The following is a 122,500-nucleotide window of genomic DNA, read 5'->3' as shown; positions in this document are numbered from 1 at the left end:
CGTGCTCCGTTTTAGAACTCTGACCCGGCTTTGCAAACATTGCAAAGAAGGACGGCTCTCTCGTTGACGGGGTTCGTCCCGAACCGTTCCTCCAGCTGGGATCAGGGGAAGAAGAGAAACCCTACGGAGAAAACTGTCCAGAAGAGCAGCGGTAACATGGAGCCTTTAGAAGACCTGTTGCAAGACCCCAGGTAAGCAGCTAAGGGACCCCGCACCGGTTTTCTCCCGACCGGCTGATGGAGGCCTCGAGCAGAGCAGAGCATGCGGTATTTGGGGGAATGACCGCTCCCCAGCATCCGGGCAATGGCTTCTCCTGGAACTGCCCTCCGAAAGAGCAAATTTCCCAGGGATTGGGGCCCGGCACCCTTCCCCATCTTGTGCAGGCAGCCACAGGTAGGGTGTTCTTCCAGCTCCGATGCCCGTGTGGGGTCTGGGGGTGCATCAAGACGCCCGGTGGTATGAGCAATGCCCAAGTCAAGCGAGAGCTTCGGCGGGGCAGCCTTCCAGCACTTCGAGAAGAATTCCTCGTAGCTTTCCAAAGCAATAAATACTTCTGTGAATTGAATTCTGAATTCATTACTGATTGACTAGATGTCAAAGTGACCCACTACTAAGTTAAATCTAAATCTGAAAAGGGTTGGTGTTGTTTTTTTTTAAATGGTTGATGCTACTTTCCTGTAAGTTTTTGGTTGGCTGGATATGTTTTTAAAGTGTTTTTTAAAAACCCTGTCCTATTTTAATACAATGGCTTCTTTAATTGCGTATGGGTATTACAACTCTTTCTGCACCTAGGTTTCATTCGTTTTGTCTATTCTTGTTTTTTTTTTTAAATCTTGTTATAAGCCACGTTGAGTTCCAATTCCGAGACAGAGGTAACAATAAGTAAATGAATGAACTTAATATGTTTCCCAAATCTCAAGATCTTCCGGAGAAATTGAAAGTACGCAAGTAAGAGCTGAAAAACGAACAAACGGAATCAGTGCACATGGAGAGAGAATGGCTGTGGGATTGGGGTGGTTTAATTTGTATTATGTTCCATTGATTACACAACATACAAGTCAGCCCAGAGTTTTTTCCTCCCAATCTGATTTTGTTTCATCTGCGGCTGGAGTTTCTACCTTTTTTTTAGTGGATAGATACATTCATATTGACTCAGGCGGTATAACATTCTTTTGATGCATTCCCTTTCTGTCAGTTCTTCTGAACAAATACCTGCTGTATTTGCAGTAATTTGAGGATGATGATGACTTCTATCCTGCCCACCTAGTGGCGAAACACTTCTCTGGACTGCTTACAAAGGAATAGATGAGAAACATAAGACAGCATGAAGCAGAAAATACTGTACTGCATAAAGATAAAGATAAAAATGATCAAAGAACTAAACTAATATATGAGCATAAACTGCTATCACATAACAAACCCCCCTAAAGATGCTGGCAGCATTCCAGTGGAAATTTACACAAAATGGGTCGAGATGTCTCTCATCAGGGGTGGAGGGACTCGAAACACCTGATTAAATAGCACTGTTTTCACTTTCACGAGAGAGCCAGGGGTTGGGGGTTCGAATCCCGCACTGGGCCTCCTTGGCAGGGGCTGGATCTGACAATCCAGAGACTCCCTTCCAGCTCTGCTTTTCTAAGATGATGAGGGTGATGATGAACACTGCTTCTTTTCCACAGGTTCCCGCCTGAGCTCATCCACGTGCTGATTTACAATTTCAGCGTCCCGTCCGCCTGCTTCTCTCTGCCACCCCGAGCATTGCAAATGCTGCAGCGTAAGTTTTGCAAGACGATTCAGGGGCTCGCCCAAAAGGGGCTTCCAGAGTCAGCTTCTCTTTCAAGATGGGCAAAAGTCAGGTTTGGGACTACAGCTCCCAGAAGTCCCAGCCAGCACAGCCTCCAGGCCCAGAGGGGGATTCTGGGAGCTTTTGTTAGGAAACCCTAACATGCCCTGGGTCTTGTTATTTGTTTGTTTGTTTTTATACCACCCATCTCCCCCCAATGGTTGCGGTGGGTGGTTCACATAAAAAAAAGATATCAGTGCCAATATAAAATAAAAAATGAGTTAAATAATAAAACTATGTAGATATTTAGAACCTATGAACCTTTACCCCCTACTTTGAACATGGAATTTTACTGGTGCTTGAAGCCCTGCTTGTTCTGTATCCAAGTTTTTGGATAGGGAGTGCCTACGGGCAACGTGGAAGCAAGACCCAAAGGGGATTTGTACGTGTGTTTGTGGGGGGGGGTTTTCATGTTTGCTTTGGTCTTCGTTTTACGCAGAGCTTGGTGGGTGGGGGGAAGGAGGAGAGCCAGCCCTACCGTGATGATCCGGGCGGACCCAATGCACAGGACAATTATGTTGTGTTTTAATAAAATACCTTTACAACTTTAGGTTTTTTTATTTTTTTATTTTTTGCAAAAATTGCAAGGAAGTGTTTTAAATTTTTTGTTTAATTTAGTTTTCGGGTTGAGACTTGGAGAGGAATGCACACACACACACAATGCTCTGTTGGGGTCAGTATGAGAAAGGCCCCTTCTCCCTTAGGCAGGTGGAGGCACTACTCGGGTGCAAAATAAGGAGGGACGCAGGGTGGGTGTGGGCGCCCCCTGGATCCACCCTCAGCTTCCCAAGCCAGTGACCCCAGCAGAGGCTGGAGAGGATTTATTCCGGTCCCCGTGAGTACTGAGAGACAAAACTCAGCCGCCAGACCGGCCGGACGTTCTCCAGCCCGCCTGGCGGTGGAACCCCAGGGGAAACAGCGAGGCGGCCGGAGGTGGCCGAACGGCTCGGACGTTCCTTTCCCTTCCCTTCCTTCCCAGTGATGGGCAACTTTCTATTCTGTGCAGAGCTGAATTTTGTGGAGCTTGCGCTCCTCGGCATGGCGACCTTCCTCACGCTGATGTCCATCCTCATCTTTGTGGAAGAAGCCCTGTATTTATCTGCGAAGGTCCGGTGTTTTGTCAAGATGAGAACTCTCATCTGGAGCAGCTCGGGGCCCACCGTAAGTACCTTTACTGCGACACCAGGGAGCCCTGAAAGATGTTTTGCCCCATTTTTCACTTTCAGCCATCCATGATTTAGGCTACTGCCATGCATTGGATTTGGGGCTTCCCTTGAAGGTGGCCCGGCAGATGCAGTTAAAACCACAGGGCGCTGCCAGGTTTGGTTTCGTCCAGATACGTTTCGTCCAGCATTGGCAACCGTCTGCCGGCTTCTGGTTTATTTTCAGGCTTGATTCAGGGGTTGAGAGGCCACTGAATTGACAAAGCTCTGCCTAGCTTGGAACTTGGAAACCTTCCTTGTGGGACCACGTTTTAGAGCACTTAAAAATATTTGAATTAATTTGAAAGCAAGAAAGTAACTTGGAAACAAGCCACTTGCCAGTACAGGCCCTGTTCTGGTTGTTTACTATTTATTTAGGAAATAAATGGGATACCTAGCATTTCCCCCCCCCCCCCCAGGAAAAAGCAGCAGCCAAAATGGCTTAATATCAATCGATCAAGTTGAAGTTGAATTCAAAAGCCTTTGTGCCTGTTTTTAATTTTCCAAAGAACCAACAGAGTAAGTGGCCCAAGTACCTTGCAGTGACTCGGAAGAGTAGCAAAGGATGTATTGCCGTGTATAATAACAAAGCATTACTGTTTGTGTTCTGGAGAATAAATAGGTATAAGCAAGAATAAATAGGTGCTAAGATTTTTTCCCGATAGGTCTTCACATAGACACACACAGAGAAAATGAGAGTAGTTCTTCAAATATATTTCCAATGAGCTACAATGGGCAGCAAAATTTTGCTTCTGCTTATAATGGGGTAACACGGATGAACTGTTTGCAGGATGGAAGTAATGGCCAGGCGTGAGTCAAGCCAAAGCTTTGAGGGAGAAGCATGTCTGGACAGGGAAGGTGCTTCAGACCCAGCCTGGTGTGAAGGTTAGGGTGTTGAATGCAGGCCCAGGAGAGATCCTGGGTTCAAACCCCCCTCCTGCCATGAAAACTCACTGATGGGGGCAGCAACAGTACTTGCTCCTTGACTGTCTCAGATACCTCAAAAGCTATATTTGAGTCATTGCCGTGGGACAAAGCCCTTTTCTCTGTCCGTGGATTTCCCAGATGTTCAGCATTGGTGGCTGACCCCACTCGGTCCAAGATCTACAAAGGAGAAAAGCCCACACTTCCCTAGTTCCTCCCCACCACGTAGATTTTTTTAAAAGGTGAAAAACGAAGACCGAAGAATCTAGACCGATGGTTCCCAGATGTTCTTGGATTAAAACTCCCAGACACCTTCGCCACTAACGGTGCTGGGAGTTGTAGTTCAAGAACATCTGGGGAGCCAAGGTGGGGAGCCACTGCTCTAGAGTTTGGAAAAGTTACTTCTGGGGGATCGCAGCATGCATGGGGCCTCGTTCACAGCAGCCTCCCCCCTCCCGAGTCCGTAGGGGTGACCATTCTGCTTGAGTCTCCGTCCACCTTCCTTTCTCTCTTTCTCCCCCCCCCACTAGGTCGTTTCGATATTCTGCCTTGTGGGGCTCTGGGTCCCCCGTGCGATGTCAGTGGTGGAAACAGCCATTGGCGCGTGAGTAACTTTTTTTGAGGGGGAGATGTTCCCCTAAACTAGCTTTGGCACACTCTGCAAGCCAGCCAAGGGTGAATGGTTGGGAGACTTTTGATGGCAGACAAAATTGGGGGGGGGGGCGCAGTCCAAGGGCGGGAGGGCTCCAAGTAGAACCAACCAATATTGGGAGTTTAGCTCAAGGGTGGGGCCGTATAACCTGCGGGCTTCATAGGGCCCCCCAAGAGTGGGGTTGTTACACGGAGGCCCCCCCCAGGACAACAGGTGAAGAACTGGGAGCCCCCATTGCTGGGGGACCTAACGTTGGTTGGTTTCTCTTTCCAGGTATTTTGCTACCTGCTTCTACCTGCTGACGCTGGTCATGGTGGAAGGCATGGGGGGGAAGGCCGCGGTCCTCAAGGCCCTGAAGGACACCCCCGTCAGGATCAGCACGGGGCCGTGCTGCTGTTGCTGCCCTTGTTGCCCCCACATCGCCATGAGCAAGTGAGCCCATCCTTCCTTGAACGGCAGCTCTCAAATGGTGGGGCTACAACTCACATCGTTGACAGCCCAGATGGCCAGCTTCACCTTTCCTACCTCCATCGTCTTCCCTTCCCCTTGGTTTCTCCTTGGCCTTTTTAAAATTGTCCCAGTCCTTGGGAGGTTAAGGCTTGTTCCTCTTATATTTTGTACCAAGTGCCACTGGGCTGAGAATCCAACGGGAATTCTCCTAATATGGCAATCCAGCCTCTGCTCATGGCCTGAGTTTGATCCCAGCAGAGTTAGGTAAGCTGGCTCAAGGTGGACTCGCCCTTCCATCATGATGTTGTAAACCACCCAGAGAGTGCTGTAAGATGGTATATAAGTCAAAACAACAACAGCAGCATCTTCATCTTCTTAAGTATGATGAAAGCCACCTGGGCAGAGCAGGGGCACTTTTTACAAAGTCCCACCAGGCCGTTCTCAGGCTGTCTGACCGTAGCATCTGAAATTTCAAGACGAGAAATGAAGACAAAGGAGAGGAAGGCCGGGGACCGTTTGGGAGTGAAAATAACTCTGTGTCTCGGCTTCGGGCACATGATGGTCAGCCGAAACACAAAACGGAAGAAGAGCCGGGATGGTATTAATAGATTTTTTTTTTAGTGTTGTGAGTTTTGTGGGGAAATGGGAGCACTTGATAAAGGAGGTGCCAGAACCTCTGAGCTGAAGAAAGGGAGAACGGGAGTCCAGGTGACTTCAGAGTGCTCCACTCTGCCCCTGATACGAATCTTGGGGTTGCCTGCCTTTTGGCTGGGATGTAACGGGGCATCTTGAAACCAGCCCTTCCATGGACTTTTCTCTCCTTCCAGGAAGAAACTGAACATTTTGATCCTGGGCACTTTCCAGTATGCTTTCTTCAAGGGGGCCTGTGCATTTCTGGGACTTGTTTTGACCACAGAAGACCTGTATGACACGGCCCAGGTAAATGACACCAGCCGAGCGGGTTTTGCCCAATGAAAGTCCATAGGAGAGCATGTTTTGGTGGAGCTATAAAAACATGGAGGACAGGAGGGCCTGGCATGCTCTGGCCCATGGGGTCACGAAGAGTCGGACACGACTTAATGACTAAACAACAACAAATAAAAACAGGGCATGGCGTCCACGGTCCTTCTGATGATCGGTGGAATGGAAGCCAAGCCCTAAGAGGAGGAAAGATGGAAAGAACTGAGCCTGTTTAACTCTGAGAAAAGAAAACGGAGGGGAGAGAGGAGAGAACTTTTAAAAGACATGAAATATATGCCCTACAGCGGAGGGGCAGGATCTGTTCTCGATCCTTCCAGAGTACGGGACATGTAATAATAGGCTCCAGCTACAAAAAGCCAGATTTAGGCTGAATATCAGGAAAAACTTCTTAACTGTTAGAGCAGTATGACAACGGAACCCAGGACCTCCACGGGAGGTGGTAAGCGCTCCAACGCTGGAGGCCGTCAAAGGAAAATTAGACAACCCTCTGTCAGATTTGCTTAGATTTGGATTCCTGCAATAAGCAGGGGCTTGGACTTGAGGGACTTAGAGGCCCCCTCTTCCAAATCCACGGTTCTATTATTTTGTGGAAGGCTGTCTCATGAGATGATCTTCCCATGTTTGTTTCTTGCTTGGCTGGGGATGATGCCATCTCCAAACTTACAGAGAGTTCCCACATTGGGGACAAGGGAGGTTTTTTTTCCCCCCAGACTACAGTTCCTGGACTTATTAGTCCAGGGTAGACATGGTCTAGAGGGGCGGGGTAAAAATCAAATAAATAAATAAATTATTAGGCCAGTAGCAAAAGCCTTGTTCCCAAACTCTTGTGAACAAGACAGGCTTTTGTATAGGTCAAAGTTTTTTTAAAAATATGGTCAGTGCAAAGGGTAATAGTAAGGATGTTTTCACACCATGTTGTATGGCATCTTCCATAGTTTTTCAACAGCATTGCAGAACTTGAGATTTCCTGGAAACGTGGGATATCAAATAAGTAATTTCCCTATCTGACTTCCTGCTCCGTTCTTAATAGATTCTTTCTCAGTGCAAAGATAAGGAGACAGATAAAGACTTACCGGTTTTCAGAGAACACTAAGAAAATCCGCCTCTTAAAGGTCTCGCCCTGTTTCTGAACCCTGAACAGGTCCTCTCCGTAACTTCTTTCCACGGTTCCTCTCTGTAGGTAAACATGTAAACTACCCCAAAATGAGTGAGCAGAGCAAATGCATCCTGAGCACTGAGTAGACCCATAGTTCAGGGTGCAGAAGGCAACAGCCACCTCCTGTCCACTCTCTTTTCTCCCTTCTGCCTCTAGATTTCGGCCACGAGCGTGGCCCTCTGGATAAACACTTGCCTGGGTGTCTCCACGCTCCTCGGCTTGTGGGCGCTGGCGATCCTGTTTCGCTCCATCAGAATGCACCTGGCCGAACAGAACATGGGATCCAAGTTTGCATGCTTCCAGGTAAGCCTGTCCCAAACGCTGTTGGGTAGAAGGGATGGATAGGGTGCCCAATCAGACCCTTTCGCGATGTAGCCAGAGTTTCCTCCAGCGCTTGTCATGGACAAGTCCTTACTTTCGAATCATAATGCTCATCATGGGTTGTCAAGTCATTTCTGACTTAGGGTGACCCTTTTTAGGGTTTTCCAGGTTGAGAGTACTCAGAAGGGGGTTTCCTGTTCCCTTCTTCTGGGGGGGGGATCCCTGGGACTACTGTGCAGTTTGCCCAAGGCCACCCAGGCTGGCTCTTTCTCCCAGGAGGCACAAGTGGGGAACTGAACTCTCAACCTGTGGCCAGAGACCTAGACTACAGAGCGATCTCAAGCCAGCTTTTGAAGTCAACTCACGACCCTCTCTTCTATGCTTTTGGGGCCAGGTTCTCCTCATCCTGACGGCGCTCCAGCCCTCCATCTTCAGTATCTTGGCCAACGGGGGCCAGATCGCTTGCTCCCCACCGCTCACCTCCAGAGCCCGGTCCCAACGTAAGTAGAATGAACCTGTCTATCAGGGGGTTGGAAACTTTAAAAAAAAAGACTGGGGAGCACTTTGCAGATGCCCTGAAGTCAAGAGCAGGACTGGCAAAAGTATGGCTCTTCGGAGGTCGCTGGACTGCAACTCCCATCAACCACCATCCATGGATAAGCTAGCTGGGGTTGTTGGGAGCTGTAGTCTGGAAGGATAAGTAGGGTCACATAGTCTCCGGTCTTGTGTTCAAAAAGGCCTTGCCACACCAAAGTTCAGAATACCTACAGATGCCAGGCAGTAGACGAGATGAATTCTTATTCATTGGTTTCATTACTAATTAAGTGCATCTCACCTTTCCTTGGGCAAGTAAGTGGTATAGAAGCTTTGAGTTAGCCTTTTTTTTCCTTTGCAGTCAGCTTGTGAGGTAGGTTGGACAGAAGGGCAAGAAGAGGGAGCAAGCGAGCGTAGCTAACAGGATCTCCAAAACCCATTTGGAGATTGGGAATGAGTGGGGATTTGAACTCAGATCTCCCTAGCCCAAATCTAAAACTCTAAATGTGACAGTGTGCCGGTTCCGGAAGAAGGGAAAGCTCAGGACAGGTTAAAAAAAAAAGAGAGAGAGAGAGAGAGAGAGAGAGCAAACCAAAATTGGCCCTTTCACTTCCTCTAGGTCATCTGATAACTCTACGTCAAAAGTAGAATGGGGTAGAGAAAGGTTACAGAGAAAAAGGGGCCCGACCCACATCTAGGCCCCCATGCAATTCCCATGACAAGGAACAGTGGGTTCTAATGCGCCATGTTAGAGAAACTGACAGGAAGAGGGCCAAACATTTCTCTCTTATCTTTTGCTCAAAGAGATGCACGCTCAGCTGCTCATCATAGAGACCTTCATTTTGGCCGTCCTGACCAGGATGTACTACAGAAAGCCAGACGACCGGGCGGGCTGCTGTCCATCAGGGTCTCCGGCCAGCAAAACAGAGATCAGTCCCTGAGCGCAAGGGAACCGATGGACGGAGGTGGTCGGCTGCGCCCGCAAACGTGAGTCGTCTTTCTGCAAGGCCAAACCAGAAAGGAGGACCAGCCTTCCCAAGAAGCAGATGGCGGTCACGAGGAAAGGGAAGCGGAGGATGACCGTCACCGGCAAGCACGTTACACGGACACGCTCTGTGACCCACGTCTTCGCAAGAGGCCTGAAAGGCAAGATATCTGCGTTATGGTTCAAGAGGCCCAAGGAAATAAAATAAATCGACCTACGTCTGTATATGTTTTGGGTATCACATGGGAGAGTTCTCAGGGGCGACAGGTATGGGAAGTCCAACATCTGTTCAATTAGAATAGTTTACGGAGAAGGCAGCCTGGACAGCCCTGCTCCTCTGCCAAGGAGAAAGAGAAGCCCTCTCCATTTTTGTATCCAAAAGAGCTGGAACCAGCCCATCTGTGCAATTCAAGCAACGTCTGGCATCGGTGTGTTTTAGGCACAATTTATTCCAGTTTCACAAGGCAGAGGGGAGTGTCAGGAACGATATGGTGCAGTGAAATGTTATTGCTTATTCCGTGGAGTCTTGGTCAGCCTTGCTTCTGGCTTCTGAGGAAGAAGGGGTCTGAAATGTAACATAGGCATAAGGCCTAGAAACTTGCATTTTCTTTTTTTGAATGAAACTTCTCAGGGAGCTAGTGTCTGTATCCACTACATCTAGCAGTTTGCCTACAGTTTTTGCACAGACACGTGATGTACGCACGTGGATGCCAGAAACCATGGCCAAACTGAGAGTGGATGCTGGTACGTTGCTCTTATTTGGATTTCCAGAGCTTGGAAAAGTTAGCCTACCAGACTACAAGTCCCATTACTTCTATGGAGCACTGGATGCTGGGATTTGAAGTCCAAAGCAGTAATTTCTGAGCTTTGCGAAATCCATTCATTGTTGATAAACTTAAGAGACCTAGGCAGAGCTATCATTACCCTTGCTCTGTCCTTGTTTTGAAGACTTGTTTTGAAGGCGAGGACTAGGAAACAGAGGTGTACAGATGTGTGTTTATGGATGATATATGCTGTCTAGGGAATTCCGGGCGCTGTAGTCTAAAAATACACACCTACATCCTGCAATAGGCCAAAGCATCCATTCAAGGACCACATGATGGGAATGTGCATGGCAACCAGTATCATAAGTTAAAAAAAAAAGAGATAGCTACGTGACACAATGAAATTAACCTCACCCTACCCTCACCCCGGTGCTCCACAGCCTGGGAAACGCTTGCACTGAGATTCACCTCTTGAGTAAGTCTGTAAGCACAACTGAGAGAGCTTGGTCTGCAATTATTCTTAAGCAAGCCTTCCCAGATTTGGCCCAGGCTCCATTTCTTGCTGGGAGGACGTGCAATTGAGTAAGCATTGCAAATGAATTCTTGCTTCGTTGGTTTTGACGGCACCCCATGTCTCTAGCCCTGCCCTTCATGGGCATGTCGCCTCCAGAATCCTTCCAAAATTAGAAACTGGTGCCAGGCAGGAGGGGAGAGTCTTCTGCACACCTTCGCAGTGTCTGTTGGTCCTTTGTGGGACCAGAGTTATCCTCTCCATTCTCACAGAGTAAAGGTGATAATATCCCCGTGTAGGCACCCTTCAGTCTCCAGAAACGGTGGTAACGTGCTCTGTATAGAGGTCTTGGCATCTGGAGAATGTAAGATCATACTTTGTTTGAAAATGTATTTCCAGCGATCGTTGTACAGGGAAAAAAAATTGTCTCAAAGGTGTGACCCGTGTTTACAGAGTGCTTAAAGACTGGAAGAGTCTTTCAAGCGGGTTGTCACTTCTGCAAAAGATCAAAGATGAGGTACACGGTTCCTATTTTGCACAGCTGTTCAGTTGGAAACAGAGGGTGCAAGCTCCATTAGCATCCTTGGGTCCCTCGTGCTGCTCTTCCAGCACGAACAATCCTGTCTTCTGCCGTGGTTTTGGGACTCGGCCACAGTGTGGTTGATGCAACCCAGCTTACTGTGTCATTTCCAGTCGAATTTTGTGAGGAAAGGGTAGCCACATCATTGAGCAGGAAAGCAAGATATAAAATCTGCTTTCTAAACATAAAGAACTCGGAAAAGGGTTTGAGTAAAACGACCATTTATTTGGCTAAAGACAGAAGCCAAAAGGGGGGAGAAAACAAGAAAGAGAAAGAAAACGAGACACAGAGAAGGAAAAACTAAACACACTGAATGAAAACTCAATTTGTAACAAAACAAGGAAACACTACTCCCAGAGACAGGAAAGAGAAAAATTTGAACACTGATCCAAGGAGAGGCACAGCTAGAAAGACAGGAGCCTAGCATTACCAGCCCTGGGATTTCTACCACGGTAACCCACGAAGCTCCTGTTCGGGGGCATTTCTGTATTGGATTGTCAGTAAAGCAGGTTTCTCCACCTCGGTGCCCTCCAGATGCTTTGGATGATGTTTCTCGTTAAGTCTGGACCACTGGCCAGAGATGCTGACCAAAAACATCTGAAGACTGCCATGTCGGAGAAGCCGCTGCAGAGGGTCACGTTGGAGGCCTTTGTCAGCTTCACGCAGTGTTTAACCAACCTTTGGGTCCCCAGATGTTCATGGACTACATCTCCCAGAAATCCTGGCCAGCACAGCTCCTGGGAGTTTTAATCCAAGAACATCTGGGAATCCAAAGGTTGCTTACGTGATCCTGACCACCATATTATATGGTCCAATCTCTGGAGTCAAAACCTTGATCTCGGGATCACCACATACCCCGGTAAAGAGAAAGGTTTCAGGTGAGCAAGAAGAGCTAGATATAAAGTTATATTCTGGAAAAACTAAAATCTTGTAGTTGTGCTGCAAAAGAAATATAAACGAACCAACAACCAGAAACAACTTCTCCTACAGATGCATTCACTCTTTTCTGTAGGAAAGTTTATTCCAGGTAGAGCTTTAACTTGCAGAATGACCACGGAGGACGTTTTAAAGGCCTTCATTGGGGTAGCGCAAAAAGGTTGTGCTGAACGATTCAGAGAGATATCGTGAGGCACAGTTTAGAACAATCTCAACACACATATGGCTTTTGAGGGGGAAACACCATCGGCCGTGAGAACAAAAATTTCCTGACTGTGCAAACTTACTGACAAGAATCAACGATGACACATACATGAGTGGCATTTCTCCTCCATTCTCAGCCGTGACACTGCATCCCGCCACTTCTGCAAAATATGGTTGTCAAAAATCATCTTAATGAAATCCCACGCTGCTTGTGCAGCCAGGCAAGAAGATGTCTCCAAAGCCCTGGAACTGGCTGGGGGATTCTGGGAGTGGTGATCCCAAATGGAATGAACTGGGATTTGAGCTCCCTTGGCTGGTTTTAGCGACGTCCCACTCAGTCTGGGAGGACAAACCACCGGCGTTGCCGGAGAACTGGTGTGGCTTCTTTGTTATAGGATCCAGCCACAGGAGAAAAGCATCGCCCCCAGCAAGCCTGCCATGGCGGCATTCTGATCCAAGGCCACTCATCCATACAGGAGCGACTCTGGGAGGATGATGTCCAAGCAAGGCAGTTCAGATCCAGAATGGGAGAATGACTGTCAGTGTGGGCACGTCTTTCAGATCCAGACCCCCAGAGGGATGCGTGTGTGTGAAGGTAACGGCAAAGACATTCACTGAGTGACAAAGACCTACACCCAGGGTTCGGAAGCATGAAGGCTATGGCTGTAGGGATTCCCATTACAACCCCACACTCCTACGTTGCTCCAACGGCTCCCAACATACCATGAGTATGACATCTGGTTCTCACCCCAAAACAGGGATTTTTCTTTCTTAGACTCTAAAGATGTCATTTCTCCCTGCCAATGAATCCATTCAAGACTGGGCAGGATCCGAGGGGCAAGGTCACACACGGGTGACGTGAAAGCAGGTCCATCCCAGTGGCAAAGTGCTGCTAATTAACGAGGCCCCGGTTGCAACTGGGCAAATGGCCAGGAATGCAAACAGAGCCTGGTAAATTATCGATGATTGGTGGCCACTTTTTACACAAATCTCACTTAGGCCCGTAGGGTTCTGGCCATTAAACTCGGCACAGCTCTCCTCCACCTCCATGAGGCAGTGGGAACGGTAGCTCCCCTACCGGTAAGCCATATTGAGCAAGGCGGGGCAAAAGGGTTCAAAACGGCATGCATTGGGATGCTAATACTGCAAAAGAATCTCATGGCGCTCAAGCTCCATCAGGTCTACAATGGATGGGGTATACAAAGAACCCTTTCCGATTATGGCTTTGGATCAGACCCAACCCTCTCACTCCAAGATGTGATGCGATTCTGCCCTGATGAACATCTGTAAACGCTACCATCAACAGAGGAAGAACACAGCTTTGGATGGGAATCTGGAGCAATCTGAGCTTGCCATGTGTATGCAGGAGTTCCTGCGTCAAGGTCCGTCATCAAAATGTGTGATGATGTGGTGAAAAGATTTTGGCTTCTAAAGGCTGTCAAGGAGCACAGATATGCACAGGGGTCTCTCCACCAGCCATTCAGACACGAAAGAACTGCAAATTTCCTCTTACATTTGTGCAGTCGCCTCCCAGAAAACAGCTTCTTGTTGTTACCCAACTGGTGATAACCTGGGAGATTCCCAAGCTCGGTGTGTTGCAACTCTCCCCCTCTCGCTACCGCCGACTCCTGGGAGGACAGAGAGTCTCCTTCTGTCCAAAGATTGCAGAAGGAAGTGGCTTCCGCCCCCATCTTGCCCAAACAGCTGCAATCTCACATGAAGGAAGAAAATCTTCCAAGATATGCCCGACAGTGCCGTTTCTTCGCAAAATAAAATAAAATAAAATAAAAAAACACTAGACGGTAGGGGACACGGGTCCCAAACTAATCTATCAACCACATCAGTGTGATTTGCGTAATCTTGGTAAAGCAAACAACACTGAAAATGCAGCGGTGTTCAGGAGGAGAGGAAAGGGAGAGTAGTGGCCACTGCGTTACTCCAAAATGCTCATTTTAGAACTTTTGCTAGGCTGCGGGGAGGCTGTTCTTTACTCATTTCAATTCAATAAATCTGGCCAAATCTCGGCTCCCCTACGGCAATGCTGGAAGTGTGTTGTTTTAGGGCACAGACTGAAATCCACACATGTAAAACTCATCACACAGGACTTGCAAAATGCACCAGTGCCCTGACCTGGAATTCACCTAGGCCTCCTCTTGCCGGAACAGGGGCTGTACGGGCCCAGGAGCGGTCTCCCAACCCAAACCCCCAAGGGCGTGCGGGGCCGTGCAAGACGAGGCGGCGCAGTTTCACCCTGCTGGCATTCAGGAACCCCATTGCATAGGCATCCTTCAGTCTCGAGAGACTATGGTAACATGCTCTGAATCGAGGAGTGTCCTCTCCAGAGCATGAAGCCCGGGTAAGGTAATATGGAGGATAGGCTGTTACCCAAGCAGCAGATCCCCCCTCTCCACATTGCTGAAATGGTCCAATGGAAAGGCAAGAGCCAATACAACTGGTTCCAGCAATGTCGCAGGAGTTGGCAGAATGACACATGCTGCCTTCGGGACTCCAGCTCCGGATTTTGCCTCGAGGTTAACTCCTGAAGCCTTTTCCATGAGTGGATATAGCCACAAGGCAGTGGAGGTTTGAAATTGGAGTTTTCCTTCTCCTAGATGGGCTGCCTTCCATGGCTGACGAGCCCCACCTACCCGGCCTGCTCTTTAATAGTGCAAAAGTATGATCTGATCCTTAAAACTTTCCTGACTACCCGGCTTATGCAAATCTCATTGGCTTTCCTATTTACCATATTAAGGCCAGATATAAAATTTGAGAATTTCGCGCGCCGTTAGGCGCGCGGTCCTGGAAAAAAAAAACTCAGCAAGGCATCCCTGCAAACAGACCTGGCCTTCGCCCTCAGCCCAGCTTCCTAGGTAAAAGGGTCCAGGGTCCTGGAACACACTCTTTTAAAGGAGGAAGTCCCACCCCTAGGCCCCACCCCCAGGCCATGTGCTCAGGAAACAAAAAGAAAGCGCAGGGGAAAAAAAACTCAGCAAGGCATCCCTGCAAACAGACCTGGCCTTCGCCCTCAGCCCAGCTTCCTAGGTAAAAGGGTCCAGGGTCCTGGAACACACTCTTTTAAAGGAGGAAGTCCCACCCCTAGGCCCCACCCCCAGGCCATGTGCTCAGGAAACAAAAAGAAAGCGCAGGGGAAAAAAAACTCAGCAAGGCATCCCTGCAAACAGACCTGGCCTTCGCCCTCAGCCCAGCTTCCTAGGTAAAAGGGTCCAGGGTCCTGGAACACACTCTTTTAAAGGAGGAAGTCCCACCCCTAGGCCCCACCCCCAGGCCATGTGCTCAGGAAACAAAAAGAAAGCGCAGGGGAAAAAAAACTCAGCAAGGCATCCCTGCAAACAGACCTGGCCTTCGCCCTCAGCCCAGCTTCCTAGGTAAAAGGGTCCAGGGTCCTGGAACACACTCTTTTAAAGGAGGAAGTCCCACCCCTAGGCCCCACCCCCAGGCCATGTGCTCAGGAAACAAAAAGAAAGCGCAGGGGAAAAAAAACTCAGCAAGGCATCCCTGCAAACAGACCTGGCCTTCGCCCTCAGCCCAGCTTCCTAGGTAAAAGGGTCCAGGGTCCTGGAACACACTCTTTTAAAGGAGGAAGTCCCACCCCTAGGCCCCACCCCCAGGCCATGTGCTCAGGAAACAAAAAGAAAGCGCAGGGGAAAAAAAACTCAGCAAGGCATCCCTGCAAACAGACCTGGCCTTCGCCCTCAGCCCAGCTTCCTAGGTAAAAGGGTCCAGGGTCCTGGAACACACTCTTTTAAAGGAGGAAGTCCCACCCCTAGGCCCCACCCCCAGGCCATGTGCTCAGGAAACAAAAAGAAAGCGCAGGGGAAAAAAAACTCAGCAAGGCATCCCTGCAAACAGACCTGGCCTTCGCCCTCAGCCCAGCTTCCTAGGTAAAAGGGTCCAGGGTCCTGGAACACACTCTTTTAAAGGAGGAAGTCCCACCCCTAGGCCCCACCCCCAGGCCATGTGCTCAGGAAACAAAAAGAAAGCGCAGGGGAAAAAAAACTCAGCAAGGCATCCCTGCAAACAGACCTGGCCTTCGCCCTCAGCCCAGCTTCCTAGGTAAAAGGGTCCAGGGTCCTGGAACACACTCTTTTAAAGGAGGAAGTCCCACCCCTAGGCCCCACCCCCAGGCCATGTGCTCAGGAAACAAAAAGAAAGCGCAGGGGAAAAAAAAACTCAGCAAGGCATCCCTGCAAACAGACCTGGCCTTCGCCCTCAGCCCAGCTTCCTAGGTAAAAGGGTCCAGGGTCCTGGAACACACTCTTTTAAAGGAGGAAGTCCCACCCCTAGGCCCCACCCCCAGGCCACGTGCTCAGGAAACAAAAAGAAAGCGCAGGGGAAAAAAAACTCAGCAAGGCATCCCTGCAAACAGACCTGGCCTTCGCCCTCAGCCCAGCTTCCTAGGTAAAAGGGTCCAGGGTCCTGGAACACACTCTTTTAAAGGAGGAAGTCCCACCCCTAGGCCCCACCCCCAGGCCATGTGCTCAGGAAACAAAAAGAAAGCGCAGGGGAAAAAAAAACTCAGCAAGGCATCCCTGCAAACAGACCTGGCCTTCGCCCTCAGCCCAGCTTCCTAGGTAAAAGGGTCCAGGGTCCTGGAACACACTCTTTTAAAGGAGGAAGTCCCACCCCACATCCCAAGAAAAAGCATGCTCACCCTTTGTTATGAAAATAAGACTTGTGAAAGCGCCCCAGATGTTAAACGCACAGGTGTGCAAACCCACTCTTCTGATGCCTCTTAACCACATTTACTGTGTTGGGCAAATTGTCAGGAGGTCATTTCGGTCACATTCGCAGAGGACAAAAATTCGCCCTCTGGCCCCTACAAAATGGTTCCGCAAATCCCATGCCTAAAACATGCACATATTCCAACGCACGTCTCTGCATAATCCCAAAGAGTGTTTGCCTAGAGAGATGAGCATGCTCCTCCTTCACATGCCACAATATTTCAGAATGCTCCTCTCCGCATGGCTCAGGGAGGTGGGCCGAGAGGGAAAAAGAATCTGTGATTTGTGTCTGGACGACTCCACTGCCGATTGCAGCAGGGCCAGTGGAGGCTCACTGCTCTTCGGGGGTCATCCTGGCCAAAACAAAAATACAATTTAAAAACCTTGAAGATAGTGAGGAGGGGACCAAACCAGACCCCACAGGCTAGTTTTCTGAGGGCAAGGATTTATTTTTTTAAAGCCAGATCTGTGTGGCCCGAACCCGCCTACACCCAGAAGCGGCTTAACTCCAACAGACTGGCCACTATTGTGGGAAGTTAGCCAGTGTCTCTGCTCGGGGGCAACACAACGCTTGCCAGCGATAACTTCCACCATGGAAAATGCAGGGCTGCCTTCCTGCGGAGAACACACAATACTCCAGCGCCATCGGCTCAGCATCTTCCAAGAGGGGATAAGAGTCCCTCTTAAGTCCAGCTGGGCATTTTTCTTTTGCTAGCCTGTCTTCCTACGGGATGACCATCTTGCAGGAGAAAGACGCAGCTCAAAAATGTTCCCTTTTTGGTCTGGCGCTCCCAGAATTCCCTAGCTAGCATGTCTCGGCAGGTGCATTCTGGGATTTTTTTACTCCAATCTCAATAAAAGGTCCAGGGAAAATGTGGCTCGTCACAGACTGCCAATATATGTTTTAATAGGGAATTGTCTGAAGGAGCCCTCACCTGGCTGATAATCCTGAGCAAATCCACTCCTAGACGGAAAATTACTGAGCTGACCGTTAAACCTGAACCTCTATTACTCAGTTAAGACAAAAAGGCGAATGGCAACAAAGTGTAATTTTTGGTTCGCCAACAGAGAGAAATAGCTTCGTGGCGGTTTTTCCTTTGCATCCACCCAAGGGTGGAGCTCAGACAGGGCAGGATCTGGCCAGTTCACGGGAAACACGACATCCACTCAGTGAAAATGCTGAAAATGGGTTTGTTGGGAGTAGGAAAGCGCAGGCTTCGGGCAACCCCGGGCTGTGTAAGATCTGGAAAAGGGGAGGAAGAGAGCACTGTGACAGAGAGGCCCGAGAGCGCGCACCCTGGGGAGTGGGAACCAAGAGAGATGAAGTGCGTGGGAGGTGGGAACATTTGCAAATGGAATGGAGCCATTCCAGCCAGCCTCGTAGTAAGAGAGACGAACACACCAGGCAGGAAGAACGGATTGGCTAGCAGGCCATCATGCCAAAGGGAGTTAACCAGCCAGGACGGTCCCACTGGCCAGGATCGAATGGGTGATTTACGTTTGTGTAGGCAAAATGCTGTATGCTGCAACAGCAAATTCCCACCCGTTAGCCCAGGGTGGATGATGTTCCTGAGTGTGCACCCAGGAGCGCAACCAGCCCCCCCCCCCCCCGTTCAACCATTGTCATCTACTGCCCAATTTTGAGTTATTTAACTTATACCCACGTCAGCTGCTCACTGACCTTTGGCCAGTGGGTTCGAAACAAAATAAAGCCTTAAGGGAACTGCGAACCCAGCCGGGGCCGTTTCCAACCTCGTGCCCTCCAGAGGCTGGGTCTTCTGGATGGCAAAGGCTAAGGGCTGTACTTCAATACTCCGAGAGGGTTCCAGGTGGCAGGAGGCTCTGCTGAAGGACAAAGATGACCCCTTCTCAACGTGACCGCGGTCCCCATCTGAGAAGCCCAGCCAGCACCCATTCTGGTACTTTCAACTAAGAAAAGAGCTAGCCACTTGCCACAGCAGCCCTTTCGGCCACCCGGCATGAGTTGGCCAAATGAACTGAGTGAGCGCTTGTCTGTTCGGCAGGACACAGGAAAACCCAGGAAGACACACAACTCGGGAGCGTTGCGATGGAAATCTACAAACACTGGTTTGAGTCGCTCCTCCTTCCTTCCCGCCTCTTGAGGACTAGGAACACGGATGCCGGAACAGCAAAGGAACCACCGTCGTTCAGCCTCCCCATGCAGCCTTTTAGAACTCCACGGCCTTCGGCAATCCACCGCCTTCTTCCTTGCCCATCTTGACTGCTTCCTCTATGACTTCGGCTTCACCTAGACTAGAAAGACTAGCGGGCGCTGTGCAGGAGGCTGTCTGCAAGGATTGCAGGATACCACCTTGATACAGGAGGAGGATCCAGGAGGAGGTCAGAGAGACAGAAAGGGCTTCCTCCAGAGGATGGTTTCTCTGCACTGACAGCCTGCCCCACTTCCCCCCTAAAACCCTGGGCAATTCATTTCATGCCATCGGCTAAGATGGAAAACATTGCATTTGCTTCACAATAAGAACGGATGCCCCCCTCCCCGCCTTTTCCCAAGAAACAGACAGAAAATAACTGAGAAAAGGGGAACAGCGAGTGGGGAAGGGGGTGAGAGGATATGACAGCGTTGCCTCACTGCCCCCCCTCCCAAGACAACAGCCGCCCGTATCGTGTGTGTGTGGGGGAGAGCTGCCCCCGAGATGGGCCGCACGCAGCAGGAGATCCAACCTCCGGGAGGCTCCTCTTCTAGAGCTGTGTTTCTTTTCATTTCTAGAGGTGGGACTCGCCTATGCGCCAGGGTTTCGAAAAATCTGCTTCATTCCGGGGGCAAGTCTCTAGTCCTCTTCGTCCTCACTGATGTCGTAGGTGATCGAAGACTTGTTCCGGGAGAGGCTGGCTGGGGAGGACGGGGGCGTCTTGGCCGCGAAGGGCCAGCGGAAGGAAGGCGAAGGCGAGCGCTCGTGGGTGGGGCTGCTGCTGGGGCTCTGCTTGGGGCTGATGGCCTGCAGCATCCGGCCCTTCCCTTCTTTCAGCATGTGCTTCTGGAGAGCAGAAACGGGAAGAGGTCAGTCGACAAGGGAGAAACAGAGATGGGCACCAAACGGTTCTTCCCAGTTCGTCAAGGCAGCAACACAGGGGCCACTGCTCCCCTTCCCCGCCTCGTCTGGCTCAATCAGCCCCTCGCCAGGCGCAGTTGGCTTGTTTTTTCCCCCACCTCCTCCACTGATCTTCCAGTCCCGGCAAGAGCTCAGGCTTTCTCTGCCCCGCCCTCTGGGCTGATCTCCCAATCAGACAAAAAAGGGTGGGGCCAAGAAGTCTGAGCTCTTGCCCGTGACTGGGAGATCAGCCCAGGAGGTGGGAAAAAGCAAGCCAGCTGGGCATGGTGACTGGCTGGATCAGCTGAGGAAGGCAGCGGAAGAAAACAGGAGCACCCTGTGCTGCTGCCTTGATGAATCGGGACGAACCGGTTCGTGCCCACCTCTACTGAGAAACAATTCCTTGATGTTTTTCATTTTATACGAAATTATTAACTGTTTTGGCAATCACCAGTCACTTTAATCAATAATATGGGTAGAAACACAATTATTAATCCCAATAAGAGCAGACCCACTACATCAGCTCCTGAATGGTTAAGTCAAGATTTGATGTAAACCAACTGATTCAGAGCTGGATCATGAAGAAGGCTGACCGTCGAAGAACTGATGCTTTTCAATTGTGGTGCTGGAGGAGACTTTTGAGAGTCCCCTGGACTGCAAGGAGAAGAAACCTATCCGTTCTGAAGGAAACCAACCCTGAGTGCTCACTGGAAGGACAAATCCTGAAGCTGAGGCTCCAGTACTTTGGCCCTCTCATGAGAAGAGAAGACTCCCCGGAAAAGACTCTGGGAGGAATTGATTTTGTCAATTAAGGACAACATGCTAGCATTTCTTAGAGCAAATCTGCAGAGTTCTCAGTAATCCCAGTTCCAGGGAATCCCAATTTCATCTCCTCCAGACCACAGGGCAGCAGCTAGGCCAAGCGGATGGGACCATGGAGGTCAACCTCTTGGCTAGAGTGCAAATCTTAAAGGGCTTCCTTTGGGAGCGAGACTTTTTCTGTCTAAGTGGCTGACCACAAAGGTTTATGCAACACAAATAAATGCGTTGGTCAGGATTCTTGGGCGTTACACCACAGCAGACCAATGGGCCAACCCTCCTGGAAATTCTCCCAGGCTTGTGACGTGTAAGAACAGACCAGCAGGGCCCACCCTGAAAGGCTGCTGGTTGGATTCAAACCAGGCGGCCCTCCATTCCTTGAACAGCTTCCTTCCATGTCTTCCCTTCTGGTTTCCAGCTCTCTGCTCCCACCCATATCCGCATTTTGGAACAAACAGCCCTGTTCCATTCTCTAACCCTAACCCTATTTCTTTGTGCTCTGGGGTTGTCTTTCTTCACCTTCCAACCATAGCTGGTACTTCTGCAAACCCTGAGGTTCACCACAAGCACCTGGACAGCTACTTCCTGCTCCTGTTTCGGCTGCTTTCAGTGGAGTTCCCTGTCACTATAGGGAAAAACAACCTCCTGCACGTCAGGTCCCTGGGTCTGTTCAGTCCATGGCTGCCTGCATGGACCAGTGGCAAGCCAGCAGGGCGGCGTCTTTCCCCAAACCCAAAGGTTGGCCCACTTCCAGAGCTCACACAGGTCACCCTCTAGGCCAGCTGCTTCTTTTTCTACAAAACGGTTGTCTTGGAGCCCTAATGCAGGCTGGAGGGGGAGCACCCCCCCCCCAAAGAGTGTAAAATTGCTCATACTTCTTAGAAGGAATGGGGGCCTTTTGGGAAGGAAGGAAGGAAAGAGGGAGGGAGGGAGGGAGGGAGGAAGGAAATGAGGAAGGGAGGGAGAAAGAGGAAGGAAGGAAGGAAGGAAGGAAGGAAGGAAGGAAGGAAGGAAGGAAGGAGGGAAAGAGAGGGAGGGAGAGAGGGAGGGAAGAAGGAAAGAAAGAGAGGGAGGAAGGAAAGAGGGGGAGGGAGGAAGGAAAGAGGGGGAGGGAGGAAGGGAGGGAGGGAAGGAAGGAGAGAGGAAGTAAAGAAAGAAAGGGAGGGAGGAAGGAAAGAAAGAAAGAAAGGGAGGGAGAGAGGGAGGGAGGAAGGAAGGGAGGAAAGAAAGGGAGGGAGAGAGGGGAAGTGGCCAGTGCCCATTGCTTAGTCTCAACTACAGCAGACTCACAGACTCAGTGGGATCCAGTGCGTTAAACTAACCATTCTGCGGGGGATTCAACAGGTGTGCCCTCTCCTCAATGCGACCGACAGGAATGTGCCTGGCGTGTCTTGTGTGCTACGGACAAGGTTTGGAGAAGTGCCTTTTGGGGACGATGACTCCCAGAATCCTGCGGTGGTCCCGCTGGATGTGGAATCCAGGAGTTGGGAGAACGTCTCAAAAGTCAGCCCTCCAGGCAGTCCTCCAAAGGCAGAGGCTTTAGGGGCCAAACCCAGGACAGAAAACGTAGATGCATATTGAGATCCCATTATTTCCGAAATAATCATCTTTGCCTGCTGCCATCTTTTGTGTCTGCGGTTCTTACAGATAAGTTGTTCTAAGTCTTGGTTCTCTTTTTATTGGACATTTTAATTTGATTACTATTGTTTTGTTTTGTTTTATGCTTACGCTGCAATATCCTAAGCCACCTAGAACAGTGGCCCGGCCACAAGCTGGGCCAAGCGAACATTCATATAAATAAACCCACCAGGTGGAAGAAAGCCTTCGTTCGGCCGGAGCGCCTCCACTCACCAGGGCTCCCTCGGGGCCAAACATCTCAAGGAAGTTGCCAATGAACTCGCGAGATTTCTCTTCCCACTTCTGAATCAAGTCGATGCTTTTCTCTTCCACTTTCTGGACAAACTCCTTGGACTTCTCTTCCACGTCCTTCACCCTCCTCTTCACTTTGTCCACCCGCTCTTGCAGGTGGTACTTCTTCTCCTGAAAAAGGCACGGCGTTAGTTCCCCGAGGCCACACGGCCCTCGGGACGTTCCCCAGAAGGCCCAGGAGAAGCCCTTCTCCCCATCAGCAGAGGTTCTATGAAGAGGCGTTCACCCTGCTGGCAAAATGTGGATTGTTTCCCAGCATTACAGGGGAGGAGGGCCTGGCAAGCTGAGCAGGGCGGAAAGCCAGCCCCAGCCACAGATACACACCCTCCTCCATAAATGAGCCTGAGATTTGGTTTCGCATCCAAGAGTGGCCAGCGGTTCCCCCCCCCCCCGTGGTTTGGGGGTGGAGGGGCACAAAACAACCCCCCTCTTGCACAGATGCAAGGATCCTTTTAAACAAAGGGCTTTATGAGAAAGGCAGCCCTCTAAAAAATGCCCGGGGTGGGGGTGGGGGATGATGCATACACCCTGTCCTAACCTTTCTCCTGGCTTGCCAAGATGGATTGCAGCAGGTCTCGGATGTGGGGACAGGAAAGGAAAAGCACCATTACCCCCCTTGTGCCTGTGTAAGCAGCCCGTCGGGGGGGCCAGCGCATTTAAAAGGCAATCAGTTAAGAGTTTCTATAGGAGGCTGAAATCCCCTCTTCTTTGCGTAAGGGTTTGCACAATGTCTTGTTGCTAACTGGGGAGGTTCCGAGGCACATCTCAGGAGCACAGCTAGGTGCGCGCCACCAGGAAGACCACCAAGGTGCACAATGACAACTCATCAATGACCGGCAATGAACCTTAGGCCACAGCCGCCTTGAGTCTCCTTCTCAAGGAGAATGGCGGGATAAAAAATATTTTAAATAAACAGGATTCTGGCTGTCGTGTTTGGAGAAAGCAAGTGCCGGTCCTGCTTCCTGCCTTTTTCCAGCATCAGACGGCTGGAAAATTAATTTTTAATCACTGCTCGCTACAACATGCGTGTGGGAAAGTCACTTTTATCTTATGCATCGAGTTGCTCCTTGCTTTCTGCTCTCACCACCAGGTGTTTTGCAGAAACTCAACGCAACAGAAAATAAAGGGCCACCATCATCATGTTCAGTCCTAGCTGGTTTGAAAAGCTAAGCAGGGTCAGGCCTGGTGAGTCTTTGGATGGGAGACCAATTTGGATGGGAATGCCGAGGACTTTCCAGGAAGAGCAGAGACAAGTCCTTCCAGAAATGCTGGAAAGCTTGTCCGTGAGGGTCCGGCCCACTGTCAGGTCCCTGCCTATGTTCTTAGGGGGTTCTCTTTAACGGTTGGGAACTCACGTTGATGAAGCTGACGTTAAGCTCTTTGGCCGTGTAGCCCCGCTGCAGGTTCCGCCGAACGTAGACGTCGTAGTCTCGGACGATGCGGGTGATGATGTCCGAGGTGGAAATCCCTTCGGTCCTCTGCGTCGGTGCAAACATTCCTGTGGTGGCCCAAGAAAAGTCAGGTGCGTCAGAAGGCCATTTACCTCCCAAGTCAAGTTGATTCCCCATAGCTACCCAATCTCCACAGAGACGGCGACCGTGAAAAGATGGAAATACTGTTGGGAGTTTTTGCAACCTCGCATGCTGTCTTTAGTAGGTTTGGCTGGGAGGGACCTTTCTGGGCAAGGCAGGGGTGGCTGCCCATCCCTAACCGCACTAACCAATAGTTCCTTCCCTGCCTCTAATTCAAAGAGAGTCCCACCTCTCTCCTTTTGAGCTTTCCCCCTCTCTGTTGTCTGCTGGCAACACCATAGTAGTCTGGTGTAGTCTTTTGCGGTCAAACGGTTAAGTCTGTTGATGCCAGCTGTACAAAGCAGTCATGTTTGTTCCTTTTGCTGTTTGATCTGTTCAGGTGTAAGTAAAGAAACATGTTTTATTCTTTCTACTATCAAAGTCTCAGAGTGAGTTACTGAGATTGTAAGTGCAAGTTAACGAGAGAAATGGGTAGGCGACTCTGGGGAGCCGGAAGCGCATCCTGCTCCTGTGAATCCCTCGCCCTTCTGTTGCACTGCTAGAGGAATGTAACCAAAATTCAAAATTCTGCAACAGACACACCATTTTCTTCCTAAGTGCCTGCAATAAGGATTGTGCAAATAATTAGGGGTGAAGTGGAGGGGCACTAAAGATTAAGACAAGGAACATGAATGTAATCTCTGTGTAGCATTCTTCCCCCTTCTCCCCAGATCTATGGATCTCCAGCTGATCCAAGTAGCCTCAGCTGTGGAGGTCCCACTTTGGAACCTGGGGTAACTGGGGAGCTTTGAATTCAGTTCAAGGTTCTCTCTAAGCTGCACAGCTGTGTGGGCACACAGCGCTGCACCTCCTCCGTGAAGCGTTTGTCCATTCACCAACAGCAAGCCTTTCCAGCCCCTTTGTTTCCGGTTGTGACAGAACCCTGCCGGTTCGAACGTGTGAGGGGTGGAGCCCTGCCGAATGGGACTGAGAATTAACAGGGAACTTTGATCCAGTTAACTCACTTTTGGAAAGCGGCTGCAAAACAGAGAATCACAGAATCGTGGAATTGGAAGGAGCCTTGAAGGACATCGGGTCCAACCCCCTGTTCAGTGCAAAACTCCAAATCGAAGGAGACCTGCCAGGGGGTTGCTCAAATTTCTCTTGAATGCCTCCAGTGTTGGAGCACTGAAATATGCCCTGCATAATGTATAAAAGGCCGGAAATTAAAAACTAACTAGACAGAGGTTCTGAAACTCTGGTCCACAAGACCCCATTCACTGCAGGCTGAAGAAGAAATAATTGGAAGATCTGGAAGTATCTAACACATGGCTCTAATAAAGTGATCAAATTCTTGTTTGAATGACTACCAAAAAGCTAAAAGGTCGGTGGTTTTCTTAGTATGCCCCTGGCACAAAGATATGCAAAGGAATTAAAGCCGTAGTCCCCAGCCTTGGGGAGCCTGTGTGTTTGTGGACTGCCATTCCCAGAAGCCTTCAGTATACCAGCTGTGTCGTTCGGGGTTTCTGGGAATCGCAGCTCAAGAATGCCCGGGTGACCCAAGGCTGGGAAACACTGTTATTTGTGTTGTACTTTATGAAAGAGGAGCAACACAGGGGCCGTGTGTGTGTGTGTGCTGTTTCGACATGTGCCACCAACTCACCTGCTTCTTTTATGTGTTTATAGACGTCGTCACTGCCGGCAGAGGAATATGGGATGTCGTCGTGGGCCACGAAATCAATCTGCAAGTTAGGCAACAAAAGTCTTTAGCAATATGGAAAGGGATGAGAGCAAAGGAAGAGAGGGAGAACCCGTGCCCGGCGTAACAGAGGCCGAGACAACTCAGAGAGGGAGGAACTGGCAAGAGCAGAGGGTGCAGGAAAGGGATCTCCAGAGACCTGCACTTGGCCATCGGCCAAATCTCTCTGCCGGCACGAATCTCGAGGGCAGGAGAAAGAGGGAGGCAAACTGACTCACTTTCTACAGTGGTGCTGCAAAATTCATAAGCTGCCCCCTTCAGGAGAACCAAAGAATTGCAATAGCTGTGGGGGGGGGGGGCGGGAGCACAGTTCTTGCACCGTCACTCCTGCCTCACACATTTCAGAGGGACTTTGTGAATACTTCCTCTTTACCCTGTGCTCCGGGGTGGCGCTGCGGGTTAAACCACAGAAGCCTCTGCAAGGTCAGAAGCTCCCATCGCTTCTACCAGCTCCTGCCAACCTAGCTGTTTGGAAGCATGTAAAAACGCGAGTAGATAAATAGGGACTGGCTCGGTGGGAAGGTCACGGCATTCCGTGTCTAGTCGCGCTGGCCACGTGACCATGGACGATTGTCTTTAGACAAACGCTGGCTCTACGGCTTGGAGACGGGGTTGAGCACCGTGCCCTAGAGCTGGACACGATAGGACTCAATGTCAAGGGGAGCCTTTACCTACCCTGTGCTCAGCCAAGAACTCTGGGGTGAGCGTCCATGGGGCGTTCCTCACCACCTCGTCCACGTAGCGACAGTGCTGCACGGCGTCGTAGCGCTCCGCTTCGTTCATCACCGTGAAGCCCTTGAAGTTGTGCGTCAGCTCGTCGCTGCAGACTGCAGGGGTGGAAAGGACAGGAAGAACTCGAGTTACCCCGAAGTCTCTCGATCTCTTACAGCAAGAGAGCCCGTTCACACCTCTGCCATTATTCCTGGAGCTTTCCTCCTGCCCTGGAACATCAATTGGCGTGTGTGTGTGTCTCGTTCTCTTCTTTCTTCACAGCCACTATCAAAATCCACCCCTTCCCTGATGAATTTCAGCCACCCACCCACCACCCACAGCTGGGATGGCTGAGTTGGAGAGGCGACCATCTTTCTCATTCAATGCAGGCATGGGGAACACGGAGCCTTCTAGATGTTGTCGGCATCCTGAACCTTAAGACTTGTAGAGCTGGAAGGGGCCCTGTGGGATCATCCAGTCCAGCCCGTCATGGGGGGATCAAACTCCCAACCTCTGGCTCCACAGCCAAAGATCTAAGCCCCTGAGCTATCCAGAATCCCATGCCTTCAACCTTTGAGGGGCTCATGTCTTTCCCAGCCTGATTTGATGAAAACATTAGCTTGTCCTGCCCAAGAAAGCCTGAACAGCATACGACAGGCACATCCGATGACCTCAATTTTTCTGCAGAAACGCTTTAGGTTATCAGTTGATTTCTGCCCAATGCTGGGTGAAGTCACACTTTTTGGACTGGGGGTGAGGAACCCCTGGCTACCCTGGTGGTTTGGACATGTTACGGGAAGCCAGATTTCGGCTGGATATGAAGAACAACTTCCTTAACTGTTAGAGCAGTACAACCATGGAAACCATAACCTCGGGAAGTGGCGAGCGCTTCAGCAACTGAGACACTGAAAGGGAAATTAGACAACCCCCTGGCAGATATCCTTTGGTTTGGATTCCTGCACCAAGCAGAGAGTTGGACTCGATGTGCTTCAAGATGCCTTCCACCTCCATGATTCTGTGACCTCAACTTCCAGAAGATCCAACCAACACTGGATTGTAAGCACTGTAGTCCATAACACCTGGAGGACCATCTGTCCCCTGTCCAGCTCCCTGGTTTTGCTGCTTTCGGGACTTCCTCTTTGCCTCGGCCTGCTGGACAAGGGTCTCTTCAAATTGGGAGAGGCCCTGATGCACTGCCTGCCTCCAGGCTGAGCACTCAGAGGTCAGAGTTTCCCATCTGTGGAGGTCCAATTCCTAAGGCCTTCAGATCTTGCTTGCAGATCTCCTTGTATCGCAGCTGTAGTCTCCCTCTGGGGTGATGTCCCTGCATTAATTCTCCATATAGGAGATCTTTCGGGATCCATCCATCAGCGATTCTAACGACATGACCGAGCCAACACAGATGTTGCTGTTTCAGTAATGTATACATTGCTTTAGACAAGGCCTCTCTTAAGGGGTGACTCCTACGTAATGTGTTCTTCCTCTACAGGAAACGTTCTGCAAAGCATCCGTGCAAACAGCTGGATCTTTGCTTGTCAGATCCAAGTGGATTTTGTAAGTAGAAAGGGCAAGCATGAGCAGGAAGCATCTAATCCCTTGGCTTGGGGATCAAGTCTGAAAATCCCATGTGTGGATTCAGGCAGAGGGTGTCATCTCGCTCTTATGAGTGGTTGTTGCTGTTGATGTTTAGTCGTGTCCGACTCTTCGTGACCCCATGGACCAGAGCATGCCAGGCCCTCCTATCTTCCACTGCCTCCCGGAGTTGTGTCACATTCATGTTGGTCGCTTCGATGACCCTGTCCAGTCATCTCGTCCCTTACTGCCCCCTTCTCCTCTTGCCTTCACACTTTCCCAACATGAGGGTCTTTTCCAGGGAGTCTTCTTTTCTCATGAGATGGCCAAAGTCTTGCATTTATGAGTGGCAGCCTCACAGATTTATCTGATTTCCTTTTAAAGCCACCTCCACGTCTCGTGGCGTTCAATTCCGTCAGCTGTCCACAGTATGAGAAAGATCTTTCTCTCTGTCCGTTCTAAATCTGTTGTAGGTCAGTTTCCCTGGATAAAGCCCTCATCACCAGGCTTTGGTGTTAGGCAAGTGGGAGGAAGGTTTCTCTTTGAGCACACCCTCGGTCTATCCGTCCCATGGTTCCCTTGACCAAACAATCCCCCACTGCCTCCCCCAGGGTTGGCCATGTTAACAAGGACGCTGCTTTACCTCCGACAATGAGATATGTATTAGGGAAGAGGTTTTTCGCCTGCATCAAGGCCCGGGCATGTCCAGAATGGAAGAGGTCAAAAATCCCATCAGCATAAACCCTGACCGGTCTGTCCACTGGGGGGAAAAAAAGGAAAGAAAAAGAACACGAATCAAGGTAAACACAACAGGGGAAGCAGGTGCTTCAAAGGCTCCATGAAGCCTGGATCTAAGACCATCCCACAGCTTGGAAAAGTTACTTTTTTGGGTCTATAACTCTCAGAATCCTCCAGCCATCATCAGCACACTGTCTTGGGATGTATGTGTGGCATTCCTGGAGGTACCATCCAAAAAGGTTAATCTTTCCAAACTCCACAAACGTCACATTTGGGATTCCTGTTTACTTTCCTCGCGGTAAAGAGGCCTGCACAGAAGAGGCGCCTAGGACGCCCTAAGGTCAGAGGTACCAGTCCTCTGGGCTGCAGAAAAATCCTGACACCCACAGTGACCACGTGGGCCCTCCCTCAGATACACTTCCCTCCCGCAAGGGAACAAGCAGCATCCATCTTCACATGGGACGACAGCGTCCCACAGGACCTGTGTAGAGTTTAGAAGGATGTGATGAGGTTTGTAGACACCGGGAACTGTCGAATGAAGAGACTGAAACCTGTAGCCTTTTCAGCCCCCAAACTAAGCTGTGACCCTTGCCACCAAAGGCTGAAAGAGGAACGTCTGGACCCCGAGGTTGATCTAGTGAGATTTCGGGGCATGAGATTTTTGGAATTCAGGGAGCCCTCAGAGGCCTGCAAGAATTCTCCCAGCCAAACACCTGGAGACTTGGGCTAAAAAACAACAACACCCAATCCTTTCAAGTGTCTGGAATCGCCTGCAGCTGAAAAATAATGGCTTCTCTCAGATGAGATGGTGGAAGGAGCTGTTTGGGTCTACGTTACTTACTTACTTAATTGAATGAATGAATGAATGAATGAATGAATGAATGAATGAATGAATGAATGAATGAATGAATTTCTAGCACCATCTGGCAACCAGGCCACTCTGGGCGGCTAACAACAATATAAAGATTATAATATTAAAAACACAACAAAAATAAATTAATACATGATTAGGGAAATTAAAACAGATGGCAGTAAAGGTGATTAAAAAAGGGATGATGGAGAAGATGGCAAAAAGAATGGTAAAAAACAGAGGGCGAGACCCTAGAACTCCGGAAAAACCTGGCGGAAGAGCCAGGTCTTCAATGTTCTTTTGAACCCATCCAGCGAGGGTGCCAGGCGGATCTCCATGGGCAGGTTGTTCCATAGGTGGGGGGCAACCACCAAGAAGGCCTGGCTTCTTCTTTCCCTCTGGACCTCCTTCGGGGTCAAGGCCCTCAACCGCCCTGCCTGTGAGGAATGGGTATTACAGACAGATCTGGCTGGCAGCAGGCGGTCTGATCGGTCCCATGGTCCTAAACCGTTGACGGCTTTGAATGTTATCATCCCAACCTTGAAGATGATGCAGAAACAAAGTGGTAACCCATGAAGGGCGGCCAGAGTGGGGGAGAGGTGCTGGAATTTCTTCCCCCCAGTTATTAATCTGGCCGCCGAATTTTGGACCCATTGAAGTCTCCGCATCAGCCTCAAGGGTAGCCCCACGGAGAGAGCACTGCAGTAGTCTATTCTTGAGATCATGAGGGCATGGATCAGCGTCATGAGCGCCCCCGTGTCTAGACAGGGATGCAGCTGGGCAATCCTCCGGAGAGGGAAATGGGATGCCCGGACCACAGAGGCCATCTGGGTTTTCATGGTGAGATTCCAGGTGCAGGCAGATGCCCAAGCTGAGAACCTCACTCTTCATGAGAAGTCATTCCCCCCTAAAAGAGGGAGTTTCCCAACCCACTGACGCCGGGGCCGCCCACATGCAAGATTTCCGATTTGTCCGGATTCATGGAATCCAGACACGGCACTCTGAATCTGGTAGTCTCCCTGCCTATTAATACAGGGCCCCTCTCAAAAAACCACCAGATCCATATGGAGATGGAGATCCCAGAGAGCTTAGCCCTGGCTACCCACTTCCTCCGTCTTCCTTGCATCGGACAGAAGCCATCATCTCTCAGCTGAAAGTGATTACAGACACCTGAAAGGACTGGGGTTTTTTAAACATTTTTAAATTTTACTTTTTAGCTACCTCCCTCAGAATTCCTGCAGGTTTCTGGGGACTTGTGATCCCAAAATATATGAAAATCCCACACCTGGTGGCGACTTCAGGGATGCTAAGCAGGGTCATGGAGCATGTGTGGGCCGGCCACCCATCGCCATGGCCAAAGGAGGAGCTGCGGGGAAACCAGTAAAGCCGATTTCCTGCACCAATAGGTCAGGTTGGGTCAGGCCAGATCAGGCAATATGCCTTGATCCTTCCAAAAGCCTGCTTATTGTTCGGAGCCATGAGGGACTTGCTCTGGGTAATTCCTTCGACCATTTTCCCAATTAGCTGCACAGGAACCCACCCCCTCCCTCCTTTCCGGATGGAACAAAGCGACCGTTATCAAGCAGACTTAGTCTCCCCTCCGGCGACTTCACTGCTGCTAGTGGAGAGATTATGGGGATTTCGTATCTTTGCTATGAAAGTGAGGCTGGGTGAAGGGAAGGTAAGCCTCTGCCCTTTATAGCCGGCCAGCATAAGGAAGCCTTTTGCATTTCTCTACTCCCATTAGGGATCAGAGAGGAAAAAAAACTTTGCTGACACTTCGTTAAGGAGGGTGGGAAGGACAGTCGAAAGCGGTACCGGCTTTTCTTTCACAAGGCAGGATTAAATGGAACCATACACCGTCATGCTTTTAAATACTGGTCTGGCTAATGAGCTGTATTACAAACACTGCACAAGATTTAAAAAAATTATTCTAAGAAAGAGTAATTTTGATAGCCTGCAATGGCAGTTCCCAAGGTTTTTGGCACCGCACACCCTTTGGATTGTTGCGAAAGCGTCAGGCCTCTCTCCACTTCCTTTTATGATCATTCGACCCACTTTTCAACTAAGTTTACAATTTATAATTAAAAATAAACCTCCAGTAAACAAAACTGTTTTAAACTAAAAAAATAAGCACCAACCAAGTTTTCTTGCTATCAAAAAACTCGCCATGAAAAAGTTAATAAAAATGAAATGCACCTTAAGAAATAGGTAAAGGTAAAGGTTCCCCTTGACATTGAGTCCAGTCGTGTCTGACTCGAGGGGGCGGTGATCATCCCCATTTCCAAGCCGTAGAGCCAGCGTTTGTCCATAGACAGTTTCCATGGTCACGTGGCCAGCACAACTAGACACGGAACACTGTGACCTTCCCACCAAGATGGTCCCTAATTATCGACTCGTATTTTTACAAGCTTTCAAACGGCTTGGTTGGCAGGAGCTGGGACAAGCGACGGGAGCTCCCTCTGTCGTGTGGATTCGATCTTACGATGGCTGGTCTTTTGACCTTGCAGAGGCTACTGCGGTTTAACCCACCGTGCCACCATGTCCCAGGGACAAAACAAATCTGGCACAGAGGATGATGAAAACCTTGCTCCTGGTCCTGGAATTTTAGCAGAGTGAGCCCTGGAGTCTGGAAGCCAATGCTCTAGAGTAGAGAGAGGTTCCCAACCTTGGGTAATGCAGGTGCTCACCAGCTTTGCTGGTGAAGGTTCCTGGGAGTTGCAGCTCAAGAACATCTGGGGTCCCCGAGGTTGGGAACCACTGCTCTACAGAAACGCAATGTCCAGGGCAACACAGCACGAGGAAAATGGCCACCCCCAGGAATTAAAAAAAAAAGAGGAGGCACATTGGTGGGAAACCCAGAATTTGATGGGGGAAATATGGACTGCAACTTCCAGAATCCCCAGCCAGCTTGGGCCGTGGCTGGGATGATGGGGCTTGGACATGGGGAGATGGAACCTGAAAAGTGCCATCTCTAATTTCTCCGGAAAATTGCTCCTCTTTATCCTTAACCGGAAGGACTGCAACTCCCAGAAGCCTTCACCGCTTAGCTCTGCTGGCAAGGGCTTCTGGGAGTTGCAGTCCAAGAACATCTGGGGAGCTAAGGTTGGGAGCCGCTGCAGTAGAGCACAAGGTGGTTCTGACTCCCGGGTGGAAGTCTTGAGCCTTTAACACCAACTTTACCATCAGCCTTTCTGCCCCAAACCCTCAGCATCACAGACTGGCTTGGACACACCCAGAGGAGGTAGGGGCTGGGGTCACCATCACCATCATCATCCTGCAACTTCAGAGCTAGAAGGGACCTTATGGATCATCAAGTCCAGACCCTGTCCAAGCAGCGCAGAGGTTGAATTGAACGTCCCACCTCTGGCTCCGGAGGCAGTGCTGTGAAAATGAAGCGCACCCAATGTAATCCAGGCAGGCTCCTCGGAGGAGTACTTACGCGGAGTCCCTTTCATTGCCTCCTCAAATGTTACACGGGCGTAAGGCTTGCTGTAGTCCACTTCAATCTCATCAGAAAATGGAGCCGGTTGCTGGAGCCCCTGCATTTGAAAGAGAGACAGAGGCAACAGCTTGCCTGGGGGTTGCTTTGAGGTTTGCACCTGTACCAGGACGTGACCGAAATTGGGAATGGCCAAAGGCTGCACCGGCTGTGGCTTCCGGGAGTTGCAGTTTAAAAAACAAAACAAACCCAAGTGTCTCAAATGCCAGCCAAAACAGGCCCAAGAGGACAGAGCACACTTAGAAATCAAAGCATGAAGTGATGGTGGAATGAACCAGCTGGATCTGAACCTCTGACATTTGATTGCGGCTTAATGGCGGGCACAGCCCATCCGGCCACCCTACTGGACAAGAACACTCCTGTGAGGAGCTGAGGCTATACTGCAGCATTCTGTTGCAGAGCCCACCTTGTTCGGAGGGCCCCTGATTTCAGGACAGACGTTTCCAACCCCTTTGCATTTGGAGTGGGAGGCGTAGGATCAACATGTGAGTCAGGAAAGGTGAAAAGGGCAAAAATGATCTCCCGGGAGGGAGGGAGGGAGGGAGGCTCCAGTGTGCTTCTCTGCGGAGATTACTGGCAAGCCTTGATCTCGGGTGACAGCTGGAATGACGGCGGTAATTTGCGAGCCTGCTCTGGGAGGGGCCGGAGGGTGTGATCACATTATGGATTTAAGGCAAGGTACAGGATTACGGTTTCACTGAAGCCAAGCCCTTCTCTCTAGAGCTCCACATGGGCCAAACAGCTGCTGTGGGTGCCTCAGGAAAAAAAGAGCACCAGAAGCTGTTGCCACCTGGATCACTTGGCTGAAATAAATCCGTTTTCTCGGAAACATGACCCCAGCCTTCAAGCCGATGAGTCGGACTCCACCTCTTAAAACCATTTTTCAGAATCTATCCCCAAGCATGCCAGACCCCCTTCCCCACCATCTCTGTTTACATCACAGACAGCCCTGGAGGCTCAGTGAACATTTTAATTTGTTTATTTATTTCTTACATTTACAGAACGCCCCTTGAAGGCGATAACACTATTCTGGGCGGTTTATAAAAGTAGTAAAGGACAGTGACGATAACATACAAGTACATACTGAAAAGTGAAAACATCGAGTGACTAAAAAACAAAAGGCACCAACTGGCAAATTCTCCATAAAACAGCCAGGCTAGAGGTAAGGGTCGGTGCAGAAGGGTCTTAAATTGCCTTCTAGATGGGGGGGGGGGAGGCACAGACAGCTCCGCCAGGATTCGGTTCCACCCTATCGGTGCCATCACGAAGAAGGCGGTAATTCCATGGAACGCGATTCCAATTGTTGGGAAAGTTCAAAAGGGACCAGCAGCTACACACAAGCGCATAACACACAGACACACACACACCCCCCTCCCCAGCAGACCTGTTACTTACTAAGCAGTGCCGTGACATTTTCAGCGGGACGCCATCCATCTCCGTGGCCCCGTTAGGTCCAGATCCCTCTTTCCTCCGTTTCCTGGAATTGAGCCTGGCTGATCCTGGGGGCTCCATCCTGTGGATCGCGGCAGGGAACTCAGGTGGAAAGACCTGGAGAAAGGAAGCAGGCGGTTTTAAGTCCCAGGGGCGAAGAGGGGAAAGCTGCCGAGGGGCCAGGCCAACACGACGACAGGGGCGAAGAGCGGCTTGTTGGGGGCGGCAGCTGTCGACAAGCGAAACGGGGACTCTTTCTTGCCCTCTTGAGCTGAGCCACTCTTATCTGCGGCTGTGACAAGAGGGTAATAAAGACCAGCTGGCTGCCAGGAAGGTCTTTCTCCCATGACCCGCCAGGAACGCTGGAACGGGAAGAGACGGACACCCCCATCTCGCTTATTTTAGCCTTGGCCAAAGACCATGAGCGCTGATCCTGTACGTTGAATATGATACCAGGGTTCATGATGTAGCCTGTCTGCAATTTGTGGGCACGCTGAGAGATGGGGGAAAGGTTCTGATGGGAGCAGAAAGGCAGACGGGCTCTGGGGAACCTGCCCTTCCACCCCTGCCCGGGGATGGCAGAGCCAACAGAGGCCTCCTCCCACCACAAGGGTGTAAGGAAGAGAGGAGAGACTCCCTTATTCAGGAAGTCCAGCACACACACATACAAGTTCGGCAATGCACACTGGTCTTGTCGGACTCCTCAGGCCCTTCTATAAGCCCTCTCTTGAGCTTTTGGCCAGAGGTGGGAAACTTCTGGCCCTGGGGGGTAAATCTGGGGAGGGGGGTCCTCAATACAGTCTAATGGACAGCAAGGCCAGTCCTTCTCCCACAAATGCCTACAACTCCCAGGAAGCAGCTGGCCACTTTCCTTTTCACACAACAAGCAAGCCTGAGACGCTTGGAAGACAGGCCCTGTTTCCAGGCGAGCAAAATTCAGGGGTATGTGTTTATTTAACCCTAAAGGATCTATAAAAATGCCCATGGATGTTCTGAAATTGAGGTCCTCATTAAGGAACAGATGGACCATACTTATGAAACTTTAAAAACAACATTATCTTATAATACAGAAAAAGACTTTATAATCCTTATTCTACAATATATTTTGTTGTTCAGTTGTTAAGTCATGTCCAACTCTTCGTGAGCCCATGGACCAGAGCACGGCAGGCCCTCCCGTCTTCCACTGCCTCCTGGAGTTGCGTCAAAGTAGGGTTGGTCGCTTCGGTGACACTGTCCAGCCATCTCGTCCTCTGTCGTCCCCTTCTCCTCTTGCCTTCACACTTTCCCAACATCAGGGGCATTTCCAGGGAGTCTTCTCTTCTCATGAGGTGGCCAACATATTACAGTGGGGGCTTGACTTGAGAACTTAATCCGTATTGGAAGGCAGTTCTCAAGTCAAAAAGTCTGTACGTCAAGTCTCCATTGACCTACAGTGCATTGAAAACCAATTAATCCCGTAACAGGCCGTTTTTGTTCCATTTTGGTTTTTTTCTGGTCTGTAAGTCAAATCTCAGTCTGCAAGTCAAACCTAAATTTTGCGGCCAGAGAAGTCTGTAACTCAAAAAGTCTGTAAGTCAAGCCGCCTGTAAATCAAGGGTCCACTGTAAAGCCTTAGCTTCAGGATCTGTCCTTCCAGTGAGCACTCATGGTTGATTTCCTTTAGAATGGATAGGTCTGATCTCCTTGCAGTCCAAGGGACTCTCAAGAACACAGAAGCACCAATTCTTCGGCGGTCATCCTTCTTTATGGTCCAGCTCTCACTTCCAGATATCACTACTGGAAAAACCATAGCTTTGACTATGTGGACCTTTGTCGGCAAGATGATGTCTCTGCTTTTTAAAATGCTGTCTAGGTTTGCCATCGCTTTCCTACCTAGATTAAACATCAAGTTCCAGTTACTTCAGATGCTCTGCTGCCTTATAATACACACTGGGAATCCTACCGAGGACATGTATCCTTGTGTGATTTCAGTGGATGGAAAAATAAAACTTCCCGTGTTTAAGAGCTGCAGAGTCAGAGTCTCTTAAAAGCTGCGGAGGAACCTTTATAGTAGGGATGCTCGTAAGTCCTTGAATCCAAACCCCAGTCTGAGACTTGGGTACCAAGTCCGAAGTCTGAGTCCTTATTAAAGACAAGCTCTTTTCCCCAGAAAAAAGGGGAGGGGGGCTGGCTTCTGAGTCATGAGCTGGGTTTGAGTCATTGGAGAGAGAAAAAAAGAGCAGAGTCCATTCAGAGCCCTATTGAATCACTGGGATGACTCGACAAAGTCCAACTTGACAGCAAGCCTGCCGCTTGATTTGCAATTCCTGCTTTAAAGCAAAATGAAGTGGAAGAGATTCAGCAGCTCCTTCTGCCTGCCTGAGAAGTTCAGCCAGCTTGACCAACCCAACACCCTGCAGAAGAGCACTCAGATCCTCCTAAGGTTCTCAAAAGCTGCCCGGGGTGTGCCAAGCCAAGGAAACAATGAAATGGTTCTGGTTATTTTTACCGGCATGGCCTTTCTCTAAAGCCTCTTCAGGGGGTCACGGAGGACCTACAGACCATCCAGGAAAGTGGTCTCCCTTACCTCCCAAGTTGTGTTTCTTTCCTCTCCACCTCACCCCTTTCTCAAGAAAGCAAAAAGTGGCCCATGTGGTTCTTCCCGGCCATTTGATCCTTGCTCACGGACAGCCCCTCCCAGTCCAGAAGCGCAACTCACGGGCGATGAAAGGGACCAACCACCCTGACGGGAAACACCCCCTGAGGACCAGCTCATGTAAAATCAACGCAACAAGCGGAAAGAAACAGGCACCTCCCTTCCCAGAAGCAGCTCTGCTTCCTAACCCACATTCCCTCCCCACCCTGGCTGTCAGCTGGGCTCACTCGCTGGCCAGCCTCCTCGGGCGTTAAAGGCTATTCTGTGCCAACAATGCCCTTCTGCCATTTACGCGGCTGTCTCCAGACAAGAGAATACAAAGGGATGCATTGATTAAAAATGGAATCACGCAGAAAGCAGACCGGGAGCATGTCAATTGCCTGGGACGAGTCCCACTTGCCCGACTTCCACCACCAACCAAGGTCTGCGGGGAAGACTCTCCAGCAAAGCTGGACGGGCATCCATGGGTGTCCAAGCTGAAACCATCAGACTGGAGCCCAGGCGGGACGACACCAGGCTCGCTCCCTGCAGAATGTCAATGCCTTCCTTCGGGCACTTATGCCCTTTGCCAGTCTTGCTTCGCTCACATGTCTTTTCCTTTTCAGACGGGATGCTGTTTTCCTTTGTGCTCTGCTAGCAGCGCGCTACTGGACCATAAAGAAGTCTGAGTGCCGAAGAATTGGTGCTTTTGAATTGTGATGCTGGAGGAGGCACTTGAGAGTCCCCTGGACTGCAAGGAGAACAAACCTATCCATTCTGAAGGAAACCAACCCTGAATGCTCCCTGGAAGGACAGATCCTGAAGCTGAGGCTCCAGTACTTTGGCCATCTCATGAGAAGAGAAGACTCCCCAGAAAAGACCCTGATGTTGGGAAAGTGTGAAGGCAAGAGGAGAAGGGGACGACAGAGGACGAGATGGTTGGACAGGGTCATCGAAGCGACCGACACGAATCTGACCAAACTCCGGGAGGCCGTGGAAGACGGGAGGGCCTGGCAGGCTCTGGTCCATCGAGCCACGAAGAGTCGGACGTGACTTAATGACTAAACAACAAAACAAGCAGCACGCTACCCTCAGCTTCTATCTTTCTCTCTGGGCCCTGGGGGACTCCATTTATAACACTTTCTTTCTCCCATGTCCATATGTGTGTGTGTGTGTGTGTGTGTGTGTGTGTGTGTGTGTGTGTGTGTGTGTGTGTGTGTGTGTGTGTGTGTGTGTGTGTGTGTGTGTGTGTGTGTGTGTGTGTGTGTGTGTGTGTGTGTGTGTGTGTGTGTGTGTGTGCGCGTGCACACCTGTGTACCTGGAAACAAAGGTTTGTATGCTCCCCAGGTGGCGAAGCAGATGGTGGGCCACAAAACGGCCACCACCAGAAAATAGAAAGCTGCCTTCCCCACTGGTTCGAACCAACTCTTTCCTCTATTGCTAAAGTGGGCTGGTGATCACAGCTTTTAAAAAGGAGACCCAGAGTGCACAAAGAAACAGATAAAAACTTGCTGGTTAAGAGTTGGATGTTGAAATATATAAAGGTCACATACAATCACACCCTTTTGAAACACATGCGTGGCGATCTGGTAATCTGACCAAAATATTGAGAAGGTGACCAATGAAGAGGTACTAAGAAAAATGAACCAAGACCAAGAAACAAATGGGCTATGGTCACAGAGCCAAGAATGGAAAGGACAGATTGCTATATCCCAGATAAAATCAGTGGGAAAATAAGTGCGGGAAGGAGAGAGACTCGTTGGCTTAAGGACATGGAAGACGGATTCGGTGGATTCAACACAACCCCACTGTACAGAGCGGCTTCATCCAAAATTAGAACAACTATGATCACATCCAAGTTCCAGCGGGAGAGGAAAGAGGAGACGAGAGAAATGCCAGCCATGGAATGAGGAAGCAGCCGGTCCTTTAGTGTGAAGTGCGTTGAGAAGAATCTGTCCCAAGAGAAAAAGGGACACGTGTTTTCCACACCAAAGGTCCCTGAGTTCAATCTCTCGTTGCTCAAGCAGGTTATGAGAGGGTCAGAGGGTTTCTCTTGACATAAGGCAGCTTCCTATGCCGGGGAAATCTTGCTGCTTCTGGTGTGTGAGAAAGGGATCGGCTGTGCTTGTCTACCCACTGAAGCTCCGAACTCTGCTCTATCTCAACAAAATATACTGCAGACCCCAAACACAAAGAGTCTGTGAACGTGATCTTCCTATTCCAGCAGAGAAACTGGGTGTCTTGGCATGTCAATGCGGCTGGCTCAACCGCAGGCCAGAATTGTGAACCATACCGCGCTGCCAATTTTGCAACGGCTCTTTTGCTGACTCACACACCACCTGAGCAAACACCCACACCTTGATCTTGTATTGTATCAGGTACCTCCTCAGGAAGCTCCTAATGCAGAAGGCAGGCAGGGATAAAAAAAAAGGTAAAAATGATTTTCCCCCTCTCAGAACCTGAAACGGAATGGTGGGAAATTTGGGATGGTTGAAAGGAAGCATCTCTTTATGCCAGGCACAATTAAACCGTGGAAATTGCTAAACCACAGAGAGTGGTGACAGCTACTGACATCTACCCCTTCAATAGGCCACTGCACAAATTCATGGAATAGAAGGCTACTCATGTCGCCTACTCAGAGTAGCCACATATTATCTCCAGGACTAAGGTCTGTATAGAACCAAAGAATAACCCTAGACTAATGGTGTTGAAAGGGGCCTATAAGGCCATCAAGTCCAAACCCCTGATCAGTGCAGGAATCCAAATCAAGGCAGATCCGACAAAAAGCTGTCCCGAGGTAATGGGTTCCGTTGTCATGCTCCTCTAACAGTTAAGAAGCTTTTCCTGATACTCAACCTAAATCTGGCTTCCTGTAGCTTAAGTCCATTGTCTTCTTTTCTCCAGGCTAAACATGCCCAGTTCTCTCAGTTTTTTTTTTCTCCCAGGGCTTAGTTTCGAGCCCCCCTGATCATCCTAGTTGCCCTCCTCTGAACTGGCTTCAGTTTGTCGACATCCTTCTTCAAGTGTGGTGTCCATAATCAGAGACAGTACTCAAGTTGAGGCCTAACCAGTGCTGAACAGAAGGGGATGAGTACCTTACGAGATTTGGAGACTATGCCTCTGTTAATACCCTGTTTCCCCGAAAATAAGACCTAACCTGAAAATAAGCCCCAGTATGATTTTTCAGGATGCTCGTAATCTAAGCCCTACCCCAAAAATAAGCCCCAGTTCAGTGAAACCCCACCCTCCACCCTTGTGCAGCAACCAGAAGAAGATGACATGACTGTATCTGAATAAATGTAGATTGTTGTACATAAAAATAAAACTGCCCCTGAAAATAAGCCCTAAGGTGTTTTATGGAGCAAAAATTAATATAAGACCCTGTCTTATTTTCGGGGAAACATGGTATATCCTAAAATCGTATTTGCCTTTTTTGCAGCCACATCATACTTTTGGCTCCTATTCAGCTTTTGATCTACAATTAATTCCAAGATCTCTCTCACTCGTAATATTACTCAGCCAGGTACACCACATCTTGTAATGGTGCATTTGGTGTTTTTCACCTAGGTGTAGAACTTTATTTATTTTATTCATTTATTTTATTTAATTTATATCCCGCCTATCTAGTCACGATGGACTACTCTAGGCGGCCAACAACAAAGATAAAATACAATAAAATAAAACAACAAATTACAAAACAATTAAAGTAAAGAAACAATAAAGGAGAAAAGAAAATCAAAAGTAATCTGGTGAGAAGGCCTGCCGAAACAACCAGGTCTTTAATAGGTTCTTAAAGGTACCCAGCGAGGAAGCTCCGCGAATACCAGGAGGTAAATTATTCCACAAGCGAGGAGCCACCGCCGAGAAGGCCCTATTTCTTGTTTTCTCTTTTCCGGCCTCCCTCGGCGTTAAGCTCCTCAGCCTCACCTCCTGGCTCGCCCGTGTGATCCGGGTAGAACGTGGTGGGAATAGGCGTTCCGCCAGGTATCGAGGCCCTAAACTGCTTAGGGCTTTATACGTAAGCGTTAACACTTTGAAGTCGATGCGGAACCTGATGGGCAGCCAATGCAATGCAGCCAGAGTGGGCGAAATATGTTGGAATTTTTTCACTCCACTGAGTAATCTGGCCGCCGCATTCTGCACCACCTGTAATTTCCGCAGCAACCTCAAAGGAAGCCCCACGTAGAGCGCATTACAGTGGTCTAATCTTGAGATTACGAGCGCGTGTACTAAGATGGTGAGCGCCCCCACTTCCAGGTAGGGCCGCAGCTGGGCTATCCGCCTGAGGTGAAAAAAGGCGGTGCGGACCACCGACGCCATCTGTGACTCCATGGAGAGCACCGGGTCCAGATGGATCCCCAAGCTGCGTACCCCATCCTTTGCAGGGAGAGTCACCCCCCCAAAAGAGAGGGAGTTTCCCAGAACCCCGACTGTGGGAGGGCCCACCCTCAGTACTTCCGTCTTGTCCGGTTTCAGCCTAAGCCCGTTCTCCTGCATCCATTCCAGTATAGTCCCCAGGCAGCGCTGAAGGCACAGGACGGCTTCTCCTGCAGTTGGCAAAAAGGAGATGTAGAGCTGTGTGTCGTCCGCATACTGGTGACACGAAGCACCACACCCCCTGATGACCCCACCCAGCGGCCTCATATAGATGTTAAATAGCATTGGGGAGATAATCGACCGCTGTGGAACCCCACAATTGAGGCTCCACGGGGCCGAGACTCTCTCCCCAAGCTGGACTCTCTGGGGACGGTCCTCCAAGAAGGAACGGAGCCAGGACAATGCCAGGCCACCTATTCCCAACTCGGAGAGCCTCCCCAGGAGGATACCGTGGTCAATGGTATCAAAGGCCGCTGAGATGTCGAGGAGTACCAACAGGGACACTTTGCCCCTATCGGCCTCCCTCAATAGGTCATCACACAGGGCGACCAAAGTCGTTTCTGTGCCGTGGCGCGGCCTGAAGCCCGACTGGAATGGATCCCGGGCATCTGTTTCATCCAGGAGCGCCTGAAGCTGGTCGGCCACCACCCTCTCGACTACCTTGCTAAGGAAAGAAACATTGGCGACGGGCCTGTAATTGCCAATTTCGTCCGCCGCCAAGCTAGGTTTCTTCCTGATGGGCCTAATGAGTGTGTCCTTCAGGGCAGATGGAAATCTGCCCTCAAGGAGAGACCCATTTATTATAGCCGTGGCCCATTCCGTTGTTAGCGGCCTGGCTGCTTTGATTAGCCAGGCCGGGCAAGGGTCCAAAGAGGAGGTGGTGGCACGACAGCAGTCAAGCGCCCTGGAGACAGTGTCAGGCGTAACAGGCTGAAAGGTGTCCAGGATCACCGGGCAAGATGCAGCGCTGGACATCTCAGCTCGACTCACTGTGCTCAAAAAAGGTGAGAGGTCCCGGCGGATGGCCTCCACTTTTGATTTAAAAAATGCTGCAAATTGGTCCGGCGAAAAACTAGGGGGAGGCCCATCGCCCGGACCAATTCCGGAAAGGTCGCGTACTATACGGAATAACTCCGCCTGCTGGTTGGACGCCTCGCTTATCCGGTTAGCGAGGTATGATCTACTAGCAGCCTTTACCTTAGCAAGATAAAGGTTAGTAGCGACCCTGACAGCTATCCTGTTAAAATCCGTCGGGACCTTTCTCCATTTGCGCTCTAGCCGTCTCCTGACCCGCTTCCTCGCCCGGAGGTCCCGGTTAAACCAGGGGGCCGGGCGGTCTCTGCGGCGGAGAGGGCGTTTAGGTGCGATCATGTCAACAGCCCTAGTCGCGGCAGCAAACCAGCCATCTACCAGAGCCTCGACAGGAGCGCCAGCCAGGTCAGCCATAACACCTCTCATGGCACCCTGGAATCCAACCGGATCCAGTAGCCTTCGAGGGCGGACCATAACAATAGATCCCTGCTCCCTGCAGGGGGGGAGGGCCATTTTAATGGTACACTTTATTAGGTGGTGATCCGACCATGACAAGGGTACCGACTCAAGGTCAGTCACCATCGGACCACTCTCACTCCCATTGGTAGAAAAAACCAGATCAAGTGTATGACCCCCCACGTGAGTGGGGCCGTTGACATGTTGGGACATGTTCAAGAAGGCCATGGTCTCCAGGAACTCAAGAGCTGGACCAGAGGTCTCCGCCCCCGCGTGCACATTGAAGTCCCCCAGAACCAATAGGTTCGGGGAACCCAACAGTGCCGCGGAGACGAAGTCCACCAGCTCCGGTAGGGAGGTGGCTGGGTCGCGGGGAGCACGGTAGCCCAGCAAGATCCCAATACCATCCCTGGCCCCGATAGACACGTGGAGGGCCTCAAGACCCGGCTTTATCACCGAGGAGCGCCTAGTGACCTCCAAGCTTGATTTATGGACAATGGCTACTCCCCCCCCCAATCCTCCAGTCTACCCTGGTGTTGGACAGCATAACCGGGCGGACAGATGAGAGCTAGAGGGGGACCCCCCTCTCCGCCAATCCAAGTTTCGGTTATGCAAGCCAGGTCTGCATCCTCCTCCAGGATAAGGTCTTGAATTACCTGGGCCTTATTGGATACAGACCTGGCATTCAACAACACCAGGCGTAGAGTGGAAGGCTGGCTGGTCTGGTTACCTCGATGCTGGGGGCTGGTCTCCGTCTCAGAACAAGGAACAGCCTTCAAACATCTGTCCCTAGTTCTTCTAACACGAGCAGGGACGGAGCCAACGCCATATTTCCCCCTACCCGTAATCACAGAAATATTCTGGGGGCCCTCGCTGGGAGGGCAGGCCTTCCATACCATATCAGAAGGGGAAAAAAAAATAAAGAGAAAAAAGGAGGGGAAAAAGAAAAAACAACTAAGTACAAACAATCAAATTAACCCAAAGTAAATAACTTATACAATTATAAAATAAACAAAATTAATCTAACTAAGAATAATAATAGTATCAAATAAAGAAACATTTAAATAAAATAAAATAAAGGAAAAAAATCACAGTATAATAACTAAGTAGCTACAGTATTCCCCCAAAGGTTATCCCCCACATAAATCCAAAAACTGTTTTTCTCTGCCGATTGATTTTGTCCCTTTAGATGATACCAGAGTCAGTGGCGTTTCGTTAACAAGGCAGGAGTCCCGGATCACAGTAACCGGCTCAGGGGTCTCGATATTGTCACTGAGCAGGGTCACAAGCGCTGACAAGCAAGCTGGAAAAAGCTTGGACCCTGCCATTTCCCCCCTTAGGAATCCAGTTGGGGGGAGATCAAATGGCAGCAAGCAGACGGAGGCAGAGAAGCCCTTATTCCTACTAAATTTGCCAGATCTGCTTTGTGTATGCCTCTGTGTGTGCCTGCAGTCCTCCTCCTGTCACAGACATCCGCTAGGGTCACTGTAGGGACAGAATCCTGGTCGAACCAGATATCTGGTCTCATCTAGCTGGGTTGTTTTTAATGCAACTCGTGCCTCTCCCAAAGAAAAGCCCAGTGGAATGCAGAGAACTTCAGGCATTTAGAGGCATATTAAGATGGTCACCCTGGTGCATGCTGACCGGCCTTCAAAAAACAGCAGAGGAAGGAAGAGAAGAGGCATGGCAGCAGCAAAGTGGACAGAATTTGGGCCGGGGCCTTGCTAGGAAAACCCCCACAAAATGATGGGAGTATCTAATCCTTTAAGCCATGCTGTAGAGCCCGAGAGGACTTCTCTAAGGTCTTGAGGTGAACAAGGAAACATTCCTGAGACAGTTTGCATGTACTTTTCGGGCCTTTAAGAAAGCTGCTGGCACTGGAAAAGTCTCCAAAGTACAGTATACATCTATTTTTTTAGTTTAGCCTCTTCTCATCCAAATACGCAGGATCATTAAAAAAAAAAATCCCCTGTCAACACCGGGTGAGATTGGATGGAGGTTGCGGCCCAACAAGGATAGGCCGATTTAAGCCCATCTCGTGGTCATTATAGTGGACAGGATGCCGGAAACAGTCTTTAGGGTCCTTTGCCATCTTGCTGAACAAACACAAAAATGACAGCGAAAGGAAGGAATTCTCCTTCTGCCATGCCAATAAAGAGTTCTCTACGCCAAGACTGAGCAAGGCAGGCATTCATCTCAAGCTGTCAGTGAAATGTCTGCTTTGTTGAAGGTCACAGGTTACGCTTCCTGGGTGCCAATCCAGGCTTTGCTATGCTCCACGCTTAGTACAGTGTGTTCAGGCCAAACATACAAACAGCCGAGTAATTTTGTGACCGTACGAGTGCTAAGAGCTACAGGAAAAATCAAGGTTTGCTGTCTGGTTTCAAGGGAAGGTTTCGGGGTCAGTTCTGGAAATACACTCCCATCAGCCTTCGCGAATGCACTCCCATCAGTTGGAAAGACGAATGTGTTGTGCTGCAATCACACCTCCCTCTCTGAAGTCTATGCATTTCTATTTGTGACCCATTTTGCTGCATTTTGGCTCATTTAAATCTGGAAAATATTTGGCATCCTGTACCAACCACCTCTTCACTTGGACCCAGCATCCAGGAAGTCCCGTGGGGAAATCATGCAGCCCATTGTGATCGCAAGGGCACACAGTTTCATCCTCTTTGTTAATTTCTGAAATAATGCTTAAGCCTAAAAGAAAGAAGTGAAGTGGGAGGAGAGAGGAGGAGGAAATCTATTATTCCCCAGCCTCTCTTTCCACCAGTCTTAAAAGGGTCTGCATATTTCAAGCACAGAAAGATAAGGCGGCACCAGTATAACGTCCAGCTTGATATGGACTAAAGATGGGCATGATCCTGTGCTTTGGCAGTTTGGCCTGGTTCAGCATGACGCCTGCACAGGTATTCTGCAGGCGCTGCAGGCTTCCCTCCCTCACCTCTTTTGGACAATTGCCCACTCACTGGAAGTGACAACATTTCTGGCCTCCGCTGACAGCCGCCCACTCTGATGAGGAGGCAGGGCAGCCCACGACGCTGCCTCTGAGCAGGCAATGGCCTCCGGGGAGGCGGGGGGAGGGATGTGTGCTGCTGGTGAGTCGGTGATTACTCGGAGGAGGTGGGGGGAGAAGAGCGAGCGGTGCCTGCGGAATGCCTGTGCAAGCACCAGGTCAAACTGGGCTAAACCACCAAACGGCAGCTCGTGCCCATCTCCCATTGTTGTCATTGTTTAGTTGTTAAGTTGTGTCCGACTCTTTGTGACCCCATGGGCCAGAGCACGCCGGGCCTTCCTGTCTTCCACTGCCTCCCGGAGTTGGGTCAATTTCATGATCGTAGTTTCGATGACACTGTCCAACCCTCTTGCCCTCTGTCATCCCCTTCTCTCCTCTTGCCCTCACACTTTCCCAACATCAGGGTCTTTTCCAGGGAGTCTTCTCTTCTCATGAGATGGCCAAAGTACTGGAGCCTCAGCTTCAGGATCTGTCCTTCCAGGGAGCACTCAGGGTTGATTTCCTGCAGAATGGATAGGTTTGTTCTCCTTGCAGTCCAGGGGACTCTCAAGAGCCTCCTCCAGCATAACAAATCAAAGCATCAATTCTTCAGCGTCCAGCTCTCACTTCCATATATCGCTACAGGAAAAACCATAGCTTTGACTATGTGGACCTTTGTCGGCAAGGTGATGTCTCTGCTTTTTAAGATCCTCCCATGGGGGCTCCGAAATAATTACTTATGATCTGAGCCTGCAGCCTGTTTAGGGCCACCGCGGGCCAGCAAAGAATGAAAAGGACTGGAATCTCCATTCAAAGTCCATCTTTACAGTTACTTTCTCTCAGCCTGAACTGCACGGTTTTTCCTATCACAAACCTAGTCAGACACTCCTCTGCGGGGGGGGGGGGGAGAAAAGCAGTGGCTGGCTGATCCCCTTCTAGGACTACAGATCTGAACCACATGCTGAAGGCCCCTCTATCTCTAAGGGCCTGGGATCGGAAGATGATTTGGCCAGAAAGCCCCAACAGGGCACACCTCCATGACACAATAAGCCAACAGTGCCCAAGAGCTGTGGCTTCCACCTTATGATGACCAGGTTCATGCCTGCTGCCCAATCACTTTAACTTTTTCTTCCAGCAAGAGTGGATATGTGTCACTCTGTGGTTCATTCACCACGTTGTCTGAATGTCAGCACAGCCTTCTCTCGGCTTTCTTTGTCTCTCAACCGGCCAAAGAAGAAATTGTGTGTGTGTGTGTGTGTGTGTGGGTTCTTTTAGCTTTCCTTGTTTGGTTCCTTAGGACAGGAATAAACGTGAGAACTAATCATGGATGAGACACTGAGTAAACCCTGGAGCAAAGCATGGAACCGGCCACCCACTACCCTAAGCCCATACTCTGAATATAAGGCCCTTCCTTATGTTCTTGCTTTAGTGGCTGCCACAACAAAGGGAAGCTCCTGAACATCATGCACCACCAGAAGGCCCAAAAGCAGAAAAGTTCACGTTCCCCAGCCACAACGTGGTATTTATCTGATCCAGTCACACTAGGCAGTCTGTGCCATCCACAGTAGCTCAGACATGGGGGAATAAAGCAGCAGGCTCCCTCCCTCCCTCTCTCTTCATTCATTCAACTTTTATCCCACCCACCTGCCTGCAAGGCCACTCTGAGTGGTGTAAAATTTTAGTAACACTTCAAGAGACCACAGGGACCTGTCCTTTATTACAGCTACCTTTATTTTCAGGAAGAAAAACAACAATGGCTGTACTATGAGGAAACAGGAATACACAGTATAATGCACAATATTGGGAGGGGATGACAATAAATCACAGAAAACCACACTACAGTGGTGAGGAGAACAGGACAACTATGTCGCAATTGCCTGTCGAAACAGGCAGACAAGGGAGATGTGTGTGGGTGATAGAGTAGAAAGAGGGTGGATTTCGTATCACTCTCCTGTAAGGCTCAAGCAGGTAGCCATTTCTTGGGTGAGCAACAGGAACCGGCTTCCACTGCCATAATTATACACTGCAGACAGCTGCTGTGCAATACCCAGCGAAAGACATACAACCACCCACACCACAGAAATGGGCTATTCATCTACTGCTCTTCTTTCCATGTTCTACAACATTGGTCCCCAACCTTGAGTCCCCAGATGTTCTTAGACTGCAACTCCCAGAAGCCTTCACCACTAGCTGTGCTGGCAAGGGCTTCTGGGAGTTGAAGTCTAAGAACATCTGGGGACCCAAGGCTGGGAACCACTGTTCTAGACCTTCGAGCTCCAGGCTGCAATGTTCTTCTCTCTGTCTCTCAAAGTATCTTGCTCTACCCACCAAAGCGACCACTTCACACATGAGGGAGGGAAGGTGCTCCCTGAAAGCTCGGTGTCACCATAGAGCTTTGGACACCATTTGGAAAACATTACGCTGGTTATTTTTGCTACTCCATAAGCTATGAGGACAAAAATACTGTAGTTACAGAACTACACAGAAGTCTACATGTTTTACAGGATTCAGAAGTCTCATAGAGTCTCTCATTGTAAACAATAATAACTTAAGACTTCATTTTTAGCATGTATACATTACTGAAACAGTGACATCTATACTGGCTCAGGCATGTCCTGAGAATGGCTGATGGTCGGATTCCAAAAGATCTCCTGGATGGAGAAGGAATGCAGGAAAATTGCCCCAGAGGGAGACCATGGCTGGGATACAAGGATATCTGCAAGTGGGATCTGAATGCCTTAGGAATGGACCTCAACAGATGGGAACCCCTGACCTCTTATGAGCGTTCAGCCTGGAAGCAGGCAGTGCATCACGGACTCTCCCAATTCGAAGAGACCCTTGTCCAGCAGGCCGAGGCAAAGAGGCAGTCTCAAAACCAGCCAAATCAGGGAGCTGGACAGGGGACAGATTGTGTTTGTGTCTCCAGTGTGGAAGGGATGGTCACTTTTGAATTGGCCTTCTCAGCCACACGAGATGCTGTTCCAAGTCCTCCCTACAGAGCACGTTACCATAGTCTCTCGAGACTAAAGGATGCCTAATCTAAGATTGAAGATAGGAGGGCCTGGCATGCTCTGGTCCATGGGGTCACGAAGAGTCGGACACGACTAAACGACTAAACAACAACAACAACAACAATCTAAGATCATTAAAACCATAATGTTTTATCTTCAGAGAACTACGGTGATGTAGACAACACAGGAACACTTAGTAAAGCTGTGTTCAGAACCACAGAACCAAGTATGATCAAGAGTCCTCTGGTAAGTTGACAAGGGATGCAGACCTGGAAAGAGCTGGGATCACGATGCCACCCTCTTTGGTCCACTAGTTCACTCACTGAGTTCATATTTATCTCACACATAATCTGTTTTACATCAGCAGCATCTTCCAGACGGTTCCTTCTTGCATCCCAGTGGTGTATTCCAAAGGCCTAGCTCTCTTCATCCTCCTTGCATCAGTGCTAAAGTGCAACCAAACTGAATCTACACTTCTTTCAAGTGCGGCACGGAATTCATGACTCCCACAAATATCTACTTTCTTGGGCGGATCTCCTTACATGAAATACCTCCACCCTCTCCCTTCTGCATTTGTAGTACACTCCCTTCCAGTTTCTTCCTCGAGTGGAGCAAACACGGCCACCCCCAGCAGTAATAAGAGTAAGAGGCAAGAGAAGGAATACTTGCATTGATGCTCATTCCTTTCCCTCCTGTCCTTCATCTCTCCTGGTCAACCCCCAACACGACATTGGCCTGTGTCTGCATGGAGGCCGAGGCGGTCAAAGCTCAGAGCCCCTGATTTTGCTGGACTACAACTCCCAGCAGATAAAGCAAACACAGCCCCTAGTGAGGGATGATGGGAGATGCACTCCATCAGGGAGGGACACACGTTCTTTATCTCAAATACTTCTAAACCCATTAATTGACATGACCCTTCCTATCAATCAATCAATCTATCTATCTATCTATCTAGCTACCTATCTGATAAGGTGGCATATCTCTCTCTCCCTCTTTATTAATTTATTTATTCCCCGCTTTTTTCCAAGGTGGCTTACAACAATGAAAGACAATATTGAAAGTTGAAAACAATCGGTATACAATAGTTGGTTAACATCATTAGGAGACAAGGTTAAAACTATGAACAGGGAATAAGGAGGCATCTCTTCCTGCTCAAGACCTGATTCTAGTGATTGTCATTTAAACTGAACACTATCCTCTCTCTCTTCAGGTGTGATCCATACACACACACACACACACACACACACACACAGACAAATATCCCCCAAACCAAACACAGTCTCTCCCTCCCGTTAAAAGGCTGGAAATCTCCATGATTTCTCCTTCAGAACCCATCTGCCGTCCATTTGAGGTGTAACGATCCTACAGATCATCCACCTCCAAAAGGACCTGTCATGAGCAACTCTTGCAAACTGGAGGCTGTGGCTTCCTTTATGGAGTTGATCCATCCGCTCGCTGGCCTTCCTCCCTTCCTGCTCCACCACCAGCCTAACCTACCGAGAACGCACGTTTGCATAGAGGGATTCTTCTACACTTCGGGATTTTATTTCCTCAAACTTTTTTTTTCTTTGTCCTTGAGAGAAAGGCATAAGCTTGGAACACTCTTGGTCCAACCCCCCCCCCCGCGGCCCATCCCAAACCCTGGACTCCCAAAACTCTGCCAGCGCCCTGAGGCTGATCCCTTTGAGATCTCTCTCTCTCTCTCTCTCTCCCTCTCCAAATTAGCTAATGGTCACCTTAATCCTCTCCCTGAGCAAGGGCTTCATGCCCCCCCAAAACCCAACAAGACCCCTCCCATCAAGTGGGGATGCTTGTTTTAGGATGAAGGGTTTAGGAACAGGTGACGCCACCCCCCCCCCGGGGACAACTGCTGGGCTTGAGCTGAGGGGGGGGGCGGAGGGCTCCCCAGAAATGGCCGTGGGATTTCTCTCTTTCTCTCTGTGTGTGTGGGGGAGAGACCCCAGTCCTTGCCTGGTGGGGGGAGGATGTCCTAGGGGAGCCCCCTCCCCTCCCCTCCGAGGAAGACCCCCACCCCACCCAAGCCGCAGAAGGAACCTCTCCTCCTCCCCTGCTCGCCCACCTCTCACACACACACCCCTTCAAGCCAAGCTCCGACCTACCGGGCCCGCTGGGCTTCCCCGCCTCGTCTCACCTCGCCTCTCCTCTCTTCTCTTCCGCCCGGCTCCGTCCGCCACCACGGCCGCCAACAGGGCTGGGCAGGACCGGAAGTGCTCCCCACCGGCGCCTCCCGGGACGGACCTGCCTGCCAAAGCGTTCCGTCCTCCTTTGCGTCCCCCTCTGGAAACCCACACCCGCAACTCAAAGGTTCCGGTAGGGGAGGAGAAGAAGAAAAGGTCCCTTTTCAGAGCCAGCTGAGTTCTGTAGAGGGAGAGGTGTGTGTGTGTATGTGTGTTGTTTCTTCTCTCTCTCCCCCCCCCATATCTCTTGGGATGCCAGGAGTGGAGAAACCTTCCTTCCTTTCATAGAATCATAAAAGTTGAAAGGGGCCTATTTATTTATTTATCTTTTTTTAACCTAGGGTGGCTTACATTACTAAAAGACAAAATCCAAGGAAACCTAGTGGAGAAATAAGATTCCGTCCATCTGCAGTGCTGGCATTTAAAAAAGGGTCCTGGCCCTAAGAGCGGGTCCTTGGATGCAGTGGGATGACAGCCAACCAAGGAGGAAATCAGGGGCTTTTAATGAAACCCAGAGGTCTCCCCCCCTCCGCGATCCAATGACTACTATCCCCCAAACCAAGATCCAGCCATATCGCCTTCCCTGTAATTCACGAGCTGCTCTTTGCAGAGATACGAAGTGGTCAAGCTCAGAAAAAAAGTTACTTTTTTTGGACTGCAGGGCCTAGAAGTCTCTAGCCAGCTTGGCTACCCAAGGAATTTGGAGAATTGCAAAGAAAAAATTTATAAAAAGGAAGAGTAAATTTTGCAGGCTCTGCTCAGTGGCCAGCAGAGATACTCTGTATGTGTACGACCATCACCTTTTAAACACAGCTCCAGTTTTTGACACTGAGGATCCGAGCAAAGTCCCTAATAGATAATAGACTTGTCTTGGAAAATACAGAGATGGTCCTTCCTTGGGGTCAAGAAGGGTCCATGTTACTTGAACTCACCCAGTCACTTCATCATCATCTTTGGGTGAACCATGGCTAGTTGCAGGCTACGGGGCCCTGGGGTCACACCACCGGTACCCAAAGCCCGATTCTAGGAGACCTGGTGGGCCGAGGGGGGCTGGGGCACAGTGAGGACACAGGTCTCCTTCAATGGCTCCAGAGAAAGGCGCCTCGTACAGGAGGCACCGCTTGGACTTTTGGCTGTGCTTGAGTGGCTTATCTGCCATGGTTGGCGTTTGGTTGGGGAGGGTGGGTTGGTTTGTTTTGCAGGGGGAAATCCAAGGGCAAAAAAGGAAGCAGGAAAAGGAGGTGATGGGGAAGCCCTGGTTTGCCCACAAAGTGGTGGAGGGGTTAGTGCGAGGTGTCCAAATTGTGTGGGAAAAGGCCTCAGGGTCACAATACAAAGGCAGAAAACATCTCTACTGAAATGGACAAATGGCAGGTGGATTCTGGCCACTGTAGTCCTCCCTCCCTCTGGAATTTTATTCACTTTCTGCTCCAAGGTACAACCATGTTCTGCGTACCAATTTATCCTGCTCTATCTTTCTCTATCTTGCTCCAGTACTTTGGCCATCTCACGAGAAGAGAAGACTCCCTGGAAAAAACCCTAATGTTGGGAAAGTGTGAAGGCAAGAGGAGAAGGGGACGACAGAAGACGAGATGGATGGACAGGGTCATCGAAGTGACCAACATGAATTCGACCCAACTCTGGGAGGCAGTGGAAGACATGAGGGCCGGCCGTGCTCTGGTCCATGAAGAGTCGGACATGACTTAATGACTAAACAACAACAACCATGGTAAAAGAAAGGTTAATAACCACTGGTCTGAACCTCAGAGCTGTCCAACCAGCTCAAAAAGTTAAGACTAATGTATTGTTCAATGTGATAGGTTCTTGACTGCCTTGGCCTTTGCTACCTCATTCTTGCAGAAGCACCGGTGTCATCACAATGACAGCTGCTGGTCTTCAGGGCAGGAGTCCTTTCCTCATTAGTTGGAGCAGCAGGCTTCTTGGGAAGTCTCCCTGTCCCAAAGGCTGGAGACCATCAGCCCCTTTCCGGGGAAGGGGGGAAGGGCAGCCAGGAACATCCCCAAGGATTCCACCGAGCCCTTGAGTGCGTGTTGCCAGAATGTAATTTGCTCTGAGCTGAGAGCCACCAGCCGAGCGAGTGCCAAGCCACCATACTCCCCACGGCTAGCTCCAGTTCTAGAACTCAAGGTTAGCCAAGATGCTAGAGCCTCAGGATGCACCGGAGGAGGAACTTTCAGAAGAGTCATGTGAGCGGGCAGCCGCAGCCGTCCTGCCAGCCTCCTGTCTCCAACATCTGGACAGCCCCGACCCCCAGCCCTGCAGGCGGAATGATGCTGTAGATATCAGCAAGAAGATCTCGGCCGAGCTGATCTCAAAGATGCAGGATGCCAACTGGAAAGTCCGGAGGGAAGGGCTGGAGGAGGTGTTGAGGATGCTGAGGGAGGTCCATGCCATCCAGCCCACCCTCGGGGATCTCCCTGTCGCTTTGAACTCCTGCTTGCACGACTCCAACAGAGCTATCGCGAAACTGACCCTGGCTGTCCTGCAACAGCTGGCGAGGGTCATGGGCCCTGCCCTCAGGCCCCACGTCAAGACTCTGGGATTGTCCATCATCGCCATCCTAAGAGACAGCACGGGGAGCTTGAGAGCAGCGGCCCTCGCTACGGTGGAAGCCTGGGCCGAGCAGACAGGCGTGAAGGAATGGTTGGATGGGGAAGAGCTCCTGGCAAATCTGAAGAAGGAGAACGGCAGCCAAAGGCAAGGGCTTCTGGGGTGGCTGGCCGAGCAGCTGCCCTCGTCCTCCAGTTCTGTCTCCACTGACCTTCTGCGGTGCGTGCCTCACCTCTATTCCGCCTTGGAAGACAGGCATGAAGAAACACGCCTGGCAGCCTGTGAGGCCCTGCCCTTCTTCCTTCTCCACCTCGGTTCTGAGACGATGTCTGAGTCAGCCAGCAAGCTGAAGCCGGCTTCCAGGGAACAGGTGCTCGCTCTGCTGGAGAAAGCGAAAGCTGTCCAGCCAACGAAGGCAAACTCGGATTTCTCAAAGCCGCTTTCCGTCATCTCCAGGGGGACCTCTTGGTTCAAGTCCACCCTGGCTCCCATCCAGGAGTCCCCTACGGTCTCCTTTCTGGCCGAGAAAGTCGAATCCGGTGAGCTGGGCTTGGATCTCAAGAAAGCCAGTCCAGAAGGAGCCGTGCCCAAACCTAAGAGGCCTCCGAATGTCAAGATTCAGGTGAAATTTGGCATGAAGGAAGACACGAGCAAGCTGGGCCCAATCTTCATAGTTGTTCCCAAGGGAAAAGAGCAGAGGGCCAAGGATGAGAAGTTTCTCAAAGTGCTGAAATGGAACTTCCCCACTCCAAGTAGCAAGTACGTGGAGCAGCTGAAGGCTCAGATGTCCGGCTGCCTCTCTAACTGGCTGCAGGAGGAGATGTTCCACTCCAATTTCCAGCACCATATTAGAGCACTGACGGTGATGACCAAGCGCTTGGAGGCAGAGAAGGAAGGGGTCATCAGCTGCTTGGATCTCGTCTTGAAATGGCTCAGCCTGCGTTTGTTTGACACCAACACGTGGGTGCTGATGGAAACGTTGGAGTATCTCAGGAAACTCTTTGCTCTGCTGGTTGAGGAGAGGTACCAGCTGACGGAGATCGAGGCCTCCTCCTTTCTGCCCTACCTTCTCTTGAAGATGGGGGTGACCAAGGAGTCCATCCTCAAAGAGGTCCGGGCTATCGTGAGGCAGGTCACCGTCGTCTACCCACCCTCCAGGACCTTCGTGTTCCTTCTGGAGGGAGCCCAGGCCAAGAACGCCAACCAAAGGGTGGGCTGCCTGAAAGAGCTGGGATGGCTGCTCAAGGCTTACGGTCCAGAGGTGTGCCAGCCCAACCCGAGCAAGGTTCTGAAGACCATCCTCACCTTGACGGGAGATTCAAACAATGCTGTTCACATGGCTGCCTTGAGAGTCGTTGCCATAGCCCGGAACGTGTACGGAGTGGAGGCCTTCAAGATGATTGGGAATATATCAGACAAACACATGAGTTTGTTAGAGGAAGATATCAAAGAGGTCGAAGGCAAGCAGGACAGGGAAGAAAAACTGGGGAGTCAGTTCCTTAATCTTAGTGCTAGGGTGGGCTCAGCAGAGGGCTCCAAGCAGAGCCATGGAACTGACAGTGACTCCGAGGAAGAGGATTGGGTTTTCCACCCAGACGAGCCTGGGATGGAGAATGCGGACGTCATGCCCTTCTGCAGTCACCCCACAGTGGACAACATCTTCCTCCAACATCCACCCCGTGAATCTCCAACCAAGGGCGGCAATCCTCTCAACATCGACATGGTCATTTGCCAAGTCGCCAGTGGCAACATCGGCACCAGCGTGGAGGCTCTGTTTCAGATCCAAGAGGTGCTAAACCAGGAGGACAAAGTGGAAGCCATGTCTGGCCATATCAACCAGTTCCTGATAGCCTCTGTCCAGCAGCTGAAGTTCATTCACCGGCTCTATGTAACAGCAGAGGAGGAGATGAGGCGAGAACAGGTAATCCAGCTCTACAGGTGTGTCGTTGGTGACATGATATCCCTCTTCCATGTGGAGGAACTGGCGCGGGAAGCCTCTGCCGGGGTGCTGAAGGACCTCTTGAGTAGCCTCATCACCCTTTTGCTGGATTCTCCAGTAGAAGAGCTTCAAGAAGCACAAAAATTTGCCCAGTCTGTCAGTTTCTTGATCACCAAAGTGCTGGAGAAATCGGACCACAACCGAATTCTGAAGACTTTGCTCCTCATCCTGCGAGAAGTCATGACAGCCAGCGTTAGTCTTGTGGCCTTTTCTGAAATGGTGGCCAAGTGCTTGTGGAAAGTGGCAGGGCACCTTCCGGAGACCATTGAGGGTGTCAATGTGGACCAGGTCCTGCTGGATATCCATGTCTTCATGAAGGCTCTACCCCAGGAGAAACTGAAGAAATACCAGAGCAGTTATCCTTTCCGGGCCATGAAGACTCTTGTGCATGTTCTTTGCAAGCTGAAGGGGACGGAGATCTTGGATCATCTCACGCTGATAGAAGACAGGAGCGAGTCTGAGCTGGAGGCCTACTTATGGAAAATTGTTGGGTACCCGGGAGAGCAGGCTGACGTGGAGGCAGAGGAAGCCCCTCCTTCCCCAGCTGAAGACAAAGCGGACGACACACTGGCAGAGATTTTTGAGAAGATCCGTTCCAAGAAAGCGGCCAGGGCAGGCCTGGTAGAGCTGTACGAGTACAAAGAGAAATGTCCGCAGGCTGACTTCGAACCGTTCCTGAAGAACTGCTCCCTGTTTATCAGGAGTTACGTCAAGCGCGGCTTGGCAGTTATCGCATCAAAGAGAGAAAGGAACAACTCTTTTGCAGAGAAACCAGATTAGGCTGAGGCAGAGATTTCGCCCATTGCGCTCAAGCCAGCCCAAAGAAAAAGTCGCTGGTGCAGGGAGTCCATGATCTAACCATCTATTCTATCCACAAGAACTGCTTCTCAGGCCAGCAAATCATTCATGAGGTCTAAAACCTAACAATAAAATCAACCACTGGCCTAAAATAGCCAATGACTCTTGGGTCTCAGGGGTTGGCTGATGGGGGGCTGGCTGTTTCAGAAGCACCATCTTGGTATGTTAGGGTGTTTCTCTGCTTTAGACGTCACCATTCAATGTAGCACTTATGTGCTCTGCATTTCTTTCCAGGTTCAACAACAACAAAAACAGGAGGATTTGGGCTGGCCTTGATAGAAGAACTAAAAAAACCAACTTCACAGAGGTTGTAGGGCAGTGGTTCCCGACCTTGGGTCCCCAGATGTTCTTGGACTACAATGCCAAGCAATCTGGGCCAGCATAACGACTGGTGAAGGCTTCTGGGAGTTTTAGTCCAAGAACATTTTGGAACCCAAGGCTGGGAAGCACTGCTATAGGGGACTGGACCTGGCTCAAGAACCAACCAACCCACTTGGGCCTTGGGCAACAGTGCACGGAATAAGGCTGGCCAAGGTATGATTCTGAAAGCCACCGGGCGGTGTTCCAGGCTTTGCTGAGGGGTCATTTTGTCGGTACCCAAAGGTTGACAGAAAAAGACATCTGTAAATCACATGGACTGGGCTTACCTAGAGTCCTGGGGAAAGCTTATATACTTACCTGGCAGGGGAGAGACCATGATCCCGGGGAAAGCGCTTGTTAAATATCTAACGAACAGAGGAAACCTGCCATGGTTAGCAACCTGAGGACTGTACCACACATTCATTCAAAACAGGCCTTGAGTCGTCCGTGGGTGGGATCAACAGGCCACCTGCGGGGGGGGGAAGGTCCCCTTGGAAGGGGCTTTGACTTGGGCGGCTTCCTTTCCTTCCACTGTAATCTCACACATTGTCATAACACCTTTCTTCTGCCTAATGAAACACATTTCATTTCTGTTCGACTAAACTTCTCAGTCTTCCTATAAGGACGTACCTGAAGCACAGAAGATATACAAAAGAAAGACCACTGAGCAAGCTTGGGAAAGGGGGCAGTTTGCTTCCTTGCGTGGGGGTGTGGAAGACACCTCCTATTCCACACGCAGAGAGTTTCACATCTCTCCTGTACTTGTCAAACACAAGCTACTGTGAGCAATAGGGTTGCCATGGCCACCCACAGAATGAGGATCAATTACCCGGACTGAAATTTCCCCACTGGCATCACAGGGGAGTCTAAAAAGCCCCATGGAAAGATGATCTTTCCATATGCATACATTCTCCATTATTCTCAAGATAATGGAAACAGAGACTTCCATCATCTTTTGATTCCTGATGTGGAGAAATTACAGACAATCTTTTTCTCTCTTAACAAAAGAAACTGTTGCAGAGTTTTGAATTTCTGATTCAATTCCTTCAGCTGCACAGCAGAAGTGCAAGGATTCCCAGAGCAGAATAGTTTCAAGTTCCACCCAGAGTAGTCCACTCCTTCTCTCACTAATTGGCACTTACAGTCTCAGTAGTTCACTTTGAGATGCTAGCAGGAGAAAGAATGAAAACGGTTCTATACTTACTGATATTTACTTTACAACAGCAGTCAGACAAACATAACTGCTTTCAGCAACAAACTTCAACAGACTTGAGAGAGAGAGAGAGAGAGAGAGCCTTCAAAGATTTGAGGCAGCGGTGTTGTGAGCACAGATGGATTTTCTGGATTTTTTGGGGGGATGCACAAATCCCATCATTCTCCATTCTGGGAGTCCTCCCTAACAGACACCTCCATGTGGCTCACCTGGGAGAAAGACCTCAACCAGAAGGCTTTGTAGCTGACCTAGGCTGAGCTCCGGCCAAGCGTTCTGGGCCTGTCCCAGGAATGAACAGGAAGCTCAGTGGTCTAGAGATCCCAGGGTCATTTAGTCCAACCCTTCAAGTCAGATGAGGAACCGTCCCTCTTAGCAGAAGTCAATGGCCCTGCCGGGTGTCATTTATTGTCATCTCCAGTGATAGTAAAGGTAAAGGTAAAGGTTCCCCTTGACTATTTTTGTCCAGTCGTATTCGACTCTAGGGGGCGGTGCTCATCCCCGTTTCCAAGCCATAGAGCCAGCGTTTTGTCCGAAGACAATCTTCCGTGGTCACATGGCCAGTGCGACTTAGACACGGAACGCTGTTACCTTCCCACCGAGGTAGTCCCTATTGATCTACTTGCATTTGCATGCTTTCGAACCGCTAGGTTGGCGGGAGCTGGGACAAGCTACGGGAACTCACTCCATCGCGTGGATTCGATCTTACGACTGCTGGTCTTCTGACCCTGCAGCACAGGCTTTTGCGGTTTAGCCCGCAGTGCCACCACATCCCCACAAAGTGCTCAGGCACAGAAAAAAGTTACTTTTTTTTGGACTGCAGGGCCTAGAAGTCTCTAGCCAGCTTGGCTACCCAAGGAATTTGGAGAATTGCAAAGAAAAAATTTATAAAAAGGAAGAGTAAACTTTGCAGGCTCTGCTCAGTGGCCAGCAGAGATACTCTGTATGTGTACGACCATCACCTTTTAAACACAGCTCCAGTTTTTGACACTGAGGATCAGAGCAAAGTCCCTAATAGATAATAGACTTGTCTTGGAAAATACAGAGATGGTCCTTCCTTGGGGTCAAGAAGGGTCCATGTTACTTGAACTCACCCAGTCACTTCATCATCATCTTTGGGTGAACCATGGCTAGTTGCAGGCTACGGGGCCCTGGGGTCACACCACCGGTACCCAAAGCCCGATTCTAGGAGACCTGGTGGGCCGAGGGGGGCTGGGGCACAGTGAGGACACAGGTCTCCTTCAATGGCTCCAGAGAAAGGCGCCTCGTACAGGAGGCACCGCTTGGACTTTTGGCTGTGCTTGAGTGGCTTATCTGCCATGGTTGGCGGTTGGTTGGGGAGGGTGGGTTGGTTTGTTTTGTAGGGGGAAATCCAAGGGCAAAAAAGGAAGCAGGAAAAGGAGGTGATGGGGAAGCCCTGGTTTGCCCACAAAGTGGTGGAGGGGTTAGTGCTAGAGGTGTTCAAATTGTGTGGGAAAAGGCCTCAGGGTCACAATATGTAGGCAGAAAACATCTCTACTGAAATGGACAAATGGCAGGTGAATTCTGGCCACTGTAGTCCTCCCTCCCTCTGGAATTTTATTCACTTTCTGCTCCAAGGTACAACCATGTTCTGCGTACCAATTTATCCTGCTCTATCTTTCTTTAAATTCTGTTTGGGTATAATTGGTTCTTCTGCCTCCTCCTTTAAAAGATGTTATTTTAAGATGATAAAAGGATCATTGGCAGTGTCTAGCTCACTCCTTTTCAAAGTTTAATCTTCGGGTAGGGTACAGGTACCAATACTGTACATCTCACACCTTGGGCACAAGCATACAAACGAACATGCATGAACTTTAAGGCACCATGGACAGTGCAGGCACTCATTTCTTCTAATACAGCATTTAACGAACGATGAAGTGTCAGCTATATTTTGAAAGGACGCTTTCCTACCCTTCACAATGTCTTACATCCAAAGAACAGCTTCTCTGCTTAGCTTTCCAGACGTAGGCAGAAAACAAAACGACTAAATCCAGCCGTTGGAATTCAATCTTCAGCAATTTAATTAGATTAGGCATCCTTCAGTCTCGAGAGACTATGGTAACGTGATCTGTATGGAGGACTTGGAACAGCGTCTAGTGTGGCTGAAAAGGCCAATTCGAGAGTGACCATCCCTTCCACACTTCGGCAGCAATACAGAACGGGAAAATGTCGCTTGTACTATGACTTCTGGTATAAGGCTAAGGATTTTGCCAGTCTTTTCATCTATGGGAGGTACCATGAATGGATTGCCTCCTGTACCTGTTAACTCTTAAAAGTTTCACCACATCCCTATGTATCAGTTAATTTAGGGCCATGATAATATTCCTGCCACGTGCAAACTTTTCCAGTTTCACCATACACAATGGGTGAACAGGAGAGATGTGCGTCACCCCTCCAGCTCAGTCCACAAGCCATCAGTGAATTTATCTTGTTTTTAGGGGGGAAACCATTTCCTGGTCAATTTCCGAAGAAGTAGCAGCTCTGTTAATTTGTTTGTGTTAAACCCCTTGAAGACCGACATGATTATTACGGCATCATTTTTTCCCCGGACCAAGGTCTGCTTTATCAGAACATGGACTCTTTGAAGTGGACTTTCATCCTTCCGTCACGAGAAATTTGTCTGCCCATAAAGTCACTCCCTAGTGGCTTTATTTGCTCACGTCCTTTTTTGCCCCATTCACTCTGTCTGTTGCCTTCGTTTGCCCTTGCACTTTTGTTTCAAGTGCAAAAGGCTGAGCAAATATGCTAAATAAATAAGTGAATAAGAGAATGCCAGCTGCGATACATGCATGGGAGGCGGAGTGGCAGCCCAAACGAATCTGTACAGTGGCTCTTAAAGCACTGTAGCCAAGCATCAGAGCTGTTATCTTTCAGCCTCCTTGATCTGATTGTGAAGGTAACTGGACTGGACCTTTCGTGGCCACTTCCAGAGGGCTGTTTTGCACCAAGCACAGTTGCAAGGAAATCTAGAGCTGAATGAAGCAAAAGGTCCTGAAACTGTTTATTCAGTTCTTCAGTGGATCTTTGTGATGTTTTATCTGTACACAAAACAGTTGCAGCAGCAACTGAGAAGATTCATGTAGAAAATATATATTTATATAAAAGAGAGCATCTGTAGATTTCTTTAAAATGGAGCAGTTAGTCCAGCTTCCCCACTGTTGTTTAAACAATGAACTTTCTTTTTTGACTTTTTCATCTGTGTCAATAGAAGAAACAGCCAAAGGCCACCGCCACACAGAAGAGGCTGTCCTAGAGGAAATGAGAGAAATGACAAAACTATGAGAAGAGCAAATGACAAATTTGGTATGTAGCATGGCGAGGATTTGTGCTACATTTAAAAAAAGAGAGAGGAAAAAAGAGCAAGTTTCTAGATACCCTGTTACCCCCAAAATAAGCCCTAACCTGAAAATAAGCCCTAGTAGGATTTTTCAGGATGCTCATAATATGAGCCCTACCCCAAAAATAAGCCCCAGTTAAGTGAATTCCCACCCTTCATCCTTGTGCAGCAATCAGAAGAAGATGGCAGGACTGTAAAATAAAACACCTCTTGAAAATAAGCCCTAATGAGTTTTTTGGAGCAAAAATTAATATAAGACCCTGTCTTATTTTTCAGGGAAACACGGTATTACAAGAAATGCCCTCTATTATCCTATGAGCTTTAGCTGGTGAAATCTCCAGCGCCAGAGATGGGTGATGCTTGGGTTTACCTTTAAAACCTAGGGACGGTGGACCTCAAAAGAAACACCAGCCCTGATAATCTCCCTATAGTTTTTCTGCTGCTCATACACTCACCAACCTTCGCTGCCTGGATTCGTATAACACTGGAGAAAAGTCCTCCTTCTCTTCCTGAAGACTGGACTTAGCTTTTGAGTGATTATACAAGCTCTAACACTACTATTTTTCACACCACATTTGGGGACAATCCCTTCTACACATGAAGAAATTCCTTTTGTCTCTCTTGAAATCTCCCATTGTTTGAAGCCATGTTAAATGACTCAACGTTGTGATATTATGAGAAAGGGAGAAAAAAAATCTCTTTCTATCCAGTTTTCCTACATGATGGATAACTTTACCCGACTCTATTAGGTCGTCCCCCCCTTAGTCACCTTTTTTTCTGAACTGAGGAAGCTCTAAATCTTGCAATCTTTTTTGCACAGGAGCGACCCTAAGCCTGTCATCCTTCTTCATACTCCTTTTTTGGCACCTCTCTGTAAACAACCCATCTTTCACGATCTGCTCTGTTGTAAAATAACTGGGCAGAGGAAAGGTCTGCCTCAGGGGGTAAATCCTTGGGTGCTCTAATCCTACTTGAAACTTGGCTGCTAAAATGAAGGCAAGCAGGTGTGAGATTTGTGTGAAACAACAGTGGACTTATTTCTGGTACTGAAAACAACAAAAAAGGACCCTACTCCTTAATTCTAAGAGGGCGTCCGGACTCCACATGACAGCAATTTGATCCCACTCTAACTTTTATGTCTTTATGTCTCATACAGGATCCGGTCATTGTCATCATGCGAAATCCGTTTCCCCATTGGAATGCATTCAAACCCGTTTAATGCGTTCCAATAGGGAAAATACCTCATCGTCCAGCAAAGATCGCCCATAGAGTGGTCGCAAGACCAGATAGGTGGGGTACAAATAAAATTAAAAAATAAATAAATAGGGAAGCCATTTTGTGAGTGCCGATCAGGTGTAAAAATGGCTGTCCTATGAAGCATGTGTCCAGAAAACACAGGGCAGCTGTTTTGCAAAGCTGATGATCAGCTGTAGAAATCGTCGTCTTGCAAACGGTTCGCGAAGCACGGACCAAATCGTTGTCAAGCGAAAATCCCCCATTGGAATGACTGTTTTGCGAATTGCTATAGCGATGATAAAGTCATCGTTATGCAGATTCATCGTTTAGCAGGGTCGTCGTCTTGCGAAGTCCCACTGTATGTATTTCTAAGGGTGAAGTTACCAAAACTGCCCAATAGAGGGAGCCAGAGAGTATAGCTTTCACTTTTTAAAATAGCTTTGGCTATAATCCCTGTTTTTCAGCATCTGTGGTGGGGGATGGCTTGAAACTGTTCCCTCATGGAAGGGGGGGGGGGGCTGCTGTATTCTCTAAAGTAGAGATTCATGCCCATGTAAGGACTCCTTTTTTTCTCCTCCCATATTCAGTCAATAAATCTGACTCTGGCAGATAGTTTTTTGGGCTCAAGTGAAAAACAAAGAATGCTTCAAGTCTGACTGTTCCCATTAAAAGGGTCAGGGACACTTAGAGTGCTGCATCAACTAATAAATAATTGAAATTAATATTAGTAATGTATAAGGCTGCATTGCCTCCCCCCCCCCAAGCTTACAGGAGGATTCAGGAAGCAGACCCAACTCCAAAACAGGACAATGTAGATTAATTAATTAATATATAATTAATATATAATTAATATATAATTAATATATAATTAACACCGGGCGGCCATGCTGGAGACACAAACACAGGCCATCCATTCATAAGGTGAAGGGAAACATTTTTCACATCTCATTTCACAGCTCAGCCCACGTGAAAAGGTGAGACAGGCAGCTGACATAGAAACAGACCGACTCCGTTGTGGCATCTTCTGTGAAAAGGTCTTTCAGCACCATTTAGAAAGCCCAGGAGCCTCCTTTACCAACAGACCTTGAGCCACAGATTATTTTTTTTCTGTTTAAATTGTATTGTGGTTTGTAACATCCTAGTGGCGTAATATTTTGATGCCGTTTAGCTTGCCTGATTTGTTTTTATGGTACAATTTGTGCTTTTATGGACTGCTTTTGTCTTTTACTAACATTGGTTTAAACGGCCCAAGGATGTCACCAGTTGGGTTATATACAAATGAGACAAACAAATAAATAAAAATATGGTGCTTTTCTATCAAGTGACATTAATAGAAAAGTGATCAGTGACTGATCACCCCGCCACCCACTCTGAATTGCGAAGGACCTCGGGTGTAAATAAAATGTTAAGCATCTGGCATAAAAACAGCGAGGATCTGTAAGCATATATGCCAGACAAAAGCAGAGAAAAGAAAGGAAGCTATAATGCATATGCTATGATTATGAATATGGTTTGAATGTATTCCATTTGTTCTAACTATAAAAAGTATGTAATGCAAATAAGAACACCGAGATTTTAAGTTTTGGGAAGACAGCACGAAGTCTCGGCAGAACAGCACTGTCAGAACAATGTTTGGTTCCGCAGTCTCCAAACATACATAAATAAAAATGTTCAAAAAAAAATTTTTAAATGTTGCTCACACTGTTTAACAAAAGGGAGGGGGAAGGGAGGAAAGAAAAGGGTCAAACTTACTTAACGCCCTCGCCTCTCTGTTCTCCAATCACCACTTGTACCACAATTTTATATCTGTGAAATCCTTTTTCTAAAAAGAGAAACGTTATTTAGATGCTGACAGATTTTGCTGCAGCTGTACAAACGCCAAATGTTTGCTAGGTGGGAAAAGATGATCAATGGGGTACCTCTGAGTAGGTGTGTGTGTGAGTGAGTGAGAGAGAGAGAGAGAAAGAAATTGAAATGGCACTTATAGGAAGGGGAAACATTTCCTATAGCTATGTCTTATTACCTTTCAGTCTGTCTCGGATTGTCTCGGATAACAATTTGGTAAGCGGTGGGATTTCTTCGGGTGTGTACTGCACATTGGTCAGCATCTCCTTTAATACCTCATGGATGCACTCTTTCCCCATAGAAGAGCGAAATCTAGTACAGCATAAGACAGCACAAGAACGCTGGATGTTAGTCTTTCTTTCAACAGCACAGCGAACAACTGCAGGGTGAGGTATCTGATTTGTGAGCTTCAGGGAAGGCTACGATGACAATTCCCGAAGGCCTTCCAGTCCCTCACTTGCTATCGTGCTCAAGGAACGCATGCTATAGGGCTACCAAGGACTTTACTACTCCAGCAGGCTGGTAAGTCTTCTAGGTTGAAGGATGAGCTAAAAAAAAAAAAATCCCCCACATTCCCGGTGCAAAGAAAACCAAGTAGGTCAAGATCTGCTTCCTGCCGGGAAAAGGAACTGTTGGAATTTTAAATGAATGCTGCCATCTTCCGTTCAATACAAGAAAAGCACCTATAAAAGGACTGAAAGCATAAAAGCCAGCAAGGATGTGTTGAGGCTCTCGGGAAAAAAAATCAGTTTTTCAAAAAGTTATGGGAAACCTCAGGCCATGCAGGCAACCCCCTGCCCCACCAGTTGGTCCTCAATCCAACCGAGTAGTTGGGCTCCAATGGGACGGCTGGCTTCCACGACCTGCCCCCTCCCCATGCATGGAAGCAAACTGGGGGGTAGTGAAGCCTGGAACGTCTCTGCAACTCCACTTCACTATGGAGGGACTTTATCCGGTCTGGATCGTTGCGCTGGTGTGCTAGCCAGTGGGGTGGTGGTGGTTTATAAACCTTCCTTCCCAGTGTGCCACAATGACCTGGGCTTGCGTTTGAGTGAATGATGGACATGCTTATCTTGACTTTTCTGTGCGGTGTGTTTGTCTCTAGAGACAGAGCGCACGTGAACAGGTGCCTCACCTCGTTCATCTCCTAGGTTTTAAGGGCGTGCTTTGCCACGATGCCAGTCCGTCGGAACTTTCCCTCCCCCCCCGCCCCTGAATTTCCCACTGCAAGAGAAATCTATTCAATGTTCTCTCTCCTAATAAATCCATTTTATTAGGAATTCATAAGGACGGAACGTTTTACACCCAATGCAAAACCACCAAAGTGACTTTTAAAAGTCTCATAGATGGCTGTCTGTGACGCCTCCCGGGTCTCACAGGATGTAAAGAGATGTGGCACCCTTTAGGCCGCTTGTCGTACAAACCGCGTTTGCCATCTAATGAAGGGAGCTGCAGCCCATAAAAGATGACAATAAACTTTGTTAAGTCTTTCAAGAAACATGTGCCTTTTCCAAGAGGCAAAGACCAGCGTGCTTTTATTTTTCTTTCTTTCTGAAATCAAACACGGTGGCATTTTGAAAGCAGCCGCTTCACCAGACATCGGCTGAAATCCAGGATTAAGCCACACGTAGAGTAGACTCACTGGAACAGTGGGGATTTGGTGTATGTAAGTCAGTCGGACTGATGCCACAGGCAGGCTTCTCCTTGGCAACTTACTACCGGAATCCAGCCATTTCATCATCATGCCTCGCAACTAGTCCCAAGCCCCTCGCAAGAGTCTTAAAAAAGGGCAGGCTGCTGGGTGAGCCGATGTTGACGCAGCAGGGCCCCCTCTTATCTACTGGATCAGCATCCACGAAGGCACAGATGGGCTGCCTTAAAATATAAAAGAGAAAAACCCCAGAGAAACAAGGATGCTTGCAGAGGCCTTTCCAGGGTGTCTTGACCAGAGCTGGCCACGAGAGGGGGCCCGAGTCGAGGTTCGGCGTAGCGTTCCTCCTTTTCCGCGTTCCTCGCCTTCGGCGGCGCAGGAGGAGGGCTCGGGGGGGGGGTTCATCCCCGAAGGGCAGCCCTTTGGCGCTGAGTTGCCATTGCAAGGGCAAGTTCGAACCCCCTTCCCCTCCCTGGTGGGTGGGTGGGCCGGTCGGGGGAGGCCACCCCTTTCCCGCCCTCCCACTCGGGAGGGGGGGTCGTCCCTCCCCTTCCCCTCCCTCCTCCTTCCCCTGCTTCCCCCTCGGGGGCTGGACGGGCCCAGGGCGCCCACTGACTTGTGCTGGAAGGCGGGCCGCAGGTGGTAGGCGCGGGCCGAGAGGACGCCGCTGCTCGGCTTGGAGGAGCTGCGAATCAGGCTCGAGCTGGCGTCCGCTCTGGCTCCGGCTCCCTCGGCTCCTCCGGCCGCCTCGGTGGTGGTGGCGGCGGGTGGGGAAGGTCCCGCCGAGGCCGGAACGGGCGACGCGTCGGCCATCCCGCCTCCCCTTCCGCGAGAGGCCCGCCGGCGTTGCCATGGCGACCGCCCCGCTTCCTGCCTGGCCTGCCTTTCCGCTCGTAGAGCTACGAAAGGGCTTAGAACGACCTTCCGGGCTGTACACTTCCGGGTTCACCTGTAACACAACACCCCCCCCCACACACACACACAGACATACCGTGGGGGGGGGGAATGCCTTGTGGTAAGGATGGGAAAGAACCGACGCTTCAGGGGCGGCGGACTACATCCTCCATCATCTCCCCCTCCTGGCCGGGGCTGATGGGTGTTGAGGCACCTTGGGAGGGCCACAGGGGTCTCACCCGGAAGGTTTACACCAGAGTGGGCCCCTTCCAGAGGATGTGGACTACAAACACCATCACCCTGGGATGGGACTTGTAGTTGAACGTACCACGACAAGGCCGCAGTTGGCAAAGGCTGGCCGGTTTCAGTGGCCCTGTCTCTCGTAGGGCAGCCCCGACCGGAAGGCGCCTCTGGCACGTGACCAAGGGGAGTCGGGGATCATCGAGACAAAGCGGGAGAGACCGACGAGAGATGCGTCTGCTTGACTTCCGGTACGATTTTGACTTGCGGGCTTCGGGGCGAGCCCTGACAGGATCATAGAGGTCCCCGGCTGCAAGGGGCTAGAGCGGCCCTTGGAGGTTTTTGGTGGGTTGAGGGCTCGCCAGCGACCCTTCAGAGATAATATTCAGAAAATAATGTAATGCCAGGGACAGGAATGTAGCATCTCGAAGACTAGCTGGTTTTTATTTTTTATTAGCCTTCCCGTTTCATCTGAAGGAGTGTGCTTAGGCACAAGAAGGCTTATGAGAATTAAAAACGACAGAAGGACCCCCTTATCTGCGGGATCGCTTAGCCACAGAAGGACCCCCTTATCTGCGGGATCGCTTATCCGCGGTCTGAAAATATTAAAAGACATCCTAGAAGTATTTATTTCTAAAGATAGCGTTTGCTATAATCAGCATTTTTCAGCATCCACGACGGGGCTTGGAACTGATCTCCAGTGGAATAGGGACTCCTACTGTGGTTAAATGCAGGAGAGGTGATACCTGTACAGTATTCGACCACAAAAGTAATAATAATAAAAAATCAGCAAGCTTTCGGGCGTCAAGTTTGCTTCTTCAGGCCATGCATTCAAACTGCAGAAAAAGTATAAATGAAAAGAGTCTCAAAAATTCATAACAGAAGGCTGTCAAGTTTGCTTATTAAAGTGAGCTCAGCCCCTGGCTGCCAATGGCTTTTGGGAGGTTTGTGGTTCCAAACTTAATCCCTGGTAACATTTGGCTAGATTTTTCTGACTTTGGCTGAATATACCATCCCGGCCCCATCGTTACCTTCCTGTAGAACGTAACATCCCTGTTTGATTGAAGGAAAGGAAATACAGATGTATAACACCTCCATCGGAAAGGCATGTGTAACTTGTATTGAGAAGCTACTGTTAGGACAGGCTATGGAGAGACAGATTGGTTTCCTATAGGCAAAGGTGTGAGATAAGGACATATTTTGTCTCCTTATGTGTTCATTATGTATGCCGCATGTATCATATGGAAAGTTGGACTAGATTTAGATGAAGGATGAGAGAAAATTGGTGGAAGAAACATCAGTAATTTCAGATATACAAATCTGATTTGTTTCAATGACTAGAAATAACTTTAAGAGAAAGTGAAAGAAAAAAAAAATGCCAAACCAGGACTCCCACTGAACTTTAAGACAAGAATGACTATGCAAAAACTACACAAATTTAACACTGACAATGAAAAAATTAAAATACTTAGAAATCTTTTATTCCTTGGTCCAGTCATCAAACCAAATGGCAACTGGAGCCAAGAAATTAGAAGACCTCTGAGACTAGGAAGTGCAGCAATTAAGAAATTAAAAGAGACCATTGTGTGTAAGGACATGGAGTCACCCTGTCTGGGTGTGAAATTTGGACAATAAAGAAATGTGGTGAAGGAGAAAACCTTCAGAACACGGCCAAAGAGCCTGAAAAACCCAGAACAACCAGAAAACCTTTGCACGATACTCTGAACTGCCAGAAAATACAAACAAGTGGGTCCTAGAGCAAATTAAGCCTGAACTCTCTCTGGAGGCGCAAAAATGTTGAGGCCGAGGCTTTCCTACTTTGGCACCTCATGAGAAGACAGCATTCTCTGGAAGAGACAATACTGTAATGTTGGGAAAGGTGGAAGGCAGCAGGAAAAGAGGAAAGCCAAATACGTGATGGACTGACTCTCTAAAGGAAGCCACAGGCTTGAGTTTGCAACATCTGAGCAGGGCGGTTGAGGACGGGACATTATGGAAATTGTTTGCTCATAGAGTCACCATAAGTTAGGGCACTTTGATGGTACATGACAACTTTCCCATTGGTGTGACTACCCATCCTTTAGACAAAACTAGCTCCTCTAACAGGTACTACATTACTGTTCCTCATATGAACTGTTATTCATCAGATTAACACAGTTACTTGCTACCTTATATAAAAAGTGATCTTACTGTTCTTCAGTGCAGAAATCTTGGATACGAAAAGCAAGGGATGTAAAATCCGTCTGTAAAGCATAATACCTTAGTTTAATGCATTTTACATTCTTTCCCTCCCCAAGGTTGGGGTTCAAAATGTAAAAAAGTTAGAAGTAGGAATTTCATAGCTTCACGGTGCTCAAGACCTCAAATAAAATGTTAATTTAAAAAATCTGTTGAAATATCTAAGCCAATGTGGAGGGGACCTCCGTTGATGAAAGTAAACTTTGGGTCGTGTGTTAGACATCCTCTCCTATCAAATATTCATGTGCAACCAGTGGCAACTTTCTGGATGTCTCCTTGGGCGATGCTGTTATGATACCTCACAGAATCCAGGGTACCATCAGTGGTTCATACACCTGCTCTTTCTCCAACTGCATACAGTACTTATTATACTCATTTATTACAGATTTACTCTCACTGTTGCTCTCAGACTAACCCATGTACCGTATTGTAATTGGGAACATCATAGTATATAGGTGATACTGAGTTTGGTTTTCAGAGGGATCCTCTTGCTTTTAAAGATCTGTTCTAGTTCCTCCAATAGCTGTCCTTACATCTGCCGAAGACAAATGGCTTTGTCTTTGTGCAAAAAGAGAAATGGGCAGAAATCTGACATTTTTAAAAGAAGTCTGCATTCAGAAATCAGTCGGCAACTATGGTCTTTCAGCAGGACAGTCGCAAAAATCCAAAACCTTCCCATTTAGAAAGGCAACTGCCAAAAAAAATTTCCACAGAAGGCTGCTGAACCAGGGAGTTCAAGAAAAGAGTTTAAATCAAGGAGGAGAAGGACGAACATCACACGGTTCAGATGCTGGCTGACACTTTCTGGGGGTGTTGAGGTGATGGCGTGGTGGACAGGAAGAGAGGGTGCTTTGTACTCCTGTCCGGTAGATCGTAACACTCAGCTTTTCTTTTGGAAAAAAAAATGTTGATTTGCATTCAAAAATATTCAAGTTAGGAATTACTTTTAAAAGCTGGAGCTTTCCTGGTAGCTCATCGCTTCCTCTACAAGTGTAAACTGGTATACTTTTGAGGTGTAACTAATGAATTTTTTGAAAGATATCTTTCTAAGCTTTGGAAGCTATCCTTCCATACGGACCTACCCGGCAGTTAAGATCAAGCCAGGAGGTAAGAGGAACAGCTTGTAGACAAAGGGCCTTTTCGGCAGCTGCCCCCAAACTATGGAACATCATCCCAATTGAGATTCGTCTGGCGCCGATGCTGACAACATTTCGGCGCCAGGTCAAAACTTTCCTGTTCCAGAAGGCTTTTAATTGAAATAATATCAACTGTGGGTCCTGATGTCCATTTTAGAGTATATATTTCAATTGTATTTTAATTGTTATATCTTTTTATTGTATTTTTATTGTATTTTAATTGTTGTAAGCCGCCCAGAGACTTTTGGGTAGCGTGGGTGGCATATAAGTTAAATAAAATAAAATAAAATTAAAAAAGATATGCAATTTTGCTTTTGCAGCCAGTGTCCTTCCATCTAGTTGAGAGGGAGGTTTCTTAATCTCTTTCAACGCCCCCTCTCTAACTGCTCTGGAAAGAATCAGGTGGAAAGAATCTTATCAGACCAAGGATCTCAAATTAGTTCACAGTCTGTTCTGCAATATGCTCTCAGGGTGACAGATAACATTTGTTTTCCTTTTGCTGAAATGTCAAGAAGCGGGGAAGCAGCTCTGGCTACTCTAAAAACGGCCCTGCTGATTTGGCAGATGCGACAAAGAAGAACGTTTTCCACCCCTCCTGTTCGTCATTTCTTGTGCAACTTCAAATGCTCATGTCAGCATGTACTTCTGCCAGAATATGTTAAATTAATGACTTTCGGATTGAAAAAGAAGTTCCGAAGTAAAGCAGACGGGACCCGTGGCAGTTTCAAAAGAGACAGATGAGATAGCTCTGTGAGATAGAGGCTGGGAGTTCGATTCCCCCACTGGGCCGCCTGGAAGAAAGAGCCACAGAGTCTGGCGAAACGTTAGGAAGAACAACCTCCAGAACACGTCCAAAGAGCCTGAAAAACCTACAGCCACCATGCTACAACTGTCTTTGTCAGCATCACCTCCTCCTCGGGGGGGGGGGTTGATATTCTTCATTGGCTTTGGCAGCAGGGTCATGGCGGCCGCACTGGGCTAGGATGTTTCAGGGCCAGTGGGTGGCGCTCCCTTGTTAAGGCTTCCCTGGATGACCCCCGTTGGGGCAATTCCAGAGATCCTGCCCAGCTTTCTCTTGCTTCTTCCTCGTCGTCTTCCACCTGTTCCGTCAGCGGCCACCACATCTTTTTGTTCTTCTTCACCACTTCCTCCACGGATGCTGCCACCCTTCCCTCCCGGGGCTGTTGTCCAAGTCCCAAGACCTGAGTCGGAGTCTTGGGTCCCAAGTCTCGAGTCGCGGCCTTTGAGATCAAGTCCTAAGTCCCAAATCCCAAACCCAAGTCTGAGACCCTTTAAAAAACAAGCTTTTCCCCCAGAAAAAAGGGAGGATTGTGTGGGTTCCAAGTTCAGTCAAGTCATTAAAAAAAAAAAAACAATCAAAACCAAGTCAAATCAAATTTGCGTCAGCAGTGTGACTTAAGTCCGACTTGACAGCAAGTCCCCTGACTTGAGTCCCCATCTCTGATCCCTGCTTATACTTTATCCCCCACTGCCCCCTGCATCAGGTGTTCCTCATTACCCTGGTCCACCCCCCCCTAGCCCCTGTAAGCAGGGAATATGGTGTTGGCTTTGCGGTCAGGGATACTCTGCTGAGATCCATTGTGGGGAGTGAAAGTCTCCTGTCTCTGCAGCTCCACTCATCAGCAGGACCGGTCACCCTCATTAGCGCCTATGCACCAACACTGTCCTCCACAACAGACGTCAAAGATAAATTCTATGACAATCTGCCAAGGGGAGATCGTGCAGAGCTGAGAGCCGTGTTGCAAATTTAAGAGGTGGAGGATAGAAGAGTTACCTCCACTCCACTCCAAGTTAGTGGAGCCGGGATCTGAGTTGTTCAGGCACCATTCATTCGCCTTTCCTCTGATGAGCCTCTGGAACTGAGAGTCACAGATAAGCAACCTGCTGCTATTCTTGGAAATAGCTGACTCGGAGATCTTTCTTCGTGGTCTTTCCTTCTCCATGATGAGCAAAACGCCTCGATAGTCTGTTTAGGATCACAAGTGACAGTCATTTGAATGTGCTTTTAATTTTTACCTATATTTCACACACACACACGTAATTTTCAATTGTGCAACACCTTGCTATGGGTAAAGAAAGACCTTAGCAGAAGAACTGAAAGTTAAAAACGTCAAGCAAATGATGTACTTCAGGCTCCATTGAAACATTCAAATTGCTTTCCTTCACCATGGCATCATGCAGTCCAACACAATAAACTTCAATGTATTCGCGAAGGCTTTCACGGCCGGGATTTAATCATTGTTGTGGGTTTTTCGGGCTTCTTCAGAACACGGCCAAGAAGCCCGAAAAACCCACAACAACCACAACAAACTTCCTTTGGCGATCGGTCAAGGAAAAAGAAAAGCAGGCTTAATTCATATAATTATTTGAGGGACTCGTTGCTGAAGAACTGGCATGTTGGGAGGTAAAAACAGGTTAAGGCACCTTCAATTCAGAAATGAAGCCAATGTTTTGAAAACTGCAGTCTGTGTCAAAAGTTATTCGGAGAGGTCTTGCAGTCTTTTCCAGAAGATGCTCAGCGTACAGCTTTGGCGAGCCACTGTAAGAGATGGTGAAATTTGGAAAGCTCTCTGCCGTCTGCTAAGCTGTGGCGAGGCATTTTGGGTGTGTGTGCCCACCAGCACAGCAAAAAAATAAATAAATAAAAGGGAAAATACGGTGTTGGAACATGATTTGCATTTGACAAGCTGCGCTCACACATAACTTCCTAATATCGGCACCGATAATTTAGAAGAAATCTGAAGATGATATCAGAAGAAGCAGTTGAATATGCTTTTCTGAAAATGCCCCTCTTTTGGCTTGGCGGTTTGCAACAAAAAATAAAAGTGTCAACGGATCCAATGCTGGATCTGTCTGTAGCCTCTCTGTTTCGCCAAAGCACAAAGAGAGAGAAGCATTGTGGAAATTATTGCATGCAGAGTGTAAAAGCTATGAATCATTTCCTGTTAATCGTGTCACCCATCTTTTCTTGCTGAAAGAGCACACTTTATTTTCAAACAGACAGAAAGAGGTGAGGTAGGGTGCTGGTTCTACACATTTCTTACTGTGCAGACCTTCCGGTATGGTAACCCAAACATCCCTCCACTCATTGATTTAAATAGGGGTGAACAGAACTTCATTGGTTTATTCATTTATTTTCCTTTCTGTGCTATCTTTCTCCCAAGGAAGGAGCCCAAGGTGGCTCACAATTTATTGAAAAATAAATTGACTGAAAGCACAATACATGATTAGATTTTAATTTTTTAAAACACACACAAACACAGTAGAATAAAACAGCTAAAAACAGTCAAAATACATTAAAAATGCAAATAAAAGTGTTCCGTTTGCAGACCTAACCTGGCTTAGGGAGGCCCGGGATGTGTGTCATTTATAATCCCATCCTGCTTTAAACAACTATCCATGCCAGGCTGCTTCCAGATGTCAGAGAAGTTACTTTTTTAAGACAACAACTTCAAGAATCCTAGAGGAAAAGGTTTCCAAGCTTTGGCTGCTTTAATGGCAGCTGTCTAGACTAAAAATTGAAACTTCCTGCCATTCACCTTTTCTGTAGGATTCAGATAAGCTAAGTGTCAGCCGATCACATTTCAGGGAGTGAATTATGTGTTATCTTAGAGAGGCTGAAATCAGTTAGTTTTCCACATAAGTAATTCGGGCTGATCATTTTTCACGAACAGTCCTTCCTGTACATGAAATCTCTGCTCACATCCTGATGACAAATCGGAAAAACAAAGTGAGCTAATTTGCAAAAGTCCTAGGGGGGCAATAAAATGTTTTCAGCATTTAAGGATTTCTCTCTTCTAATGACGGTCTATCTGAAACATGTTGTTTGGCCCTTTGCCTTCTCGGCCTTTTCTTTGTCTTTCTACAGCCCTGAATGACGGGGATGTTTTTAAATTAAAAAATGCCATCATAGCAACTGCTTTTTGAGTGGCAAACAACAAAGACTCTCCAGGAATAGACTGCCATTTTAAAAAAGAGAAGGAAAGTTGAAGTGCAGAAAGGGAGTTTAAGAAAGAGAGGTCTAGGAACGTGAAATGTGGATATAACATGGAGGTTTGAGCAGCGATGAATGCTTTGATAGAAGTTATTTCAGGACAAAGAGATGCAACCTTGAAAATAAAAAATAAGAAAAAGCAACAATTTAAGTAACAATATACTGAATGTCCATTAGAGGCCATTGCAGAGTAAAAATTGAAATTGTATCTTATGTGTTCCATCAAATTGCTTTTGACTTACCGCCATTGGCACAGAACTTCATGCGCTGCAGTCCATTTCTTCTAAAGAAGTGGGCGACAATCTACAAAAGCGTACCCCAAATAGAACTTGTTAGCCAGAATCCTGTCAATGTTTGTGTAAGCTTTCTGCACCCAATTTCATCAGTCGGACAAGCTGCCAAGATGCACCTTGGTTGTGGGACTCAGTCATGGGCCTGAAGGTGAGGATGAGATAGCTCCCAGCAGCTGGCTAGGTAAAGGTAAAGGTTTCCCCCTAGACATTTAGTCCAGTCATGACTGACTCTATGGTGTGGTGTTCATCCTCGTCTCCAAGCCCTAGAGCCAGCGTTTGTCCAAAGACCGTTTCTGTGGTCACGTGGCCAGCACGACTAGGCACGGAACGCCATGACCTTCCCACCAAGGTGGTACCTATTTACGTATTGACTCGCATTTTTACATGCTTTCGAACTGCTAGGTTGGCAGGAGCTGGGACAAGCGATGGACGCTCCCTCCGTCACGTGGATTCAATCTTACGATGGCGGGACTTCTGACCCTGCAGCACAGACGCTCTGCGGTTTAACCCGCAGCGCCACCACGTCCCCCTAGCAGCTTGCTAGTTAGTTGCAATTAGCCTTGGCAAGCTATGCGGTCTTTACACAGCCCTCCTGTGAGACAGGCGGTGAGATGGGTGCCCCCCTCGCTGGAGAGCTGTCCCTCCTCATCAGCAAGGCAGACAAAGAAAACCCTGGGACCGAGGAGGAGATGAGCGAGGAACCCCAGCAGGAGGCAAGGAGAGAGGAACTGACCGAGAACATACAGAGAGTGAAAATCGGGGAAGTCCAGAGAGAAAAGGTGCAAAAGGAAAAGGAAAGGAGGGTGGAGATTGAGCAGGAGAGGTAGGAAGGGGGAGAGATCCTTTACCACCCGGATGGGAACGAGTGTGGATGCAGGACCCGTGGACTGGAGAATGAGGAGGATTGAGGAAGGTCCCCAGAGAGGAGGCAGACTGTAGAAGAAGGTCCGAGATTCCACCAAGGCCTTCCTATTGGGGTGAAGCCGAGGCAAGAGAGTGGAGGAGAAGGTTGACAGAAGAAAAGGAATGTGGAGGAAGAGAGAGAGAGAGAGGAGAGAAAGGTTGGAAGGGAGAGTAATGGAGATGAGGAGAAAGAGTTACAGGGAGGAACCTGGGAGAGTCGAGAGTCCGAAGGAAGGACCCCGTGGGATGACCGCTTGGATGAGGAGACCGTGCCCCTGTTGGATGACCAGACGGGGCAGACCTTCAGAGACTGGGTCCCTCCCGCTTTGCCGGGCCCTTGGAACAATAGTTTTGGAAACCCGTTTGGGTTTGATGAGTGGAAACCCCTTCCGGACCCGTTGGCAGAAGGGAGACCGAGAAGATGATCATGTTCAGGACACTTCTTTATTGTTAAATACGCCAATAAATCTTTCACCTTTTTCTAAGCAACAAAAGGTGTTCTGATGTCCTTGATGCAAAGAGGGAGCCCAAAGTCGATGATCGTGGAGGCTTCGGATTCCAGGGGATGAAAACGAGCCTGGTGGTCCTTGAATCCTTCTCTCCCCGTTCTTCATCAATTATAAAAATATGACAGGTCACCCAAGAGAGTGGTTTTTTTTGGGGGGGGGGAGAACTGGTCATGGAAGAACAAGACAAGGAAAGTATTTGTTGCTGTTTCGATCAGTTCTTTCCTCAGTGACTCTGAGCTGGGCCTTTCTTCTCCATGGTGACCTCATGATGTGCCAACACAGCAGTTTGCAAACAAAAAGCATGTGGCACATTTGCAACGGGCAGGCGTGGGTGCCGTTTCCCTGTCTGTTTGTGGGCTCACACTCCTTTCGTGGCTCAGAGAGGCTGCCGTTTCCTTTTCAACCCGCTGAAGGGCACCGGTTCCTCCATAGAAAGAAGGAAGAGGTGGGAGGCTGGGGGCCGAGCCTTCCTCGGCAGGCAGAGATGGGGATGGTTCAGTCCTGCGCCTGCCCTCGCCTGGCACACAGGGGAGCGAGGCGGGTGCGGAGAACACCACGGCCACCACGGTGACCCGCAAAATGCCCTGCCGGCAGGGCTCTTACCGCAAGCTGGGTTGACTCTGAGGATTCATCTGGGGCGCGGACGTTGTCTCCTCAGCGTTTCCTCTTAGCATCTCAGGGAGGTGAGGATGATGAACCTGCATCGAGTGGTGATGAGGCGAACCTCAGTGTTGCTACTTTTTGCCCAGACTGTGCTGCTGGATGAGATGTCTGGTATGTACCTTGGCATGCTTATTGTACTAACCACCCTGCTGCTTATTCCTTGAGAAGAGCCACAAAGTAAGGTGGCTTACACCAGGACGGAAAATCATGGAGGAGAACGAGAGAGAACCGTCAATGTCTGAACTGAGTACCAGTTGTGGGGAAGAAGAAGGGGGGGAGGATAGTCCCTCCAAGTCCTCTGGAGGGGTATTTGGCTGGTCCCCATGGAAGCTTGATTAGCTACATGTTTTGCCTGATCCAAGAGGGCTCTTCTTAGTTCCTTAATTAATGGGAGTGGGGATCATAACTATACCAGCTAGACGCTCATAGTAGGCATCCCTCAGTCTTGAGAGACGATGGTAACTAGTTAGACACTTGTTGTTATTTAGTCGTCAAGTCGTGTCCGACTCTTCGTGACCCCATGGACCAAAATACGCCAGGCCCCCCTGTCTTCCACTGCCTCCTGGAGTTGGGTCAAATTCATGTTGGTCGCTTCGATGACACTGTCCAACCATCTCGTCCTCTATCGTCCCCTTCTCCTCTTGCCCTCACACGTTCCAAACATCAGGGTCTTTTCCAGGGAGTCTTTTCTTCTCATGAGATGGCCAAAGTATTGGAGCCTCCGCTTCAGGATCTGTCCTTCCAGTGAGTACTCAGGGTTGATTTCCCTGAGTTCTGCATCAATGGGTCAACTCTTGTTGAAATGAGTGATCATATTTGATCATTTTGGCCCAACTCTCAGGAATCACGAAATATTGTGAAGGAAAGCTGTAAGAGCATAAAGCAGGAGAGACCTTCCCGGGGCATCCATTTTGCTCTTTTCAACCTGGTGCTCCAAGCATCTGGAACATGGGCGGCACTTTGGAGAGAGGACTGGAGAAGTAATTTTACCCTGACCCCCCCCCCAAAGCTTGTTTTAGGGTTGGGAGGAATTCCATTGAGAGATACACAAACACAAATACAGTTTCCCAAACCCAGGGGGCACCTTCTCTTCCTGAAGGGGAGTATTTCACAACCAGGGAGCAGCCACCGAAAAGGCTCTGCCTCATGTCTCTGTTAAACATGTCGGGGATGGCCTTGGGACCGGGAGCAGGGCGTCCTCGGAAAGTCTTACAAGCCACGAAGACTCCTATAGGGCCTCTGGCCACCCCTCAACCAACCTGCACAAAAACATACCGTACTAATGACACATCTTCCTTTTTTTGGTTTATTTGGACAGTCATCTTCTCAGCTGCCCAGTTAAATCCAGCCGTGGGGGGAAACGCGGTGTTCACCTGCAACGTATCCAACATGCGTACTTCAAAATACTCCATTTTCTGGTACAAGATGGGTGAGGACAACCAGCCGAAGAAACTGGACAGCAGCAATGGGAAGAAATATCTCCAAACTGAAGTCGACCCGAAGACGTTCAAGATGAACATTCTAGATTTAAAGAAGAACGATAGTGGGGTTTATTACTGTGGATTGATATCCTTCTCATCCAATCAGACCCTGATAGAAAGCAAGAAGATTAACCTCACAGTGTCAGGTTTGGTGTAAATCTCTCCTGATTTGTGTTTCTCTCCAAAGGATATTGTATGTGGCTGCTAAGTCTGTCCCTGGTCGCTTTCTTGCTAGGCATGTTCGCTTTGGAAAGAATGCGTCTGATTTAACACATTAACATCAAAACCATTATTTTTGAGTGAAACAGGAGGAATGCATGCAATTAAAAAAAAACGGGTCAAACGTAGTATAAAAATGTTTTAAAACTTTTGAGACCTTTCTAAGCTGCCTCTGTTGCAGCAACAATTGAACGAAATATATCTCAAGGAAGTGGCCTTGATCCATGAAACCTCACTTTAAAGTAGAATAGTCTTTAAGGTTCCAGATTAATTTTTTGTAATTTATTTTTGTCCAGGTTTGTTTCAAACATTTTGCCTGATATTGTGAAATCTAACTTGTTCTTTCCAAGCCCTACCAGTTCCCCCAGTTTTAAAAATCTCATTTTCTGCCCTTTTATGTATGACTCAGGCTTGGAAAAGCTGTTGTACTTCTGCGGAAAGGAAATGCTCCTTCTCTTTTGGACTGCAGCGCCCAGAATCCACCAGCTGGGGGGGGTCACTGGCCCCCTTGTTTTGGTAGATGCTGGAGGTTGTGGTCCAAAAGAGGATCATTTCAAACCTCTGAGCATCTTCTGGCTTCTGTTGATGCTCATGTGCTTGGCGGGAAGGTTAAAGAGACGGAAAAAGAAGGAGGAGACTCAAATCTCACTGGCAGGACAGTGATCTATGAGTTGAGTGATGGGGCCTCCAGATGAGTTTATGGGCTTCGACTGGTACCCAAGGGGGCCAAACCTTGGCACCAGTTCTGATGGTCAGAGGTAGAAGTGGCTTCCTGCTTGTGAGACGGAGCCTCGTTAGACTTCTAGGGTTGAAACACAGAACGCAAGTGGAAAGAAAGGAAAAATAAGTGTTACCCAACCCAACCTTTTTTTCCCCTTCCTGCTGGGAACAGATTGAACCCATTCTCAGTGATTCAGACTTTCTTGTTTTTGAGAAAGCCAGACAGGAAAGGAAAGCAATACCAGGTCTTGAGGGAAAATACCTGCCTGCCATACGTAACTGAGTTAGATCATTTCTAGACTGCCCTGGCAGTTACGCCGGGTATTTCTTGATGTTTAGCGGTTTGAAAATGTTATTCGTGTAGACAGCATGAGAAAATTGGCAGAGCTGAATAGTCGAGAGATGAAAAATCTGTCCGATTAACAGGAAAAACAAGAATGTATGTATGCATTGTTATTTTTTTTTAACTGATGGGGAAGCATCCCTGTTGTGTCATATTTATGAAGGCAGGCGACATATTTGACGAGTAACCATCCAGAGACAGAATGACAAGTTTCAGTAGCTTTGCTGTGGTCCAGAGCGTAGACTTTTCCCCTCTTTTGGACTACAATACCCATCATTCCCCAGCCAGCAACCTGGGAAATTGTTTAATGTTTCTGAACTCTGTTCTGACCCAGCTTGAGATCTCTCAGTATGACAAAGCTCAGCCTCCGTGTCACATCTGCCAAGAACAAGACTGACCCACTAGTTCCTTTTTATTTAATTAACTTATTTTCATGACACTTTTCTCCTTAAAGAAGGACCCAGGGCAGCTTACATCATTAAAAAAGGCAATATTTTAAAAAATAAAACAGGAGGTATACGAATATTGAAAAAGGATTAAACAAATATTATATTAAAGATGGTAAATGAAATCAATACTAAAAAAAACACATTTCACAGCAGTAAGGCACAACTATTTAAGCACGCTTCTGAGACAGCCAGTCACCGAGAAAAAGCCTGCTTGAAGATTTTTCGTCTGCTTGCAGAAGGATGTCAAAGATGCGGCCAGCCTGACCTTCGGTGGGAGGGAGTTCCAGAATTCTGGACAGAACTCAGAAAAAAAAAATCCTTTTTAAAGACCACAACTCCCATCATTCTGGGAGGCTTGGAAAAAGAGACAGTGGTGCTTTTTTTTTGCATACCATGTCTCTTAACAGAATCTGGGTAGTGGCAGTTTCCAAACAGTGAGTTTCCTAAATTCTGTTGGTGGCCAGGAGAAGTCTTCATGGGTGCGGTCTTCCAGTTGTTGCTGATGGGAATCGTAGTCCAGCATCATCTAGGAGGGTTGCCGCTTGTCCAGCCCTTGTTCCACAGGATCGCTAGCCTGTCTCTTAGCACCCATTATCTTGGTATTCTAGAGTCCACGTGTGCAACATAAGTGTAGATGAACTCACCTGGCTGTGTGCTAAAAATCTGCAGATTCTGTGCACTAAATATTGCGACATTCTGCAAGACTCTTGATCACTCTGCCTTCACAAGGTTGTGGGTTCGGTGAACCTGCCCTGCTTGTGAAAGTAAGAGAGGTGACACTTGAGCTGAAATCCAGCCGTGTAATTTACAAGGTGTAAGGTCATCACCTCCTCAGCAGAAGTGGGTTTGTTTGGTTTTTTGGGGGGGAAATTAAGCATTTCCAGTCTTTCCCGGAAGGTCCTCCTAAGACTCCTTTGGGATCCTTTGAATCAGCGGTGCCCAACCTTGGGTCCCCAGAGGTTCTTGGACTACGACTCCCAGAAGCCTTCATCATGAGCTCTGATGGCCAGGAATTCTGGGAGTTGTAGTCTAAGAACATCTGGATACCCAAGGTTGGGGAACCTCTGCTTTAAATCTTGGGGAAGCTTTTGGGGGCCAGGAGAAGTCTCCAGTTTTCAAAAACCACTTCCGCCAAGGTGTTTTTACCACCAGGGGTGGTGATTTTTAGAAATGAAGAGCTCCTTTCCAATCTCACAGCCCCCCAATGGCTTTACCCCAACCTAGGAGCCTTGGGACCTGGTGGGGGAAGGATCGGAAAGGTTTTATGACCTCCTCTACCTTATGCAGTGTAGCCGTGAAAACAGGATTTCAGCCATGTTACCCATCTAGTGCTTGGGAGAAGTGTGTGTGTGTGTGTGTGTGTGTGTGTGTGTGTGTGTGTGTTTTGGACAGTGACTCCCAGAACCCATCTTCACCAAAGATGGCCACTTGGAAATAATAATAATAATAATATAATTTATTGTCATTGTAAGTATATACACAGTATACCATACAACGAAATTGTCGGGCATCTAGTTCAAGAAAGTGCTTTTTTCGGGAAGTCAGAAAGGCTAGCCTGTTTCGGCAAACCTCACCCCTGAAACAAACCACCTCGTGGCATCTTTTAAGAGATTAACTCCAAGGGGAGCTTTCAGAATCTGTTTCTATGAATATGAAGAAGGGGATTGTAATTCTCACCAAAGCTGGACACTGAAATCAATACGTTCGTCTTCAAAGGTGCCACAAGAATTTCAGATTTGTTTCTGTTCCCGGTTACTTTGTTCAAAAAAAGGAACTTTCCCAGGGCTCTCTCTCAGGTTTTGCTTTGAGACGGAGTGGGCATTCCAGAACCAAGTGGTGACTCTGCCTTTCTGCTTAAAACCCTCAGAAAAAACCCACGATCCTGGACCTTCGGAAGATCCAGGGGAGGAAGAGCGTCAGGATGAAGAAGCTCACCAGAAGATCCTCCTTCCTGTCGTTACAGGATCTGGACTTCTTTTGGTGCTTGTAGGTTCCTGTGTCCTTCTCGCTTACCTCATGAGGAGAAAGCAAGGTATGTACCATAAGGGCTGTTGGCCTGTTTGGCATTTGTTTGTTTGTTAGCCCTCTTCTAATCATCTGGCTGCTATAACCCACCCTCCATGATTTCCAGAAAATAAGAAACCAGGGTTCTGAGAGTTCTTCAGCTATTCAAAACAACTTCTCCCCCCCCCAAGAGAAACAGGAGGGGTGGGTGGGTTTTGAGTTGTGAGTCAAGGCCAAATCATTGGGGAAAAAGACCACCCCAAGTTAAGTCCGACTTGACAGCGAGTCCCCCGATTCAACCCACCAACCCTGGTCATCTATGTCTTTGGCATGTTGTGGGTCTTCAAAGATGGTTGGCAAACCCTGAATGAGGTTCGAGGGGAGGGGGACTTTGAATCTATAACCCAACAATTCGTTTTTCTAGTGCCGCTGGCTCATAGACCGGGTGCGCTTTTAGAACCTCAAGTTGCAAGGCTAGCTGTCAAGTTGGACTCAATGGACCGATGACTTGACTCAGTTTCCCCACCCACCGAATGACTTGGACTCAACTTGCGACTCCCCTCCCTTTTTTTCTGGGGAGAAAAGCTTGTTTTTAATAGGCCAAAGATTTGGACTTGATACTTGGACCCAAAGGCTTGCCAACCTCCTTGACTTGCACTAACTAGACCTCTTTTGGAGATCTAGAACGCCAGAGGTGGATTTGCACAGTTCTAGATGGAGCTTGGCCACTGTCCTGCTGGCTATGGGATTTTAGGCATATCTGTCAAAAAATGTAACATTTCCCATCCGTACGCCGGCTATTTAAAACATAAAATGGAAAACAATAAAACAATGTTGAGAAGTAGCAGATAACGTGACTAAGATAAAATCCACAGGCAGTAAAACTGGAATGTAGATGATGTTATAAATAGTGTACATTAAAAAAACCCCAGAAAAAGCAACCGTCCTAAGGAGCTACTGAAACACTCAGAATTTCCAGTACTGTTATTGGTTGTGGCAATGGTTTCATTTCAGGAAAGACCGATTCTGATGGTCTGCCTTGTTTTTCAGAGCACAGAAGCTCACAGGGTGAAAATGCTCCCTTGGTAAGTCTCTTTTAGCTAAATTCAGGGGCCCGCCACCCCCCCCCCCAAACGAAGAGGGATAAAAAGAAATTTGGAGGTTCTGAAAATAATTCCCCACCCCTACCTAGAGATGTAAAATTTCTGGAAATTTCCACTTTTCCCTGAAAAAACACAAAACGAGGTGACATTTTTTCTCCTGGAAAAAAATGATCTGATCCCCCACCCAATTTTTTCCATCTTTACCCCTGCCCCACACTGAGATCAGCAGGGTCCAGATAGTGGCTTTTGTGTCTCCTGCAGGGTGAGGAAGACTTTTAAATTCATTTTGGGTGTGTCTCAAAGGGGTGGGGGTGGTGCTGAAGTACTGTCCTGGGAGCCTTTGTGGTCACTCGTAGCCAAGTCTTGATTTAGGTCAATGAACCATTTTTTAAAAATCTATTCACAGGCTTACGACAGATGTTAAAAAGTTATTTTTGTGAAGTAGTTCCCACAAAGAGCCCAAAATAAGTTTGGTTTTTGTTATATTGCAACGAAGCAGAATCCCTTTGCTTGTCTGCAAATGACAGATTTTTTTTTAGCTACCTTGAAAATTCTGTTTTTCATTCATCCAGACAAGGTAGACAACAAGCCAGCACCTGAAGGTTATGATATTCTTCCTCTGCTACAATATTTAGTGAGCCCTAGAAAATTAACTTGGAAGCTGAGAGGGGATTGGCTGTATTAGTCGGTTGCAACAGAATTCCTTCCTTCCTTCCTTCCTTCCTTCCTTCCTTCCTTCCTTCCTTCCTTCCTTCCTTCCTTCCTTCCTTCCTTCCTTCCTTCCTTCCTTCCTTCCTTCCTTCCTTCCTTCCTTCCTTCCCTCCCTCCCTCCCTCCCTCCCTCCCTCCTTCCTTCCTTCCTTCCTTCCTTCCTTCCTTCCTTCCTTCCTTCCTTCCTTCCTTCCTTCCTTCCCTTCTTCCTTCCTTCCTTCCTTCCTTCCTTCCTTCCTTCCCTCCCTCCCTCCCTCCCTCCCTCCCTCCCTCCCTCCTTCCTTCCTTCCTTCCTTCCTTCCTTCCCTCCCCCTCTCCCTCCCTCCCTCCCTCCCTCCCTCCCTCCCTCCCTCCCTCCTCCTTCCTTCCTTCCTTCCTTCCTTCCTTCCTTCCTTCCTTCCTTCCTTCCTTCCTTCCTTCCTTCCTTCCTTCCTTCCTTCCTTCCCTCCTTCTTTTTCTCCTTCCTTCCTTCCTTCCTTCCTTCCTTCCTTCCTTCCTTCCTTCCTTCCTTCCTTCCTTCCTTCCTTCCTTCCTTCCTTCCTTCCTTCCTTCCTTCCTTCCTTCCTTCCTTCCTTCCTTCCCTCCTTCTTTTTCTCCTTCCTTCCTTCCTTCCTTCCTTCCTTCCTTCCTTCCTGCCTGCCTGCCTGCCTGCCTGCCTGCCTGCCTGCCTGCCTGCCTGCCTTCCTTCCTTCCTTCCTTCCTTCCTTCCTTCCTTCCTTCCTTCCTTCCTTCCTTCCTTCCTTCCACGCACAACCTGCCTTTCCCCTAAAACACCATTAAACAAATTAAAAACAATCAGAGCCATAAAACTATTCAAATCATCCCCCTTCATCATCTGAACCATGAAAGCCATGGGAAGCATTGCCTGCCGGTTGGTGAAACCCTTCCTCTCTCGATTTTTCCGAAGGAAGAAGAGGCGCCTCCCTCCATGGCCATCTTCACCGTGGATTATGAAGTGCTGGAATTCCACGCCAGGGAGAACCCCAAGAAAGCTCCCCCACCTCCCCTTCCTAGGCGGTCCCCCCTGGACCGGACCGAGTACGCCACCATCGTCTTCTCCCAGGGGAACCCATTCGCCCCCGATGACCAGGGCAAGAGGACTGAAAGGCCGAGGAACTGCCCTGGCAAGGCGCGACCCCATGGGAGGGGACCGGTGGGGCAAGAAGCGAAACGATAAGAGCCGTGCGCTCCCTGCCTATCCTTTGGCGCTCCTACCAGAACAGCGCTCCAAACCCTGGCAACGATGGGCACCCCGTGATTCATTTATGAAACTCGACCAGGTCAGGACTGGAGGCTGCCTGAGAAACCACATCCGACAAGCTGCACCCCTAGATGCTGAGTCTGCAGAAGTGCAGAGACCGGGGGTCATGAAAGAAAGACCTTGCACATGCTCAGAGGCACTCTTGTCTTGGGACTCAACCAGGGTTTCAGAACTGAGTGATACTGAAGAATAGGAATCTGGCTTGTTCCATCAAGTATTCTTGGTTTTTTTTCTGGGTGCGCATGGTTCTCCAGGGTTTCCCATAGAGGTCTTTCTTGGTCCTGTCCATGGGTCATGCGGTCGGGTCTGGGAACCGTGGGCGCCTCTAGCTCCTCTTTGGTCTCACCAGCCAGGGTGTAATAACCTTTGAAAACCCACACCTTGGTGCGCATAGATACACATGCGCTGGTCATGTTCCAAGTGACTACAACCCATTTGTTGGCTTCTGGGGAACTAGCGTCTGTGCAATGTTCAACCCTCAAATGTGTACCTGCTGTCTTTTCCCTTTTTTGGTGAGCATTTGATGGAGAAGGGACATGCTTGCCTCTTCAGCTGTTGCTGAGGTGTTTCATCCCTGGGCTTTTTAGATGGCTCAGTGGGTTGGAGCTCTTTGGGGGGGGAGGAGTCTGATTCTTCATCCGGCCTCACGGGAGAAGAGCCGGACCGTGTCGGCCTTGGGAAAGCTACCCAATGGTCCCAGAGCTTTTCTAAACAGGATCGGTGCTATACCAGGACAAAACCAAAAAAAGAAACAAAAGAAGATTAAAAACCTTCTGGCCCCTTAAAGACGAATTACTATATATTAACGTGAGCTTTCGTGGACAATGTCCACCTCCTCAGACGTAAGGGTGGGACCCCATGGCAAATATTTGTGCATTTATTTGTTGTTCTGCGCGGTCAAGTCAGAACTGACTTATAGCGACCCTGATAGGGGTTTCAAAGCAAGTGAGATATTTAAGGAACGGGTTTATGAGTTCCGAGCTCCCGTGTGTTTCCATGGCTGAGCGGGGATTCGAACCGTGGTCTCAAGAGTCCCAGCCTGTCACTCTATCGCGTGCAGTGCACTGGGTACTGTATACTAGGAAACCCTGGGAGGTGTACCCATACGTTGGACTTGACTTGATGGCATACAGCTTTTCTTACTGTCATAGTCTCTGGGCACACCTGTCATGGTGCTGCTGTCAACTACCTCGGAAGACAGTCGTTGCCCACCTCAAGGATTGAGACTAGATGGGGAGAGTGAGAAAAAGATTTGTATTCCTTTATGGAACAGGGGGTTGGAATCAATGGCCTTATAGGGCCCCTTCCAACTTCATGATTCTACGATTCCAAGGCAATGGCTGGCGGATAAGGCTGCCAAGGGCTGCTAGCCTGGCAGGAGAGCGTTCTCCTGGACCTGGCTCTTTCTTGGGATTCCCTGATTGCAAACGTGTCCAGATCAGCCTTTCATCATCTGAGCCTCATCGCCCATCTCCAACCCTACTTAGACAGGGATTCCTTCAAGACATTGGTGCAAGCACTAGTCCTCTCCAGGATTGACTACTACTACATGGGGCTTCCCTTGAGACGGACCTGGAGATCCTTGCAGGTCCAGAGATTATGCGGCCGCCAGATAGGTGTAGTCAATGTGATCCTATCGCTCCAGTTCTGGCTTGTCTCCCCTGGCTACCTGTTGTATCCTGAATCAGGTTCAGAGCAATTCATACATATAAAGCCCTCCACATCTTGGGATCATGTTCCTTGTCAGAATGTCTCTCCCCAAAGCCATCTGCCTGACCCACCAGATCTTCCCAGGTTTGCCTTCTCCACATAGCCACCCTGACGGAGGCTTCAAAGTCATCCACCAGAGGCAGGGCCTTCTATGTGGTGGCTCCGACCTCATGGAACCAGCTTCTGGAGGAGTTAAATCTGGCCCCCTCCCTGCTATCATTAAGAAGGCAATGGCTTTGGGTGAATGGCTTGGCAAAGGTGGGAGCAGAAGGCTGGAACAGAAAACCCCCTGGTAGAAGTGATTTTGGACTACAGTTCCCAGAATTCCATGAGCTCTGCTCAGGCTTGCTAAAAAGAGAGAGGCTGCCTGTCTGTGGAATTCTGGGAACGATACCCTTCTTTGGCATTGAAAAGGCATTTGTACAGTGGGGTCTTGACTTACGAACGGCCTGAGTTAAGAACATTTTGACTTACGAACCGCTCTCATAGGAAAATATTGACTTGACTTAAGTACTTAGATTTGAGTTAAGAACTCAACTGCATTTGTCACAGATTTCACAACTTCGATGCACATTTGACATGCATGAATTATCCCTGATATAGAAGATGAAACATTGGCATGTGCCGATCTGCATAAACAGCACTTAATCAAACACATGACAAACGAATGTGGTTGGTCTCTGTAGAAGCTTATGGGTGTAAGAAGACCGGGAATGTGCTAATATCAACAAACTGAACAAAATGGATCAATGGGGGGTGCAGGGTCACCCACATTAAATGCCGTTAAGAGTACAACGTTCAGCCTTGCCCTGCGTACCTAAATCCGCCCTTGGGCTGTGCCGTTGGCCCCAACTGGGGATGGGCAGAGAGGATGGCCGAGAGCTTCAAGCCACCTCAGACGCCATCATCAAAGTCTCTCCGTCCCTAATGATGGGTTCGCCCCCAAAGATATTTCCCTGAGCTTTCATGAGCCCTAGGAGACACGTGGCAACCTTGCTGACCGACATTCCAGGTCAGAGCACAGCCGGGGACGCTGAGGAGCTGCTAAAACAGCAGAGCAAAGACAAGTTATAATCAGGGATGTGGGCAAGTCTTTGTTTGGGTCAGAGTCCCAAGTCTGAATCTGACTCTTTGATTTTGTTGCTGTTTAGTTGTTGTGTCTGACTCTTTGTGATCCCATGGACCAGAGCACGCCAGGCCCTCCTGTCCTCCACGGCCTCCCGGAGTTCTGTCAATTTCATGTTGGTTGCTTCGATGACACTGTCCAACCATCCCGTCCTCCGTCGTCCCCTTCTCCTCTTGCCTTCACTCTTTCCCAACATCAGGGTCTTTTCTCTTCTTATGAGATGGCCAAAGTATTGGAGCCTCAGCCTCAGCATCTGTCCTTCCAGTGAGCACTCAGGGTGGATTTCCTTCTGAATGGATCGGTTTGTTCTCCTTGCATTCCAGGGGACTCTCAAGAGTCTCCTCCAGCAGCCCAATTCCAAAGCATCAATTATTTGGCAGTCAGCCTTCTTTATGGTCCAGCTCTCACTTCCATACATCGCTTCTGAAAAAAACATAGCTTTGACTATGCTGAACTTTTGTCGGCAATGTGATGATATGTTGTTAGCCGCCCAGAGTATATGTGACTAGATGGGTGGGCTATAAATGTAATAAATGTAACAAACAAACAAACAAACAAACACACGCACGCACGCACGCAGGCACACATGCATGCATGCATGCATGCATGCATGCGTGCGTGCGTGCGTGAACGCACGCATACATACATACATACATACATACATACATACATACATACATACATACATACATACATACATACATACATACATACATACATACATACATACATACATACATACATGTCTCTGCTTTTTAAGATGCTGTCTAGGTTTTTCATCGCGTTCCTCCCAAGAAGAAGGTGTCTTTTAATTTCAGGGCTGCTGTCACCGTCTGCAGGGATCATGGAGCCCAAGAAAGTAAAATCTGTCACTACCTCCATTTCTTTCCCTTCTATTTGCCAGGAGGTGATGGGACCAGTGGCCATGATCCTAGTGGTTTTTTTTTATGTTGAGCTTATGGGAAGTCCCACAGGCTTGAGTCTAGAAGCGCAGAGCAGGGCTGTTGAAGAGAGGGCATGCGGGAGACCGCTCATTCGTAAGGGTGGCCACGAGCTGGAGGTGTGACTTGACAGCACATCGCAACAACCATTCAACAACAATGTCTCAGTTTTCAAATTTTTCAGATTTCACCATCAGTGTAGATCTAAAGAACACAAAACCTTAGTGCACTGTTTCATAGAATGATAATTGGCCGTAAGGAGGACTGTGGGGAGCCCTTGTGGATTGGGGATTTTGTTTTGTTCCCCTTGCGTAGCCCGCGCTGGGCAACAGGAACGATGCGGGAGAGGTGCCCCTTCAATTCTCGTGAGCAGCTGCTGTCCTTGCAGCAAACCTTTCCTTGCACCACTCGGTGGTCTTCCGCCCCATGAAAGCCCCCTTGTGGTAGCCTCTCAGTCCCTGCCCAGTGGAGAGCCAGGCTCCCAACTCGTCTGACTCATTGGCTGTGAATGAAAGAGTCGCTCCTTGGGTTTTAGGATGGGCACAGAGGGTGTGCAACGAGGTACCTTGTCGAAAGGGAAGCAGGGACTTCTTTTCAGTGGCAGTCTACTGGCGCTGTCAATGTTCTTCCGGCGTTCTCCATATAGCTTTGCAACAGGATACGTGCCAAGATGTTCCGGCTATAGAATCATATGTAAATTCTGACTGAGCCAGGGTAGAGTATAATTATTTGAATATTAGATTTGGAAGAGGAGGAGACCGGTTGAGATCCCTGCATAGACAGAAAGCTTTGTAGGGATCCCATAGTATGGATGCTGGGTTTTGGTATTCATTTTTATTGATAGCAAAAGAACTTCCTACAAATCTATGTGAACCCCAGTGGGACCGCATGCACACAAGCACGCACACACACACACAAGCCAGCATACAGTCGTTTAATTTTCCAAGCCACCTACTGCCCTTTTCAGAAGGAAGGCAAAATAGGAATATTTAAAATAACTTACAAAAATAAAAACAAAGCTGTCTCTACTGTGATTCTGGTTACAAACATTTCCTGGACTCCTCTTTCAGAGACCACCCGACCGGGGTCTCTCACAACCTGGCCTGACCCAGGCTTCCACTGCAAGAGTCCAAGGAATTTTGGGAAACGAGGGTTCCAAAGCAGAGACAAGGGCTTTCTCTCTACTTGTGTCCTTGCTTCCAACTTGGGACCAGTCAGGAAAACAAGGCAGGCCCTGCCATTTATGGAGTGCAGGGGCAACTATACCCTGGCCCCTCTTTGTGATGTCATGTTGTAATGCACCTCATTACCTTAATAAACTTCTGGACCCTCTGGGATCATATTTTATTTATATACCGGTATTTATTTATTTATTCATGCCATTTTTGGAGTGCAGGGGCAACAGGCCCTGCCATTTTTGGGCTGCAGGCTCAACAGGACCCTGACCCCTCTTTGTGATGTCACATTGTGATGCAGTTCATCACCTTAATTAAACCCCTGGTCCAGGAGAGCCACCCTCCATTCGGTGAGTGACAGGCGCTCAGTCAGCTGTCTTGATCCAGTGATGGCCAAGACCTGGCGCAAGCTCCTGGTTGCTCTCGGGAAAATGTTGACAGCCCTGATCAGACATCTCATTGTTCTTCTTGTTATCGCTTTCATGAGATTATGTTATCAGTTTGTTCTCCTTTGGAAATTCCTGCAGAGTTTTCCTTTGTTTGAGAACGCGTTTCAATCCATGAGGAGGTTCTTTGCTATAACCGTCTATTTGGTGGGTCACCCGCGCTCCGGCAGGGGTGTTGATCCAAGGATGGAGCAGACCCAGCGCAGGCATCCGGTTACTCTCAAGGAAGCCCTTGCAACCGTCATCAGATACTTCATCTTCACTTCTATCCTCCTGTTCATAACATACTGCTACCAGATTGTTATCCTCTTGAAACTCCTCCAGAGTTTCACTTTTATTCAAAACCTCTGTGGCTCCATCAAGAGATGTTTCAGGTGCCTCTTTGCTGCCCGTGAAATGCCACCCCAGCTTTCCAGCACCCAGGCGAAGGTAGGTTGTGGCATTGCTGCTATGGGCTTGCTTTCCATAAGGAAACAAAATGCATAGAGACAGGAAGCGGATCGGGTGTCCATTCTCCAGAAAAAGAGAATGGGAAAGCTGGTTTTTCTTTCCTCTCATTCATGCTGGATCTTTCTCTTCATTTTCTCTTTCTGGCAGGTCTATCGGCAAAGACCAGCAAAGGGCGAAGTGCCTGAGGGAAGAAGGACTGGGACAAGTCTCTCCACCCCCATCGAGGTCTGGCGTCTCCCATTCCGGAGCCTCCCCGAAAAAGAAGACCTGGAAGCTCACCTGAGGAGAAGAACAGCCCAGCATCGGTGGGGACTTCCAGGACGGGTTCTTCGGTCCTTGGGGGCCCTTCTGCCTCCCGGAACCCCTACCAAAATGGATCTGGAACACAAAATGTGGCTTCCGAGGTCCCCGTAGGTCCTGACTGCTGAGATTGAAAAAGAGAAGAGGCGAAGTGAAGAGGAGGAAGTCCATCGGGGTGGTGTTCTTCTGAAGCATCAAAAATCTCCTCTGGGGGAAACACCGGAATCCCTGGAAGAAAATGCTGCCGGCCAAGGCCCCTTGATCCAAAAGGATCGCTACTCATCCTTTGGGGGTCACCAGAGGGGGAGAGACACCACTAAATCTGAAGAACGTCAACTCATGGAGCCTGTAGGAAAAAATGAGAAAGCCAAGCAGGTAAAGGGCCTTATTCAAGCCATTGCCATCATTATTTGCAGGCATGAAAAAAATGTTCCACCTCCAGGGCCTCCTGGGATGAAGAAAGCAGAATAGGAGAAAGTGACTTTGTTCCACAAGAGACAATATTTGAGGCTTGGGAAGAAGAGCATTCAGTGTTTGGGAGGGAAGGACGGTTTTTGGAGAGCGGGAGAAGGCCACGAATCTCAGAATGGAGAGGTCACAAAGAAGACATGGTGGCCCGGACCAGCATCCTGGATAGGAAACTGGTCTTCTCCTGTGTCGAGCGGAAGAACGGAGGGGTAAACCAGGCATCTCAGCATTCGCTGGGAGAGAGAGAAAGATGGGAGGTGCCAGAAGGAAAGGGGTGTTTCAGCTGCCACGGAGGAAGAAAAAGGTCCCCGAGAACTGTGGTTGGAGAGCCCTCCACAATGGGGACGCTAGCTCCAAATGCAGGGGGTGCGGATGGAAATCAAAAGGAAAGGAGTTCTATCTTTGGGAGGTGCATGTCCACCTGCTGCCTGTGCTACATCTCTCTGCAAGTGCAAAAATCTCCATCAGGGCGCTCTAGGTGGACTCCAGGGGACTCTGAGGTTTGCACGCTCTACATGCTCCAGAAAAGAGAGACACCCCCACACCCCGAAAGCCACACAGATCTGCATCTTCAGGAATATAGATCACAACAAAGGTTTTTATTGAAATACATCAGTGGTTAACATGTGATTACTGTTGGAAAGCAATCTCTTATACAGTAAATAATAATAATAATAATAATAATAATAATAATAATAATAATAATAATAATAATAATAATAATAATAATAATAATAATAATAATAATAATAATAATAATAAAGAGAGAGAAAGCACAACTTCATGCAACCTTGCACAAATTATCCACTTCCTTCTAGTAGGAAAAGAGCAAGAAGACCTCTTTGGCTTTTGAGGTTCCCAGAAGGGCTGCACACAGAAGCAAAGGGACTGCATCCTGGTGTCTGTTTTTTCTTTTATGCAGGAAAGGTCCCTCGTTCTTAGAAAGCTGGATCTCGTGTGCAAAAAAAGTACGACGGGTGTGTTCTTCTGCATGGACACAACAGGAGCCCGTCGACCTTGGGACATTTTGTTCAAGAACCAACGCCATTGAGAAACTGTTTCCCCGGCACATCTGGTTGGCCGTCTGCCGACAATTTGGGGATTTAGCACCAGTAGTAGGCATCCTTCAGTGACACATACCTGGACAATATGAGCTGAGCAGATCAACAATGGCAATGATGACCATCGGCCTGTCATGAAACAGGGTCTTTAATAAAATAACATTCCAGACCCTGTCCTTTGGCCTTCTCTGTGTTGGCAGAGGCTGAACCCAGGATACAAAGCACTCAGCTGCAAGTATAATATGCTGGATAGCTCAGGGGTTTAGGTATGGTTATGGGTTCGATTCCCCCTTGGTGCCTCCTTGATAAGGGCTGGACAGGATGATCGGTAGGGTCCCTTCCAGCTCTGCAGGTCTAAGATGATCCTGATAATTATTTTCAACACGGTGGACACTGGTATTCATGGTGCAGGAGTTAGGCAGCACCATTCCCCCCCCCCGTGTTTTATGAATTTCCCCTCCACCTACATGTCTGCTTTCACAAGCTGCTGAGTAAAGCCAACTAATTTTGCCCGGTGAGTGCTCTAAAGTGAGCAGTTCTGTTCTTGCAGTGGAAAATGCTGACTTGAAAGGCTTTCTGTGCTGTGAACTCTGTAGCTCATGTAGGGAAATGTCATGCCTGGAGGCCTCTGTGAATTGATAAAGCATCCGTCTAACATCCTCGGGGCATGACTAGACCTCACGGCGCAATTGATTGCTGGTAGACATCTGAGGTCTGTGTGGTCAGAAAGTGGTTGTTCTGTTAGACCACAGGAAACGGGGAACGCTTCCTGAGATGGGGAGGGCTGTTTGCTTGAGGGACATTAAGCAGGGCCTTCCTGAGAGTTTGGAAAAGTTGGGTGATTGTGGGTGATCACGGAACAAAGGAAGGCTAATTGCTTTGGAAGAAAGGAGCAGATGTCCAAACCAGCGGAGCCCACAGGCAACGCCCTGAGAGCTCTTTTTATTGATTTAGCACGAGTTCCATAGTATGTTGTTAGAATTCAGATAAGATACTAGTTACCTAATCATAACCAGGATTGGCTGAAATAACTTTTTGAACTTATGCCTTACCTCTAAGAAAAAGGGCAGAAGAAGTTGTCATCCCACCTGCTGGCAGCTGCCGCTTCCTGCCAGGAGTGTATGCCCGTCACTGGAACAGAATGCAGCTACAACTTTTAAGCAGAAGTTTCCCACAAGCTGTAAATGCTAGATTCTCCCTAACCAGCATGCTGGAATTTGCAATTCCAGAAAGTAGCTTTGTCCTAGATCTGGACCAAGGATGCTCTCTGGTCTAACATTCTTTGCAAAAGTGCTTGAAAACCTGCTGATTTTCCAGGAACTGGCTGGTAGCCCACAGCCTACTGACCTTATAATGTCTGGGAACTGTACATGATCATGGAATCATGGAGTGGAGAGGGGCCTCTAAGGCCATCAAGTCCAACCCTCTTCTCAGGGATCCCAGTCAAAGCAGATCGGACAGAGGGTGGCCCAGTTTTCTCTCAAATGTCTCCAGCATTAGAACACTCACCACCTCCTGAAGTCGTTGGCTCTATTTCATACTGCTCCAATGGTTAAGATGTTTTTCCTGATATTCAGCCTATTTCTCGCTTTCTGTAGTCCATGATGACATGTCCTGCACTGTGGGATGATCAAGGACAGATCCTGCCCCTACTCTGTAGGACTACTTTTCAAAGACTGCTGTTGTGATGCAAGTCATACAGGAGCCTTAACTCCATGTTTGCTGCATAATGCTGATGTGAGGATGTGAAAAGATGGCGGATGAACTTCCAAGACCGAATCGCCAGCCTAGAGGAACCTTGTTTAGTCTTTTCTCCGGTCTCTGATTCATCCGTAGCTTCTCCTTCCCAGCTGGTTGTCTCCTATGTTCTGCCCTACCAGCGACTTACAGCATAGGTGAAAAATCGGCTCAAGGTAAGAGCCAGTGTGGAATCGGGGATAAAGTGTTGAACTCAAACTCAGGAGATCTGAGCTCAGATCTGCCCTGGGCAGTGACAAGGGTAAAACAAACAAAACCACACCTTCAACAATTCACGTATCTTGATTATATGCAACCAGAACACACCTATGGGGAATGCACAGTCAAATTGTCTACCTTCTAGAAATGCCTAAGAAGAATGAATCATTTCTCTTCAAGAAGATCCTTTCCATTTATAACACTCCGAACCCACATGCGCAGAAAGAGAAAACCTGAAAGGAAGGAGGTGCTGTGACATGTTTTCCTAACGAGGCCGAGAGATACTGTCTCCTGTTGTCTTGAGGGGCCTCCCTTCTGTTGAGCCTGTTCTTCCACCAGCAGGAAGAACTGTGATGGAGAAGGAAATCCCCCTCCGTGCTCACAAAACAAAAGGTGCCATCCAACTGGGGTGCCTTCTTGCCATCTTTTGATCCATATAAGCCGGAAGAGTTTAACTTTGGCACCCTTTCTTCCTTGTTGCTCTCCACTCCTAAAACGCTGCCCAGTGCATCGTCCTAGTAGCAGCTCCGCCAGATTTGGTCCAAGAAATTTTGTTGTCTCAGGTGCATATTGGAGGTTGTTGATATTTCTTCCCGCAATCTTAATTCCGTTTGGGATTCCTCCAGTCCGGCCTTTTGCACAATGTATTCTGCATATAAGTTAAATAAGCAGGGGGACAGTATAAAGCCTTGTCGTACTCCTTTCCCTAATTTTGGACCAATCAGTGTTTCCGTATCCAGTTCTAACTGTTGCTTCCTGTCCCACGTATAGGTTTCTCAGGAGGTTGATAAGGTGTTCAGGCACTCCCATGTCTGGCTCAAGGTCAGCAACCACACTATCTGGGTTGTCCAGGATATCCAATTTTTTTCTGGTAATTCCTCTGTGTATTCTTGCCACCTCTTCTTGATGTCTTCTGCTTTTGTGAGGTCCCTCCCATTTTTGTCCTTTATCATGTTCATCTTTGCACAAAATGTTCCTTTAATACCTCCAATTTTCCTGAACAGATCTCTGGTTTTTCCTTTTCTGTTATTTTCCTCTATTTCTTTGCATTGTTCATTTAAGAAGGCCCTCTTGTCTCTCCTTGCTATTCTTTGGAAGTCTGCATTCTATTTTCTGTAACTTTCCCTGTCTCCCTTGCATTTTGTTTCCCTTCTCTTCTCTGCTATTTCTAAGGCCTCGTTGGACAGCCACTTTGCTTTCTTGCCTTGCCTTTTCTTTGGGATGGTTTTTGTTGCTTCCTCCTGGACAATGTTACGAGCCTCCATCCAAAGTTCTTCAGGCACCCTGTCTACCAAATCAAGTTCCTTAAATCTGTTCTTCACTTCCACTGTGTATTCATAAGGGATTTGGTTTAGATTATACCTGACTAGCCCCATGGTTTTTCCTACTCTCTTCAGTTTAAGCTTGAGTTTTGCTATGAGAAGCTGATGATAAGAGCCACAATCAGCTCCAGGTCTTGTTTTTGCTGACTGTATAGAGCTTCTCCATCTTTGGCTGCAGAGAATGTAATCAATCTGATTTTGGCATTGCCCATCTGGTGATTTCCATGTGTGGAGTCGCCTCTTGTGTTGCTGGAAAAGAGTGTTTGTGATGACCAGCTTATTCTCTTGACAAAACTCTATTAGCCTTTGCCCTGCTTCGTTTTGGGAAACAACTTTCCTGTTGTTGCTTTTATCTCTTGACTCCCTACTTTAGCATTCCAGTCCGCTATAATGACATGAACATCTTTCTTTGGTGTCAGTTCTAGAAGGTGTTGTAAGTCTTCATAGAATTGGTCAATTTCAGTCTCCTCAGCATTGGTGGTTGGTGCATAAACTTGGATTATTGTGATGTTGAAAGGTCTGCCTTGGATTCGTATTGAAATCATTCTATCATTTTTGAGATTATATCCCATTACAAGGGGGACGTGGTGGCGCTGTGGGCTAAACCGCAGAAGCCTGTGCTGCAGGGTCAGAAGACCAAGCAGTCGTAAGATCGAATCCACGCGACGGAGTGAGCTCCCGTCGCCTGTCCCAGCTCCCGCCAACCTAGCGGTTCGAAAGCATGCAAATGCAAGTAGATAAATAGGTACCATCTCGGTGGGAAGGTAAACAGCGTTCCGTGTCTAAATCACACTGGCCATGTGACCACGGAAAGATTGTCTTCGGACAAATGCTGGCTCTATGGCTTGAAGAGCGGGATGAGCGCCGCCCCCTAGAGTCGGACACGACTGGACAAAAACTGTCAAGGGGAACCTTTACCTTTACCTTTATCCCATTACAGCTTTTCTCACTCTTTTGTTATTGTTTGTATGATAATGCTGTAATATAAATTATGCTGTAAGCCTCCCAGAGTGGTAGAATATACCAGATGGGTGGGATATAAATTGAACAAATAAATAAATAAATAATTTTTGTTGACTATGAAGGCTGCTCCATTCCTTCTATGGGCTTCTTGCCCACAATAGTAGATATGATAATCATCCGAATTGAATTCGCCCATTCCTGTCAATTTTAGTTCACTGATGCCCAGGATGTCGATGTTTATTCTTGCCATCTCCTGTTTGACCACCTCCAGCTTCCCAATGTTCATAGATCTTACATTCCAGGTTCCTATGCAGTATTTTTCTTTGCAGCATCGAACTTTCCTTTCACTTCCAGGCACGTCCACAGCTGAGTGTCCTTTTGGCTTTGGCCCAACCACTTCATTAGCTCTGGAGCTACTTGTACTTGTCCTCCGCTCTTCCTCAGTAGCATGTTGGATGCCGTCCGACCTGAGGGGCTCATCTTCCAGCGTCATATCTTTTAGCCTTTTGTTTCTGATCATGGGGCATTCTTGGCAAAGATACTGGAGTGGCATTGCCAGTTCCTACTCCAGGTGGATTGCGTTTAGTCGGAACTCTCCACTATGTCCTGTCCGTCTTGGGTGGCCCTGCACGGCACAGCCCATAGCTTCTCTGAGTTACTCAAGCCCCTTTGCCATGACAAGGCAGCAATCCATGAAGGGGGTACAACAATCTACATTTATTCAAATACAGTCATATAATCTTCTGGTTGCTGCACAATGCTGCATAATGGTGGAGGGCAGGTTTTCACTTAAGTAGGACTTATTTTTGGGGTAGGGCTTATTTTCGGGGAAACAGGGTATCAGTTTTGGGTTTCAGAGAAACAAATCACAGGCAGAAGTCCATTTGTAGTGAGAATGATCAAACTGTATGTATTGGTACGATGTGCCATGAATACTTGACTGGAAACCTACTGCCTTTTCAGTCTATAAGGTCTATGAAAAAGAATCTTTGTCTTTATTTAGGAAATGAAAACATGCTACAGTATTATCCAACTATCGTACACACTAGCCAGAACATCACTGCTGTAAATGCAATGGCATAAATCGCAGCAGTGAATTGCAACCAGTTAACAAGTTGAGATATGCATTCCTTATTGCATTCCATGTGGTCAAAATGAAAAATAAAATAAAATAAATGAAATGAACAAAATTGCTGTAGTCTGGACATTTGTTAATTAGTATCTCTCTCTCTCTCTCTCTGTTTCCTTGCCATGGGCTCCCTCCCTCCCTCCTTCTCCCAGCAGTGGGACCACGTCCTGTCGCCCTGCTCCTTCGGAAACCCGCTCAGCTGAGGAGCCGGTGAATCATCCCAGCACCTTGGGCCGCCCCCACGGCATCATCGGGGAAGGAGAACCTCGTGCCAGAGGGCGAAGCGCACCCACCTTTCCCTCGCCAGCTCCCCCAGCCTTCCTTCCGTCGGCCGGTCCTGCGTGCCTCGGGGTGTGTGTGTGTCTCTGGGTCCAAGGCGGTGGGGGCCTTTGGTCCTCGTGGACGTGGAGGAGAAAACCGTGGCTGAAGGAGGGGGCGGGGGTCCCCTGTGCCCCCCTTTTGCCTCCGAGCCTGTTTTTCCCCAGACAGGGAAGCGAACCCAAGAGGGGGAAGGCTGGCCGCTTTGCCCCTTCGTCTCCCCTTTCCCCTGCACCACCCATGCCAAGGTTTGGCCCTGCCCTCCCCCCCGCCTGACCCGGGCGCAAGGTGCCGGGCCGTGAGGGCTGCTCGCTGGTCCACCCTCGCGCCCTCTGGCTCAAAGCCCTTCAGATCTCAGGATGCTGAGCTCGGCCTCGGAGGCCGAGCAGCCGCTGAAGCCTTGGCCTTCGCTTTTGGGGCCAACACCAGCCAGCCTCCTTGGGAGTCAGGGGTCGCGCCCCCCCACCCCTCAGCCGTGCAGCGAGGGTGGCCTGCCAGCATCTCAACCACCACCCTCTGCACGGATGCTGCAAATGGGAACCGGCAGGCAGAGTGGGCAGAACGGGGCTGCCTTCCAGGACCATTCGCCTGTCCAGACAGGATGAGGCCCAGGCTGCCAGAGAGGACAGGCGGCAGCTCTGGGGTGGCGTGCGTGCGTGCGTGCTCTCTTATGGTCCTCGTTCTTCAGCATGGCCCTACACAAGGTGCACACCGTGGGTTCAGCCATGATGTGTGTGTGTGTGGGGGGGGAACTGAGAGGTGGTGTGTGAGGTGGTGGGCCTGGATCAATGCCTGAGCCGGCAGGGGTCATCTGGATGGGGACATTGCGCACCATCTGCCAGGGACTGGGAAGGGGGGAGGCGCTCGGCCCAACGTGTGCCTGCCCCGAAGACCTTCGCCTCTTCCTCCACTCTGCCGGGTGACTCTTGGGCAGCCACCGCCAAGCCAGGCGGTCTTCACTCCTGTCGCTTTATACCTCAACCAAAAGGGCTCAGGTGGAAGAGAACTTGTGTGTGTGTGTGTCTGTGTAAATGACAACGCGGCACCATTGGCCTGGATCGTCCGCTGCCCTCCTGGATTTTTTTACCCTCCTGGATCTCCCACCACCACCCCGGACCCACGCCTGCTTCCTTTGAGGAAGGGGTCCCCCCTCCCTCCCTCCCTGCCTACCCACCCGCCTGCCTCTGCCTTGGAAACGGCTGGGCTGGCTAGAGCTGAAGGGTTTCCGGGAACAGCTGGGGACCTGGTGTTTTTCTCCCTGTCTCTGGGCAGGGCAAGGGGGCTGGGGGCTGGGGTGGGTGGCCCAGGGCAGATCTGGTGTTTCTGGAGGGGAGGCGGCCACGGTGGAGCTTCCATCTGAAGGCGCAGGGAGAGGAGCCTCTGGCTGGCCTTTCCCCACCCGGATTCAGTGTATGAAACTGTCCTGTTTCATTAAAGAGAGGAAGGAAGGAAGGAAGGAAGGAAGGAAGGAAGGAAGGAAGGAAGGAAGGAAGGAAGGAAGGAAGGAAGGAAGGAAGGAAGGAAGGAAGGAAGGAAGGAAGGAAGGAAGGAAGGAAGGGATGAGTCCAGACAACTATGCATCTTTTGACCTTGGGACTGTGAGTTCACAAGCACCTCGTGCCATTGTACAATACTGTGGGTGCCCACCCTTGGGTGGTGGGTGGCGCGCACGCATGGGCCCACCCAGCATGGGTGGAAAGAGTGCAGAGAAGGCCGTCCGCAGGGTCTTCCTTCCTTCCTTCCTTCCTTCCTTCCTTCCTTCCTTCCTTCCTTCCTTCCTTCCTTCCTTCCTTCCTTCCTTCCTTCCTTCCTTCCTTCCTTCCTTCCTCCCTTCCTTCCTTCCTCCCTCCCTCCCTTCCTTCCTTCCTTCCTTCCTTCCTTCCTTTCCTGCTGTGTAGGAAATGTGGGCCTACCCTGTCAGTCTGCAAAGGGAGGGGAGAAGAACCTCTCCCCCCCCCGCCCCACGTCATTCAGAGAAATGGTGGGTGGCGGAGAGCCTGGATTCTGGACAGTGGCCTGTGCATGAGGGACCACGCCCTGTTGCTTTGGGGAGGGGGGCTGTAACTGCTGTGCTGTTCCTGCCCCCCCTTCTGGCCTTCTCGAGGTTGGGGAGCCTCTGTGTGTGTGTGTGTGTGTGTGTGTGTGTTTGTCCCCACCAACCTTCAAGGCGCAGACCCTCGGAGAGGGGACTTGGAGAAGGGGACCCCGTGCAAATCTTGGGGAGCGGAGGGGACTCAGATTCTGCTGCAAAATATGCTGCAAGCAAATGTTGGGTTAGAAAGTGGCACAAGGGCGGCCTTGAAATGAGGATCCTCTCCTCTTCTCACAGTCTTCAAATAGGAAATGTTAAGAGATTGCACTTCTTTTTACTATATATATATATTTTTTTTTTACTATATATATATATATATAGTGGAGAGAGTTTAGGACGATTGTGCTGATAACTTCACCCCCAGCTGGATGAGTTTGTCTACTGTAGTTTTAAGCTTGTAGATAAATATATAGCATTTGTGTTAAAGAGATCAGAGAATTCTCCTTTTTGCTCTTGCTGCAGGTCTCTCACACACACCCCTGCAGCTGCCCCCCCCATTGGTTTTCTTTTCCATTCCTGCCCGGAGACCTTTCCAAAAGGCTCTGTGACTTGATTCCCCCACCCTCCCAGATGGAAGTTGCACAGTTGCATATTTGGTTAAAAGGGCTTTCTTTGATGGCTGTAATCTGTTAATCCCCCCTCCCTGTCATGATGCCTTGCCATAGGGCTGAAACACACATGGACGGATTAAGTCACCCCCCCCACCCCGTCCGTCCATCCATCTCTTCAGGTTAAGTCAGGCAATGGAGACCCATAACCACCGCTGCCCCCCCCGAAACATGCAAAAAAACTTTTCTTTTGGCTTTGTTTTCTAAGTAACTCTGCCTCTTCCTTTATGAAACATGTTCTGCTGCTTTTATAATGGTACCCATTTGTAATAACAGCATTTTAATGTAATTGTAGTAAATAGCCTTGTAAAATTAAAATTTGTTATTTAAGTTGTTTCAACTAAAAAAAATGTGATTAACTTGTCCTTCCCACGTTATTTGGCTGATGCTGATCACCCACTGTCTCTTGGTCTCCTCTTCATGCCATGCCAAATGAGGAGGGAGGGGGAAACCATGGAAAGTGGGGAGATCTATTGCTCTGGCCTGGGAAGGGAAGATGGAGCTCAGGGCCATCAGCTACGGCTTGGCCTCCAGGGTGCAGACAAAGTTCTTCCCTCCATCTCCTCCCTTCCCCCCTTCCTTCCCCTGCACTGGAAAGCATGCCATTTACTCAGATGCACCCAATGCGTTCAACCAAAGGTTTGCTGGAAGGGGAAGGAACACCCTCCGTTAGTAACGAAAGACCACTCTTAAGGGCCACCAAGGACCCATGGCAAGGGGCTGAGAAGGACTGCAGAAGTGGCATTATCCCTCATCTCCTTCCCCCAGTCTTTTGCCCTTCTAATGGAGCCTGTTCAGACCAGGGGGAAGTGAAACCAAGGAGGAGGATTGAGGATCTATCCAGGGGTCTCAGACCCAAGAAGCTACTTGGATGAGGAGTGAAACATTTCAACAGGCAACTTTTTTTTAAATAGAGCATTCAGATTTTGGGGTGGAAAGTGGGTGGGAGAGTACCGTGTTTCCACGAAAATAAGACAGGGCCTTTTATGTTTTCTGACTACTGATCCCAGAATTCCTCAGGGGCCATGTTACTCTGGACCGACATCCAAAATACAAATCTGTGCACCTCTGGTGGAAAGCCCAGTGTTTGAACCAATCACACAGGCAAGAGACACTGGAAGATCTTTAAAAAGACATTAGATTTAAAAAAAAACTCAGAGCAGCAGCTATAAAGAAACAGGGCTGATATGCTGACACTGCCTTCCGGAACCAGAACTGAATCTCAAAGCACTCCTGCACAGGAAGAAACTGGGTTATGGAGCATCTCTAATTTTGATGGGAGACTTAAATGGCCCAGTCGATCTAAACGAGGACCATCTCATAAGTCATCTCAACATGGACAATTTGCAATCTCAGTCCTCGCCTAAGCGCAGGTTGGGAATCAAAGGATAGGGTGATCAATGTTATGGTAAAGCCTTTTACAGCATAATTATGAACTATAATTTTTTTTACTTCCTTAATGGTAACCACCCGAATGATAGACCTGGTAACGTCACCTCCTTTGCTGGTCTCCTTTGACTTGATTCTCCAGTTGAAGCAATTTGCTACCCACAGAGTGACCATTTCACAACTTGTTTATCACTTTCGGTGACATCCGAGATGTGGCTACCAGCAGGAAGGAAGTATTAAGAACACCTCTTACATAAGAACCTCAGAAGAGCCCTGCTGGATCAGGCCAAGGGCCCCTCTAGTCCAGCTCCCTGGATCTCACCATGGCCCCACCAGATGCCTCTGGGAGCCCATGAGACCACGAGATCCCTGTCTCCCGATCCCCCTCTTCCCCTGCATCTGGCCTTTGGAGGTCCCTTCCTTCAAAGCCTGGAGATTGTACATCCCCATCACGGCTTGTAACTGGCAAGTTTCCACAGCTTTATAGTCCCAGTCTGTGAATTCTGCAGTGGTTGAGGGACTGTATAAACAGTTTCCTTCGGAGGAGAGAGGTTGTTCCGGTGGAACTAAGATGCAGTTGAGGACCTGATTCACTAGTTACTTGTTTGCCCAGTTTATAGGAACCCAAGCGTAACTCTGTTCAAAGAGTTAGGTCTTGCATTCAGTAGATCTGAGACATACCTGATACGCTTTTTACTGGGGGATAGAGCAATGTATATTTCCCAAAAGGTTGCCTGTTTTTCATTTAGAGCAGTGGTTCTCAACCTTGGGTCCCCAGAGATTCCTGTACTACAACTCCCAGAAATCCAGGCCAGCACAGCAAATGGTGAAGACTTCAGGGAGTTGTAGTCCAAGAATATCTGGGGAACCACAGTTGGCAAACACTGTTAGAGTGACAGTTTTAAGAAGAAGGTTTTGTAGTGATGGTGAACTGCTTTTATTTTGTTTTTTGAAAGTTGAGCCAATTGTGTTTGCTAGAATGTTGGTTTTGGCAGACTTTTAGCTAAGCAATGTACTGGATTATTTTATACTGTTTTATCTTCTTTTGTAATGGCTGCAGCTACACAAAGAAGCTTTCTGGGCTTACCTGCACGGGCAGGAAAGGCCGAACATTTGAGCAAGAATGCTGAGGACACAACTGAAGCAATTGCAAAAAAAGAGGAGGAAATGTGTTTGAAACAACACATATCAGCCTTGCGGTTTCGTTTATCACCAGCTTTCATTCCTCCTCCTCCTCTTCCTCTAGCGTTTGTTTGGGAGCTGAAGAGTAGAAAATCAAATAGAAACGAAAAGGGACGCAGCTGAAGGAAAGAGGTGGACCCTCTTACAAAGTGGTTTGTGCCTTTTCTTGTGAGCTGGGAAACAGCAGCTCAAAAAGTGGCTGAAAGGACCTGAAAGGGGAACTTGGCAATATGCTGAACTGGGAATCAGAATTTAAGAAGAAAATAGCCAAATACAAACCATGGGACAAGTGGACGTTGACCAAAGACCTCAAAAACAGCCAGGTGCCGCATGGATGGCATTGCTACGAGCAGAAGAACCTGTTTGCCAGGTGAGGTGCAGCAGAAAGTCAAGGTGTGTATGGAGGAGTAGATAGAGCGATGGATCAGGACTCAGAGACCTGTGTTCAAATCCCTGCTCAGACACCGAAACCCATATTTTCAGCATCCGCGGTGGGGAGCTTGTCACCCATGACCACAGATACAGTGGACCCTACTGTATGACCGACCAAGAAGACCTGATAGCACATAACGAGACCAAGGAAGGGCCAGTTGTGAGTCCGAGCTTCCCGATGACTCTACTAATTAATTCTGGTCCAAAATATTTTTGCTGCTTGAAGTAGAAGCCAAATGATGTTTTCCTTCCAGGCACGACTTTTAAAACTTCTTGCCACACCAGTTGAGATGTCATCTCCAACTCTAAGGCTCAGATTTTATACCAATGTTAGCAGCTCTACCGGTAACTCCCTTTCAGGTGCAGCTCAAAGTCCTTCCTGCACATATTTAAAATCTCGCCTGGCGAAGGAGGGGGGGGTCATCATCTCTTACAGACTGCTTGTGCCCATTTTGAATTCTCAGGGACCCACGAATAATCGATCTTCTTTTCTCCCATCAGGTTTAAGTGTTCAAATTGTTCCCGTTCCTGGAAATCAGCGCAGGCGACCGTTCTCTTTCACGTGCGTCTGGACTGTTCTTCAGGCCAGGTGAAAATGCGTGCATTTGGACAGAAGTGTAATTGTTGCGTGAGTCCCAAGTATGAGGAACCTTCTTTCCGTGACGACACCGTCGTGTTTGTCCTTCATAACCTCGTCCGGAAAATCCTCCAAAATTGTTACCAAGAATCCAGAGTCCTCCTGCCTTTGCCTCCTCCGGTTTCAGAAGACCTTCTGGAAGGCCCCCATAAAAGTGAGAACTGTGAAGTATGTAAACATGGGTTTTGCCTCCGTGGAGGAACACCGCCTTTCTTGGTTCATTCTTTCTGGTGGGAGAAAAGCGTGGGGGAACCCTCTTCCCTTACTTGTCCTATCGAGCGGGGGCCCAACAGGGAGAGTTTCGGGGAAGTTGTGTGTTGTTTCATTCTGGTGGCCGTGGTGATGTTTCTCCTGCTTCTTTCTATTAGTAGGAAGTAGGGAACCATGCGTTCAACGAACTCTTACCTTCTGATCATTGAAAAGTAACTGGTTTCGATGACTCCGCTCAAAGGTCCCCCAGCCACCCCGGCCAGTCAAAGAGTGGGTGACTGTCGTTCAAAAGAGTAACATTTCAAAATTCCTCTCCATCTTCATCGTCACAAGGTGGGCCGTAGATGTTTCTTGGGACTCGGGTTTACTTGCCTTGGGGCTCAGCCTTGGAAGAAATGTTGCATGGAAACAAAATAAATTACTAAATAATAAAAAGTGTTTTGATTCCACTATCCATACTGATTTTATGTTACTGTTGATTTGTTGATTCTTGGAAGGATTGTAATTTTTAATTTTAAATATATATATATTTGCTTCCATTTAAATTTTTGTATAAGATGGAGGGAGGGCATCGCATCGATACAAAGAATAAAAAAAGAATTAAAGACATAATCCATAGAGTGATCGCCCAACATCTGGAAAGTTTGGGATAGTGCAGAGATAAGGCAAAGTGTGCTGCATATGCACCACCCCATAAACCACTTTCTGAGCAGTTTACAGTTTAACTGGACAAGAACCCATGAGTGGAAACCCATCAGAGGGAGATCCAACCTGGAAACAAGGAGGAATTTTGTGACGGTGAGAAGCATGAAGCAGTGGAACGGCTTGCCTCCCGATGGGGTGGGTGCCCCATCGCTGGAGATTTTCAGGAAAAGATTGGACAGCGATCCATCTGGGAGGCTATGAGGTCCGGGATGGTGTGAGGTCTCCTGCCTTGGGCAGGGACTCAGACTAGAAGACATATTTAAATAAAATGGACTATAATTGGAATAATGGAAGGGCACTCTTTGTAACCTCTTCTGCTTTTTTAAAAACACTTTCAAAAACATTTTGTCAATCTTCTCATGATTACTGCTATTGCTCTTATCAACATTATTAATCAGAATCACTACAGATTTCTATGCTATGCTACACTTTTTTATTTTGTATTTTTACCTTGATGAACCCCCCAGACTTTGGCTACTGGATGCTACAGAAATTAAATAATCCTCTAAAAAAATCTCTCCTTCTCTCTCTCTTTTAAAAGATTTTGAAACATGATGTATTCTAGAAAGCTCTGAAAGTTTGAAAGGCAGTCCATAAATAAAACAAGGTAAAGGTAAAGGTTCCCTGTGATATTTAGTCCAGTCGTGTCCGGCTCGAGGGCGCGTTGCTCATCCCCGTTTCCAAGTTGTAGAGCCAGCGTTTTTGTCCGTAGACAGTTTCTGTGGTCACGTGGCCAGCGCGACTAGACACGGAATGCCATGACCTTCCCACCGTGGTGGTACCTTATTTATCGACTCGTATTTTTACATGCTTTGGAATGGCTAGGTTGGCAGGAGCTGGGACAAGCAACGCTCTGTCGCGTGGATTCGATCTTATGACGGCCGGTCTTCTGACTTTGCAGCACAGAGGCTTCTGCGGTTTAACCCGCAGCGCCACCACATCCCAAATAAATAAAATAAAATAAATTGCAAAAGAGCAGCATATTTGTTGATACTAGGGAAACTGTGGGGTTGTCATGTGTGATTGTGTTCTGGAGGGATGCTAGAAGTTCAAAGAATGGTTTAACACAGCTACCCCCTCCTGAAAAGAGATTTAAAATCCGATCCCCTGTGTCGTTGTCTGAAGTTCCTTCCGCTACACTGGCTCCTACTTCTGAAATACTGTACTACATGGGAGTGAGGTGTGCAGGTTAAAGAAGCAACCCCCTGCACCCCATCTATACACATTTTTAGGCAGCTGAGTTTTTATTTTTCATATACAAATGGAGAACAACACAACATAGAAACACAACAGCTCAATAGAAATTAGAGGGTCAAACGACACAATATGCTTAGGGAATCTTCTTTCTACAGAAGTTCCTCCCCCAAGTGGTGGAAGACACTTCTTTGCCAGGAAAATGAGATGCACGAATGCAAAGTTGGGTTCAAATTACAAGAAAAGAGATTTTTTTGCTGAGACATTAGGAAGAATGTCTTGACAGTAAATGCTGTTTGAGAGTGGCCTGGATGGCCCCAGAGGGAGGTGGCAAACTCTCTTTCACGGGACATTTGCTGTTAGGGACATTAGATTTGTCACACTCAAGAATGAGCCCAATGAAATAAAAACAAACCTCAAATTCCCAAAGTTTGTGAATGTTTCTTTTGGGTTCCTCTCAGCATTGCCGTCTCTAGAAAAGACAACAATGCTGAGAAAAGTTGGAGGAACAGGAGAAGAGGAAGATCAAATATGAGATGAATTGACTCCCTAAAGGAACCACAGGATTGAGTTTGCAAGAGCTGAGCAAGGTGGTTGAGGACAGGGCCTTTTGGAGGTGGCTCCTTCATAGGGTTGCCATCACTTAGGGTTGGCTTGATGGCTTGTAACAGCAAGAGTATCACGTCATCATCTCTGTCCGTCCATTCTTCCTTGGTAAAAATATTTTAAATAAATAAGCAAATAAAACAAACTCTTATTACAGAAGTGGTTGGACACAGTTCATCAAGACTGACACATCTTGTATTGTTTCTCTTGAAAACTCTTTTCAGTTTCGTTTCTGAATTTTTGGGCTTGGCTATTTAGAAGAAGAAGCGCAGAAAATAAAGGAAGTACTTCTCAAAGCGGTCGGTTTCTTTCTTTTGTTTAAGACAAGGCAACCAGAAGACTGGAGAAGGAGTGAAATAAGCTTTTATGCCTATCTTTTCAACGTACGGTGCTGCCGGCTTCTGAAAGATATATTTTTTATTAAGCAGATCTGATGCCAAAAGAGAGAGGGAGAAAATGAATATGAATGTCTGGAGAGATGTTTTTGAGGACCAGATCAAATGGGTGAAGCCTGGAGATGCATGGAGACTAACAATGGATCGGAGTCTCAAGGCCCAGCCTCATCTGGATGGAAGAGATGGTTGCAAGAACATGCTGTTGCAAGGTTGATTGTATTTGATTTTTATGACTGTATGGTTTATTTCACACACCAACTCCAGATTTTTCTTATCTTTTATGCAAATTGTAATCTGCCTTGAGCACCACTTAGTAGTGGAAAGCTGGGCTAAAATATATATGTAATAACAATACAAACAGATTGCTTACAGATTATCTTGCAGGTCATAATTAGAGAGGGGCATCTGGACGTTTCTCGTTAGGTTGAAACGTTTCAACCTAAAAAGAAAGAAGGGGCATGAATTAAAAAACGAATCACCAAAAATCGCTAATTTGTCAATTCATATTCATACGAATCAATGCCCGCAACGAAAATGAATCAATGAATTTTTAATGATATTTGAATTGCCAATTTGGCCATATAACAGCCCGCAATGCACCTAGGGTCACCAAAATGACCGGGGTGCTTCCTCTGACTCTTCTCTACCCCCCCCCCAGATTTGATGAAGATGTGGGTTTCAGATGTTCAAGTTACACACCCACAAAGAGCCCCCCCGGAAAGTTGCCCCGAGGCACCTAGAGAGACCAAAAATCACAGAAAAGCTTCCCCTGACTGTCCTCTACAATCTCTCCAAATTTGGTGAAGACAGCCAGATACTAAAGGGCAGCATAGTTGCATTGGAAGGGGCCCATAAGGCCTCTGGGTCCAACCCTTTGTGCAATGGAGGAATCCCAATCAAGGCACTATGTCCAATTTTCTCTTGAACACCTCCAGCATTCACCACCTCCCAAGGTCATTGATTCCACTGTCGCACTGCTCTAACAGTTAGGAAGTTTTTCCTGATATTCACCCAAAATTTGGCTTCCTGTTAACTTGAGCTCATTGTTGTGTGTCCTGCACTCTGGGATGATTGAGAACAGATCCTTCCCCTCCTCTGGATGACAGCCTTTGAAGTATTTAAAGAGCAGCGATAGGATGTCCCCTCATCAGAGGCAGCAGCCAGATTGCTGTCACCCCAGGCTTCTCCATGAAGGAGTCTCCCTAGGGCTGAGAAGCAGGTCAGGAACCCAGAAGCCTAAGGGTTTCAGCCCCTCTCGGCCTGTTTCCTCATTGATCTCCCTCGTACTCCCCCCTCCCCGCCTCAAACCCCTGAAATGCAGTGTTTTTGGAGGGGGAAGGTGGTTTGGAAATCTTCCCTTTCAGAATCCTGAAGGAAAGCTGCCAAGAGCTACCTTGCCTCTTGCCCCGATGGGTGGAGGGGAGGGTTAGTCATCGTCATCATCAGAAGTAGCATAACACAACACAAGGGATTTGAGCCACGAAGGAGTGGATGGAGGGGAAGAAGTGGAGTGGGTGGGATGCCAAGGCATGCAATCCCCCGTGGGCAGATGGGAATTTACTCAGGCATGTTTTCCCTCAGCACGTTGTCGGATCTCCCTCCGCGAGGGGTACTCCTGCAGAAGCCCCAACTCCAGCCGGAGTCCTCGGGAACAAAATCCATGCAGCACACACCGCTTCTCTCTCTTCCCCCCCTGTACTTGGAGGTGTGGGCGAAGGCGCCCCAGGGACCACGAGGAGGGTCCCTCTGCTGCCCTACGCCGCCTCTGGAGCTGGAGGCAGAGAAACAGAGAGAGGGACCGCGAGGCAAGGCTGGCAGGAGGCTTGACGGGGTTGCCTCGTAGGGGAGGCTTGCATTGGGTTCTCGGCCCACAGGAGCCCAGGCCAAGGGTTGCTGCTGCTGCTGCTGCTTCTGCTCCTTGTCCCCTATGCCAGCGCTACATGCGCCTCTCCGCAAGAACAACACGCCCACCTACGGGGGCGGAGGGGCAGGGTGGAAATCTGTGTCTGCGGCCCAGTCCAGGGAAGCCCAGGGACCACCAATGGGCCGCGGGCTGGGGGTTGGGGAACAGGGGACAAGAGCACATCAGGCCCTCCTGTCTTCCACAGCATCCTGGAGTTTGGTCAAATTCATGTTGGTCGCTTCGATGACGCTGTCCATCCATCTCATCCTTGGTCATCCCCTTCTCCTCTTGCCTTCACACTTTCCCGACATCAGGGTCTTTTCCAGGGAGTCTTCTCTTCTCATGAGATGGCCAAAGTATTGGAGCCTCAGCTTCAGGATCTGTCCTTCCAGGGAGCGCTCAGGGTTGACTTCCTTCAGAATGGATAGGTTTGTTCTCCTTGCAGTCCAGGGACTCTCAAGAGCCTCCTCCAGCATCACAATTCACTGGGAGAGTCCTAATATATTAACATCTAAAAACATCTAAAAATCCTTCATGGATTGCTGCCTTGTCGTGGCGAAGGGGCTTGAGTAACTCAGAGAAGCTATGGGCTATGCCGTGCAGGGCCACCCAAGACGGACAGGACATAGTGGAGAGTTCCGACTAAACACAATCCACCTGGAGTAGGAAATGGCAAGCCACTCCAGGATCTTTGCCAAGAACGCCCCATGATCAGAAACAAAAGGCTAAAAGATATGACGCTGGAAGATGGGCCCCTCAGGTCGGAAGGCATCCAACATGCTACTGAGGAAGAGTGGAGGACAAGTACAAGTAGCTCCAGAGCTAATGAAGTGGTTGGGCCAAAGCCGAAAGGATGCTCAGCTGTGGACGTGCCTGGAAGTGAAAGGAAAATCCAATGCTGCAAAGAAAAATACTGCATAGGAACCTGGAATGTAAGATCTATGAACGTTGGGAAGCTGGAGGTGGTCAAACAGGAGATGGCAAGAATAAACATCGACATTCTGGGCATCAGTGAACTAAAATGGACAGGAATGGGCGAATTCAGCTCAGATGATTATCATATCTACTATTGTGGGCAAGAATCCCGTAGAAGGAATGGAGTAGCCCTCATAGTCAACAAAAGAGTGGGAAAAGCTGTAATGGGATACAATCTCAAAAATGATAGAATGATGTCAATACGAATCCAAGGCACACCATTCAACATCACAATAATCCAAGTTTATGCACCAACCAGCATTGCTGAGGAGACTGAAATTGAACAATTCTATGAAGATTTACAACACCTTCTAGAACTGACACCAAAGAAAGATGTTCTTCTCATTCTAGGGGACTGGAATGCTAAAGTAGGGAGCCAAGAGATAAAAGGAACAACAGGGAAGTTTGGCCTTGGAGTTCAGAACGAAGCAGGAGAAAGGCTAATAGAGTTTTGTCAAGAGAATAAGCTGGTCATCACAAACACTCTTTTCCAACAACACAAGAGGCGACTCTATACATGGAAATCACCAGATGGGCAATATCGAAATCAGATTGATTATATTCTCTGCAGCCAAAGATGGAGAAGCTCTATACAGTCAGCAAAAACAAGACCTGGAGCTGACTGCGGTTCTGATCATCAGCTTCTCATAGCAAAATTCAAGCTTAGACTGAAGAGATTAGGAAAAACCACTGGGCCACTCAGGTATAATCTAAACCAAATCCCTTATGAATACACAGTGGAAGTAAAGAACAGATTTAAGGAACTAGATTTGGTGGACAGAGTGCCTGAAGAACTTTGGATAGAGGCTCGTAACATTGTCCAGGAGGCAGCAACGAAAACCATCCCAAAGAAAAGGAAATGCAAGAAAGCAAAGTGGCTGTCCAACAAGGCCTTAGAAATAGCAGAGAGGAGAAGGGAAGCAAAATGCAAGGGAGATAGGGAAAGTTACAGAAACTTGAATTCAGACTTCCAAAGAATAGCAAGGAGAGACAAGAGGGCCTTCTTAAATGAACAATGCAAAGAAATAGAGGAAGATAACAGAAAAGGAAAGACCAGAGATCTGTTCAGGAAAATTGGAGATACTAGAGGAACATTTTGCGCAAAAATGAACATGATAAAAGACAAAAATGGGAGGGACCTAACAGAAGCAGAAGACGTCAAGAAGAGGTGGCAAGAATACACAGAGGAATTATATCAGAAAGATTTGGATATTCCGGACAACCCAGACAATGTAGTTGCTGACCTTGAGCCAGACATCCTGGAGAGCGAAGTCAAGTGGGCCTTAGAAAGCCTGGCTAACAACAAGGCCAGTGGAGGTGATGGCATTCCAGTTGAACTATTTAAAATCTTGAAAGATGATGCTGTTAAGGTGCTACATTCAATATGCCAGCAAGTTTGGAAAACTCAACAGTGGCCAGAGGACTGGAAAAGATCAGTCTACATCCCAATACCAAAGAAGGGCAGTGCCAAAGAATGCTCCAACTACCGTACAATTGCACTCATTTCACACGCTAGCAAGGTTATGCTCAAAATCCTACAAGGTAGGCTTCAGCAGTATGTGGACCGAGAACTCCCAGAAGTACAAGCTGGATTCCGAAGAGGCAGAGGAACTCGAGACCAAATTGCTAACTTGCGCTGGATTATGGAGAAAGCCAGAGAGTTCCAGAAAAATATCTACTTCTGCTTCATTGACTATGCGAAAGCCTTTGACTGTGTGGACCACAGCAAACTATGGCAAGTTCTTAAAGAAATGGGAGTGCCTGACCACCTTATCCACCTCCTGAGAAACCTATATGTGGGACAGGAAGCAACAGTTAGAACTGGTCATGGAACAACTGAGTGGTTCAAAATTGGGAAAGGAGTACGGCAAGGCTGTATATTGTCCCCCAGCTTATTTAACTTATATGCAGAATACATCATGCGGAAGGCTGGACTGGAAGAAACCCAAGCCGGAATTAAGATTGCCGGAAGAAATATCAACAACCTCCGATATGCAGATGATACCACTCTGATGGCAGAAAGTGAGGAGGAATTAAAGAACCTTGTAATGAGAGTGAAAGAGGAGAGTGCAAAAAACGGTCTGAAACTCAACATCAAAAAAACTAAGATCATGGCCACTGGTCCTATCACCTCCTGGGAAATAGAAGGGGAAGATATGGAGGCAGTGTCAAATTTTATCTTCCTGGGCTCCATGATCACTGCAGATGGAGACAGCAGCCCTGAAATTAAAAGGCGCCTTCTTCTTGGGAGGAAAGCGATGACAAATCTTGACAGCATCTTGAAAAGCAGAGACATCACCTTGCCAACAAAAGTCCGAATAGTCAAAGCTATGGTTTTTCCTGTCATGATGTATGGAAGTGAGAGCTGGACCATAAAGAAAGCAGACCGCCGAAGAATTGATGCCTTTGAATTGTGGTGCTGGAGGAGGCTCTTGAGAATCCCCTGGACTGCAAGGAGAACAAACCTATCAGTTCTAAAGGAAATCAACCCTGAATGCTCACTTGAAGGGCAGATCCTGAAGCTGAGGCTCCAGTACTTTGGCCATCTCATGAGAAGAAAAGAGTCCTTGGAAAAAACCTTGATGTTAGGAAGGTGTGATGGCAAGAGGAGAAGGGGACGACCGAGGATGAGATGGCTGGACAGTGTCTGCGAAGCAACCAACATGAACCTGACACAACTCCGGGAGGCAGTAGAAGACAGGAGGGCCTGGCGTGCTCTGGTCCATGGGGTCACGAAGAGTCGGACACGACTAAACGACTAAACACACACAAAAAGCAAAGGACAAGGAACTCTAGGGTCCCTTTAGATGACTACATGGACTATTGTTCCCTGTCTGGGTGACAAAGTCCTGCGCATCAAGTACTTTGGACCTCAGGAAAAGGAGTCACACTCTCCAAGATAATAACACAAACAGAACCCTGGTGTCTTTTTCACTTTGTTTCCCCATTTCTCTTTATTAGCTTCAGATGTTCGCAGTGCTTCCACAGTTGGTCCTCACACCAAGTGGTGATCTTGTTCCACATGCAATGGGAACCACGCAGAAGACAAGGCTCGATCAAGATGAGGCTCTTCCGGCAACGGTGCCACAACTGTGGCTCAAAAAAGTACGAGAAGCCAGAATTTACCAAGGAGGCAATCGGCAGCATCTTGAGGCGCTTGATCTCTGGCATAAGGAAGACATGCTACCGAGAACACGTAGAGGAGAATGAACTCTTGGAGGTCATAGCTCATGTCGGAGGCCCGCACAGGCGTGAATGCTGTGAAGCCTGCAAACTGGGAATACACAACGGCCACTATGGGGGACCTCGAGGTACAGTTTATCATGAGAAACCTACTCCTGGGAAGACACACAGCGCAGTGTTCTCACAAGACATTAGAAACGGAGGAATGGTGAAATCAACATTCGGCTTTCCTGAATTTTCCTGCATTTGTTTTATTATTATAACTGTTGCTATTATCATTCTCATTGCCTCTCTAATCTGGGGTGGCAAAATTGGTGGGGTGCTATGACGCAAGAACTCAGGAACCCCATCACACCTCTGGGTTGCTTTGAATTCAGAAATCTTGCCTCCCAATTAAAAACTGACAAATATTTGAAGATTCTTTTATAATTCCTGCCTCTATGATGCTGCCAGTCCACAAATCTCTGGTGAAGGATCTTTCCTTTCTTCTCCAATCAGTAATAAAAAAGATTATAAAAATATCCAATACTGTTGCAGAGTTTTGGATTCCAGGTAAAATTCTTTCGATTACAAAGCAGAAGGACAGAGATTCACAAAGCAGAATAGCTTTCTGTTCTCCAGATAATCCACCCCTTTCTCGTTAACTGGCATTTAAGATCTCAATAACTGCCTCTGGCGTATTTACAATGGCAAGAATAAAAATAGGCCACTACTTACACTTTTGAACAGATCAACTGCAAACAAACGGCTGCTTCAAACAGACTAAAGAGAGGGAAAGGAACACTCAACAGAGAGGCGGGGCTCTCTTTGAATTCAGAGGCACGGAAGGAATTATTGTTTAGTGCTGGACAGATGGACAGTCACTCCAGTCCAGAAAAGTCCCCCCCCCAGTCCCTCAAACAGCGTGCCAAGTTACAAATAAAAACCCCAGCCTGAACTCCCATACATGCATGCTTCTTAAAACGAGCTTTTGCTGAATGGAGGTGGAGGACGGGTTTTGTTTTTGGAGGGGCAAATCATTCCTATAGTATCAGAGTTTCTATAGCACTTATAATTCACTGAGGTCAGTGTAACAGTATGACATGCCTACGATGCACAGTTCTAATTTTATTTTTTGCAAACTTGATTTGCATCGATGGTGGCTCCCCATAATTCGTCCCACGCTTCAAAGGTGATAGATAAGGCATGTCTTGTTTTCTGCAACTGAAGCAACATTTTCCACCTCACCAGGAAGAGGAGGAGGAGGTTGAGATTCTCCAGCTCTTCTTCCCCCTGCCCTAGATGAAGTGGGGCAGAAGGAGAACGTAGCAGCACTGATGACACCGGCGGTGGTGGTGGGATCACTGGATACAATGGGGTCTTGACTGGAGAACTTAATCCGTATTGGAAGGCGGTTCTCAAGTCAAAAGAGTAGACTATGTCTAGATGGGCGGCATATAAATGCAATAAATAAATAAATAAACAAAAAGTCTGTAAGTCAAGTCTCCATTGACCTACAGTGCATTGAAAACCGATTAACCCCGTAACAGGCCGTTTTTGTTCCATTTTGGTTTTTTTCTGGTCTGTAAGTCAAATCTCAGGCTGCAAGTCAAACCTAAATTTTGTGGCCAGAGAAGTCTGTAACTCAAAAAGTCTATAAGTCAAGCCGTCTGTAAGTCAAGGGTCCACTGTATTGAAAACGACCTGCCCTCGTAAAAGGAAGAGGCAGGGAAAGAAAGCAGAAAGGGCCATTTCATCCATGCTGGGCTCTGAGGAACGCTCACAGACAAGGCATCATGGTGGGACTGGCCAGAGACACTCTTTGACTGTGTTTTGGACTGCAGATCCCAGAATCCTTGCCCCTGGGCCCTACGGCCTGGGACGTCTGGAGCTGAAGTCCAGCGACATCCTGAGACCTACGTAAGTGTGGCAGCCATAGTTCCAAGGAAAGCGTCTTATTCATTTTCACACCTTTTCTTGCTTCCTCTCCTGGTCTTTCTCCATTAAATTCACATCCTCACAACACCACCTGAGCGAAACATCGCATCAAGCGGTGATCATGTGCACACACAAAGCAGGAGCAATGGGGGAGAACAAGGTGGGTGAAGGTGGCACTCGTTTGGATAATTTTTAAAAGGAAAGGGGGAAAAGATGAGCAATGTTTGAACGGGGAAAAGGCATGGGGGCAGATTCTTGACTCTTTGGAGGTGGTGCGGCAGACACTTTTCTGAACAATTAAAAATATTTTGCAGTGTATTTAATAAAAATACAGTACGTGTATATATAAGCAAAGGAAAAAAGCAAAGTGTGCTACTTATGTACTGTATTTTTCCATGTATAAGACACACCCCACTTTTCTAATCCAAAATTAAGAAATCTAAGTGGGGTTTAGCAAGTGTAGGGGAAAAGGGATAAAAGCACTGCAGGATCTCTTTGATCCCTCCTTTCCCCTCCACTTGTTTTTGTTCTCACCTCAGCTTACTTCCATGTATAAGACGACCCTCAATTCTTAGTCTAAGATTTTTGACAAAAGTATAGTCTTACACATGGAAAAATATGGTATATCCCTCCCCATATGCTTTTAGCACTTTCTGGGCAGTTCACAATTTAATTATGCAGGCAACACATTGCCCCCACCCCCAAGCAAACTGGATGCTCCATATACGGACCCCGGAAGGACAGAAGGTGGCTTCAACCTTTAGCCAGCTACCTGACACATGATTATTATTTGTTATTTTATTGGAATGTTTGTTTGGGAAATATAGCCTGCTCCCTTTTCTGCTTATCTTCACAATTTAAAAAAAAACATTTAAGTTTTTAAAAAATGTAGAGAAAAAGAAAAAAAGAGCAAAATGTGCTGCTTATATACACCACCCTAAACAACAACAACGACAACTTAATAACCACATTTATCCACTCTATGCCACTTCCTTGCTTTCCAACTGGTTCGCCTCCCCCCCAGGCTTTCCATGACAACGGATGTCACATTTACACTGCTTCAGAGTTGTGTTGGGAGCTCTCTGTTTAGTTTTGTTTCTGGACCTCAGCTCTTGTGTGTGTGTGTGTGTGTGTGAGGGCAGAGGACAAAGGTCCCTGTGGTATCCTAATACGGCGAGAGTGGCTGGGAGCGAGGCACTGGGCTCATGGCTTCCTGAAAATTGGTTTGTTAAAACGTTCAGATAAACCATCATGATGAGATCAAGCTGATCCTCGAAGGAAAGATGTTGAACCTGGACGTGGAGCTTTGGCTAGAGGTTTTCAAGAAGGTGATGGAAGAGGTGAAACCTGGGGATGCCTGGAAGCTCAAACTGGATCTGAATCTTGAATTCCATCAGGTGCCACCTGGCTGGAAAAGGTCTTTGCAGACACATGTCCGTGCAAGGTAATATCTTCAATACCCTTGACCAAATTGGGAAATGTGATCTTCAGTACAAATCTGAGGGTACAGTGCAAAGGTAAGAAACCGCAGAAATATAAGAAGTGGGAGAGCTGAGGGTGGGTGAAAAAAATCTCTTTTTGGAAAATCAGAGAGACGAGCATCTCCTTTGTTTGTGTATGGAAGTCTAAACCTGGACACCTTTCTTTTCAGACCAACAACTCCCAGTTTCCCCTGGTCTGAAAAGGTAGCTCCTCCATGCTCTGCCAAGGTCCATTGCGGCTCAAGCACTCCAAGGGGTTTCATGGCCAAATGGCGATGAGAAACCAAGTCTCCCACACCCGCGTTCCAAAGAAAACTATAAGGTGGTCACTATATAGTATAATCATCATCATCTTAGAATAGCAGAGGGGGAAGGGACCCCACGGATCCTCCAGTTCAGCTGCTGTCAAGGAGACCTGGAGGAAGGAATCAAACTCCCAACCTCTGGCTTGTATCTAAACCATTGCACCAAGATGTCCTAAGGGGGAACTTCTTTTCTTGCTCCTGACCATTTCCTTGCTTTCCCTCCGGCGAGTCGGCTGGCATGGCTTTCCAGAAAGGAGAGGATGCTGCAGCCGCTGTTTTTTCCCTCCGCCTGCCAGTCCCCAGAAACATGACGACAGCAGGTTAAACCTGGTTTAACCCCCGTGAATTCAGAGAACGGCCTTGATCTGTCGTGTTTGGTTTTGCCAGAGTGCGTGCCAAGAGAGACATTTTGGAGAGCATGAGTTCGGGAGGCATTTCCAACCCAGACCCATCTCCCACCCTCAAGATACTTGAAGGACCGCCTCCTTCCATAGGAGCCTACCCGGCAGTTAAGATCAAGCCAGGGGGCCCTTTTGAAAGAGCCATCCCTCAAGGAGGTAAGAGGGACGGCTTGTAGACAAAGGGCCTTTTCGGCAGCTGCCCCTAGACTATGGAACGCCCTCCCAACTGAAATTCGTCTGGCGCCGACATTGATGACATTTCGGCGCCAGGTCAAAACCTTCCTGTTCCAGAAGGCTTTTAATTGAAATAACATCAACTGTGGGTCCTGATGATGGCAATTTTAATTGTATTTTAATTATATTTTAATCATTTTATTTTTATTGTATTGAATTTTAATTGTTGTAAGCCACCCAGAGACCTCTGGGTAGAGTGGGCGGCATATAAATAAATAAATAAATAAATAAATAAATAAATAAATAAATAAATAAATAAATAAATAAATAAATAAATAAATAAATAAATAAATAAATAAATAAAATAAGGTACCTCTCCGGTCTTTACCCGAGGGGAACCCTTGTGCCTCGTGTAGCAACTGCTACACACTTCAGAGAAATCTGCTGGAGTGCAGAACTCAGACGGCTTAGCAAGGACTTTTTCTGCCATTTATTTGTGTGCGTTGCGCGAAAACAGGGCTCCTTAGCTTTTCTCGCTTCCTCTTTTCTAGCAGTCTAACTCTAGCACAAAGTTTAAAGTTCAGGCCTTTGTCGTAATAACCCACCCAATGGTAGCTGCGTACCTAAGAAAAAGAGGCAAAATGTGGGTAATCTGACTGTCGCCTTCTAGATAAACCCATTCCAGTAGCTTTCATGTCTACCAGCAGGAGATGTTTTCCAAGTTTATGTCTTCCTTATGGAAGCTATCTCTAAACACTTGGCATTATAACCAAGCTTGTTTGTAGCCTATCAGTTTTTCCCTCCCAATTAAATACATATTTGTTCTCAGAGAATAGGGAAGCTTGACATGTGTCCGATGGATGATGTCCTGGTTCCTGCTGATCAAAAAGTCCCTCGGCCCTCAGAACCTTGGTTCCCATGCGCCACTGGCCGTTCTCTGAACTGCTCTGAGCTCTTATGAGGAAGGAGGTGATATGAATGACATAAGCTGTAATCTTTCTTTCTTTCTTTCTTTCTTTCTTTCTTTCTTTCTTTCTTTCTTTCTTTCTTTCTTTCTTTCTTTCTTTCTTTCTTTCTTTCTTTCTTTCTTTCTTTCTCTCTCCCTCCCTCCCTCCCTCCCTCCCTCCCTCCCTCCCTCCTCCCCTCTCTCCCTCCTCCCCTCTCTCCCTTTCTTTCTTTCTTTCTTTCTTTCTTTCTTTCTTTCTTTCTCCCTCCCTCCCTCCCTCCCTCCCTCCTCCCCTCTCTCCCTCCTCCCCTCTCTCCCTTTCTTTCTTTCTTTCTTTCTTTCTTTCTTTCTTTCTTTCTTTCTTTCTTTCTTTCTTTCTTTCTTTCTTTCTTTCTTTCTTTCTTTCTTTCTTTCTTTTTTCTCCCTCCCTCCCTCCCTCCCTCCCTCCCTCCCTCTCTCCCTTTCTTTGTTTTTCTTTGTCTTTCTTTTCTTTTTTCTTTCTTTCTTTCTATTTCTCTCTCTTTCTATCTTTCTCCCTCCCTTCTTCCCTCTCTCCCTTTCTTTCTTTCTTTCTTTCTTTCTTTCTTTCTTTCTTTCTTTCTTTCTTTCTTTCTTTCTTTCTTTCTTTCTTTCTTTCTTTCTTTCTTTCTTTCTTTCTTTCTTTCATAGCAGTGCACAATTTAAAATTATGGACATATATGAAATATAGGTAAAATTAAAAACAAAAATGTTACATGTGGACTATTTTTGTCTGGCAGTTTTGTTAATAAATAATAGAGTTGATAGTTTGAAAAAAGCAGAGCCAGCGTTCATGTGATTGCGCCGACTTGTACAGTCCACGCAGCAGAAGAACTGCTGAATGTCAAGTGTGTTTGAACCGTATGAAACATGTTAGTAGTTCCCCCAAAGTGGGTCTGGAGAATCCCTGCCCATTTGCTGTGGTGGCTGAGACGCCTTGGAGCGGAAGCCCAAGAAAGACACATACAAACACAAGTTTGGTGATCGTGGCTCTAAGACATCGGTTCCCAACCTTGGGTCCCCAGATGTTCTTGGAGTAAAACTCCCAGAAGCCTTCACCACCAGCTGTGCTGGTCAAGATTTCCGGGAGACTCAGTCCAAGAACATCTGTGTACCCGAGGTTGGCAACTAAGAGGAGCCTAAGAGAAGTGTCTTAATCGTTGTGCCTTTTCTCATTTCCTCTCCCTTTTTTCCTTCATTAGATTCACATGCTCACAATGCCATCACAGGTGGACCTCGCACCAAGCAGTGATCTTATTCCACCTGCGTTGGGAGCGATCTGTGAAGCAAGGACGGGTGAAGATGAAGTTCTTCAACCAACGGTGCCGTGAATGTGGCTCGAGCAACTATGAAGCGCCGCAGTTTACTGAGGAGACCATCCTCAATGTCTTGGTACGTTTGGTCTTCACCATAAGAAAGAAGTGCTACCGAGAGCACGTAGAGGACCGGGACCTCCGCGAAGTGGTCTGCCACAGTGGTGGCCCCCCACATAAGGAGGATTATTGTGAAGCTTGCCAACTGGGAATCCACAAGGGGCCTTCTGAGGCCCCTCAAGATGGAGTCCCCCAAGACAGGACGTCCCCTCAGAAGCCCCAACTCATAAGGCAGTACACTTGGTCTCCAAGCATAACTAGCGATGGGGCAACCTTTCCTCGGGAATCCCAACACAGAGAGATTTCAGAGGCCATTAGAGTGGGAGAGAGTGGCCCAGGGCATTCAGAGACCCCTCAAGATGGAGTCTCTCATGGCAAGACTTCCCCTCTGAAGCCCAAACTCATAAGGCAGTACACTTGGTCTCCAAGCATAACTAGCGATGGGGAAACCTTTCCTTGGAAATCCCAACACAGAGAGATTTCAGATGCACTGAGTCAAAGAGCGGCTTCCCAAGAACGACTCCTCACATCGTCCCCAAGAGTCAGTGGCCGTGGCAAGTGTTGCATTTCCTGCGTGGTTGTGGTTATTATCCTCATTGCCTTTATTGTTCTCATTTGGTTTTTGAAGAATTGGTTCTAGGGAGAGTAGAATCAATGGGAGATTATAACACAAATTCAGAAATCCTACCACAGCACAGACGTTGCCTTGCCTAGACAGATGCGTGTGAATGCTCCTTTTTTCCCTTTGATTCTTTCATCGGTTGTTCTGTATCCTCTAATTCTGTGGCTGCTCAATAAACCTCTGGCACAAGAGGCTTCTTCCTTTCTTCCATTTGAGTCGGTGTTGTTGTCAATAAAAGTTCGTCAGCTGAAACACTCATTAAGAGTGCCATGTGACTATTGCCAGGCCTGACCATTGAGGGGAAACCAATAGTAATTTTACAAACCCCTGCCATTTAGCAGTGTTACACGATTCAGCTTATATCTGTGCCTGTTCAGGATGTTTAGCTGGCTGGATAGCTCAGTGGGTTTCAGTTTCTGGCTGTAGAACCAGAGGCTGGGAGTTCAATTCCTCCCTTGGGCCTCCTTGGCAGGGGCTGGGCTGGATGACCCCACAGGGTCCCTTCCAGCTCAGCTGTTCTAAGATCATTATCAAAGCGTTAAAAAAACCAAACAAGGACATTTAAAATTAGCATATTTTACAGTTTACCTCGATGAAGAACTTTATTTTTTTGATGGAAGAGTACACAAAGCTGTGTTACTTTATGGATCCAGTGTAATAAGAACATTTAAAAAAAAACAACACACAACTTTTTCAGATTTTTTTAAAACTGGCATTTTCAGCAAGTCCCTGAGGTTCTGTCTGGTGCCTGGGCTCT

General features: G+C 48.2%; 6 protein-coding genes and 1 pseudogene across 7 annotated transcripts in view; 4 read left to right on the top strand and 3 right to left on the bottom strand.

Annotated features, from left to right (window-relative positions):
- The window catches only part of SLC51A (solute carrier family 51 member A), a 9,407-nt gene extending 142 nt beyond the window's left edge, over positions 1–9,265 (top strand). Inside the window, exons 1-9 of the mRNA XM_078389729.1 lie at positions 1–191; positions 1,680–1,774; positions 2,850–3,004; positions 4,500–4,573; positions 4,895–5,053; positions 5,899–6,010; positions 7,365–7,511; positions 7,924–8,029; positions 8,868–9,265. The exon at positions 1–191 is cut by the window's left edge and continues 142 nt beyond it. Coding sequence (XP_078245855.1) covers positions 157–191; positions 1,680–1,774; positions 2,850–3,004; positions 4,500–4,573; positions 4,895–5,053; positions 5,899–6,010; positions 7,365–7,511; positions 7,924–8,029; positions 8,868–9,004 — 1,020 coding nt within the window. The 5' untranslated portion in view covers positions 1–156 and the 3' untranslated portion in view covers positions 9,005–9,265. The remainder of the gene's footprint in view (positions 192–1,679; positions 1,775–2,849; positions 3,005–4,499; positions 4,574–4,894; positions 5,054–5,898; positions 6,011–7,364; positions 7,512–7,923; positions 8,030–8,867) is intronic.
- A 7,948-nt stretch (positions 9,266–17,213) lies between these two features.
- On the bottom strand, positions 17,214–51,435 carry PCYT1A (phosphate cytidylyltransferase 1A, choline). 2 transcript variants are annotated; one of them, XM_078389727.1, is made up of 9 exons: positions 51,284–51,435; positions 34,643–34,795; positions 33,188–33,287; positions 28,801–28,917; positions 26,550–26,701; positions 25,779–25,857; positions 23,960–24,102; positions 22,527–22,715; positions 17,214–19,802 (listed from the first exon to the last, which is right to left on the bottom strand). In XM_078389727.1, the coding sequence occupies exons 2-9, from the start codon at positions 34,757–34,759 to the stop codon at positions 19,596–19,598; spliced, it is 1,104 nt and encodes a 367-aa protein (XP_078245853.1). In that variant the 5' UTR covers positions 34,760–34,795; positions 51,284–51,435; the 3' UTR covers positions 17,214–19,595. The 2 variants fall into 2 exon arrangements, with proteins under 2 accessions (XP_078245853.1, XP_078245854.1); XM_078389728.1 differs by having other exon boundaries at positions 19,750–19,802; positions 22,483–22,715.
- Positions 51,436–53,406: 1,971 nt separating this feature from the next.
- Positions 53,407–56,871, top strand: LOC140705551 (cytoskeleton-associated protein 5 pseudogene; annotated as a pseudogene).
- A 6,950-nt stretch (positions 56,872–63,821) lies between these two features.
- Positions 63,822–67,422, bottom strand: DYNLT2B (dynein light chain Tctex-type 2B). The gene is made up of 4 exons (XM_078389007.1): positions 67,066–67,422; positions 64,977–65,110; positions 64,706–64,775; positions 63,822–63,840 (listed from the first exon to the last, which is right to left on the bottom strand). Exons 1-4 carry the CDS (start codon positions 67,260–67,262, stop codon positions 63,822–63,824), a joined length of 420 nt encoding a protein of 139 aa, XP_078245133.1. The 5' UTR covers positions 67,263–67,422.
- Positions 67,423–77,107: 9,685 nt separating this feature from the next.
- LOC144587965 (programmed cell death protein 1-like) lies at positions 77,108–86,361 on the top strand. Its single transcript, XM_078389731.1, has 5 exons — positions 77,108–77,451; positions 78,659–78,967; positions 82,420–82,584; positions 83,607–83,641; positions 85,277–86,361. The coding sequence occupies exons 1-5, from the start codon at positions 77,367–77,369 to the stop codon at positions 85,544–85,546; spliced, it is 864 nt and encodes a 287-aa protein (XP_078245857.1). The 5' UTR covers positions 77,108–77,366; the 3' UTR covers positions 85,547–86,361.
- A 31,116-nt stretch (positions 86,362–117,477) lies between these two features.
- LOC144587964 (receptor-transporting protein 1-like) overlaps positions 117,478–122,500 on the top strand; it is a 6,761-nt gene continuing 1,738 nt past the window's right edge. The window contains exons 1-2 of the mRNA XM_078389730.1: positions 117,478–117,867; positions 120,951–122,500. The exon at positions 120,951–122,500 is cut by the window's right edge and continues 1,738 nt beyond it. Coding sequence (XP_078245856.1) covers positions 117,707–117,867; positions 120,951–121,761 — 972 coding nt within the window. The 5' untranslated portion in view covers positions 117,478–117,706 and the 3' untranslated portion in view covers positions 121,762–122,500. The remainder of the gene's footprint in view (positions 117,868–120,950) is intronic.
- Positions 122,311–122,500, bottom strand: part of LOC140706097 (mannan-binding lectin serine protease 1) — a 167,117-nt gene continuing 166,927 nt past the window's right edge. The window contains exon 16 of the mRNA XM_078389719.1: positions 122,311–122,500. This exon is cut by the window's right edge and continues 976 nt beyond it. The gene's annotated coding sequence lies outside the window, so the exon portion shown is untranslated.

This window comes from Pogona vitticeps, chromosome 3 (assembly GCF_051106095.1).
Source record: "Pogona vitticeps strain Pit_001003342236 chromosome 3, PviZW2.1, whole genome shotgun sequence".
Classification (NCBI taxonomy): domain Eukaryota; kingdom Metazoa; phylum Chordata; class Lepidosauria; order Squamata; family Agamidae; genus Pogona; species Pogona vitticeps.
This window is presented reverse-complemented; position numbering and strand designations above follow the sequence as displayed.

Bases quoted from the DNA above. Each gene is read 5' to 3' on its own strand.
- PCYT1A (XM_078389727.1), bottom strand. From the start codon at position 34,759: ATGGAGCCCCCAGGATCAGCCAGGCTCAATTCCAGGAAACGGAGGAAA. The intron at 28,918-33,187 runs GTAAGTACTCCT...TTTTCCCCCCAG, and splicing joins GGCAATGAAAGGGACTCCGC to TGGACAGACCGGTCAGGGTT. The intron at 26,702-28,800 runs GTAAAGCAGCGT...CCACCCCTGCAG, and splicing joins TACATATCTCATTGTCGGAG to TCTGCAGCGACGAGCTGACG.
- DYNLT2B (XM_078389007.1), bottom strand. From the start codon at position 67,262: ATGGCCGACGCGTCGCCCGTTCCGGCCTCGGCGGGACCTTCCCCACCC. The intron at 65,111-67,065 runs GTCAGTGGGCGC...ATGCTGTACTAG, and splicing joins CGGCCCGCCTTCCAGCACAA to ATTTCGCTCTTCTATGGGGA. The intron at 64,776-64,976 runs GTAATAAGACAT...TTCTCTTTTTAG, and splicing joins AATCCGAGACAGACTGAAAG to AAAAAGGATTTCACAGATAT.
- LOC144587965 (XM_078389731.1), top strand. From the start codon at position 77,367: ATGATGAACCTGCATCGAGTGGTGATGAGGCGAACCTCAGTGTTGCTA. The intron at 77,452-78,658 runs GTATGTACCTTG...TTATTTGGACAG, and splicing joins GCTGCTGGATGAGATGTCTG to TCATCTTCTCAGCTGCCCAG. The intron at 78,968-82,419 runs GTTTGGTGTAAA...TAAAACCCTCAG, and splicing joins GATTAACCTCACAGTGTCAG to AAAAAACCCACGATCCTGGA.